At 51.5% G+C, this 111,721-nt stretch overlaps 7 protein-coding genes and 2 non-coding genes across 14 annotated transcripts; 7 read left to right on the top strand and 2 right to left on the bottom strand.

The window, feature by feature from the left end:
- The first annotated feature begins 21,957 nt into the window (after positions 1-21,957).
- Positions 21,958-33,420, top strand: LOC103234358 (putative protein C3P1). Its single transcript, XM_037992335.2, has 10 exons — positions 21,958-22,321; positions 22,609-22,694; positions 22,803-22,942; positions 24,138-24,206; positions 26,442-26,493; positions 26,669-26,755; positions 30,030-30,105; positions 30,377-30,545; positions 32,789-32,878; positions 33,032-33,420. Exons 1-10 carry the CDS (start codon positions 22,119-22,121, stop codon positions 33,281-33,283), a joined length of 1,224 nt encoding a protein of 407 aa, XP_037848263.2. The 5' UTR covers positions 21,958-22,118; the 3' UTR covers positions 33,284-33,420.
- A 10,895-nt stretch (positions 33,421-44,315) lies between these two features.
- On the top strand, positions 44,316-48,049 carry LOC140708536 (complement C3-like). 2 transcript variants are annotated; one of them, XR_012093311.1, is made up of 6 exons: positions 44,316-44,631; positions 44,706-44,795; positions 46,034-46,120; positions 46,209-46,298; positions 46,419-46,554; positions 47,035-48,049. XR_012093311.1 is itself a non-coding variant. In XM_073017280.1 (5 exons), exons 3-5 carry the CDS (start codon positions 46,271-46,273, stop codon positions 47,165-47,167), a joined length of 297 nt encoding a protein of 98 aa, XP_072873381.1. In that variant the 5' UTR covers positions 44,342-44,631; positions 46,034-46,120; positions 46,209-46,270; the 3' UTR covers positions 47,168-48,049. The 2 variants fall into 2 exon arrangements, 1 of the variants encoding a protein (XP_072873381.1); XM_073017280.1 differs by lacking the exon at positions 44,706-44,795 and having other exon boundaries at positions 44,342-44,631.
- A 16,454-nt stretch (positions 48,050-64,503) lies between these two features.
- On the top strand, positions 64,504-71,553 carry SHFL (shiftless antiviral inhibitor of ribosomal frameshifting). 3 transcript variants are annotated; one of them, XM_007995205.3, is made up of 8 exons: positions 64,504-64,816; positions 65,290-65,413; positions 65,612-65,661; positions 68,001-68,039; positions 68,233-68,382; positions 69,549-69,652; positions 69,775-69,929; positions 70,369-71,553. In XM_007995205.3, the coding sequence occupies exons 1-8, from the start codon at positions 64,796-64,798 to the stop codon at positions 70,599-70,601; spliced, it is 876 nt and encodes a 291-aa protein (XP_007993396.1). In that variant the 5' UTR covers positions 64,504-64,795; the 3' UTR covers positions 70,602-71,553. The 3 variants fall into 3 exon arrangements, with proteins under 3 accessions (XP_007993396.1, XP_007993397.1, XP_072873072.1); XM_007995206.3 differs by having other exon boundaries at positions 64,679-64,816; positions 69,883-69,929; XM_073016971.1 differs by having other exon boundaries at positions 64,701-64,816; positions 65,145-65,413.
- ANGPTL6 (angiopoietin like 6) lies at positions 70,637-80,323 on the bottom strand. Of its 3 annotated transcripts, none has more exons than XM_007995204.3 (5): positions 74,297-75,425; positions 73,080-73,260; positions 71,997-72,184; positions 71,653-71,923; positions 70,637-71,079 (listed from the first exon to the last, which is right to left on the bottom strand). In XM_007995204.3, exons 1-5 carry the CDS (start codon positions 74,876-74,878, stop codon positions 70,889-70,891), a joined length of 1,413 nt encoding a protein of 470 aa, XP_007993395.3. In that variant the 5' UTR covers positions 74,879-75,425; the 3' UTR covers positions 70,637-70,888. The 3 variants fall into 3 exon arrangements, with proteins under 3 accessions (XP_007993395.3, XP_072873070.1, XP_072873071.1); XM_073016969.1 differs by lacking the exon at positions 70,637-71,079 and adding an exon at positions 80,201-80,323 and having other exon boundaries at positions 71,514-71,923; positions 74,297-74,888; XM_073016970.1 differs by lacking the exon at positions 70,637-71,079 and adding an exon at positions 80,217-80,323 and having other exon boundaries at positions 71,514-71,923; positions 74,297-74,888.
- Positions 80,324-83,710: 3,387 nt separating this feature from the next.
- On the top strand, positions 83,711-88,791 carry PPAN (peter pan homolog). The gene is made up of 12 exons (XM_007995201.3): positions 83,711-83,828; positions 83,917-84,087; positions 84,945-85,046; positions 85,245-85,295; positions 85,402-85,572; positions 87,141-87,217; positions 87,419-87,526; positions 87,628-87,751; positions 87,828-87,906; positions 87,989-88,118; positions 88,198-88,367; positions 88,446-88,791. The coding sequence occupies exons 1-12, from the start codon at positions 83,811-83,813 to the stop codon at positions 88,658-88,660; spliced, it is 1,416 nt and encodes a 471-aa protein (XP_007993392.3). The 5' UTR covers positions 83,711-83,810; the 3' UTR covers positions 88,661-88,791.
- Positions 85,091-85,175, top strand: LOC119621879 (small nucleolar RNA SNORD105). Its single transcript, XR_005238494.1, has one exon. It is a non-coding gene; the product is annotated as a small nucleolar RNA SNORD105 (small nucleolar RNA).
- On the top strand, positions 87,267-87,346 carry LOC119621881 (small nucleolar RNA U105B). The gene has a single exon (XR_005238496.1). It is a non-coding gene; the product is annotated as a small nucleolar RNA U105B (small nucleolar RNA).
- Positions 88,792-88,815: 24 nt separating the features above from the next.
- Positions 88,816-92,311, top strand: P2RY11 (purinergic receptor P2Y11). Its single transcript, XM_007995200.3, has 2 exons — positions 88,816-89,236; positions 91,103-92,311. Exons 1-2 carry the CDS (start codon positions 88,816-88,818, stop codon positions 92,206-92,208), a joined length of 1,527 nt encoding a protein of 508 aa, XP_007993391.3. The 3' UTR covers positions 92,209-92,311.
- Positions 92,312-92,403: 92 nt separating this feature from the next.
- On the bottom strand, positions 92,404-98,233 carry EIF3G (eukaryotic translation initiation factor 3 subunit G). Its single transcript, XM_073016972.1, has 11 exons — positions 98,119-98,233; positions 97,933-97,979; positions 97,358-97,441; positions 97,161-97,249; positions 96,962-97,021; positions 94,523-94,627; positions 94,238-94,427; positions 93,371-93,478; positions 93,106-93,242; positions 92,899-93,005; positions 92,404-92,520 (listed from the first exon to the last, which is right to left on the bottom strand). Exons 1-11 carry the CDS (start codon positions 98,136-98,138, stop codon positions 92,505-92,507), a joined length of 963 nt encoding a protein of 320 aa, XP_072873073.1. The 5' UTR covers positions 98,139-98,233; the 3' UTR covers positions 92,404-92,504.
- Positions 98,234-111,721: the final 13,488 nt, after the last annotated feature.

Genomic DNA, 111,721 nt, shown 5'->3' with positions numbered 1-111,721 from the left:
CTATTAAAAATACAAAAATTAGCTGGGCGCGGTGGCAGGCACCTATAATCCCAGCTACTCGGGAAGCTGAGGCATGAGAATCACTCGAACCCAGGAGGTGGAGGTTGCAGTGAGACCAAGATGGCGCCACTGCACTCCAGCCTGGGCAACAGAGTGAGACTCTGTCTCAAAAAAATACAAAAACAAAAACTCACAAATGGATAAGCAGACTTTTGTATATCCTTAAAAAGGAAGGAAATTCTGACATGTGGGTAAATACTGAGAACACCATGCTGACTGAAATAAACCAGATAGAAAATTCCACTTATCTGAGATGCCTAAAGTAATCAAATTCATAGAGATAGAAAGTCACACAGTGGGTGCCAGGGGCTGAGGACTCCTCTATGGTCACAGTGGAGCAGAGAGAGGGACCCTGGGAACTGGGCCTGGGGAGCCCAGAGCAGGAAGCTGAAGCTATCTCTGGGAAAGCAAGGGAGGCTTCCTGGAGGAAGGGGCATTGTTATGAGCCTTGAAGGATGAGACAGACTCTGTTACATTCAACCTCGTGACTTCATGATCCTGGGCCTGAGAATACAGGAATAATTCATAACCCACCCTGCACCCCCATGCAGACACCAGAGCTCTGTGGACCAAGGGGACATTCTGAATATATACTTTTAAAAACTGATATACACTTTTTTTAATAGTATATACTGAATATATGCTTTTAAAAAATACTTTCAAAAAAGTTTTTAAAATAGTATATACTGAATATACACTTTTTAAAAAGTACTTTTAAAAACTGAATATATACTTTTTAAAAAACTTTTTCACTAAAAGCAGCACACTATACAAATAAATGTGAACTTCAGTTGTTTCCTTGAATCATATACACCTTGGAGGATTTTTTTTTTTTTTTTCTTTTTTGAGACGGAGTCTCTCTCTGTCGCCCAGGCTGGAGTGCAGTGGCCGGATCTCAGCTCACTGCAAGCTCCTCCTCCTGGGTTCACACCATTCTCCTGCCTCAGCCTCCCAAGTAGCTGGGACCACAGACGCCCGCCACCTCGCCCGGCTAGTTTTTTGTATTTTTTAGTAGAGATGGGGTTTCACCATGTTAGCCAGGATGGTCTCGATCTCCTGACCTCGTGATCCACCCATCTCGGCCTCCCAAAGTGCTGGGATTACAGGCTTGAGCTACTGCGCCCGGCCAGAGGATTTTCTTTTTTGAGACAGGGTCTCGCTCTGTCGCCCAGGCTGGAGTGCAGTGGCGTAATCTCGGCTCACTGCAACCTCTGCCTCCCGGGTTCAAGCGATTCTCCTACCTCAGCCTACTGAGTAGCTGGGACTACAGGTGTGTGCCACCACGCCCGGTTAATTTTTGTATTTTTAGTAGAGACGGGATTTCAACGTGTTAGCCAGGCTGGTCTCAAACTCCTGACTGATTCGCCCTCCTTGGCTTCCCAAAGTGCTGGGATTACAGGCATGCGCCACCACTCCCGGCTAATTTTTGTATTTTTAGTAGAGATGGGGTTTCTCCATGTTGGTCAGGCCAGTCTCAAACTCCCAACCTCAGGTGATCCTCCTGCCTTGGCCTCCCAAAGTCCTGGGATTACAGGCATGAGCCACCACACCTGGCCATTATTATTATTTTACTTTTAAATTTCAAGACACAGAAACACAGGACATACTGATAGCACAGTGGCTCAGGCATATAATCCCAACACTGGGAGGTGGAGGCAAAAGAATCACTTGAGTCCAGGATTTTGAGACCTGCCTGGGTGGTATAGCAAAACCCCATCTCTACAAAAAATTTAAAAAATTAGCCTGGTGTGGTGGCCTGTCCCTGTAGTCTCAGTTACTCAGGAGGCTGAAGTGGAAGGATCCCTTGCATCCAGGAGTTGGAGGCTGCAGTAAACTATGATCGCACCACTGCACTTCAACCTGCTGACTGAGACAGACCCTGTCTTAAATAAATAAATAAATAAATAAAATAAGAAAGGACATACATAGACTGATTCTGTTAAAACCCAAAGACAATGTCATTCCTCCTTTCAATCCTTTCAAACCTCTGCAGTGGCTTCTCCTTTTATTTAGACCTTTTTTTTTTTTTTTTTTTTTTTTTTTTAGACGGGGTCTTGCTCTGTCATTCAGATTAAAGTACAATGGTGCAATCACTCAGCCTCAACCTCCCAGCTCAGGAGATCCTCCCACCTCAACCTCCTGAGTAGCTGGGACCACAGGTGTGTGCCTCCATAACTAGCTAACTTTTTAAAAATTTTTTGTAGATATGGGGTCTCACTATGTTGCCCAGGCTGGTCTTGAACTCCTGGTCTCAAACAATCCTTCCGCCTTGGCCTCCCAAAGAGCTGGGATTACAGGTGTGAGCCATGACGTCCGGCATGCTTCCCCTCTTTCTTAGACTCAGATCAAAACTGCATCATTTGACCACTGAATATTTGTCTCAAATTATCGCCTACTTTTTCCCCATCACCCACTCATTCAAGCAACACTGACTTCTTTGCTGTGCCATTTCGTCTGTCTGTCTTTATTTCTTTTCAGAGACAGGGTCTCTCTCTGTCACCCAGGCTGGTGTGCAGTGGCATGATCATAGTTCACTGCAACCTCAAACTCCTGGACTCAAGTGATCCTCCAGCCTTGGCCTCCTAAAGTGCTGGTATTACAGGTGTGAGCCACCACTCCTGGCCTACTTGCTGTTTCTTAAACACACCAACCTCAATACCTTTGCACTTGCTGTTCCCTCTACATAGAATGCTTTTCCAAATATCCACAAGGCTCCCTTCTTCATTTCCTTCATGTGCTCAAATATCACCTCCTCCAAGAGGCCCTCCAGGATCACCTCAAGATAGCACACTGTCCCTTTATTTTCTTATCTGTTTTATTTCCCGTCGTCTGACATGGTTCTCTCTCTTTTCCCTCCCTCCCTCCCTTCCTTCCTCTCTCCCTCCCTTCCCTTTCTTTTCTTTTCTTTCTAAAAAAAAAAAAAACAAAAATAGAAACAGGGGTCTTGCTTTATTGAGCAGGCTGCTTTTGGATTCCTGGGCTCAAGTGATCCTCCCACCTCGGCCTCCCAAAGTGCTGGGATTACAGACATGAACCACCATGCCCTGAAGGCATATACTACTATGCTTGTTTCTTGCCTGTCTCCACCCACTAAAATGTCAGCTCCGTGGGCAGGGGACTGTTGTCTATTTGCTCTACCCACATCATCAACACTGTGGAAATCAAAAACTGACTCAAGGAGCCTGGATTGGGGACTGGAAGTGATCAAGCTGGCACATCCGGGCAGTACAGTCCAACCTGAGAAGCTCCTGACACCTCCTACCGGGACAAGACAGGGTAATTCTCTAACCCTCAGTTTCTTCATCTGTGAAATGGAACTTGCCAGGAAGAAAGTCTTATTAAGGGCTGGAATGTAGTCTGTGTCTAATAAATTAGAGCCCTGAATAGTTATGTTGACGGTAGCTTTATTCCTTGGTCTCCTGGGTCCTGCCCGGCCTTGCCTGAGAAGCTCTGAGCTCAAAGCCCTGGAGGAGGGAGTAAAACCAGAGGCTGCATCTCTGCAAGGACACATCCCTACAAGGCCGCCCCTCCCGCCCGCGCCTTCTCGGTGCTAACTCCCGATCCCAGGGAGGGGAAGGCGGGCGGAATCTGAGCGGCAGGCGCAGCTGCTACGGGCGGGCGGCCAAAGTCCCCTCCCTCCCTCATTGGCATTCCTGCGGGAGGGGTCGAGCGCAGCTGCCTGCCTGGCCGGAGGCTCGCTTGCGCCCTCTGGTGTCCAAGTGCGAGAGGCCACGTGGACTTGCGCCCGAGCAGCCGGTCTGTCCCAGGCCACTGTCTGCCGCTCAGGTGGACCTGGGTGGAGCTAGGTCTACCCCGTACCTTTCTTGGGCTCCCTTTACCATTCGGGTTCACGAACTCAGCTTCCATCACTAAACTTGCTGTGTGACCCTGAGCAAGACACTCAACCTCGCTGTGCCACAGTTTCTTAGCTGTGCAATGTGGGACAGGATCCTTCACCTTTTTAGTGTCACTCTTTTTCTTTTCTTTTCTTTTCTTTTCTTTTCTTTTCTTTTCTTTTCTTTTCTTTCTTTCTTTCCTTCTTTCTTCTTTCGTTCTTCTTTCTCCTTTTTCTTTCCTTGTTTCTCTCTCTTCTCTTTCATTCGTTCTTTCTCTTCTTTCTTCTTTTTCTTTCTTCTTTTTTTTTTTTTTTTAAATTTTTGGGACACAATCTCACTCTGTCACCCAGGCCAGAGTGCAGTGGCAGGATTACTGTTCACTGTAGCCTTGACTCCCGTGCTCAAGCGATCCTCCCACCTCAGCCCCATGAGTAGTTGGTGTTACACACGCGTCTAATTGAAGAGACACCCTGAACAGACTAAGTGTGAGCAACAAGGCTGTTTATTCACTTTTCAGCTGAGTCCAAAAAGGGAGTCAGTGAAGGGTGGTGGGAGTGGAACTGGTTTTATAGGTTTGGGGTAGGTAGTGGAAAGAGTGTTAGGGGCGGTTTCTTCGGGCAGGGAAAGAATGTCACAAGGTGCATAGTCACGAGGTGGGGGAAGGTCACAAGGCACGATATCACAAGGTCGATTGATGAGTTAGGATAGGGCAGGAACAGTTCACAATGGTGGAATGTTGCAAGGTTGGTTAATCAGTTAAGGCAGGAACTAGCCGTTTCTTCTTCTTTAGTGGTTCTCCTGTTGCTCCTGGCTTTGTGACTCCAGGAGGCCTGTACATGCGGGTCACAGGGACCGCAATGGCTCGACCATGGTGTAGTATGTTCACAGGACCTTACATTCCTGTCTTTTTATGTTTAATAATGAAAAATAAAATAAGAAAGAAATAAAATGAGAAAGAGTAGTGTAATGTTGGGATGTTGGGGTGAAAATTTTAGGGGTGCCAAGGAGGAGTGATGGGTGATGTTTTGGGGTGATGGACAATGTTTCTAAGGGCTGCTTTGAGTGGGGTTAGGGGCAGCATGGGAACCTAAAGTTGGAGAGATTCAACTGAGGAAAGATCTTGGGGTAGGAGTTGGTATTGCGGGGTTGTTAGAAGGAGGATTTGCCGTATTGATTGATTAGTAATAGCTTAGATACGATTTTGTATAAACAGAGAGATTAGCCTGAAAAGACAAGGTCTGATCAAGAGGACGAGAAGGATGAGTGCGAAAGGGCCTGTTAGTGGAAGGAGCCATGAAGCTAGGCTAGAGAATGGCAAGGTAAGTCCAGAATAATTATTTGCCTGATATGCAAGTTTTTGAGCTTTGTCTTTAAGTTTTTTAATGTTATCATATATGAGGCCAGATTGATTTAAGTAAAAGCAGCATTCTTCATTTAAGAATAGGCAGAGCCGGGCGTGGTGGCTCACGCCTGTAATCCCAGAACTTTGGGAGGGTGAGGCAGGCGGATCACAAGGCCAGGAGATCGAGACCATCCTGGCTAACACGGTGAAACCCCGTCTCTACTAAAAATAAAAAAAAATTAGCTGGACGTGGTGGCAGCTGCCTGTGGTCCCAGCTACTCGGGAGGCTGAGGCAGGAGAATGGTGTGAACCTGGGACGCGGAGCTTGCAGTGAGCGGAGATCAGGCCACTGCACTACAGCCTGGGTGACAGAGCAAAACTCCATCTCAAAAAAGAAAAGAAAAGAAAAAAAAAAGAATAAGGCGGCCTTCTGGCCCCTCAGGGTCTAGTGCTGTGTATCACCTGAAGCTGGCAGCTAGATGGGCCATACACTGAGCTGGATTTTCGTATTTGTTCTGAATGGTCTCCTTTAGTTTGTCATAATTGATGGTTTCATATGCAGCCTTCTGAAGCCCTTGAGCTAGGCAAGAGATCATATGGTCCTGCCTTGTCCGGAGCTGCGTGCCCCGGCCATAGCGAGTAATTATTGACGATTAAACGCCTGAGCGCTATTCATTTCCGCCTTTCACCTCCTTCCTAGATTTGTCTTTTTCCCGTGTATTAAATATCTCACACAAGATGGCGCTCTTCCTGCTTCTTCTTCACCCATCTTTCCCCGCGCGCGAAAATTGTTACTTTATAGCGCAGGCGCAACATGACCTCCGACCGTTGAAATCGAAACCTGCCTGGCCACGCCCTCTGAAATGAGATCATTTCCGCCTTGGCCCAACCCCTTCCTCTCCAAGTGTATATAAGGCACTGCATTACCGCCATTAAACGAGACTTGATCAGAGCAGTGCGTTGTCTCCATTTCTCGTGTCTCTTGTTCCCCAAATTCCCACTCCCTCCTCCAGGGCCTGCTTCGACGATCCCGCGGGCCGGGATACTGCCTGGCTATTCCTGGGAGCCCTGACTGGTAGGTGCATTGGGGGTCTTCACGGGGTACTTCCCTAGCACCTTTTTGGAGGCCAGGCTCAAGGTGCCAGTAGTCATCAGCGTAAGATTGAGCTAGGGTCCAAACTCGCTCTTGCTCCTGAGGAGCCAGAGTAGAGGTGAGGATGATGTTTAAGTCAATCCAGTTAAGATTATAGCACTGGGTTAAGTAGCGGAATTCTTGTATATAGCTGGTGGGGTCAGACGGGAAAGAGCCTAGGCGTTGACTAATTTGGGAGAGGTTCGACAGGGAGAAAGGGACACGAACCTGGACTATTCCTTCAGCTCCTGCCACCTCTCGAAAGGGAAATTGCTGGGTAGGGGCAGGGGGCCCGCCGCGGGGCCAAATTGTAAGCCAGATAGGGTGCGAGGAGCGGTGGTGATGGGAGGGGCATAAGGGGGGTGGGTTGTGGGTAAAAGAGGGATCAGATTCTGAGGGGGAATTAGAACCGAGTTCGGGTGGGTGAGGGGGAAAAATATCAGAGGGATTAACGGACAAACAGGAATCGGCATCACCAATGGAAGAAGGAAGGGAGATAAGGAAAACTTGGGACGGGTCACATTGGGAGCAGAGGCTAGGGAGATATCGTAGTGTAAAAAATGCCTGGACGGCCAGGCGCGGTGGCTCGTGCCTGTAATCCCGGCACTTTGGGAGGCCAAGGCGGGCAGATCACTTGAGGCCAGGAGTTTGAGACCATCCTGGCTAACACGGTGAAAACTCATCTCTACTAAAAATACAAAAAATTAGCCGGACATGGTGGCAGGCGCCTGTAGTCTCAGCTACTCGGGAGGCTGAGGCAGGAGAATGGCGTGAACCCGGGAGGCAGAGCTTGCAGTGAGTCGAGGTCAGGCTACTGTACTCCGGCCTGGGCGACAGAGCGAGACTCCGTGTCAAAGAAAAAAAAAAATGCCTGGACGTAGGGTACCTCAGACCGTTTGCCCATTTTGTAACAGAAGTTGTCAAAGTCCCGCAAAATAGAGAAATCGGAAGTGCTGTTTTCTGGCCTCTGAGAGCCGTTGTCTAATTTATCTTGGGGCCAGGCCATGTTACAGCAAATAATAATAATAATGATAAACGTTTAGGCTTTAGATGGGGTGAAAGCCGAAGAGGTTTGAGATTTTTGAGGACACAAGCCAGAGGGGAAGTAGGAGAGATGGAGGGCGGGAGGTTGCCCATGATAGAACAGGGAAGATTGGATGCGAAAGAAAGAGACAAGGAATAGAACGACCACTAGGATCTTCAGTGGGTATCCCCAGTGGAAGTCCGGAGTTGTACAGCCGTGACCATTACTGGATTTCAGAAACACGGACAAAAGGAGGTTCATTGTCTGAAAGAAAAAGAGAGAGAGAGATGAAGAGAGACTGAGGCAGCTTAACCGATCTGTAAGCAGGAGTGGGGTCCTTTTGCAGGGGCGGGTCTGAAGTCCCAAGGTCGAAGGGAGTCTCTTCGAGGGAGAGCTCAGGGGAATGGGGGTAGGTCTCCAGGAGATCCCCTATCTAGGGCTTTCGGCACCAAATGTTCTGTGCGCATCTAATTGAAGAGGTACCCTGAACAGGCTAAGAGTGAGCAACAAGACTGTTTATTCACTCAGGTGCAAGCGGGCTGAGTCGGAAATGTCAGTGAAGGGTGGTGGGAGTGGAACTGGTTTTATAGGTTTGGGTTAGGTAGTGAAAAGTTACAGTTAGGGGCAGTTTTTTCGGGCAGGGGAAAAATGTCACAAGGTTTATAGCCACAAGGTGGGGGGAGGTCACAAGGCACAATATCATAAGGTCTATTGATTAGTTAGGGTAGGGCAGGAACATATCACAAAGGTGGAATGTTGCAAGGTTGGTTAATAAGTTAAGGCAGGAACTAGCTGTTTCTTTTTTTCTTTTTTTTTTTTTTTTAGAAATGGAGTCTTGTTCTGTTGCCCAGGCTGGAGTGCAGTGGCGCAATCTCGGCTCACTGCAAGCTCCGCCTCCCGGGTTTACGCCATTCTCCTGCCTCAGCCTCCCAAGTAGCTGGGACTACAGGCGCCTGCCACCTCACCTGGCTAGTTTTTTGTATTTTCAGTGGAGATGGGATTTCACCGCGTTAGCCAGGATGGTCTCGATCTCCTTACCTTGTGATCCGGCCGCTTCAGCCTCCCAAAGTGCTGGGATTACAGACATGAGCCACTGCGCCTGGCCGGAACTAGCTGTTTCTTTAGTGGTTCTTTAGTGCTCCAGTCTTTGTGACCCCAGGAGGCCTGTAGGTGTGGGTCACGGGGGTCACAATGGCTCAACTATGGTGTAGCCCGTTCAGAGGACCTTACAGTTGGTCTTTACAGGCACACACCACTACACTCAGCTAATTTTTTAAAAAAAATTTTGTAGAGTGGCGGGCGCCTGTAGTCCCAGTTACTCGGGAGTCTGAGGCAGGAGAATGGCGTGAACCCGGGAGGTGGAGCTTTCAGTGAGCGGAGATCACACCACTGCGCTCCAGCCTGGGTGACAGAGCGAGACTCCATCTCAAAAAAAGAAAAAGAAAAATTGTAGAGATAGGGTCAGCCGTGTTGTCCAGGCTGGTCTCCATCTCCTAGTTTCAAGCGATCCTCCCGGTTCTGCCTCCCAAAGTGCTGGAATTCCAGGTGTCAGCCCTGGAGTCCAGAGAGTTTTTCATCTGTAAAATGGGCCAGTGATGATCCTTAATTCCTTAGATTGCTGAGAGGATTGAAAAAGACAGTCCAGGTGAATGTGGCTACAGTAAAAATAGACACTCCAGGCTGGGCATGGTGGCTCACACCTGTAATCCCAGGGCTTTGGGAGGCCAAGGCTGGAGGATTGCTTGAGCCCAGGAGTTCAAGATCAGACTGGGTAACATAGGGAGACCCCGTCTTTACCAAAAATAGAAAAAAATTAGCCGGGCGTGGTGGTGCCTGCCTGTAGTCCCAGCTGCTTGAGAGGCTGAGGCAGGAGGATCACCTGAGTCCAGGAAGTCAAGGCTGCAGTGAGCTGTGATTGTGCCACCGCACTCCAGCCTGGATGACAGAGGGAGAGTCTGTCTCTAAAAACAAAAAATAGCCGGGCACGGTGGCTCAAGCCTCCAGCACTTTGGGAGGCCGAGACGGGTGGATCACGAGGTCAGGAGATCGAGACCATCCTGGCTAACACGGTGAAACCCCATCTCTACTAAAAAATACAAAAAATAGCCGGGCGAGGTGGCGGGCGCCTGTAGTCCCAACTACTCGGGAGGCTGAGGCAGGAGAATGGCGTAAACCCAGGAGGCGGAGCTTGCAGTGAGCTGAGATTCGGCCACTGCACTCCAGCCTGGGCGACAGAGCAAGACTCCGTCTCCAAAAAAAAAAAAAAAAAAAAAAAACAAAACAAAACAAAACAAAAAACAAAAAATAAAAATAAAAAATTTTAAAATGGCTCAGATGGTTCTACCTGGCAATTCCCACTGTGTAGATAAGAGACACTGGTACTGGGAGAGAAGGCCCAGACTGGAGGAAAAGAAGGGAAGGACTGTGGAGAGAGGCCCTGATGACCTTTGCTTTTGGACAATCGCCTGTCCCGGACACCTGCAATCCCTGCCCCCAACAGAGCGGGGATGTGAACACCTGGTGAAGCGGAACGCTCACCCCCAGCCCAGGCAGAGCTAAACAGAACCAGTGGAGGCCAGGCACGGTGGCTCAGACCTATAATCCTGACACTTTGGGAGGCCGAGGTGGGCGGATTATGTGAGGTCAGGAGTTCGAGACCAGCCTGATCAACATGATGAAACCTCGTCTCTACTAAAAGTATAAAATTAGCCGGTTGTGATGGCCTGCACCTGTAACCTCAGCTACTTGGGGAGCTAAGGCAGGAGAATCGCTTGAACCCAAGATTGTACCACTGCACTCTAGCCTGGGCAACAGAGTGAGACTCCATAAAAACAAAAACAAAAAACAGAACCAGTGGAGATTCCTGAGACCCTGGGACAGTAAATAGACACTAATGTTCTAGAACCTTTCAAATTAAGTGTCACTTGATTCCCTGAGCTAGGCTTTAATTTGATTCTATTGAGTCTTTGCTCCCTAAAACATCAACTTAAGAGCGTTAGCTGAAGCCTCACTGCTCCCCAGCTGCCTGACATGGGGCAAATTGCTTAGCCTCTTGGGCCTCAGTCTCCTCATCTGTGCAATGGGTGCTAATTACTTCAGCATGGCTGCAAGACTACTACTTCTTCTTCTTCCTCTTCTTTTCTTCTTCTTTTGAGGTAGGGTTGCCCAGGCTGGAGTGCAGTGATGTAATCACAGCTCACTGCAGCCTCGACCTCCTGGGCCCAAGCAATCCTCCCACCTCAGCATCCTGAGTAACTGGGACTACAGGTGTGCACTACCACACCTGGTTTTTTTGTTTGTTTGTTTGTTTGTTTTTTCGTTTTGTAGGGACTGAGTCTCACTATGTTGCCTAGGCTGGTCTCGAACTCCTGGCCTCAAACAATCCTCCCGCCTCAGCTTCCCAAAGTGCTAGGATTACAGGCATGAGTCACCACTCCTGACCCAGCTTCAAGGCTTCTATTAGGGGACATAGAGCACATTGAACAGTGTCCGGCACCTAGTAGGTGCTCGACAAATGCCCAAGGAATAAATACTAGAACCTACTCCTCCCTTTGCTTCTAACGTCCTTGGTTTCAGCTCTCTACGAAGGCAGGATCTAGAAAATGGGCACACGTTAAGCCCCAATTCATGGGAGACTATGAGATTTCAGTAGAAAATGCCATTTTTAAGTTTACAGTAAATGTCCACTCCACACAGGAAGGGATTTTGTCTGTCACGTTCACTGCTGTGTCCCCAACATGCTAAGTAGGGGCCAGGCTCAAAGTAAATGCTTGATGAATCTTTGGCAGATGAAAGTATATTATCTGCTGGACACGGTGGCTCATGCCTGTAATCTCAGTACTTTGGGAGGCTGAGGTGGGCGGATCATGAGGTCAGGAGTTTGAGACCAGCCTGGCCAACATGGTGAAACCCCGTCTCTACTAAAAATACAAAAAAAGTAGCCAGATGTGGTGGTGCACGCCTGTAATCCCAGATACTCGGGAGGCTGAGGTGGGAGAATGGCTTGAACCTGAGAGGCAAAGGTTGCAGTGAACCAAGATCACACCACTGCACTACAGCCTGGGCAACAGAGTGAGATCTGTCTTTAAAAAAATAAAAAGTATATTATCATTTGATGGGGGGATCAGGGACTCTTCAATAGGCAAAATTTCCCAAGCTGGCTGAATTGAGATCGCTGTAGGGGGCAGATTCAAACAGACTCATCATTAAGACCAACCGCTTCTTAGAGGCAGACACCACAAAGCCGTCTCGACAATTCTCTTTAATAAGCCTGCTAAACAGTGCGAATTATTTGAGGACAGAGAAAGCCTTTTTCCAGGAATGCTTCAAGCATGATGTGTTTCCTTCCCTGGCTTAATATGTATAATTTGCCTTCTGGAAAAGGAACCCAGAGACTCTGGCATGACTTAGGAAACAATAGACAATGTCACAATTTACCAAGCATAATCGTCTCCTGCAAGGATGAAGAAATCCATGTAGTGCAAGGACTTGAAGCCCAACAAGAGGACTTTGACCCATGGATTTCTTAGCAGATTTCGTTATAGTGGGTCCTGGGGTCAGATGGTCAAATGCCACAGGCACTCCCGGAATTGAGAAATAGGGAAAAAATGCCAGCACCACCCCTGTTTGCGCAGCTGCCCTGTTTCGCCAATTTCACAAGGGCAGAAGTAGGGAAAATCCATCCAGGCTAGAATAGAAAGATGTTTGCTCCTCCTCCTGCCAGCCAATCCCAACCAAGCCCTGAGTTCAGTGTCCTGGGTGTGCAAAGCTCCTTGCTAGGGGAGGGGAGGGCTTTAGGATATGACCTTCATGGCCAGGCACAGTGGCTCATACCTGTAATCCCAGCACTTTGGGAGGTCGAGGCGGGAGGATCACTTGAGGTCGGGAGTTCGAGACCAGGCTGGCCAACATGGTGAAACCCTGTCTCTATTAAAAATACAAAAATTAGTCGAATGTGCTGGCTCATACGTGTAATCCCCGCTACTTGGGAGGCCGAGGCATGAGAACTGCTTGAACCCGGGAGGCAGAGGTTGCAGTGAGCTGACATTGTGCCACTGCACTCCAGCCTGGGTGACAGAGCCAGACTCTGTCTCAAAAAAAAAGTAGGGGGAGATAAAGACCCTCATGGCTCATGGAACAGGCAATTCTCTTACCACTGTGGCCCCCAAGGAAGTGGCTGGGGCACTTCTCAAGTCTATCTTGGAGGCTTGGCTGGGAAGAAACAAACACCCCCAACTCCACCTGGTTGGATTTATAGGGATTCTTGCCCCACACCTGTTTAGATATTAACTCAGCCACGACCAGTCAAGGTAAACAGGCCAGGGCCAGGGCAGACAAGAGGACAGACAAGAGGACAGACATCTGCAGCCTGTGGCCACCCGTCACCCTCCCACCCACCATGGACATGCCCTGGCCCTTAGGGTGGATTCTGCTTCTGTTGGGAAGCCCCCTCACCCACGCTGAGCCTCTGTGAGTCTGGGGAATGGAGGGGGCTCAGCCGGTTTCCTGCACATCTGATGTCTGCGTGATTCCAGCTTGTGACTCCTGTTTGGTGTCACTTTCCCTACTCAAGTCCCTTAATGCCCCTGTGTTTGTCTACTGGCAGGTACATCCTGGTGACCCCCCGAGTCCTGAGGGTTGGCAGTCCGGAGAGCATTCACATTCAGGCCCACTCGGACTCCAGACAGCCCCTCACAAGGACCCTCAAGGTGAATCTCACAGTATGGGACTTCCCCATGAGGAAGACAGTGTTGTCAAGGAGCCAGGTCATTCTCTCACCAGGAAACAACTTTATGGACCAGGCATCTGTGACGGTGGGTGACAGGCTGGAATGTGTGACCACAAAGGGAGGCTCCGGGTCAGCAATAAAGGTAGAAAGGGGCAGACTCTGTGTCTGGAGAGTAGATGCAGGGCCCAAAGTACTTAACCGCTCCTTTAACGTACTATCCATTTAGAAGTCAAAAGTCCCTAAGCCTGGGCTCCAGGAAGCCTCCACTAGCCCGTTAGATGCCTCTCCGAGAACTATAAAAGGTGCCTTCTGTTGTTAGCTTGGGAAGCTGAGCATGGACTGGATTTCATCCTTCCTTTGGCTGGGTGCTCTCATTCAGTGAGCAACCTGCACAACTGCACATGGCAACCTAGCTCCCAAAGACAGAACCAGAATACCCTCAGTCAATTGCTCCTCCCAGGATCTGTCCCAGGGCTTTACTCCCAGTCAGGGAGACCCCAGCAGAGCCTGAGGAGTATGGATGTCTCTCTCTGTCAGGTTCCCGAGAGCCTGGTGTACCCCCCAAAACCAGGGCAGCAATATGCCATCATCCGGGCAACTTGGGCACCCTCCTCGGGCTCCTCATTCATGGAGAAGATAGTGCTGGTGGCTCCTCATGCTGGCTACATCTTTATCCAGACAGACAAGACCCTCTACACCCCTGAGCACTTGGGTACAGCCCCGAGTCACTTGGCTTGGAGCAATCACTGGCTCTCATTCCCAGTCTTTCCCAATGTCTGAGATACTCCCATCCCCTAAAATCTTCTCCACCTCCCAAGATCTCTCTCTCTGCATAAGTGGCCCCCCACCACTGCCCAAGATCCAAACTCTCTCTCTCTCTGTCTTTCCCTTCCTCTACCCAATACTCAGAGTCCGCCTTCTCCCCTAGTTCACTACCGGGTGTTCACTGTTAACCACAAGATGGACCCTGTGACCAGGACATTCACTCTGGACATCAAGGTGGTCTTTCCCGATGGGGGGTGGTGGGGGTGGATCCTGGACACTGAGGTTACACAGCGTGCTGAAGCATGAGCCACAAGGGCCCTCCCAGAGGGCAGTCACCAGCCCCACCCCCAACCCCACAGAACCCGGAGGGAATCACCGTGATTAGCCGGAGTCTGAGAGCCAAGGACGGCTTCTTTTTCAGCTCCTTTCACCTCCCAGAGCTTGTCAGGTGCCCTTGTCAGATCTGGGAGCCCGAGGGGTGGCAAGGGAGGCTGTCATTCTCTGTCTCCATCTCTCCTAACTTTCTGTGCCTCAGTTTGGGGACCTGGACCATCGAAGCCAGCTACCAAAGTACACCCAAGCAGAAGTTCAAGGCTGCCTTTGATGTGAAGGAATATGGTGAGAAGGGTGTGGGTGGGGTGGGCAAGATGAATATGCCAGGGACGGGACTGGAAAGGAAAGGAGGTTTCAAGGGGAGCCTCCACTGTAAACCAGGGCCTGAACTGGGTGCTAAGTGCTGGGTGCTGGTGTTCCAGCCTTTGGGGCTTGGCAGAGCCACCAAGGAAGGAGCAGGACTGGGAGGAGATGAGGGAGCAGGTACAATACTGAGGGTGCCCATGGCTTTTTTTTTTCCTCCCAGTCCTCCCATCTTTTGAGGTCCAGCTGGTCCCAAACAAGACTTTCTTCTATCTCAAGGATGAGGTTCTGGGCGTTGACATCCACGCTCGGTGAGCCCCCTTCCTCCCAGCCCTGCCAGAAGATCAGGGACACAAAGATTGAATACAGAGAAACAAGTGCCAGGTGCTATGGCTCACGTCTGTAATCCCAGTGCTTTGGGAGACCAAGGCAGGAGGATCACTTGAGGCCAGGAGTTCAAGACCAGCCTGGACAACATGGCAAATTGCCTTCTCTACCTAAAAAAAAAAAAAAAAAAAAAGCCAGGCTGGCTGGGCGTGGTGGCTCACACCTGTAATCCCAGCACTTTGGGAGGTCGAGGAGGGTGGATCACCTGAGGTCAGGAGTTTGAGACCAGCCTGGCCAACATGGCAAAAACTCATCTCTACTAAAACTACAAAAATAGGCAGGCATGGTGGTGCACACCTGTAGTCCCAGGTACTCAGGGACTACTGAGGTGGGAGAATCACTTGAACCCAGGAGGCAGAGGTTGCAGTGAGCCGAGATTGCATTATTGTACTCTAGCCTGGGTGACAGAGTGAGACTCTCTCTCAAAAAAAAAATTGGGGCCAGGCACGGTGGCTCAAGCCTGTAATTCCAGCACTTTGGGAGGCCGAGACGGGTGGATCACAAGGTCAGGAGATCAAGACCATCCTGGCTAACACAGTGAAATCCCGTCTCTACTAAAAATACAAAAATTAGCCGGGCACGGTGGCGGGCACCTGTAGTCCCAGCTACATGGGAGGCTGAGGCGAGAGAATGGCGTGAACCTGGGAGGTGGAGCTTGCAGTGAGTGGAGATCGCGCCACTGCACTCCAGCCTGGGCGACAGAGCGAGACTCCGTCTTAAAAAACACACACAAAAAAATTATCTGGAAGTGGTGGTGCATGCCTGTTGTCCCAGTTGCTAGGGAGGCTGAGGTGGGAGGATCGCTTGAGCCCAGGAGGTAGAGGTCGCAGTGAGCCAAGACTGTGCCACTGCACTCCAGTGTGGGTGACAGAGTGAGACCCTGTCTCAAAAAAAAAAAAAAAAAAAAAAGAAAAGAGAGAAGCAAGCCACTTCTGTAGCACTTAGGGTGGCAGACGCACTCTCCTCCTACCCATGAGATATTCTGGGCCACCTATGTTGTCCTGTGAGGTTGTACAGACCATGTCTGCCACCTGTGAAGTTGTATAAACCATTTCTTCAAGTCTATGAATTTGTAGAGGCCACCTTGTCTACCCAATGGAGTTGTACTGAGTCTCATCTCATCTGCCACTTCACAGTTTAGACCACCTCTGAAAGTCCATGAGGTGGTACAGGTTACCTTTGCCATTGAGAGATTGTCCAAACCATCTCTGCAGTTCTATGAGATGGCAAATGACACATTTGCTGCCTTGTGTTTTACAGACCATCTGCATTGCTCTATGAGGTTGTGCAGGCAATGCTGTCCACCTGAGATTATACGGGCTATGGGAGACCCATCTTGGTGAAGGCCACTTCTGGACATTATATGAATCATTCCTGCCACTCTAACATGCTACATAGGCCACCTAGTTTCCCTGGTGAGGCTGCACAGGCCACTTCGTAGGTTGCCGAGACTTCTTTGTGGCTTTACATAGTTTTAAGTCCACCTCTACCATCTTGGGAGATTGCACAGACCACATCTACAACCCATCAAGGCTTTATGGGATATATTTGTCACCTCCCAGAGTTGTGTGGGTCATCAATGAAACCATCTAAGTTTCCAAGTTCCACCTCTGCCCCTCCTAATTTTGCACAGTTATCCCTGAAGCAACATGAGGTATGTGGGTGCTTCAGAGACAGTGGAATGGTCCTCCATCCCCCAGGTATATATTTAACAAGCCAGTGGACGGACATGCTCTGGTCATCTTCGGGGTGAAACTGGACTCCCGCCGGATCCCTATCCAAAGCTCCCTGCAGAGGGTGGAGGTGACTGAATCCCAGCTCCCCAACCTCCAATTCACTCCACTTTCTATCACTCCCCAAGAAACCATATCCTCTTCCTCTCTCTTACCTTAAGAACAGATCTCGGAAGGCCTGGGCCACGTCTCCCTCCAGAAGGATGTGCTGATGGCTGCATTCCAAGGCCCAGAAAAGGACTTCATTGGAGGATCAATCTTTGTCAATGTCACCGTGTTCTCCTCAGGTGCCACCCTCACCCAGGCCCCTGACTGAGGACATGGTGTTCTTGCCCAGCGCAGACACTCCACCCACGTGACCTTGGGACACCTCCCAGCCTCAGTTTCCTCAATAGAGAAATGGGAAACACCAGAAAGGGTGGAAGGAGTTGAAATGTTATTGTCTTTCTCTACCTTCACCAAGATGGGGCTCCCATACTAGTCCTGCCATTCACTTAAGAAATTGAACTCCCTCACATACTCTATGTTCCCACTATCTCTACAGGGGGTGAGATGGTGCAAGCCGAGACCTCAGGGGTGAAGATTGTCCAGAGCCCATACAACATCAAGTTCACCAGGACACCCCAGTATTTCAAGCCAGGAATGCCCTTCCACTTTCGGGTCAGAGTCTGGACTCACTACACCCAGGGACTCAGGGCCCCCTCCCCAAAACAGACCTCTCACAAAGAGACAAAAACCCACACTGGACTTACCTGCATCCAACTCATCTGAAGGTTGAGTCCATCATATTCCCCAGGCTAATCCCAGAATCTCCCCAAACCTTAACCCAGATACCCCCAAAGCACAGTGATAACTCCAGAATTTCACTATGGGGACTTAGAGGTCACAATCAGGCTGGAAGAGGGTGTTTGAGGGTTTATCTAGAGGCTGCATTTGCAAAGCAAAGCATGGTCTTTTCACATATATTAATTTGGATGGGCATTAGGAAAATCAGGGATGTCCTTTGGCACCAATCCTACTCCAAGACTCCTGTAGGGTCTCATGTGTCCTCCTTCCCTCTCCACTCTCAGTCTTCCCACTTACCATCAGTTCCGCAACACCCAGTGTAACTACATGTGGTTGTACACTGCAAAGCTCTAGGAGGCGTCATTCATAAAAACTCTAATATGAATGGTGCCCCTGGTGTTGTTTAGTGCACCATGTGTTTGTACAAAGCAGTCCTATTCAGATCATATTCCAGTCTCACCTCTCACACCAGGCCACCCCAGGCTTTTCCTTCACCTCACCCCAGATTCCACCCCAGGTCTTCGTCTCAAATCCTGATGGATCCCCAGCTAACAGAGTCCTTGTCCAGTCCCAAAACTACAAAGTGTGCACCTCAACTGAGGGATTGGCCACTCTGACCATCAACACAGATGCAAATCTGGACAAGCTCCCCATCGAGGTACCAACTTGACAAGGCAAGGAGGGTGGAGTTGGAGCTGTGTGAGTTGGAAGGGTTGGGGTTTACTTGCCCATCATCCTCTCTAGGTGAAAACTGAGGAATCTCTTCAGCCAGAGGAGCAGGCTTCAGCCAAGATGACAGCTTGGCCTTACTTGACTCAAGATGGGTCAGGAAACTTCCTGCACATCGAAGTAAAGACATTAGGCGGCACAGAGGTTGGCAGCAGCATCCAGTTGAGCCTCAATACAAAGCATCAGGACCCTAAAACCAAGGACCGGATTACTCACTTCACCATCCTGGTAAGGGGCTAGGACCAGCATCTGAGTCAAGGAATTCTTTCCTTGGAAAAACCTTGGCTTGCTGGGTTGGAGAAACTATGAAAAAAAATGTGAAGGTGGCAACAATCTTGAGTGGGCTCAGATCAAGAGGCTGGAGAAAAGAGACTATGAGCCTCCATTGTGGGGTGGGACAGCTTCAGGGAAAGACTGGCTTTACCCTTCTCATCCTTTACCTCCCTTGTCTCCAAGGTCCTGAGTAAGGGCCAGATTGTGAGTGCCAGACATCAGTTAAAAAGCCAGGGGAGTGTCTACACGTCAGCCATTATTGATGTGACTTCAGCGATGCTGCCCTCCTTCCGCATTCTGGCATTTTATTTACTTCCCAGAGGAGTGAGCCAGGATCCTGAGTTGGTGGCTGATTCCATATGGATTGATGTGAATGACAGATGCATAGGGATGGTAAGCCAAACTCCTTATAGTTGTGAATCATCATCATAAAACCCCAGAAAGGGGCTGTACAAATTTAGGCATTCCCAAACTGGAAGCCAAGGAAGAGGAGAATATGTGGCCTTAAGAGCTCAACACAAGGTATGGCGATGATGCAAGTAAATAAATATATGGAATCGGGATTAGCCTAGTGGAGTTCTCAGATGCTACACCAGAGCAGTAGGGAACATAAACCTGAAAGTGGAGTTGTGTGGTCTATGATTCCCTTTTTCTGACATCTCTCTTTTTCTTGGCTCAGCTGAAAGTTGGCTTGAAGAATGATAGATTCTTCCCATCTTTGGAGCCCAACAGCCAAGTGGAACTGAAGGTGACAGGTGATGCAGAAGCCACAGTGGGGCTGGTGGCTGTGGACAAGGCTGTCTATGTTTTGAACAGCAAACACAAGCTCACTCAGAAGAAGGTAAGAGCGTATGGGCTTTGGGCCAAGATGTTGCCAGGATATTCTAGCTGGAACCTCAGATTCTTCAGCCATAAAGAGGACAACATCAATGTAATGATTCAAGGAGATGGTGCAAAGCCTAATGACTGAAAGGTGATAAGAGCTCAAAAAATGGGAGATAGTATGAGAATTATTATTTGAGCCTGCAATTCCAGTATACCATTTTTCCTTTCATGGAGGAGTCATATAGGTCCCAAATCTAGGTTCCTCTCTTAACTTCTAGGTCTGGGATGTGGTGGAGGAACATGACATTGGCTGCACAGCAGGAAGTGGAAAAGACAGATTTGCTGTGTTCAAGGATGCTGGATTGGACCTGAAAATGAGCACAGGAATGGATAGCCTGGCAAGCACAGGTACAGGCTTGGGGGGTTGGGGAAAGAGGAGGGCAGGATTGGGGGCAGTGCTGCCTAGTGAGGTTTAGTGTCAAACAGATATGGGCTGTAATCCACATCCTGTCACTTACCATGGGCCAGTCACATTTCTCTCTGAGTCTTGATTTCTTTGTCCATAAATTACAGATAATAACAGAAGTAACTCACTGTGTATTGGTTAAGACAGGGTTAGCCATGTGTATCAAAGATACAAATAACAGTAAGTTAAACAGGTAGTTTATTTCTCATTCAGTAACACTACAGAGGTCATCCTGGGACTCAGACTCCTTCTAGGAGTCCATCCATGCCAGGCAGGAAGATGAAGGGAAGTGGAAAGAGGAGGACACTTCTTCCACATCTCATTGGTCAGAATAGAGTCACATGGCCCCATCTAAGTGCAAGAGAGGCTGAGAAATGTAGTCTTTATTCTGAGTGATCTATACAATATGGAGGCTTACTTGCCTCCATATTGTATGAGGGATGATAATGGATTTGGAGACAACTAAGAGTGTATTCTCTCAGCTATAAATTGTAATATTAATAACAGTTCTTATTTATTACATGCCAGACCCAGTGCTAAGTACTTGTATATGCATGATCTCATTGACAGAACTCTGGTTATGCCCATTTTACATCACTGGGGAAATTAACACCCAGAGAGGTTAAGTGACTTGTTGAAAATTGCCCAGCTTTTAAGTGACAAGTCTTGAATATAGGAGGCTGTCAGATGAAATGAAGTGATGCATATAAAGCGCTGGACATACAGCAAACACCCAATAAACATCATCAAGGATATTGATAATGATCTTGGTAATTGTTCTATTATCATTCCCTCTGACTCCCAGACTGGCCCTGCCCCCAGGACCCTCCTCCTAGCCGCCATCGCCGCTCCCTGAAGAGGCTGGAGACAAAGAGGAATGCAGGTCAGTGTTAAAGCTGTATGCCTCACTCCATCTCCCCAACCTACGGTATCCATAAGGGCTTAGAACAGGACACCAAAACCACTCTATGCATTTCTAGCAGGGAGGGATCTAATAGGGGGAGTTTGGTGCTTACAAAATCATTAGATGGGCTTTTGGGGTGGAAGTTGGGAGCCTGCTTGCTGGGACTCAAGATCACCCCACTTCAGTCTTGCAATCCATGAAATATCAGGAAACTGCTGCCAGTATCTCTCAAAAGGCTGGTATGTTGATAATCAAACACGAAATTGTGCCCATTACAAAAACACACATAGACTGGAGCCCAGCCCACTCGTCAGCTACCACTGCTGCAAGAAAAATGGTTTCTGCTTCTCTTCTATCTCCCAGATCTCTCATAAGAGCATATTAGTGGCTGCATCTAATCCCATTCAGAACCCTAGCAGCAAGGGAGTCTGGGAAATGTAGTTTTCAAATGTCTAGCCTCTGTGGTACGGGATGGAATGTAGACAAAAGGAGAGATATTGTCATTGGACAATATCTGAATAAACTGCCATCCTGAAGGCTAGAGTATGGACCAGAAGAAGAAGTTTTGAGCCTGGATTCAGAGGAAGATGGGAGGCAGCACCAGGTGGTGTTAGAAGCATGGATTCTGAGGCTGGCATGGTGGCTCATGCCTGTAAACCCAGCACTTTGGGAGGCCAAGGCAGGTGGATCACTTGAGGTCAGGAGTTCGAGACCAGCCTGGCCAACATGGTGAAACCCTGTCTCTACTACAAGTACAAAAATTAGCCGGATGTGGTGGTGGGCACCTGTAATCCTAGCTACATGGGAGGCTGAGGCATGAGAATCACTTGAACCTGAGAGGCAGAGGTTTGCAGTAAGCCGAAATTGCGCCACTGCACTCCAGCCTGGGTGACAGCGTGCTACTCTGTATCAAAAAAAAAAAAAAAAAAAAAAAAAAAAAAAGCAGTATGGATTCTGATCCCACCTCTGCCACTTGGAAGCCTTGATTCTAGGCAAATGAATTCACCTCTCTGTGGCTCAGCTTCCTTGTCAGAATCTCACCATGTGAGTTCAATATGAGGCTTCAGAAAGGGCACAGATAAGGCACTAGGCATAGAATCTACCACAGAGTCATTGCTAAATAGTGGCAAGGTGTGCATAGCATCAAGGTGAATGGTCCTTCGGTCCTGCCCAACCCTCCTCTTTCCTTCTGACTCTGGCCCACAGTGAACAAGTTTAAGACAGAGCTGGAGCAAAAGTGCTGTGAGGCTGGGCTCCGGGAAAGCCCAGTGGAGCTGTCCTGTGAGGAGAGGACCTGGCATGTCCGCCATGGTCCAGCCTGTGTGGCTGCTTTCCTGGACTGCTGCCATCTATCTGAGACCCTGACTCGGGAGGCTCGAGAGGATCAGCTGCGTCTGGGGACAAGTGAGGGGGCCATGGCAGGAGATGTAGGGTGGGGGCTTCATGGAGGGATACAGAGTGACATGGGACAGGTTAAGGGGTGATATGGGCCATGGAGGGTTGGAGAGGAGGATCCCACAAGGAGTCTGGTGGAACATGGAAGAAACATGAAGGAGACTCTACCTCATACCTACTCCCTCCAGTGGATGAAGAGGAGGACTTCGACGACCTCTTCCTGGATGACATGCCGGCGCGGACCTTGTTCCCTGAGAGTTGGCTCTGGAGGAAGTTCACTCTGCCAAAGAGTGAATTGGGGTAGGACATCAGCCTCCATGCCAGAATCTGGTCCCAGGTCCTTGCAATCATCAGTGGATGCTGGTCAGGGACAATGACCCCAGCAGTGACATTGAGCCTCAGGACAGTCCCACAATGGGGAAAACATCTTAGTGGATTCCCTAAAAGGATGACCCTCTAGCGATGCTGTCACTAATGAGGTGACCTGATGATCCTCAATGGTGACCATAACCACTGCATGGTGACCCCCAACCCAGAAGCTCTGTCCATGCAGCACAAACTCAGTGATGTTTCCTCACTCACAACAGCATCTCCCATTACCCCATCTCTGTGAACGTGCCAGATTCCATCACCACATGGCAGTTTGTGGCGGTCAGCCTCAAGGCTGGACAAGGTGAGTCCCAGCAAGCTCAGTGCTAAGGGAATGGGGGTATGGTGACCTTACCCAGCCCCTCCCCGCACCGAGCCTCTGCATAAACCCAATGTGCTTTCCTGGCTTTAGGTCTCTGTGTCTCGGACCCCTTTGAGCTGACAGTTATGAAATCGTTCTTTGTGGACCTTAAGTTGCCCTCCTCTGTGGTCAGGAATGAGCAGGTCCAGATCCAAGCCGTGTTGTACAATTTCAGGGATCGCCAGGCCAAGGTGAAGCCTCAAGCCCTCAACTTCCTGCCAAAACCTCTGCTAGGGTGTATTTTTTTATTTTTTAATTATTTTATTTCATTTTATTTATTTATGCAAGGGGGAGTTTGTAGTGAGCTGAGATCGTGCCACTGTGCTCCAGCCTGGGTGACAGTGTGAGACTCCATCAAAAACAAGAAAGAAAGAAAGAAAGAGAGAGAAAGAAAGAAAGAAGAGAAAGAAGAGAGGGAGGGACAGAGGGAGGAAGAGAGAGAGAGGGAAAGAAAAAAGAAAAGAAAGAAAGAAAGAAGAGAGAAAGAAACAAAAAGAAAGAAGAAAGAAAAGAAAGAAAGAGAGAAAGAGAGAGAGAGAGAAAGAAAGGGAGAAGGGGGGCGGGGCACAGCGGCTCATGCCTGTAATCCCAGCACTTTGGAAGGCCGAGGTGGGCGGATCACGAGGTCAGGAGATGGAGACCATCCTGGCTAACACGGTGAAACCCCATCTCCACTAAAAATACAAAAAATTAGCCAGGCGTGGTGGCGAGCTCCTGTATTCCCAGCTACCCTGGAGGCCAAGGCAGGAGAATGGCATGAACCCAGGATGGGGAGCTTGCAGTGAGCCGAGATCGTGCCACTGCACTCCAGCCTGGGCGACAGTGTGAGACTCCATCAAAAAAAAAAAAGAAAGAGAGAGAGAGGAAGAAAGAAAGAAGAGAGGGAGGGAGAGAGAGAGAGAAAGAAGAAGAAAGAAAGAAGATAGAAAGATGAAAGAAAGAAAGAGAAAAAGAAAGAGAGAGAGAGAAGGGGGGGAGGGAGGGAAGGAAAGAGAGAGGAAGGGAGGGAGGGGGAGGGAGGGAGGGAAAGAAAGAGAGAGGGAGGGAGGAAGAAAGAAAGGAAGGAAGGGAGGGAGGAAGGAAGGAAGGAAGGAAGGAAGGAAAGAAAGAATTTAAACCTCACAACAACCCCATCAGATGGGTACTATTATTGTTCTTGGTTTAGAGATGAGGAAATTAAGACACAGAGAGGTTAAAGGGCTTGCCTGGAGTCACACAGCACATAAAGGGCAGATGGGGCTCTGACTCAGGCTGGGTCTGTGGTCCCCATCACTAGGCTTCACTGTCACCTACTCGGGCATCTCAGGGTGGGGAGGGGACTGTAACCCTAGGGTCCTGGACTACATCATACATCGATACCATCTCCCTTTGCCCATGCTGCCCTAGGTCCGAGTGGAGTTCCCCCACAAGGAGCCGCTGTGCAGTGCGTCAAAGCCAGGAGCACCATCCCGCCAGGTGGTGGTCGTGCCCCCCACCTCCTCCAAGACAGTACCCTTTGTGCTTCTCCCTCTGGAGATAGGCAAAGTGGACGTGGAGGTCAAGGCTGTGGGCTACGGGGTCCAGGACCACGTGAAGAAGACACTCTTGGTCCGGGTAATAGTCACCCCCAACTCCCTAGCTGCTGGTGCAGACAGCGGGGCTTCCACCAGGTCCAGGCTGGGCAGGTGGGCCCAGGATCGATAAACAGGGCTCCTAGATGGGAGTGAGATGAGAGAACAGATTTGAAAGTTCAATCAGTTGGCTGGGCGCGGTGGCTCACACCCATAATCTCAGCAGCTTGGGAGGCCAAGGCGGGTGGATCACCTGAAGTCAGGAGTTCGAGACCAGCCTGGCCAACATGGTGAAACTCCATCTCTGCTAAAAATGCAAAAATTAGCTGGGCATAGTGGTGCATGCCTGGAGTCCCAGCTACTCGGGAGGCTGAGGCAGGAGAATTGTTTAAACCCTGGAGGTGGAGGATGCAGTGAGCCGAGATTGTACCACTGCACTCCAGCCTGGGCAACAGAATGAGACTCCGTCTCAAAAAAAAAAAAAAAAAAAAAAGGAGGAAAAAGTTTAGTCAGTGGACTGATGTGAGGGGGTCGGGTCACAAGCCCCCACTTCAGAGTTTTGGAGTCAGGTCTGGGTTCAAATCTAGTCTGTGCTGCATGACCTTGGGCAACTTACTTAAATTCTCTGTTCTGAGCCTCCATTTCCTTGCTTGCAGGATGAGGATAATCATCATACCCACGAATAATCAGAGAGCTGGGAAAATGACCCAGAACCGGTGTATGGCCTATCAAAAATACTTTATTAGGCTGGGCTTGGTGGCTCATGCCTGTAATCCCAGTACTTTGCGAGGCCAAGGCAGGAAGATTGCTTGAGCCCACAAGTTCAAGACCAACCTGGGCAATATAGCAAGACCTCTCTAGAAAAAAATTTAAAAATTAGCCTGGCATTAGTAACTGGCATCTGTAGTCCCAGTTACTCAGGAAGCTGAGGGAGGATTGCTTGAGCCCATGAGATTGAGCCTGAAGCTGAGATCACGCCACTGCACTCCAGCCTGGGCAACAGAGCAAGACCCTCTCTCTAAAAAACAAACAAACAAAAGACCTTATTTACTTAACAAACGCATGTTTAACGCTTAAGATACAAGTGTTTAAGAATATTAACTCAGGTGTAGTGGCACCCCCATGTACTCCCAGATATTTGGGAGGCTGAGGTGGGACGATCATTTGAGCCTAGAAATTTGAGTCCAGCCTGGGCAACCTGAAATTTTTTTTCCTCTGAAAAAAAAAAAAAAACTAGATCAGGCATGGTGGCTCATGCCTGTAATCTCAGCACTTTGGGAGGCTGAAGCAGGTGAATCACTTGAGGCCAGGAGTTCAAGACCATGCTGGCCAACATGGCAAAACGCTATCTCTACTAAAAGTACCAAAATTAGCCTGACGTGGTGGTGTGCACCTGTAATTCGAGCTACTCAGGAGGCTGAGGCATGAGAATCCCTTGAACTTGGGAGGTGGAGGCTGCAATGAGCTGAGATCATGCCACTGCCTCCAGCCTGGGTGACAGAGTGAGACCCTGTCTCAAAAAAAAAAAAAAAAAAAAAAAAAAAAAATTAACTAATTCAGCCCTCAAAACAACCCTATGAGTGAGGGACTATTATTATCCCCCTTTGACAGATGAGAAAACTGAGGCAGAGAGAGGGTAACTGGCCGGGCGTGGTGGCTCAAGCCTGTAATCCCAGCACTTTGGGAGGCCGAGACAGGCGGATCACGAGGTCGGGAGATCGAGACCATCCTGGCTACCCCGGTGAAACCCCATCTCTACTAAAAAATACAAAAAACTAGCCGGGTGAGGTGGCGGGCACCTGTAGTCCCAGCTGCTCGGGAGGCTGAGGCAGGAGAATGGCGTAAACTCTGGAGGCGGAGTTTGCAGTGAGCTGAGATCCGACCACTGCACTCCAACCTGGGCAACACAGTGAGACTCCATCTCAAAAAAAAAAAAAAAAGCTGGGGGGAGGGTAACTAATTTTTCCCAAGGACACACAGCTAGGAAGCAGAAGAGTTGGGATTCGAACCCAGAAATTTGGGCTCCAGAGTCTGTGCTTATCACAGCCAAGGAATGCCTCCTCTCACCATCATTGCGATTGTCATTTTTATTGTGGTTGCTGTTTTTGCTTTTGACTTATATCCTCAACTCATCCCTCAGGCAGGGGGTCAGATCCAGCAAACGTCCTACAGCATCGTCTTGGAACCCCAAGGTTTGTGAAATCTGCAGGGGGTATGTGAGATCCTGGGGCTGTGCTAGGGAGGAGGAAGGAGTTGGCATGAGAGGGTGTGCCCAGGTGGGGGTTCCGAGCCCCAGCCCCAGGCTCTGTGCACCCTGACTTCCCCAGCCCCAGAGCCCACTTGTCACAGAAGGTTGTGGTTCTTCAGGTCAGACCCAGACAAAACTGGTGCCAAGACAGGAGTTCTTGAACATGGTACCCGACACGGAGGCGGAAGTGTTTATCAGTGTTCAAGGTGCTGGGGGACACAGGAACGTGGGGAGGGCTGACACTGGGTCCTTTAAGGTCCACGAGGCACCAGGGCAGGAGGAGCTGGGGGTGGCCGTGTGGGGCGATCAGTGAACCATGGTGGCTTAGGCATAGGCCACTCCCAGGGTGACCCAACTCACCCACCCAACAGGTGACATCCTTGGTGAGACAATTGTGGGCAGCCTGACACCCAACGAGATTTGGCGTCTGCTGTGGGTCCCCACGGGCTGCCCTGAGCAGACGCTGAGCTCCCTGACACCTGTCATCATCCTGTCCCGCTATTTGGATGCCACCGGCCAGTGGGGCAAGGTCGGGGTGGAGCACAGGGACCAGGTGATGAAGAATATTGTCAGCGGTGAGAGCGGGGACCCTCCTGGGGCCTCCATGAGGGTGCCTGGGGATCTCCCAGAGGGTGGCTGGGGAGCCCCCAAGATTGGGGAAATCTTCATGGGACCCCCCTAGTCCCCGCCTCAGGCATTAACACCCAAACTATGACTCCTTCCCCAGACTGCAACCTGGTACTAATTCCCCAAGGTCATCCCCCAGCTGTGACACACCCATGGGAATTCTTCACCTGACCCCTTCCCCAGGCTTCAATCTCTTTTTTTTTTTTTTTGTGATGTAGTCTCGCTCTGTCACCAAGGCTGGAGTGCACTGGCATGATCTTGGCTCACTGCAACCTCCACCTCCCAGGTTCGAGCCATTCTTCTGCCTCAGCCTCCTGAGTAACTGGGATTACAGGTGCCCTCTACCATGCCTGGCTAATTTTTGTATTTGTATTTATTTATTTATTTATTTATTTATTTATTTAGAGACGGCATCTCACTCTGTCGCCCAGGCTGGAGTGCAGTGGTACAATTTCAGGTGCCCCCCACCACACTCGGCTAATTTTTGGATTTTTAGTGCAGATGGGGTTTTGCCATGTTGGTCAGGCTGTTCTTGAACTCCTGACCTCAGGTGATCCACCTGCCTGGGCCTCCCTAAGTGCTGGGATTACAGGTGTGAGCCACCGCGCCAGACCTCTAGGCTTCAATCTTATGTCAGACACCCTGATTTCTCCCAACAAGCCATGCTGCGAGAGGATGTTGTACTCAGGCCCTGCCCTAGGTTGCACCCCCTCAGTGCCACTCCCAGGGAACCCCAGGGAACACCCAAGCAGCAAACCCCAGAATAACCCCAGGCAGTGGCCTCTTAGTTGCACCTGTATGCTGATACTTCCCCGGGTTACAACCAAACACCCCAGGGAGTAACAAGAGATGAACACCCCTAGTAACACCCACCGAACTCAGTTAATTGGTCCCAGGTTTCCCTCAGACTCCAACTTTCCCTCCAGGTTTTCTCAAACAGTAATCCCACAGGTAACATCCAGATACTGTCACCCCAGTGCTTCAAGCAAACAGGAAACCTCCAGGGGAACTTCAAGTAATGAGTAGCGAGGTTCGGAATACACCTGAAAGGCTGGGTGTGTTGGCTCGTGCCTGTAATCCCAGCACTTTGGGAGGCCAAGGTAGGAAGATCACTTGAGCCCAGGAGCTTGAGACCAGCCTGGGCAACATAGTGAGACCCTCATCTGTACCAAAAAAATGTTTAAATTGGCTAGGTGTGGTGGTTCCTGTCTGCAGTCTCAGCTATTCAGAAGCCTGAGTGGGAGGATTGCTTGAGCCCCAGAGTTTGAGACTAGCCTGGGCAACATAGTGAGACCTCATCTTTAAAAAAAATTAGACTGGTGTAGTGGTGCATGCCTGTAATCCCAGCTACTACTTGGGAGGCTGAGGTGGGAGGATAACTTGACCAGGGAAGGCTGAGGCTGAAGTGAGCTATCATTGTACCACTCTACTCCAGCCTGGGTGACAGAGTGAGACCCGGTCTCAAAAAAATAAAAATAAATTTAAAAAGGGCTGGGCACACACCTGTAATCCCAGCACTTTGGGAGACCGAGGCAGGTGGATCACCTGAGATCAGGAGTTCAAGACCACCCTGGCCAACATGGTGAAACCCCATCTCTACTAAAAATACAAAAATTAGCCAGGTGTGGTGGTGCGCCTGTAATCCCAGCTACTCAGGAGGCTGAGGCAGGAGAATCACTTCAACCCAGGAGGCAGAAGTTGCAGTGAGCTGAGATCGCTCCACTGTACTACAGCCTGGGTGACAGAGCAAGACTCTGTCTCAAAAAAATAAAAAGAATACACCAGAGAAGTACTCATCTAAGATCACGCCCCGAAGTAACCTCCCCTGGGTGACACAGACGCACTGACACTCCAGGTTTACATCCAAGAAATAACCCCCAAGAAAACTCCTAGGCTGGCCGGGCACAGTGGCTCACGCCTGTAATCCCAGCACTCTGGGAGGCCGATGTGAGTGGATCACCTGAGGTGAGGAGTTCCAGACCAGCCTGGACAACATGGTGAAACCCCATCTCTACTAAAAATACAAAAATTAGCTGGGCGTGGTGACTCATGCCTGTAATCCCAGCTACTTGGGAGGCTGAAGCTGGAAAATCGCTTGAACCCGGGAGGTGGAGGTTGCAGTGAGCCGAGATCGCACCACTGCACTCCAGCCTGCGCAATAGAGAAAGACTGTCTCAAAAAAAAAAAGGCCGGGCGCGGTGGCTCAAGCCTGTAATCCCAGCACTTTGGAGGCCGAGACGGGCAGATCACGAGGTCAGGAGATCGAGACCATCCTGGCTAACATGGTGAAACCCCGTCTCTACTAAAAAATACAAAAAAATTCGCCGGGCGAGGTGGCAGGCGCCTGTAGTCCCAGCTACTTGGGAGGCTGAGGCAGGAGAATGGCGTAAACCCGGGAGGCAGAGCTTGCAGTGAGCTGAGATCTGGCCACTGCATTCCAGCCTGGGAGACACAGCAAGATTCCGTCTCAAAAAAAAAAAAAAAAAAACAAAAACAACTCCCACATAGCACCCCTCAAGTTGCCCCATCTCCCAGGTTACATGTGGACAACAATATGATTTCTTCCAGCAGCAACTCCAAGGGTAGCATGCCCTGCCCCAGAGTCCCCGAGGTGAAGGTTTCCTGGGTTACACTCAGAGACAACTGAATCCTGGGTCCCTCAAAGTCATTCCTGAGCTCTGCTCCTCACTTACACCTGGGCCCTAAACACCCTTCCAAAGTACACCTGGCCAACAGGTCTCCCCCTCTAGATTACCTCTATGTGTGACACCCCCACGTCACCTCCAGTCCCTGCCCGCCAGGTTATTCCTGATAACACTGACTGTCCCTCAAAGCCCTGCTCTGTTTCCTCAGGCTACACTCGGATGTTGACCCACCGGAGTTCAGACGGCACCTACCACACCTCCAAGGGGAACCCAGGAAGCACCTGGTGAGGATGACCCTGTCTCTCCTGTCACTGCCACTCTGGAAGCCCAAGGGGCCAGTCTGGGGTCTGATGACTCAGGAGCATCCACGCTGTAGAGTCTTGGGGACTTGGGGTGTCCAGCACACGTGTCTGGGGAATTCTACACTGGCAGGACTGGGCAGCGGCAAATGGCAGGGGTCCACCTGGAATGGTGTGGACCATGGCATAGACTCCCCCTGTCCCAGAGCCCCCTTGGCTGCCGTTCGCAGGTGTCACCTTCACCCTCTCCTGACAGGCTCACAAGCTACGTGTTCCGTGTCTTTGCCCTGGCCCACTCTACAATGACGACCCAAGTGCTTAGCCTGTCCTCTCTCTGTGACATGGCCAACTGGATCATCACCAACAGGCAGGCGGAGGACGGGCACTTCCTGGAGGAGGGTCCCGTGGTCATGACATCCATGCAGGTGATCACACCCCTCCCTGCCTGGGCCATTCAAACAAATCCCAGGGACTCTGTGCGCTAAGATGGAGATTTCAGGCTCCCAATCTGTTCTTGGGCAGAATGAGAACAGGAAAGAGTTGAGGCTTGGTGCCAAGGATCACATCCCCACCCAGGTCTAAACCACCTCACACTCTTCCTCATCCCCACATCAAGCAGTGGCCTGCCCTGTCCCTCCTTCCTCGGGCACTGAGTCCTCCCCAGCTTGCACACCCATCCCCACCAAGAGTCCCCTCACACCAACATCCAGAAATGTCTTTCAAACGAAGCCTGGCAGGTCTCTCCCCTGCTCAAACACCTGCTGTAGCTCACAGCTATCTTTGTCTGTATCACCTCCCAGGCCTCGCCCCACCACTCCTTTCTCAGTATTCACACTGAACCACTCATAGGCTCCTCCAACTCTCCTCCAAAAAGTACGTTTGCTGCCCTCTCTGCAAGCAACAGGCCAAATTATTATTATTACTATTTATTATTTTGAGACAGAGTTCCACTCTGTCACCCAGACTGGAAGGTAGTGGCATGATCTCAACTCACTGCAACCTCCATCTCCTGGGTTCAAGCGAGTCTTATGCCTCAGCCACCCGAGTAGCTGAGATTACAGGCATGTGCCACCAGATCCAGCTAATTTTTACATTTTTGTTTTAGTAGATGGGGTTTCACCATGTGGTCCAGGCTGGTCTCAAACTCCTGGCCTTAAGTGGTCTGCCTGCCTCGGCCTCCCAAAGTTCTGGGATTACAGACATGAGCCTCGGCTGGAGTGCAATAGCACGATCTCGGCTCACTGCCTCTGCCTCCTGGGTTCAGCCTATTGTTATTATTTTTAGAGATAGGATCTTGCTCTGTTGCCCAGGCTGGAATGCAGTGGCACAATCATAGCTCATTACAGCCTCAGACTTCTGAGCTCAAGAGTCCCCTTGCCTTAGCCTCCTCAGTGGCTGGGACTAAAGGTGCAAACCACCATTCCCAGCTAATTTTTTTTTTTTTTTTTTGGAGATGGAGTCTTGCTCTGTTGCCCAGGCTGGAGTGCAGTGGCGAAATCTCGGCTCACTGCAACCTCTGCCTCCTGGGTTCAAGCGATTCTCCTGCCTCAGCTTCCTGAGTAGCTGGGACTACAGGCATGCACCACCACGCTTGGCTAATTTTTGTAGTTTTAGTAGAGACAGGGTTTTGCCATGTTGCCCAGGCTAGTCTCGAACTCCTGACCTCAGGTGATCTGCCCGCCTTTGTCTCCTAAAGTACTGGGATTACAGGCATGAGCCATCACCTCTGACCCTGACATGATCTTCTTTTTCTTTTTTTTTTTTTTTGAGATGGAGTCTTGCTCTGTCACCCAGGCTGGAGTACAGTAGCATGATCTCAGCTCACTGCAACCTCTGCCTCCTGGGTTCAAGCGATTCTTCTGCGTCAGCCTCCTAAGTAACTGGGACTGCAAGCAAGTCCACTACTTTTTATATTTTTAGTAGAGACAGGGTTTCACCGTATTGGCCAGGCTGGTCTTGAACTCCTGACCTCATGATCTGCCCACCTCAGCCTCCCAATATGCTGGGATTACAGGCGTGAACCACCGCACCCAGAATTTTTTTTTTTTTTTTGAAACAGAGCCTTGTTCTGTCACCCAGGCTAGAGTGAAGTGGTGAGATCTCGGCTCACTGCAACATCTGCCTCCCAGGTTCGAGCGATTTTCCTGCCTCAGCCTCCTGAGTAGCTGGGACTACAGGCTCATGTCACCACGCCTGGTTAATTTTTTGTATTTTTTAGTAGCTATGGGGTTTCACCATGTTAGTCAGGATGGTCTCCATCTCCTGACCTCATGATCCACCCGCCTCGGTCTCCCAAAGTGCTGGGATTACAGACGTGAGCCACCGCGCCTGGCCAACATGACCTTCTTATAAGGGCACCAGTTATTAGACTTAGGGTCCACCCTAATCCAGTATGATCTCTTCTTAATTTTAATTACATCCTCAAAGACCCAGTTTCCAAATAAGATCACATCTTAGGCCAGGCATGAGCCACCGTGCCCGGCCGATAGCTTTTGACTGTAGGGCAGACCCCAGGGAGGCAAACCTCTCCTTTCTGTCTTCATCCCACCTCCACCATCATCCCGTCCAGAGCTGGGTACCTGGAAACTTCTCAGGGTCAGACAGGAGAGGCTGAGGAAGGCATCTCCAAGACGCTGAGGGGATCACAGGTTGTACTCTGCATCCACAGGGTGGCTACCAAGGCTCCGAGGAGGATGTATCCCTCACAGCTCTCGTCCTGATAGCCCTGAATGAGGGAAAGGAGTTGTGCAACCAGAAGGTAGGACCCCAGAGAGGAGGGCAGGATCTGTATGGTCCTCTAGTCCCAGCATCTGGAAAGCTCCCACATCCTCACATCCCCCTGGGTCCCTCTAACTTCTAGACTTCTTTCCTCTGATCATCTCCCTCTGGCCTCCTCCCTCTGACCCTCTAGAATTTGATGGTCAGCATCGAGAGAGCCTGTGGCTTCCTGGAGAGAAAACTTCCTGACATTCAGACAACATTTGCCATAGCCATAGCCTCCTACGCACTGGCCCTTGCCAACAGCTCCCAAGCCAACGACCGCCTGGACAGCTTTGCTAGCCCTAGTGAGTGTGGGATGCTTCTTAGTCAACCTCAGTCATGGAGTGGGGAGGGGGTGATCTCAAATCCAGCAATGTGTCATTCATCACTTAGTGTTTCCTGAGCATCCACTGTGTATCAACTCTTGAGCTCAGACCCCGTGAGACCAAGGTGAACAACACCGATAAGTTCCCTGCCCTCAAGGGTCCCACCATCCTTGGAAGAGACAATCGGAAGACAGACAGGTCACCATATAATTCCAAACTGAGGCTGGGGGCAGTGGCTCATGCCTGTAATCCCAGTCCTTTGGGAGGCCAAGGCGGGCGGATCACCTGAGGTCAGGAGTTTGAGACCAGCCTGGCCAACATGGTGAAACACTGTCTCTACTAATACAAAAAAATTAGCTGGTCATGGTGGCACATGCCTGTAGTCCCAGTTACTCAGGAGGCTGAAGCAGGAAAATCACTTGAACCCCCGAGGTGGAGCTTGCAGTGAGCCAAGATAGGGCCTGCACTCCAGCCTGGGCAACAGAGTGGGACTCCATCTCAAAAAAAAAAATAAAAAAAAAAAAATCCCATGGCTGATCCTATCTCATCCCCAAGGATCCATATCCCATCTTCTCCATTCCACAAGTTAAAGAACTAGGAAAATTTGCTTGCAGTGGGACTGGAGGGACCTGAAGGTTTTTTTTTTTTTTTTTTTTTTTTTTTGAGACAGAGTCTTGCTCTTGTCGCCCAGGCTGGAGTGCAATGGCATGATCTCAGCTCACTGCAACCTCCACCTCTCGGGTTCAAGCGATTCTCCTGCCTCAGCCTCCTGAGTAGCTGGGATTACAGGCACCCACCAGCACAGCTGGCTAATTTTTTTGTACTTTTAGTAGAAACGGGGTTTCACCATGTTGGCCAGGCTGGTCTGGAGCTCCTCAGGTGATCCGCCCGCCTTGGCCTCCCAAAGTTCTGAGATTACAGATGTAAGCCACCGCGTCCAGCCAGGAACTTTTTCTGAAACTCAATTTCCCCATCAGAAAATAGATCTCGTCTCCTAAGGTCGTTCTGAAAATTGGATGTCCGTGTTTCCTCAGCAAAGAGCTTCACATAAACTAGGTGATCAAGACTGGGCACGGTGGCTCACGCCTGTAATCCCAACATTTTGGGAGGTCGAGGTGAGAGAATGGCTTGAGTCAGGAGTTCAAAACCAACCTCGACAACATAATGAGAACTCCCCCACCCCCACTCCTCCATCTCTACAAAAATAAAAATAAAGTAGGTGATCAATAAGATGGCAGATGAGAAAACTGGGCCAGATGACACAAGGAGAGGGCAGGTTACGGTGGGTGGGCCCAGCTCTGGGTGACAAGGCGGGCATCCCTGTTTCTAGACAAAACCCACTGGCCGGTGGATGAGCAGAACCTCGGCTCCCTGTACACCATTGAGGCCACAGCCTATGCGCTCATGCAGAAGCTGGAGATGCGCCGGTACAATGAGACGCACGCCATCGCCAAGTGGCTACTAGAGAAGCGGGAGCTGGGAGGAGGCTTCGGGTCCACCCAGGTGACGGGGACCCCTGGGAGGTGAGGGCCAGAGTCGCTAGCCGAGGTGCTGACGCGACTAGTCCAACGCGGGAGTGTGGGGTGCTGTCCGTGGTGCTGACACGCCGGCCGATGGTTTCTCCAGTGCTGTCTGTGGTGCTGATCCACGTTCCCCCACCTCCCCGCCCCATTCCAACACTCAGACCACGGTGGTGGCCCTTGAAGCTCTGACCCGCTTCCGCGAAGATGTCCCCTTCCAGGGCGTCCAGGATTTCCACATCCAGGTCAGCGCCCCCAAGAAAGCCCTGAATGTGAATTGGCACATTGATCACAACAATGCCTACCAACGGCGGTCAGCAAAGGTATGTCACTAAGGGGCAGGCCAGAGTACACGCAGAGATGACATTGGAGATGAGGCGAAGCATCATGTCCCTGCTGATCTCCCTCCTCAAGACACACCCCAAGATATCATAAGCGATGGAAATGTGGCTATACTGTCAATGTATAGATTCTTCTATTCCATCAACATTTCCCTAGCATCTACCATGCATCAAAGACTTTCCTAGGCATTGAGGTTATTTTATGAAAGATCCATGGTCCCTGCTCTTATGGTATCTAGAAGATTCCATAAGATCTAGAAGAAAATGGGCCAAGTGACGTGACTCACGCCTATAATCCCAGCACTTTGGGAGGCCGAGGTGGGTGGATCACCTGAGGTCAGGAGTTCGAGACCAGCCTGGTCAATGTAGTGAAACCCCATCTCTACTAAAAATACAAAAATTACCTGGGCATGGTGGTGCGTGCCTGTAATCCCAGCTACTGGGGAGGCTGAGACAGGAGAATCACTTGAACCCAGGAGGAGGAGGAAGTTGTAGTTACCTGGGATTGCACCTGGGTGGCAGAGTGAGACTCCATCTCAAAATAAAAATAAAAATAAATATAAATAAATAAATAAATGGAAAGAAATGACACCCTGGGCAACATAGCAAGAATCCATCTCTACTAAAAAAGAAAAGAAGGAAAACAACTCATCTAAGGTCACGCATTGTTTAGTGGATGTCCCTGGATAAATAGTTGTCAAGATGAAGAAAGCAGAGGGAGGGGAGGGGAAGAGTGTTTCTTTTTGTTGTTGTTGTTGTTGTTGTTGAGACAGAGTCTCACTCAGTCACCCAGGCTGGAGTGTAGTGGCATGATCTTGCCTCACTGAAACCTCCATCTCCCGGGTTCAAGCGATTCTCCTGTGTCAGCCTCCCCAGTAGCTGGGATTACAGGCATGCACCATTCAGCTGATTTTTGTAGTTTTAGTAGAAATGGGGTTTCACCATGGTGGCCAGGCTGGTCTCGAAATCCTAGCCTCATGTGACCCACCTGCCTCGGCCTCCCAAATTGCTGGGATTACAGGCATGAGCCACCACGCCCAGCTGAGGAAGAGTGCTTCTGACATAGGGAACAGCATAGAGTGGAGACCTGGAGCCACTCAGGCACAGGAATGGTCAGAAGGGAGAACAGCAAATAAAGCAGGCTATTAGGAGGCTTGAAGGCTGGCAGAGCTCAGCAGAGGGCTGGGAGGCCATGGCAAGAATTAGGACTTGATCCTATAGGCGATAAGATTTGATCTTATAGGCAATGAGATTTGAGTGACTGGCTGTGATTTTTTTCTTTCTTTTTCTTTTTTTTCCTTTTTTTTTTTTTTTTTTTGTTATTTTTTGTTTTTTAGAGACAGGGTCCTACTCTGTTGCCCAGGCTGGAGTGCAGTGATGCAAACATAGTTCATGGCAGACTCTAATTCTTGGGCTCGAGCAATCCTCCTGCTTTAGCCTCCTGAGTAGCTGGGACTAGACATGCACCAGCATGTCCGACTTAATTTTCAATTTTTTTTTGTAGAGATGGGGTCTAGCTAAATTGCCCAGGTATGTTTTGAACTCCTGGGCTCAAGCAATCCTCCCCCTTTGGCTTCCCACATTGCTGGGATTACAGGCATGCCATTATGTTTGGTTTGGCTGTGAATTTTTAAAATTTTATTCTGGCTGATGCAAGAAGACTATAATGAGGAAAACAAGAGTAGCTGCAGATGAAGATAGAGATTAGACTGGTGGTTGCCAGAGGATAGGAAGTGCACGAAGAAAGGGAGGGATGAAAAGAAGTTGATTAATGGGTACAAGCATATGGTTCAATAGAAGAAATAAGACCGAGTGTTTGATAGATTCGTAGGGTGACTATAGTTTACAATAATCTATTGCATATTTCAAAATAGCTGGAAGAAAATAATTAGCATAATTTCAGCATAAAGAAAAGACAAATATTTAAGGTCATGGATATCTGAGGTACACTGATCTGATCTTTACACATTATATGAGTGCATTACATTATCACACGTGCCTTGAAACTATGTACATCCATTATGCATCAATTTTTTTTTTTTTTGAGATGGAGTCTCACTCTGTTGCCCAGGCTGGAGTGCAGTGGCACAGTCTCAGTTCACTGCAGGCTCTGTTTCCTGGGGTCAAGTGCTTCTCCTGCCTCAGCCTCCTGAGTAGCTGGGATTACAGGCACCTGCCACCACCCTCAGCTAATTTTTGTATTTTTTAGTAGAGATGGGGTTTCACTATGTTGGCCAGGCTGCTCGAACTCCTGACCTCAGATGGTCCACCTGCCTCGGCCTCCCAAAGTGCTGGGATTACAGGCATGAGCCACTGCACCCAGCTCATTATGCATCAATTTTAAAAGACAAAGAAAAATAAAGAGAGGTGCAGAGGTGCCAGTGAGAAGGGGCTCATGGGAGCTCCGTGCACAGAGAAACTTGGAAATGCTCCAAAGAGAACAGATTCCAGGGATGCACATTAGGGCACAGCCTGAGCTGAGGCGTGCAGATAATCTGAGGTCAGGAGTTCAAGACCAGCTTGACCAACATGGTGAAACCCCATCTCTACTAAAAATATCAAAATTAGCTGGGCGTGACAGCACAAGCCTGTAGTCCCAACTACTTGGAAGGCTGAGGAAGGAGAATTACTTGAACCCAGGAGGCAGAAGTTGCAGTGATCCGGGATCATGCCACTGCACTTCAGCCTGGGCAACAAAGCGAGTCTGTGTCTCAAAAAAAAAAAAAAAAAAAAAAAAAAAAAAAAAAAAAAAAAGACACAGCCTTAGGCTGGACTTAGTGGCTCACGCTTGTAATCCTAACACTCTGGGAGTCCAAGGTGGGTGGATCACTTGAGGTCAGGAGTTCAAGACCAGCATGGGCAACATAGTTAGATCCTGTTATTACAAAAAAATACAAAAAAAAAAAAAGGACTACACACCTGTAGTCCCAGCTACTTTGGAGGCTAAGACAGGAGGATCACTTGAGACCAGGAGGCAGAGGTGCACCGAGGTGAGCTGAGGTCGCACCACTGCACTCCAGCCTGGGCTACAGACTGAGACCTGGTCTCAAAAACAAACAAACAAACAAAACAGCCTGAATGAGCAGTTCCAGTTGATCTGTGATAGTGTAGACACCACAAATGATCTCTGAAGAGGGAAAAGCAAAGCCATCTGCGTGGAGAGAGATGGAAAATGAATCACCAGGTCCCAGGTTAGGGAATAACGGAGGCCCTGGTGAGTGTTTAGGCCTCACATCCCCCTACACTTGACCCTCACTTTGCTGTTTCCTCCATCCTTAAATCTTCCTCTTTGTTCTCTTCAGTTCCTTGCCCAGGATGACCTAGAGATCAAAGCCAGTGGCAACGGGAGAGGCACCATCTCGGTAGGTTTTGTATTCAACTGTATTAGTCTGTTCAGGCTGCTACAGCAAAATAGACTGGGTGGCTTATAAACAACAGAAATTGGCCCAGCATGGTGGCTCATGCCTGCAATCCCAGCATTTTGAGAGGCCCAGGCAGGAGAATCGCTTGAGTCCAGGAGTTCAAGACGCACTGGGGCAACAGAGTGAGACTCTGTCTCTACAAAAAATTGAAAAATTAGCTGGGCATGGTGGCACATGTCTATAGTCACAGCTACTCGAGAGGCTGAGGTGGAAGGATTGCTTGAGCCCAGGAGGGAGAAGTTGCAGTGAGTCGTGATCAAGACTTTGCATTCTCCCCTAAATGATAAAGAAAGATTCTATCTCAAAGGAAGGAAGGAAGAGAAAGAGAAGAAAGAAAAGAAAGGAAAGCAAGAAAGCAAGAAAGAAAGGCCAGGTGCAGTGGCTTGACTGGGCACGGTGGCTCACGCCTGTAATCCCAGCAGTTTGCGAGGCCGAAGGGGGAGGATCACCTAAGGTCAGGAGTTCGAGACTAGCCTGGTCAATGTGGTGAAACCCTGTCTCTATAAAAATTACGAAAGGTAACCAAGCATGGTAGCGGGCACCTGTAGTACCAGCTACTCAGGAGGCTGAGGCAGGAGAATCAGTTGAACACAGGAGGCAGAGGTTGCAGTGAGCCAAGATTGAGCCATTGCACCCCAGTCTGAGTGACCAGAGCAAAACTCTGTCAGAAAGAAAGAAGAAAGCAAAGAAAGAAAAAGAGAGAGAGAGAGGAGGAGGAGGAGGAGGAGAAGAAGGAGAAGAAGAAGAAGGAGGAGGAGGAGGAGGAGGAGGAGGGAGGAGGAAGGAAGGAAGGAAGGAAGGAAGGAAGGAAGGAAGGAAGGAAGGAAGGAAGGAAAGAAAGACAAGTAAGAAAGGGGAAAGAGAGAGAGAGAGAGAAATTTATCGCTCACAGTTCTGGAAGATGGGAAGTCCAATATCAAGGCAAGGTACACTCTCTGTTTCAGGCCGGGCATGGTGGCTCACGCCTGTAATCCCATCACTTTGGGAGGCCAAGGCAGGCAGATCACAAGATCAGGAGATCGAGACCATTCTGGCTAACAGGGTGAAACCCCGTCTCTACTAAAAATACAAAAAATTAGCCAGGCGTGGCGGTGTGCACCTATATTCCCAGCTGCTGGAGAGACTGAGGCAGGAGAATGGTGTGAACCCGGGAGGCGGAGCTTGCACTAAGCCGAGATCGCGCCACTGCACTCCAGCCTGGGCGACAGAGCAAGACTCTGTGTCAAAATAAATAAATAAATAAATAAATAAATAAATAAATAAATAAATAAAATATTATACTAATATTATTATTTATTTATAACCTAAATAAATAAATATAGGCCAGTCGGTGTGATTCATGCCTGCAATCCCAGCACTTTGGGAGGCTGAGTGCTGGGATGACGTCCATGATTTTTTTTTTTTTTGAGATGGAGACCAGGCTGGTCTCAAACTCCTGACCTGAAGTAATCTGACCGCCTTGGCCTCCCAAAGTGCTGGGATTACAGGCATGAGCCACCATGCCCGGCCTGACATCCATGACCTCTTCCAGCCCCATGACATATGTCTGGGGCTGTAATCCCAGCAGTTTGGGACATATGACAGCTCTTTTGTTCACCAAAAGGTAGTCTGGTGTCGTGTTCCAGACAGTGGAGTCATGGCTGAATCTCTGCCTTTGTTATGTGCCTTTGTTATGTGACCCTGAGCAAGTCATACCTTTCTTCAAGCCTCTGTGAATGGGTTAAAATTAAATAAAATTCAAAATTCAGTTTCTCCATCGAACTAGCCACATTTCAAATGTTCGGTAGCCACATGTGGCTAACGGCTGCCACATTGGACAATGCCAAATGGGACCATTTCCGTTACTGCATAAAGTTCTTTTACACAGAGCTGGTCTAGACTCCAGACACGGCTCTGGCCGCTGCACCTAGGAATTGATGGGGTCAGGGGAGGGGGCAATCTTGCAGTAAATTCCCCACATGGCCAGAGACTTGGGAAGTCAAGGATTGGGGTGCAGAGGAAAGGCAGTGGGTGGGGAAGGGCTCTGACAGCCCTGTTTCCTGGCCCGGCAGATCCTGACCATGTACCACAAGTCTCCAGAGTCCTGGGAGGACAACTGCAACCTGTACCACCTGAATGTGACTCTCCACAGTGTCTTAGAAGGTAAACCTGGTGTGGCTACAGGACGAGCAAGGGTAGAGTTTTAGGAGAAGAAGTTGGAAAGGTGATGGGGGAAGACGGTGTAGGGACTTGTTAGCCACACTGAGGACTTTGGCTTTTGTTCTGAATAAGGTGGGGCATGGAAGGTTCCAAACAGAGGAGGGACGTGACCTAGCACAGGTTTGCACAGGCTCCCTCTGATCTGACCACTCTAGAAGGTGAGGGTGGGAGCCAGGTGACCAGGAAGGACGTGACTGCATTGGTCCTGCAGGAGATGACGGAGGCCGAGCCAGATTAGGGACTCTGGAGAGTATCAGATATTAGTGGGCCAGGCACAGTGGCTCATGCCTGCTATTCCAACACTTTGGGAGGCTGAGGCAGGAGGATCGCTTGAGCTCAGGAATTCAAGCTCAGGAATTCACTATGCTACCAGCCCGGGTAGCATAGTGAGACCCCATCTCTACAAAAAATTAGCTGGGCATGGTGATGCATGCCTGTGGTTCCAGCTACTCAGGAAGTTGAGGTGGGAAGATCACTTGAGCCCAGGAGGTGGAGGCTGCAGTGAACCATGATTGCACCATTGCACTCTAGCCTGGGCAACAGAGTGAGACCCTCTTTCAAAAGAAAAAAAAAAGCCGGGCGCGGTGGCTCAAGCCTGTAATCCCAGCACTTTGGGAGGCCGAGACGGGCGGATCACGAGGTCAGGAGATCGAGACCATCCTGGCTAATATGGTGAAACCCCATCTCTACTAAAAAAATACAAAAAACTAGCTGGGCGAGGTGGCGGGTGCCTGTAGTCCCAGCTACTCGGGAGGCTGAGGCAGGAGAATGGCGTAAACCCGGGAGGCGGAGCTTGCAGTGAGCTGAGATACGGCCACTGCACTCCAGCCTGGGCGACAAAGCGAGACTCCGTCTCAAAAAAAAACAAAAACAAAAACAAAAGAAAAAAAAAAACAGAGAAATAGTTGGATTCCACAGTTCCCAGCCTGGGGCACCAAGAAGGAGAGAGGACTGGGAGCTCACTGTGGGAGTAAGAGGAACAACCCTCACCAGTCCCATGAATTTTAGGGACTAAACATCGCCAAGGTTTTGGTTTTTGCTTGATTTCTTAATAATAATAACAATAATAATAATAGTTACAAAGCACCGATCAGGCACCATGCTGAAGACTTTACTTGTATTAACTTATTTAATCCTCACAACAACCCTGTTGGGTTGGGAATATTATGATCCCCCCTTATGGATGAGTAAACCGAAGCACACAGAAGTTAAGCAACTTGCTCAAAGTCACACAGCAGAGGCAGGATTTGAATCCAAGAAGTTGGCTCCAGAGACTGTGCACTTGGTCACTGTGCTCCCCAGCCTCTAAACTGCTGCCTTCTCTCTGCAGAAAATAAAAAGGGAGACGAGACCTTTCGGCTCAGGATGGAAACAAGGTCAGGGCACCAGGATCTTGAACTGGGCGGGAGGAAGCTCTCACTTTCTGGTAGCCAGATTCCTTAGCGGCCTTCCTTGTGTACCGAGTGGACAGTGGGAACCAGCCAAGCTTGCCTCTCCATGTCTGTCCCCCATTCTGTCCCTGCCTCCTGCCATGTCTGCATGTCCTCAGATGACCGACAGGCTCTACCTCAGCTGACATGCTCCGTGACTCAGATGCCCGGAGCTGGCTCCAAGCCCTGAAGCTCTCCCCGTGGTTCTCATTTTCTCCAGACACCCCAGCCCCCACCCCAGTCCTGCCCTGTCCATACCTTCCTTGCCCAAGTTTGCTTCAGATAGAAACATTATTGGGCACCTACTCTGTGCCAGGCCCTGTTCTTGGAGCCAGGGACCCAGCTATGAGCAAGGCAGCCTCTCCCTGCCCTGGCGAAGCCCACAGTCTATCAGGAGAGACAGACAATCATCAGACTATCATACAGAACCAATATGAAATGGCAAATGTGATTTCATGTGGCAAAGGAGAGGTTCACAGAGCCATGGGAGGCAAATCAGAACGATCTGGGCCTGGCGCGGTGGCTTGTGCCTGTAATCCCAGCACTTTGGGAAGCCGAGAGGATCACTTGACCCCAGGAGTTTGAGGCCAGCCAGGGCAACACAGCAGGACTTCATCTCTTAAAAATAAATAAATAAATAATAAAAATTAAAAAATTAGCTAGGGGTGGGGGTGCATGTCTATAGTCTCAGCTACTCATGAGCCTGAGACAGGAAGATCACTTGAGCCCAGGAAGCTGAGGCTACAGTGAGCCATGATTGAACCACTGTGCTCCAGCCTGGGTGACCCTGTCTTAAAAAAAAAAAAAAAAAAGAATGATCTGGTGTGTGGGGTGTAGGTTGGGTAAGGCTTCCCAGAGGGAAGATACATCCCAGAGGGAGTGATACATCAGCTGAGATGGAAAACATGAGAGGTATTTCAGGATGAAGAGGCAGGAGCGGAGATTCCAGGCCGAGTGAACAGCATGTGCAAAGGCCTGATGGCAGGAGAGGGAACGAGGCTAACCGTGATCAAATGGAGGCTGAGGTGGGAGGAGGTGACGTGAAAGGGTGTCAGGATTGAGGCAAGGCATTTGGTCATTGAAGCAAGGAGGCGAGGTAGTCAGATTTCTGCTTGCTAAAGCTCTGTGTTGTGAGTGGCAAAGGGGACATGGGGAGACCTGGGAGGAGGTTACTGCACTGGTCCAACCCAGAGACAATAGCAGTGGGGAGGATGGAGAGAGAGACGTGAGGACAGTGGGGGAAGACTGGGGCTGTGAACTTCCAGGTTCCAGAACAATCGAGAGGCCACAATGACCATCATGGAGGTCTCCCTGCTCACTGGCTTCTACCCCAACCAGGATGACCTCAAACAGGTAACGCAGACCCCACCTTCAGGCTTCCTGAGCAACCTTTCCGTACTTCCCACATGGGTGCAGGGCAGTGTCTACTCAAATCAAAGTTCCTGGGTTAATGCCCCATTGTCACTTCTGGATGACTCCCTGCATGGCCTCAACCAAATCTTTTCCCTGCTTGGGCCTCAGTTTCCTCTACCGTGAGGTTGACTGGACAAAGGCTGGAGCTCTAGGGCTAGGGGCCTTGGAGGCTGTCAGCCACCCTCCAGTCTCCACCCTCTGCCCCAGCTCACAAGTGATGTGGAGAGGTACGCCTTTCAGTACGAAACCAAGACAAGTACCAGCGACAGCACCGTTGTCCTCTACCTGGAAAAGGTGAGAGGGGCTGGGTGCCCTCTGCCAGAGATGTGTGGGCACCCCGGGGGCTGGAGAACCCAAGGTTGGTCCCCTGCGTGGGTTTTGCAGAGAGCCAGGCCCTCTGAGGTCAGCTCCTCCGGTTGCGATTCCTGTGGTCAAGGTCACATGGCCCGTGGTCATGGCCAATGCCAACAGCCAAGGCCTCGTAGTCAGTGCCTCGAGGTCAGTGCCCCACGGTCAGTGGCCCTGGCCGCCTCAGACAGGACTCTGTTCTCTCCAGCTCTCCCATGAGAAAAACACAGTGCTGGGCTTTCGGGTTCACAGGATGCTGCAGGCGGAGTTCCTGCAGGCCGCCCTGGTCACTATCTACGACTATTACGAGCCTTGTAAGGAGGGGCCCCGTGCATGGGGATGAGGCCTGCAAAGCACAGGGCCAGGTGCCAGGCGATGAGAGACTGGGAACTGCCAAAAGGGGGCTGGGTCTGGGTGGACATAAGAGGCGCGGTCTTATTGGAGTGACCTTCGTGGGCGGGGACAGGAAGGAGATGGGGCAAAGTTGAAAGGGGACTGGGCGTGGCCTGCTGGGAATGGGTGGGGAAGGGCAGGCTCTTTTGAGTGGGCGTGGCCTGTCCACAGAGGTGGCTGGCCAGGGCCCTTCAAAGTGAGGTTTGCAGTGGGCAGGGCCAGGAAGAGGGGAAGGTCTGGGAGGACCTTGGAGGACCTGGAAGGCACAGCCCAGTGACAAGGAGAGGCAGGAGGGAGCCTGGACTTTGGAGGATGGGGAAGACAAGGCCAGGGCCCGGAGCAGGTGAAGACCAGGCCAGGTAGGCACTGAACCCCCAGGAACACTGGCCCAAGACAACGCACCCCCCTCAACCCCTGCACCCTCCATCCACAGCCCGGAGGTGCAGCACTTTCTACAACCTGCCTACAGAGCAATCTTCCCTGCGAAAGATCTGCCACAAAGACGTCTGCAGATGTGCAGAGGGTGAGATGTGCCGAGGGTGAGCCCCAGGCCGCCAGGTTGTCGGGGGTGGATCCAGGAGCCCTTCAAGCCTCCTCCTGGCTATAGTCTGGCCTGAGTTTAGACAGAAAGAGAAAGAGACAAAGAGAGACAGAAAGAAGGCACAGAGAGACAAAGCTTGTCACACACACACACTCGCACTGCCAAGGATCCAATGACATGGAGACAGAGAGAAAGACACAAAGAGACGAAGACAGGAGAAATAGACAAGAAAGTGACCAAAAAGAGAGACAGACACTGGGCATGGTGGCTTATGCCTGTAATCCCAGCACTTTGGGAGAGGATGGCTTGAGGCCAGGAGTTCCAGATCAGCCTGGGCAACAGAGTGAGACCCCAGCTCTACCAAAAAAAAAAAAAAAAAAAAAATTAGCCAGGAGTGGTGGTAAGTACCTGTAGCCCCAGCTACTTGGGCAGCTGAGGCAAGATAGTCACTTAAGTCCAGCAGTTGGAGGCTGTAGTGAGCTATGCTTGTGCCACTGCACTCCGACCAGGGTGGTAAAACAAGACCTTCTCTCAAAAACAAATTTTATTTTTATAAAATAAAATTTTATATTTTATTTTATGAAATATAAAGCTCAGTGGCTTACACCTGTAATCCCAGCATTTTGGGAGCCAAGGTGGGTGGATCACTTGAGGTCAGGAGTTCAAGACCCGCCTGGTCAACATGGTGAAATTCCATCTCTACTGAAAATACAAAAATTAGCTAAGCGTTGTGGTGCATATCTGTAGTCCCAGCTACTTGGGAGACCGAGGCATGAGAATCGCTTGAACCTGGGAGGTGGAGGTTGCAGTGAGCTGAGATCATACCACTGCATTCCAGCCTGGGCAACAGAGCGAGACTCTGTCTCAAATAAATAAATAAATAAATAGACCAAGTATGATGGCTCACACCTGCTGTCCCAACACTTTGGGAGGCCAAGGTGAGAGGATTGCTTCGGCCTAGGAATTTGAGACCAGTCGGGGCAACATAGTGAGACTCTTCATCTCTTAAAAAATAATAATAATGAGAGCGAGAGAAGGAAAAGAAAGGAAGGAGGAAGGAAAAAGAAAAAGAAAGAGAAAGAGAGAGAGCGCCCCACAGACTAGAAGGGCCAGATCCAGAGACCCAGGCCTGGGGGCTGAAGGGAGGGAGGGTGGGGGGTTAATGGGAGGAAGTCCCCTGTCCCAGTGCAGCCAGAGCAGCCGCCCACCTGATCCTGCAGGACAGTGCCCATCCCTGCAGAAGCCCAGTGGCCAACTGAGGCAGGAGGAGCTCCAGACAACAGCATGTGAGGCAGGCGTGGATTTTGGTGAGTGTGGGGAGCCGCAGGGGACAGGCAGAGCCCACTTGCAGGCCGAATGCCAACACGGCGCCCTTCTGCCCTCCGCCTTCCCCAGTGTACAAGACAAAGCTGGAATCTGTGGAGGTCTCTGCCTCCAACCCTTATGTCTATTACAACATGCAGCTCGAAGACATCATTAAGAGTGGTATGTCCTAGGTGACAAAGGAAGAATCCCAGTGTGGGGTCACCCTGTGGGCCTACCCTGGGGGACCCATTGTGTGGGAGGGTCAGACTTATGTATGCGCACACACTGGGTTTTCTCCAGGCACAGATCCTGCCACACCCCTTGCCATGAAGAAATTCATCTCCCACGCCACCTGCCACGACTCCCTGGGGTTGCAAGAACAGGAATCGTACCTTATCATGGGCCAGACATCAGACCTGTGGAGAATCAAATCTGAGTGCGTGAGGGGCTCCACCTGTCTTGGGAACTCAAGCCTGGGCCTTCTTCCTTACCTTCAACCCAGCCCTCAGTTCCACAATTTTTGCTGGAGGTTCCAAGTGATTCTCCTGCCTCAGCCTCCCAAGTAGTAGCTGGGACTACAGGCGTGCGCTACCACGCCTGACTAGTTTTTGTATTTTTAGTAGAGATGGTGTTTCATCATGTTGGCCAGGCTGGTCTCGAACTCCTGGCCTCAAGTGATCCGCCCACCTCAGCCTCCCAAAATCCTGGGGTTACGGCCATGAGCCACTGCACCCAGCCAGGGAAGCATTTACTAATTCCCAGTGATTTGGACTAAGAGGGTGGAAGACCAGAGAGGGCCTTCGGGCGTGGACACTACAGGCTAAGGCTCTGGCAGGCTGTCAGGCAGGGCAGGGAGGTTGCCATATCCCCAGGGTCACCAGGCCCTCCTCACCTTCTTGCTTCTTGTAACCCACAGTTACAGCTACGTTCTGGGCAGGGAGACGTTCCTCATGCTTTGGCCAGCAGATGGAGATGCCAGCAAGAAAGAATTGCGGAAGCAACTGGACGAATTTTCGGAATATATGCGCACCCATGGCTGCGAGTCCTGAGCCTCCTCTGCTTTCAGGGAGGTGTCACCAGGCAGCTCTGGGCCACTGGGTTTAACCCCAAATAAAGAGCACAGGATATCACACCCAAACCCTGGACACTTGTCCCTGTTGCACCTTTCACCAGGGGACCTGCACAACCTGCTCTGGCATGACGTGGACCTGTCTCCTCCCTCCTCCCCCGCTACTTGGGTGGCTGAGGTGGGAGGCTCACTCGAGCCCAGGAGTTGGAGGCTGTAGTGAGCTATGCTCACTACATTTGGCTCCGTTCTGACCACACTGGCCTCCTTTGCATCCTTCCAGCATCCACCTCCGTGGGGAGATGATTCCCAGCTCCAGGCTTTTGCACCCACCATTCCTCTCCCAGGTGCACCCCTCCCCCTAAAGTCGGCTTAGCTTGAATCGTTCCCTTTTCTGGGCTCTGTTTAATTGTCACCTCTGGCATGGTGGCTCATGCCTGTAATCCCAGCACTTTGGGAGGCCGAGGTGGGTGGATGTTAAATGGGTGTTTTCCCTGCCTCACAATGTCAGCTCCTTAAAGTCGGGGTTGTATCTGTCTTATTCGCTGTGGTATTCCCTGTTTTTACAGCAGGAGCTGGAACTCAGTAGGTGCTCAGGAAATGAGTGTTGACTCAGTGAATAGACGGATGGATGAATGAGTCAGTGAATAAATGGATGGCTGAGTTTGGTGCCCACATTCTGAGCTTGGCCCTAATGGTTCATTTGCTGTGTAACTTCAAGCAGCTTATAGTGATGGAAGCTTTGTTTTGGTTTTGGTTTGGTTTGGTTTGGTTTTTTGAGACAGAGTCTCGCTCTATCGCCCAGGCTGGAGTGCAGTGGTGCGATCTCAGCTCATTGCCACCGCTGCCTCCCGGGTTCAAGCAATTTTCCCGTCTCAGCCTCCTGAGGAGCTGGGACTACAGGCACCCGCCACCACGCCCGGCTAATTTTTTGTGTTTTTAGTAGAGACAAGGTTTCACCGTGTTAGCCAGGATGGTCTCGATTTCCTGACCTCGTGATCCGCCCACCTCAGCCTCCCAAAGTGCTGGGATTACAGGCGTGAGCCATCACACCCAGCCAGATTCTAGATTCTTAGATTCTTAGTACGGTTTCTTTCTTTCTTTCCCTTTTTTTTTTTTTTTTTTTTTTTTTTGACAGAGTCTCACTCTGTTGCCCAGGCCAGAGTACTGTGGTGTGATCTAGGCTCACTGCACCCTCTGTCTCCTGGGTCCAAGTGATTCTCGTGCCTCAGCCTCCCTAGTAGCTGGTATTGCAGGCATGCACCATGATGCCTGGATACTTTTTGTATTTTTGGTAGACACAGGGTTTTACCATGTTGGCCAGGCTGGTCTCAACCTCCTGACCTCAGGTGATCTGTCTGTCTTGGCCTCCCAGAGTACTGGGATTACGGGCATGACCCACTCAGCCGAGATTCTTTATCTGTGTCTTTGCTGTCTGTTTCCCCTACTGGGCTGGGAGCCCCAGGAGAGCAGGGGGGCTGCCTGTCTTAGCCACAGTTATAATCACAGACACATTCAGGGCCTGGCACATAATAGGTGCTCATTTTGCTGAATGAATGATTGAAGAAGTAAAAGAGAGGCCGGGCGCGGTGGCTCAAGCCTGTAATCCCAGCACTTTGGGAGGCCAAGGCAGGCGGATCACGAGGTCAGGAGATCGAGACCATCTTGGTGAACACGGTGAAACCCTGTCTCTACTAAAAAATACAAAAAACTAGCCGGGCGAGGTGGCAGGCGCCTGTAGTCCCAGCTATTCAGGAGGCTGAGGCAGGAGAATGGCGTGAACCCGGGAGGCGAAGCTTGCAGTGAGCTGAGATCCGGCCACTGCACTCCAGCCTGGGTGACAGAGCAAGACTCCATCTCAAAAAAAAAAAAAAAAGAAGCAAAAGAGAAAGGGAGTGAGAGAGAAGAAAGGGAGGGAGGGAAGGAAAGAAAGATAAAAGGATGGAGAGAGAGAGGGATGGAAGGAGGGAAGGAGGAAGAGAGGGAAGGAGGGAGAGAAGAGAAAAAGAGAGAAGGATAAAGGGAGGACGGGGAGGAGAAGGAAGGGAGGTGATGGGGAAGAGGGAAGGAGAAGGAAGAAAGAAGGGAAGGAAAGATGGCAGGCAAACTGGTTCATGGCCTGTTTCTGTACAGTCCTCAAGCTAAGAGTAGGGTATTTTTTTTTGTTTTTTTTTTTTGAGACAAAGTCTTGCTCTTATCACCAAGGCTGGAGTGCAATGGGCGATCTCTGTTCACTGTAACCTCTACCTCCCAGGTTGAAGCAATTTTCCTGCCTCAGCCTCCCCAGTAGCTGCGATTACAGGTGCTCAACATCACACCCAGCTAATTTTTCTATTTTTAGTAACGACAAGGTTTCGCCATGTTGGCCAGGCTGGTCTCGAACTCCTGACCTCAGGCGATCCACCAGCCTTGCCTCCCAAAGTGCTGGAATTACAGATGTGAGCCACCACACCTGGCCTTTTAAAATATATATATTTTTTTGAAACAGAGTTTCGCTCTTGTTACCCAGGCTGGAGTGCAATGGTGCACTCACCACAACCTCTGCCTCCCAGATTCAAGCAATTCTCCTGCCTCAGCCTCCTGAGTAGCTAGGATTACAGGCATGTGCCACCACACCCAGGCAATTTTTATTTTTTTTATTTATTTTATTTTTTTTGAGACGGAGTCTTGCTCCTCGCCCAGGCTGGAGTGCAATGGCACGATCTCGGCTCACTGCAAGCTCCATCTCCCGGGTTCCCGCCATTCTCCGGCCTCAGCCTCCCAAGTAGATGGGACTACAGGTGCCCACCACCATGCCCGGCTAATTTTTTGTATTTTTAGTAGAGATGGGGTTTCACCGTGTTAGGATGGTCTCGATCTCCTGACCTCATGATCCGCCTGCCTCAGCCTCCCAAAGTGCTGGGATTATAGGCATGAGCCACCGCGCCTGGCCAATTTTTTTGTATTTTTAGTAGAGACAGGGTTTCTCCACGTTGGTCAGGCTGGTCTCCAACTTCTTTTTTTTTTTTTTTTTTTTTTTTTTTGAGACGGAGTCTTGCTCTGTCGCCCGGGCTGGAGTGCAGTGGCCGGATCTCAGCTCACTGCAAGCTCCGCCTCCCGGGTTTACGCCATTCTCCTGCCTCAGCCTCCCGAGTAGCGGGGACTACAGGCGCCCGCCACCTCGCCCGGCTAGTTTTTTGTGTTTTTAGTAGAGACGGGGTTTCACTGTGTTAGCCAGGATGGTCTCGATCTCCTGACCTCGTGATCCGCCCGTCTCGGCCTCCCAAAGTGCTGGGATTACAGGCTTGAGCCACCGCGCCCGGCCGCTGGTCTCCAACTTCTGACCTCAGGTGATCTATCCTCCTTGGCCTCCCAAAGTGCTGGGATTACAGGCGTGAGTCACCGTGCCTGGCCTTAAAACATTTTTAAAGGATTGATTAACAACAACAACAACAGGCTGGACACAGTGGCTCCTGCCTATAAGCCCAACACTTTGGGAGAATGAGGTAGGAGGATCCCTTGAGGCCAGGAGTTCATGATCTGCCTAGGCAAGAGCCAGGCATGGCGGTGTGTGCCTGTAGTCCCAACTACTTGGGAGGCTGAGGAGGGTGGATCACGCCACTGCACTCCAGTCTGGGTAACAGAGTGAGACCTGTCTCTAAAAATAAATAAAAACAAACAACAAAGAAGAATGTGCAACAGAGAACCTATGTGGCCTGAAAACCTAAAATACTTATTATCTGGTCCTTTACAGAAAAAAAAAAAAAAAAAAAAAATTGCCTACTCCTGAGTTAGGGCATTTGTTATCTATTCCTATGAAACAAATAACCACAGCTGGGCGCGGTGGCTCATGCCTGTAATCCCAGCACTTTGGGAGGCCGAGGTGGGCAGATCACGAGGTCAGGAGGTTGAGACCATCCTGACTAACACGGTGAAATCCTGTCTCTACTAAAAATACAAAAAATTACGCGGGCATGGTGGCAGGCACCTGTAGTCTCAGCTACTCAGGAGGCTTAGGCAGGAGAATGGCGTGAACCCAGGAGGTGGAGCTTGCAGTGAGCCGAGATAGCACCATTGCACTCCAGCCTGGTTGACAGAGCGAGACTCTCTCAAAAAAAAAAAAAACAAAAAAACCCAAAAAAACCAAATCACCCCAAAATATAGAGGCTTGAACAATAAATATTTGTTATTATAATTTCATTTCTGTGGGTTAGGAATTCACAGGCAGTGGTTTAGTTGGATAGTTTTGGCTCAGAGGCTCTCATGAGGTTGCAGTCAAGATGTCAGTGGGGGGCTGCTGTCATCCAGAGGCTTGACTGGGGCTGGAGGACCCATCTCCAAGGTAGTTCACTCATATGACTGGCAAGTTGGTGGGGACTGGTGGTGAGAGGCCTCAGGTCCATGTTATGTGAATTTCTCCATAGAGCCCTATGGAGAGGCTATGGAGAGGAAGCTGCTTGAGCTTCCTCACAATACGGGAGCTGGCTTTCCAAGACTCAATATTCCAAGAGAAAGAGCAGAGGGAGCCATAGTGCCTTTTATGACTTAGCCTCAGGAGTCACACACCATCATTTCTGCAATGTCCTATTGGTCACATAAGCCAGTATTATTCAGCATGCATGGAGACTACATAAGGCATGACTACTAGGAGGCAGGGTTCACTAGGGGAATAAATTTCAGCTGGCCGTGGTATGCAGTTCATGTAATGTGCTGCTAGATTTGGTTTGTTAACATTTTGTTGAGGATTTTTGCATTACATTCATAAGGGATATTGGTCTGTAGTTTTCTCTTCTTGTGGTATCAGTGTCTGGAATGCTGGTCCCATAGGATGTGTTAAGAAATTATTAAGAAATATTCTCGGGAGCCATGGTGGCTCAGGCCTGTTGTCCTGGCACATAAGGAGGAGAGGCTAGAAGTTCAAGGCCAACGTGGGCAACATAAAAACCTCTGATCTATATAACAAACAAACAAAATTAGCCAGCGCAGTGGCTCACACCTATCATCCCAGCACTTTGGGAGGCTGAGGCAGGCAGATCACCTGAGGTCAGGAGTTTGAGACCAGGCTGACCAACATGAAGAAACCCTGTCTCTATTTAAAATACAAAAAAAAAAAAAAAAAAATTAGCCAGGCGTGGTAGCGCATGCCTGTAATTCCAGCTACTGGGGAGGCTGAGGCAGGAGAATCCCTTGAACTCCGGAGGCAGGGGTTGGAATGAGCCGAGATCGTGCCATTGCACTCCCACCTGGGCAACAACAGCGAAATTCTGTCTCAAAAAAAAAAAAAAAAAAGAAAAAGAAAAGAAAAAGAAAGAAAGAAAGATTTTCTCCTCCTCCTGAGCATGATGGCTCACACCTGTAGTCACAGCACTTTGGGAGGCTGAGTCAGACAAATCGCTTGAGCCCAAGAGTTCCAAACCAGCCTGGGCAACATGGAAAAACCCTGTGTCTACCAAAAAATACAACTAGCCAGGCTTGGTGGTATGTGCTTGTAGTCCTAGCTACTTTGGAGGCTGAGATGGGAGGATGGATTGAACATGGAAGGTTGAGGCTGCAGTGAGCTCTGATCACACCACTGCATTCCAGCTTGAGTGACAGTGAGACCCTGTCTTAAAAAAAAAAAAAAAAAAAAACATTCCCTCTTCCAGTCTGGGCAACACAGCATGACCCTGTCTCAAATTTAAAATTAAAAAAATATTAGCTGGGTGCAGTGGCTTACCCCTGTCATCCCAGCACTTTGGGAGGCTGAGGAGGGCAGATCACCTGAGGTCGGGAGTTCGAGACCAGCCTGACCAACATGGAGAGACACCCCCCCCCCCCCGCCGTCTCTACTAAAAATACAAAATTAACCAGGCATGGTGGCACAGGCCTGTAATCTCACCTACTTCGGAGGCTGAGGCAGGAGAATCGCTTGAACCTGGGAGGTGGAGGTTGTGGTGAGCTGAGATCCCGCCATTGCACTCCAGCCTGGGCAACAAGAGTGAAAGTCCGTCTCAAAAAAGAAAAGAAAAGAAAAAAGCTGGGCATGGTAGCATACACCAGTAGTCCCAACTACTCAGGAGGCTGAAGTGGGTGGACTCCTTGAGCCCAGGAGACAGAAGCAGCTGCAATGAGCTATGACCATGCCACTGCATTCCAGCTTGTGCAACAGAGAAAAGCCCTATATCCAAGAGAAGAGAGAGAGAGAGAGAGAAAGACCAGGTGCGGTGGCTCAGTCCTGTAATCCCAACAGTTTGGGAGACTGTGGCAGGAGGACAACTGGAGTCCAGGAATTCAAGACTAGCCTGGGCAACAAAGTGAGACCCTGTCTCTAGAAAAAAAATCAAGAAATTAGCTGGATGTGGTGGTGTGTGCCTGTAGTCCCAGCTACATGGAAGGCAGGAGGATTGCTTGAGCCCAGAAGGTCAAGGCTGCAGTAAATCATTCACAACACTGCACTGCGGCCTGGGCAGCAGAGTGAGACCCTTTCAAAAAGGAAAGGGATGGGACAAGATGGGATGGGAAGGGAAGAGAAGAGAAGAGATGAAGAAGAAGAAGAGGAAGAAGAGGAAGAGGAAGAGGAAGAAGAGGAGGAGGAGGTAGGGGAGGGGGATGGGAGGAAGCAGGGAGGGAGGGAAGGAGGGAAGGAAGGAAGGAAGGAAGGAAGGAAGGAAGGAAAGAAGGCCTGGGCGCGGTGACTCACGCCTGTAATCCCAGCACTTTGGGAGGCCGAGGCAGGCGGATCACGAGGTCAGGAGATCGAGACCATCCTGTGAATGGTGAAAGCCTGTCTCTGCTAAAAATACAAAAAATTAGCCGGGCGTGGTGGGCCTGTAGTCCCAGCTACTCAGGAGGCTGAGGTGGGAGAATGGCGTGAACCCTGGAGGTGGAGCTTGCAGTGAGCCGAGATAGCGCCACTGCACTCCAGCCTGGGCAACGGAGTGGGACTCCATCTCAAAAAAAAAAAAAAAAAAAAGAAAAAAGAAAAAAAAGGAAGGAAGGAAAAATGGGAAGCTCCGCCTCAAGCCGTTATCGTGCACTTCTCCCCCAGCACCAGAACCCGCACATCCTCCATCCCCTATTCTTCAACATGGAAAACACTTGAGTAGCCACGGACAAAAATATGTAACGTTTCTTACTGTGTGTCCACAGGGACTTCCTCCTTCTGGATCAAACACTTCTTACTGTGTAACTTTTTGGAGGTGGGGTCCAACACGCTCTGCTTTTGCAATCAGAAAAGGAAAAAAAAAGGCAGAATATCATGCTTAAAGGGGAGGGAATGCTATCGGCAAATTTAAAATTCCAAAATGTAGGCCAGGTGTGGTGGCTCACGCCTGTAATCCCAGCACTTTGGGAGGCTGAGGCGGGCGGATCATGAGGTCAAGAGATTGAGACCATCCTGGCTAACACGGTGAAACCCCGTCTCCACTAAAAAAAAAAAAAATACAAAAAAGTAGCAGGGCATGGTGGTGGGCGCCTGTAGTCCCAGCTACTCGGGAGGCTTAGGCAGGAGAATGGTGTGAACCTGGGAGGTGGAGCTTGCACTGAGCTGAGATCCCACCACTGCACTGCACTCCAGCCTGGGCAACAGAGTGAGACTCCATCTCAAACAAAACAAAACAAAAAAAAAAATCCAAAATACAAAGTAGAAAGAGGACATTGTCTGGCCATCCCACATTCCAGAATTACAGGTCTGGTGTCTGCACTGACTGGCTTTTTTTTTTTTTTTTTAAATGGAGTCTCACTCTGTTGCCCAGGCTGGAGTGCAGTGGCGTGATCTTGGCTCACTGCAACCTCTGCCTCCCAGGTTGAAGTGATTCTTCTGCCTCAGCCTCCTGAGTAGCTGGGACTAAAGGCCTGCACCACCACACCTGGCTAATATTTGTATTTTTAGTAGAAACGGGGTTTCGCCATATTGGCCAGGCTGGTCTCAAACTCCTGACCTCGTGATCCCCCCGACTCAGCCTCCCAAAGTGCTGGGATTACAGGTGTGAGCCACCACACCTGGTCCCAACTGGCTTTTTTTCAGTACTTTCCCTCGGGGCCTTCTGGCCTTGGTTCTCCTCCAGAATGTAGGATCAATGACTAATGATGGATGTTTCTGCTATCAGGAGCTGAGATGTGGCAGCGGTCCCTGGAGTAGAGTGAGGGACTGTTTCCCACAGGCCACACCTTAGGAAAAGCAAGTTAAACCAAAGTGGTGGGTGTGGTGGCTCACACCTGTAGTCCCAGCACTTTGGGATGCTGACGTGGGAGGATCACTTGAGTCCAGGAGGTCAAGGCTGCAGTGAGCTATGATCACACAATTGCACCCCAGCTGGGTAACGTGGCAAGTCCCCATCCCCCCAAAAAGGAAGAAAGCAGCTATGCATCTTGGCTTATGCCTATAATCCTAGCACTTTGGGAGGCCGAGGCAGGCAGATCCCTTGAGGCCAGGAGTTCAAGACCAGCCTGACCAACATGGCAAAAACCTGTCTCTACTAAAGATACAAAATTAACTGGGCATGGAGGCACACGCCTGTAATCCCAGCTACTACTCAGGAGGCTGAGGTACGAGAATCCCTTGAATCCAGGAGGCGGAAATAGCAGTGATGTGAGATTGTGCCACTATGCTCCAGCCTGGGCAACAAAGCAAGACTCTGTCTCAAAAAACAACAACAACAACAAAAAAAAAACACCAGAAAGAAAAGACGGTGGGCTCAGTGGCTCACGCTGGTAATCCCAGCACTTTGGGAGGCCAAGGTGGGAGAACTGCCTGAGGTCAGGAGTTTGAGACCAGTCTGGCCAACATGGTGAAACCCCGCCTCTATTAAAAATATAAAAAATTGGCCAGGCGCGGTGGCTCACGCCTGTAATCCCAGCACTTTGGGAGGCTGAGGCGGGCGGATCACAAGGTCAGGAGCTCGAGACCATCCTGGCTAACATGGTGAAACCCCGTCACTACTAAAAAAATACAAAAAATTAGCCGGGCGTGGTGGTGGGCACCTGTAGACCCAGCTACTCGAGAGGCTGAGGCAGGAGAATGGCGTGAACCCGTGAGGCGGAGCTTGCAGTGAGCTGCGATTGCGCCATTGCACTCCAGCCTGGGCGACAAGAGACAAGAGCGAGACTCTGTCTCAAAAAAAAAAAAAAAGAAAAAAAAATATATATATATATAAGCCAGGAATGGTGGCGGGCACCTGTAATCCCAGCTACTCGGGAGGCTGAGGCAGGGAATTACTTGAACCAATGGGGTGGGGGTTGCAGAGAGCCGAGATTGCACCACTGCACTGAAGCCTGGGGAACAGAGCAAGACTCTGTCTCAAAAAAAATAAAGAAGGGAAGGGGAAGGGGAAGGGGAAGGAAAAGAAGAAAGGAAGGAAAGAAGGGAGGAGGGAGGGAGGGAGGAAGGGAGGGAGGGAGGAAGGAAGGGAAGGAGGGAAGGAAGGAAGGAAGGAAGGAAGGAAGGAAGGAAGGAAGGAAGGAAGGAAGGTAGGTTGGTTAAGGACTGTCTGGTTCCAAAGCATGCCCCCTTCATCTCCACAATTCTCAACCTAAATTCCAGCTTGAAGGAGTTTGCAGTCAGTTGGCCTGAGTCCAAATCCTGACTATACCACTTATAAGCTGGGTATCCACATGATTTGCTTAATCTCTTGGAGGCTCAGTTTCTTCATCTGTAAGGGCCAATCATGCCTAAGCCAGAAGATCCTAAGGCCTACGGCATCACCTGCAGAGAGCCCAACACCCAGTGAGCCCCAGATACACTCAGGGAATTCATTTTAGCCATTATACTTTCTCCACTCACCACTCACCAAATTAATTTGAGCATAGCCCCACCAAACAGGTTCCTCAACTTTTGCACACAATGTATTCCCGGAAAAATGTAAGAAACTGATTTCACAAAACTCGAACAATAGATTTCTGTGCTGCAAAGGATGTTCCATTTACTCAGAACTACTCAAATTATAAAATTCCAAATTACTTCTCACCCATTAGGCGTCATTGTCAAAGATAGTGTCCAGGGTTTCAAACATGTTATTTTAAAAAATTAATTGGATTGGGCCGGGCGCGGTGGCTCAAGCCTGTAATCCCAGCACTTTGGGAGGCCGAGGCGGGCGGATCACAAGGTCAGGAGATCGAGACCATCCTGGCTAACACCGTGAAACCCCGTCTCTACTAAAAAAATACAAAAAAAAAAAACTAGCCAGGCGTGATGGCGGGCGCCTGTAGTCCCAGCTACTTGGGAGGCCGAGGCAGGAGAATGGCGTGAACCCGGGGGCGGAGCTTGCAGTGAGCCGAGATCGCGCCACTGCACTCCAGCCTGGGCGACAGAGCAAGACTCCGTCTCAAACAAAACAAAACAAAACAAAACAAAAATTAATTGGATTGGCCGGGTGCGGTGGCTCACACCTGTAATCGCAGCACTTTGGGAGGCTGAGATGGGTGGATCACGAGGTCAGGAGCTCGAGACCAGCCTGGCCAACACGGTGAAACTCTGTCTATACTAAAGATACAAAAAATTAGTTGGGCGTGGCAGTGCGCGTGCCTGTAATCCCAGCTACACCAGAGGCTGAGCCAGGAGAATCGCTTGAACCCAGGAGGCCGAGGTTGCGGTGAGCAGCGAGCACACAATTGCACTCCAGCCTGGGCGACAGAGCAAGACTCTGTCAAAAAAGAAAAGAAAAGAAAAAAAGAAAAGAAAAATTAATTGCATTTATCTTATTGGGTATTTTTTCTCATTACAAAAATGATAGATTAGATGCTTGTTGCAAGAAAAATCCAAACCAGGTGCAGTGGCTCATGCCTGTAATCCCAGGACTTTGGGAGGCCAAGGAGGGAGGGTCACTTGAGCCCAGGAGATCGAGATCAGCCCAGGCAACAAAGTGAGACCCCGTCTCTACAAAAATAATAAAATTAGCTGACAGGATGGTGCACACCTATCATCACAGCTACTTGGGAGACTGAGACAGGAGGATCACTCGAGTCCAGGAATCCAAGTGAGCTATGATGATGATGCGGCACTCCAGCCTGGGTGGCACAGTGAGACTCTGTCTCAAAAAGAAAAGGGAGAAGGAGGAGGAGGAGGAGGAGGGGAGGAGGAGAAGGAGGAAGAGGAGGAGGGAAAAGAAGAAGGAGGAGAAGGAGAAGGTGAAGGAGACGGAGAAGGAGAAGAAGGTGACAGAAAATGAGAGACATGATTAATCCAGCATGCTTAATAGTTTAGTAGTAGATTTTTCCATTGTGTCCTTCCCAAAAGGTTTCACCAATGGATGCTGTCTCCAGTGATTTGGGAGACTTCTCATAGCCCTACAGCTTCTCCAGCTCTGAGCATTCCTGATCAATTTTTAATTTGACTCAACTGGAGTGGGAAATTGACTAGATTGTGAAAAGTACACACATGCTCCAATGGTCTCCATCTCCTCCATAATATTTTATTTTTGTTTTTGTTTTTGTTTTTGAGACGGAGTTTTGCTCGTGTTGCCCAGGCTGGAGTGCAATGGCACGATCTTGGCTCACCGCAACCTCCGCCTCCTGGGTTCAAGCAATTCTCTTGCCTCAGCCTCCTGAGTAGCTGGGATTACAGGCATGCACCATCCTGCCCAGCTAATTTTGTATTTTTAGTAGAAACATGGTTTCTCCATGTTGGTCAGGCTGGTCTCAAACTCCTGACCTCAGATGATCCGCCCACCTCGGCCTCCCAAAGTGCTGGGATTACAGGTGAGAGCCACCGTGCCAGGCAATTTTTTTTTTTTTTTTTTTTTCAGATGAAGTCTCTCTCTGTTGCCCAGGCTGGAGTGTAGTTGTGAGATCTTGGCTCACTGCAACCTCCACCTCCTGAGTTCAAGTGATTTCCCCACCTCAGCCTCCTGAGTAGCTGGGACTACAGGCACGTACCACCATGCCTGGCTATTTTTTGTATTTTTAGTAGACAGGGTTTTGCCATGTTCGCCAGGTTGGTTTCAAACTCTTGGCCTCAAGTGATCTGCCCTCCTGGGCCTCCCAAAGTGCTGGATTATAGGTGTGAGCCACTGCACCTGGCCTTCCTCCACAATTGAACACACAGTCACCCAGCTTAAGCCTCCAAGGGTCCGGTTCCAGGTCAAGATTTGCTGTTTTTGCTGTTTTATTTTATTTTTGTTTTTGTTTTTGAGACAGAGTCTTGCTTTGTCACCCAGGCTGGAGTGCAGTGGCATAATCTTGGCTCATTGCAACCTCCACCTGCTGGGTTCAAGTGATTCTCCTGCCTCAGCCTCCCAAATAGCTGGGATTACAGGCACCCGCCACCACGCCCGGCTAATTTTTGTATTTTTAGTAGAGGCGAGGTTTCACCAGGTTAGCCAGCCTGGTCTCGAATTCCTGACCTCAGGTGATCCATGCACTTCGGCCTCGCAAAGTGCTGGGGTTACAAGAGTGAACCACCACGCCCAACCGATGAGGTCTCACTATGTTGCCCAGGATGGTCTTGAAATCCTGACCTCAAGTGATCCTCCTGCCTTGGCCTCCCAAGTGCTGAGATTACAGGCATGAGCTGCTGTGCCCAGCCAATGAGCTTTTAATGTACACAATGTGGCAGAAGTGATGCTATATGACTTTCAGGCTAGATCATAAAAAGATACAACCTCCACCTGGCTCTCAGCTCCTAGATGGTGTGCTCAGGAGGCCAGCTCCCATGCTGGGAGTACACTCATGCCACTCAAGTATACTGGGAGGAATCGAGGCATCCCGCCAATCATAGCACCCATCTGCATGCCCTGGGAGTGAGCCACCTTGGAAGCAGATTCGCCAGCCCCTGTCAAACCTTCAGATGCCCGAAGCCATGGCCAACTCCTTAACTGCAACCTTCTGAGAGGCCCTGAGCAAAAAGCAAAGCAAACAGCCCTGCAAAGCCATTTCTCAAGTCCTGAGCTACAAAGACTACATGAAATCAAAGGGATTGACCAGGTGCAGTGACTCACGTCTGAAATCCCAGCATTTTGGGAGGCCAAGGCAGCAGGATCACTTGAGTCCAGGGGTTCAAGACCAGCCTGGGCAACACAGGGAGACCCCCAGCTGTACAAAAAAGTATAAAAATTAGCCGGGCATGGTGGCACACACATGTAGTCCCAGCTACTCAGGAGGCTTAGGCAGGAGAATTGCTTGAACCCGGGAGGCAGAGGTTACAGTGAGTTGAGATCGTGCCACTGCACTGCAACCTCGGTGACAGAGCAAGACTCTGTCTCAAAACAAAAACAAAACAAAACAACAACAAAATAAACAAACAAACAAATTAGCCGGGTGTGGTGGCACACACCTGCAGTCCCAGCTATTCAGAAGGCCAAGGCGGGAGGATTGCTTGAGCTCGGGAGGTTGAGGCTGCAGTGGAGCTATGATTGTGCCACTGCACTCCATCCTGTCTCTTAAAAAAAAAAAAAAAAAAATGCCAGCTCTAACAGACCTTTGCTCTGCATATTCTGTGCTAAAAAAAAAAAAAAAAATCAAAAAACAAAACACCTAGCAGATCTGATTTACGTCAGGGCTAACTCAGACTAACTCAGACTAACTCAGACCTGTTTCCTTCCCACTCAGTGCCCATCTCGGCCAGTGGATGGGACATAACTATGACCTCCCTCTGTGCTGGGCAAATAGATTAGTAACTGGCAACTATGACAGGAGATCCCCTCCAAACCTCCCCACTTCCTTCGGGATAAAATTCCAGGTACTTTCTGGAGTCTCCAGCCCCCGTCCCCGCCTAGAATTCCACCATTCAGCCACGAAGAATCATGAACTGCTTTTGTTTGCAAATATAGTAGTCTCCAGGGTGCAGTACATACACCCTATAAACAAAGTTTCGGGGTTTACCTGGAAAACACTAGAATATCTAGATTTGGGGGGTTTTATTGTTTTTCAGTTTTTTTTTTTAAATAACTTTTTTCTTTTCTTTCTTTTTTTTTTTTTTTTTTTTGAGACAAAGTCTTGCTATATTGCCCAGGCTGGTTTTGAACCCCTGGCCTCAAGTGATTCCCCACCTTGACCTCCCAAAGTGCTAGCATTACAGGTGTGAACTATCATGCCCAGGTTCATTTATCTCTCTACATTTTTTCTTTTCTTTTCTTTTTTTTTTTTTTTTGAGACGGAGTTTCACTCTGTCGCCCAGGCTGGAGTGCAGTGGCCAGATCTCAGCTCACTGCAAGCTCCGCCTCCCGGGTTCACGCCATTCTCCTGCCTCAGCCTCCTGAGTAGCTGGGACTACAGGCGCCCGCCACCTCGCCTGGCTAGTTTTTGTATTTTTTAGTAGAGACGGGGTTTCACCGTGTTAGCCAGGATGGTCTCGATCTCCTGACCTAGTGATCCACCCGTCTCGGCCTCCCAAAGTGCTGGGATTACAGGCTTGAGCCACTGCGCCCAGCTTCTCTACACTTTTTCAAGAGTCACCCTGTCACCCATGCTGGAGTGCAGTGGCATAAGCTCATCTCACTGCCACGTCTCCCTCCTATATTCAAGCAATTCTGCTACCTCAGCCTCCCAAGAAGCTGGAATTACAGGCATGCACCACCATGCCCAGCTAATTTTTGTATTTTTGGTAGGGATGGGGTTTCCTCATGTTGGCCAGGCTAGTCTCAAACTCCTGGCCTCAAGTGATCCGCCCGCTTCAGCCTCCCAAAGTGTTGGGATTACAGGCATGAGCCACCAAGCCCAGTCCTCATGTATATTTTTGAATCTGCAGTTTTCTGTTTTCTTCCTTCCTTCCTTCCTTTCCTTCCTTCCTTCCTTCCTTCTTTCCTTCTTTCTCTTTCTTCCTTCCTTCCTTCCTTCCTTTCCTTCACTTTCCTTCCCTTCCTTCCCTTCCTTCCCTTCCTTCCCTTCCTCCCTTTCTCTCTTTCTCTCTTTCTCTCTTTCTCTCTTTCTTTCTTTCTCTTTCTGACGGAGTTTTGCTCTTGTTACCCAGGCTGGAGGGCAATGGCATGATTTTGGCTCACTGCAACTTCCATCTCCCAGGTTCAAGCAATTCTCCTGCCTCAGCCTCACAAGTAGCTAAGATTACAATTTTTTATTTCCTAAAGAACATAGGCCGGGTGCGGTGGCTCAAGCCTGTAATCCCAGCACTTTGGGAGGCCGAGACGGGCGGATCACGAGGTCAGGAGATCGAGACCATCCTGGCTAACCCGGTGAAACCCCGTCTCTACTAAAAAATACAAAAAAAAACTAGCCGGGCGAGGTGGCGGGTGCCTGTAGTCCCAGCTACTCAGGAGGCTGAGGCAGGAGAATGGCGTGAACCCGGGAGGCGGAGCTTGCAGTGAGCCGAGATCTGGCCACAACACTCCAGCCTGGGGAACAGAGCGAGACTCCGTCTCAAAAAAAAAAAAAAAAAAAAAAAAAAAAGAACATATATTTTGGCTGGGTACAGTGGCTCATGCCTGTAATCCCAGCAGTTTGGAAGGCCAAAGCGGGAGGATCATGAGGTCAGGGGTTCCAGACCACATGTAGTGGCCAACATAGTGAAACACTGTGTCTACTAAAAATACAAAAAATTAGTCAGTCATGGTGGCGGGCACCTGTAATCCCAGCTACTTGGGAGGCAAAGGCAGGAGAATCACTTGAACCTGGGAGGCAGAGGTTGCAGTGAGCCAAGATCATACCATTGCACTCCAGCCAGGCAACAATGCGAGACTCCGTCTCAAAAAAAAAAAAAAAAAATATATATATATATATATATATTTCTATAATAAAGATATTGTTATGTAACAATTTACAGAATATATTGATATAATTGTATTTGTATATAATTTAAATAATATCCTGGCTGGGCGCAGTGGCTCACGCCTGTAATCCCAGCACTTTGGGAGGCAGAGGAGGGCGGATCACGAGGTCAAGAGTTCGAGACCAGCCTGACCAACATAGTGAAACCCCGTCTCTACCTAAAATACAAAAGTTAGCTGGGCGTAGTGGCGCGCACCTGTAATCCCAGCTACTTGGGAGGCTGGGGCAGCAGAATCGATTGAACCTGAGAGGCGGAGGTTGCAGTGAGCCGAGATGGCACCACTGCATTCCTGGGTGACAGGGTGAGATTCTTCTCAAAAAAATAAAATAAAATAAATAGAACTAAATAAATTTTAAAAAAAAAAATCCATCTTTGAGGCCAGGAGTTTGAGACCAGCCTGTGCAACATAGTGAGACCCCATCTCTACAAAAAAAAAAAAAAAAAAATTGAAAATTAACCAGGCATAGTGGCATATGCCAGTAATCCCAGATACTTAGGAGGCTGAGGCAGGAGGATCGTTTGAGCCCAGGAGTTCGAGGCTGCAGTGAGCTGTAATCAAACCACTGCACTCCAGCCTGGGCAACAGAGCAAAACCTTGTCTCAAAAGATAAATAAATAAATAAATATCCATCTGGGGGTGTGACTTTAACAGTTTTACCTACAGAGGTGTGCAATGGAGAAAAAAATTTAGAGTCGTTGAACACAATGCTATTTTGCCCCTCAGAGAGTATCTGGTAGTCTCTGGAGACATTTTTCGTAGTCACAACAGGGAGAGTGGGGAGCCACTGGCATCTAGTAGGCAGTGGCCAGGGATGCTGTTAAATGTTCCCCAATACACAGGACAGTCCCCCACACAAAGAACCAGGCAGCCCAAAGTGTCAAGAGTGCTGGGCTTGAGAAGCCCTTGCCCGAAAGCCCCAGACTTAGTCTTGCTTTGGGGGCTCTGCACGGCTGCCTCATCTCCCCACTCTATTCGTCCCCGAGCTAAGACCTCCAATTTCAGTGACTGTACAAAGCATCCCCTCCTCCAATGAAGTAGCCATCTCTGTGTCCCCAGGCTGGGCCAGAGCCCCACCACCTAACGGCTCCCTGATGCGCCCTGTACTGGGTTAGAATTGTCCAGCCCACGGGGTTCTTAACCATTGCAGATTCCCTGGATCCCTGAGACAGCCGGATTCTACCGGGCAACTAGAGACCAAGAATCTGTATTTTTCTCAAGCACCGCTCCCCGCAACCACACACACACTGCCTGCCCCTATCAAGGGCACACAGCAGGTGGCCCAGTGACTAGTTGAGTGCCTACTGCAAGCCAGGCGCTATTACGCGATCCACTCGGGAATCTTGGCACATACTCCACTCCATGGTGTAGACACCAGGATCCTCCCCATTTCACAGAGAGGTAAACTGAGGTTCAGAGAGGTGATCCTAGCTAGGACAGAGACTCAGGGCAGGAAAAGCGCCCAGGTCCTCATGAGCGCCAGATTCCCGGGGAAGGAGGGAGGACAAAGAGGTGGGTGATGAACTGGGGGAGCGCGCGCTGGGTGGGGGGGCGCGGGGCCTCGCCGCGGCCTTCCGATGCGGCCCCGCCCCCACGAGGGACGTGAAGACGCGGACCCCGCGCAGCGTGGGGACATGTGACCGACTGCAGAGGCCGCGCCGCCTCCCCCGCCCGAGGTCTGCGCGCTCCGCCGCAGGGTGCAGACCCGGGGCGCCCGCCTGGGTTTGGGGCGCAAGAGCAGAGGCGGAGCCAGGGCGGAGCCAGCGCGCCCGGTCCCCCCTGAATCGAAAGCGAAACAGGGGCCGGGGAGGAAGGGCGGAGCCGGCCCCGAGGCACCGCCCCCTGCCCTGCGCGGCTGCTGGACCGACGGGCGCGCCCAGGTAGGGGGGCGGCTGAACCGCGCAGTGCGGACCCTCGCGGGGACCTGCGCCGCCGCCACCATGTCTCAGGAAGGTGTGGAGGTAAGAGATGGCTACGGCTGGGCCGGGGGCAGACGCGACAGACTCCGAGGAGCGGCCGGGAGGCGCGGAGGGGGCTTCGCAGTTCCTGGGGACCCCCATCCTAGAACCCCAGATCCTTACCCCTGCCTGGCGCTCACCCCCCTTGAAAAGGAAAGTGACTCCCACGTTTCCCCAGAGCGAAATGAGGCCTCCCCGAGGAAAAGCGGGGGCTGCAGGGTCAAAGGTCAGAGGCCAGAGATAACCTGGCCGCCCCCCCACCTTAGGCTGGGACGCTCGCCTCAGTCCGCTCCCTCCCCCAGCGCCCTGTGGGGACTTTGGCTTTTTCCAGGAAATGCCGTAGAGGGATGAAAGGGGGGGGCGGCGGAGGCCAAAACCAAGGGTCAAGTTCAGGCCGGGAGAACGGTGCCTAGAGATGGGGGAGGGACGATCGCGCTTCCCCTTCGTCCACCGGAACCCCCCCGTCCCCATCCCAGCTGGAGAAGAGCGTCCGGCGCCTCCGGGAGAAGTTTCATGGGAAGGTATCCTCCAAGAAGGCGGGGGCTCTGATGAGGAAATTCGGCAGCGACCACACGGGAGTTGGGCGCTCCATCGTGTACGGTGAGGCTGCCGGGGTCCCGGGCCTGGTGCGGGGACCGCGCGTGGGAGCGCCGAGGGGGCGTGGTCTAGGGAGAGGCGTTGAGATCACCTCCCCCGGAGGTCCCAGCCTCGGGGAGGCTCTGCATCGCGGCTCTGGGTGGCCTGGAACTCCCACAGACCCTTCAAGGGCCCTTCTCTTATACGCACTCTCCCCCGCAGGGGTAAAGCAAAAAGATGGCCAAGAACTAAGTAACGATCTGGATGCCCAGGTAACCTGTCCCCTCCCCTCGCAAACGACCGGGTCACGGGAGGGACAGCAAGAGGGGGGACCCGACCGGTTCATGGTGACTGACACTTCTCTGAAACAGGAGGGACCAGGCATTGTCGGTCCGTAACTCATCACCCAATCTCACTTTTTCACCTCTTCATCGTTTGTCCGGCCAGGGAGCCTGCAAACAGTAGGCGCTCATTATGCGCTGATTGTATTCAAAGGCGCACAGCCATGAAACTGGGCAATGAAAGGAGTCAGGATTATGGCCATTGTGGGGGGGGCAGAGGTCAGAGAAGACTTCTTGGAGGAGGAGGTACCAAGTCTTAAAGGATGGAGAGGAGTGAGCCTTGGGAGGGGAAAGGGAAAGAAAGGCAGGGGCCTTAGGGTATGGGAGGGAATGGCATGAGCAAAGGCTGGGAGGTGGGGAAGGGTTGTTAGTGGCAGTCTCTAGAAAGGCTGGGATGAGCAGGGGATTGGGGAGGAGAGAGAGGCAGGGGAAGGGAACCCTTGTGTTGAATGAATGAATGAATGAATGAATGGCTTTGAAGCACAGGTGCATCATGGCTACTTTGCTTCTTTGAAAGCTTTGGTGATGGGAACACTGTGGATTTCGCCTGCCTGAAAGGCTCAGTGTAGGGCTGTTACAGTATAATAGGCCTGGCGCCATGGCTCATGCCTGCAATCCCAACACTTTGGGAGGCTGAGGCGGGCGGATCACCTGAGGTCGGGAGTTTGAGACCAGCCTGACCAACACGGAAAAACCCGTCTCTACTAAAAAATACAAAATTAGCTGGGCATGGTGGCGCATGCCTGTAATCCCAGCTACTCGGGAGGCCGAGGCAGGAGAATCACTTGAACCTGGGAGGCAGAGGTTGCAGTGAGCCAAGATCACGCCATTGCACTCCAGCCTGGGCAACAAGAGTGAAACTCTGTCTCAAAAAAAAAAAAAAAAGGCCAGGTGCGGTGGCTCACGCCTGTAATCCCAGCACTTTGGGAGGCCAAAGTGGGCAGATCACGAGGTCAGGAGATCGGGACCATCCTGGCTAACATGGTGAAACCCCATCTCTACTAAAAATACAAAACAACAACAACAATTAGCCAGGCATGGTGGCGGGCGCCTGTAGTCCCAGCTACTCAGGAGGCTGAGGCAGGAGGATGGCGTAAACCCGGGGCGCAGAGCTTGTAGTGAGCCAAGATCGCGCCACTGCACTCCAGCCTGGGCAACAGAGCAAGACTCCGTCTCAAAAACAAAACAAAAAACAAACAAAAAAACCCAGAGTATAGTAAAATATGTATCATAGTCTACATTTATACATATAAAAGTATGATAAAAATGATAGCAGAGGGGCCGGGTGCGGTGGCTCACGCCTGTAATCCCAGCACTTTGGGAGGTTGAGGCGGGCAGATCACTTGAGATCAGGAGCTCGAGATTAGCCTGGCCAACATAGTGAAACCCCGTCTCTACTAAAAATACAAAAAATTAGCTGGGCATGGTGGGGCATGCTTGTAATCCCAGCTACTTGGGAGGCTAAGGCAGGAGAATCACTTGAACCTGGGAGGTGGAGGTTGCAGTCAGCCGAGATCACGCCATTGCACTCCAGCCTGGGCGACAAGAGCGAAACTCCATCTCAAAAATATAATAATAATAATAGCAGAGGGTGGCATTCATTGAGTATTTCCCATATGGCAAGACTCCAGGAATTGATTTATTTCATCGCCACAGTGACCCCAAGAGACAAGTCCTATTATTTATCCCCATTTCACAGACAAACTGAGGATGAAGTCACTTGCCAGGTTCACGAAGCAAGCAGGTGGCAGCTGCGATTTGAACCCTGGCCACCTGGAGTCAGAGCCTGGGCTCTAACATGCCTGTCAGTGGGAACCCAGGAGGCAGGGAGTGGCTTGCCCAAGTCCCCACAGCTGGAAGTGATAGAGCTGGGATTCGAACCCACATCTCTCTCAGTCCAGATCCCCACCACTTAGCCGAGCACAACGTGGCCTCAAAAGGGCGATATTGTCACAACACCAACAAGCATGTGGCATTTGCAGGCAGGAAGTGAGTACGGGGGTCAGGCTGGCCTCACTCAGGCAAGCCCTCCTAAGCCTCAGTTTCCCCATCTGAGCAATAAGGTAACAGGTGTGCCCACCTCTCAGGGCTGCTATGAGGACAACTGAGACCACACACCTGGCTCTCAATATGTGGGCCGTGCTCTGTGAGCTCCTGGCGAGCTAGGGGCACCCTATTCTCCTTGCGGCCGGGGCCCTCCCAACACACCAAACAGGTGGAAAAGAGGCCTGAGCCCCATCCCAGTTTCTGCCCCTGCTATCTCCACCCAGGATCCACCAGAAGATATGAAACAGGACCGGGACATTCAGGTGAGTTGGTGGCTAGGGCTTGAGATGGGGAAGTAGGGAGGGGGACATCTGCAGGCACGGAAGGATGTCCATTAGGGCAGGAGGGGAGATATTCCCTGGGGCAGGAGGAGGATTCGTCTGTAGGGAGAGGAGGGCTGATGCTTATGTTGGTGCAGAAGGGGTGACCCCCCTCCACCTCATCCCCATTCCACAGGCAGTGGCGACCTCCCTCCTGCCGCTGACAGAAGCCAACCTACGCATGTTTCAACGCGCCCAGGATGACCTTATCCCTGCTGTGGACCGGCAGTTTGCCTGCTCCTCCTGCGACCACGTCTGGTGGCGCCGCGTGCCCCAGAGGAAGGAGGTAGTGGCCCACAATTTAACCTTGACTTTGTCCCGAACTCCACTCCTGACTCCCGTCCTCAGTGACTGTACCTCTGACCTAAGGATTTCCATCACTGACCTCCAAACTCAGAGCTCAGCCTTCATCTCTGATCCTAACCCCTGACCTTAAATGTGAGAAGCCCAATACCTCCTTACCCCAGAGCCTGACCCTTGACCCCACAACTGAACAGCTACTACAGACATCAAACCTGGCCAGGCGCAGTGGCTCATGGCTGCAATCTCAGTGCTTTGGGAGGCTAAGTGGGGAGGATTGCTTGAACCTAGGAGTTTAAGACTAGCCTGGGTGACAGGGTGAGACCCTGGCTCCAAAAAAATTTTTGTTTTGAAGAGATGGGGTCTCGCCCTGTCACCCAGGCTGGAGTACAGTGGCGGGATCATAGCTCACTGCAGCCTCCACCTCCTGGGCTCAGATGATCCTCCCCACTTAGCTTCCCAAGTAACTGAGACTACAGGCCTGCGCCACCACACTTGGCTAATTTTTGTATTTTGTGTGTGTGTGGAGATGGGGTTTTGCCATGTTGCCCAAGCTGGTCTCAAACTCCTGAGCTCAAGCAATCTACCGCCTCAGCCTCCCAAAGTGCTGGGATTACAGGCATGAGCCACTGCGTCTGGCAAAAACATTTTTTTTAATTAGCTGGGAGTGGCGGTGTGTGCCTGTGGTCCCAGCTACTCAGGAGGCTGAGGTGGGAGGATCGTTTGAGCCTAGGAGGTGGAGGCTGCAGTGAGTCATGATCACAACACTGTATTCCAGCCTGGATGACAGAGTGAGACTCTGTCTCTGAAAAAAGAAAGAAAGAAAGAAAGAAAAGAAACCAAATCTGACCTCAAAAACACAGCCCCAAATCTGGCCTCTGAACGTCCTGACCAGTAGTTCGCTTCTGGTCAATGCTTAACTAGTTCTTTCAAAAGAGGCAGGAAGCCAAGATGTGTAGTGTTTGCCAATTTCTGTGGTGTAAGTATTCCCACCATGGTCAATATGAGGCTAACCATGTGAAGTCACTGATTGAGTTGGGTTGCTCAAGCTGAGGCCAGCCACTGCAGCACACTGCTAGCCCTGACCCCAACCTCAGACACCTCTGACAATCCTTGGTCCCCTCTCTGCACACCCCCCCCCACCACCACCAGGTATCCCGGTGCCGGAAATGCCGGAAGCGCTACGAGCCAGTGCCAGCTGACAAGATGTGGGGCCTGGCTGAGTTCCATTGCCCGAAGTGTCGGCACAACTTCCGGTGAGGGCGCTGACCCCCAGCTCCCCCTCAGCCCTGCCCCACCCCAGCCCTGCCCCTCCCTGCCCTGGCCCCACCCTGGCCCAGCCTCGCCCTCGGACCCTCACAGCCCTGCCCGCCCCCAGGGGCTGGGCACAGATGGGGTCCCCGTCCCCCTGCTACGGGTGCGGCTTCCCCGTGTATCCAACACGGATCCTCCCCCCGCGCTGGGACCGGGACCCGGATCGCCGCAGCACCCACACTCACTCCTGCTCGGCCGCGGACTGCTACAACCGGCGAGGTGAGGCTTTTCTCCTCCAACATCCTGGGCAGTCTTTGTCCCCTTCTGTGCCTTTAAGTCCCCAAATCTCCACTCAGTCCACTTCATCTCCCACCGCAGCAGCCACTGCTTCTACGTGGCCTCCATGGCCCCCCAGTCTCCGTGGTCTTGTCCACGAGGCTCTGAGGTTTCACCCCAGTGGCCCATGCCTGAGGGTCTCCATGGCCTCTGCCCCCATGGTCTCTGGGTTTGGGGCCCCTGTTTTGTCCCCTGTAATCTCAGGTGACCCCCATGTCCCCAGGTCTCCTGTATCTTCAACATCCCTGAATGTCCAGTTGTGCTGGTCCCCATATATTGTGGCCTCAGCTCCTCCCTAGAGCCCCTCGTGGCCTCAGCCCCCTCCTGCCCAAACTCTCATGGGACCTCGAGTCCCATGTCTGCAGCACCTCTCCCTCCCTAGAGCCCCACGTGCCTGGGACATCCTGTGCTCACCCCAAGAGCCGGAAGCAGAACCACCTGCCCAAAGTGCTCCACCCCAGCAACCCTCACATTAGCAGTGGCTCCACTGTGGCCACCTGCTTGAGCCAGGGCGGCCTCCTGGAAGACCTGGACAACCTCATCCTGGAGGACCTGAAGGAGGAGGAGGAGGAAGAGGAAGAGGTGGAGGACGAGGAGGGCGGGCCCAGGGAGTGACCCCTGCCAGGTGCAGATACAAACCAGACACAGTCTGTGGATACTTTGTGTTATTATAAGATATGAGCTCAAACCGAGATATGAATGACCTTGGGGAGCCATCTGGGGCCAAGATATTGACAGGGGGGGATTCCTGGGGCCCATTTTCAGCACCCAGGGTCACAGATCCACAGTGGGAGGTTCTGTGGGACACATTGGCACTGAGCCACAAAGAAGGTGTGGCCAGGACAACTTGAGTTCCTGCTGACCAATGTCCCCTGGGGCCTAGGGGACAGAGGAACAGAGAGTCACAGCTTCAGGGGCCGAATGAGCATGGCAGCCTTCCTGAGAGAGTATGCTCCACCACGAAACTCAGCCCAGTAGACACCATCCTGGTAGCGGCTTCGGTAGTGGCCGCCGCGGTGCCACACACCGTTGAGGTTGGAGTGGGCACAGGCATGGTACCACCAGCCTCCCCGCTGGTACAGGGCACAGTTACCTGAGGGGAGAGAGAGAGTCCATGTCCTCTCACCAGAATAAAAGTCTCTACCTGCACCTCACAGTGCAAGGCTTTTGCCAGGTATCCCCTGGCCCCTCCCATTCTTATTTAATACAAGCCCTGATCTTCCATCTCCTCAGCAAAAAAATAGGAGCCCTGGCCCCCCAACTTTCTTCGGAGTAATAGCCTTAATTCCTTCCCTATCTCCTTACCAAAGTACGAGTCATACCTTTCCCACTTTTTCTGCAAACTAGGAGTCTACCACTCATTCCTTTATCAAAGAAAAGAAAATTATCTACTTCCTTTCTAGATAAGAGTACTAGCTCTCACCCTCTGCCCTTCACTTGAACAGGAGTCTTGATTCTTTTTTTGCCTCAGCAGAGAAGGAATCTGGACTCCCCATACCCCCACCAGGATAAAAGTCCTGACCTTTGTTCTCTTGACAGAATAAAAGCTTGCTTATCCTAATACTTACCAGAGGGGCGTCTTACCTACCCTACCTCCTTTCATTCCCTCACCAGAACAGGAGTCCCGCCTCCCCTATCCTCCCACCAGAATAAGAGTTCTCCTTACCAGAATAGGAGTCTCGGTCCCTATCCATGGTGCTGAAGGGCTTGTCATTGTGCCAGGAAAGAGAGTCTCCAGCATCACCATGGTACTGGCCAAGCCGCAGGCGGTAGTGGTCGCTCTCAGGTTCCAGGGAGAAGCCATCATAGTGGGCACGTGCTCCACGGCCCCCCCAGTCTTCCAGGAGAACCAGCAGCTCATGGTCCCCACGGCTGGTCAGCTGATACACGGGTTCAAGGCCCAGCCAGTATTCTCCGTCTGGTCGCCCAAAGCCCACCTGGCAGGGCAGGAAAGTCAGGAAGCCAGAACAGGCTCCCTCCCCTTCCCTGCCTCTGCCCACCTGTGCCTACCTTATAGTGCTGCCAGGTAGTGAAGAAGTTGACTGAACCATCTTGCCTCCGCTGGATCACAGTCCAGCCTCCACCCTCCAGCTGCTGCTCACACCATGCTGACACCACATGCCGGCCCACTCGCAGTTCATACACTCCACTCTGTTCATGGCCTGCCTGGCGGGCCTCTGCACAATCCTGCCATGGGCCTGTGGGCACAGGGATATGTGGGAGGCACAGCCTGGGCTGACCAATCCCTTACTGGAGCAAGAGTCGAGATTCTCACAGGTCCCCTCACCAGAATAAGAGTCCTGCCTCTCCCACTTTTCTACCAGAGTCCTGCCTCTCCCATTTCCTCACCAGCATAAGAGGCCTGCCTCTCCCATTTCCTCACTAGAATTCAAGCCCCAGTAACCATTTCCTTACCTGAGTAAGAATCTGGGTCCCTTGTCTCTAACCAGAGGAAATGTCAAGCCTGGGGTTCTTTCTTTTTTTCTTTTTTTTTTTTTTTTTTTTGAGACAGAGTCTCGCTCTGTCACCCAGGCTGGAGTGCAGTGGCGTGATCTTGGCTCACTGCAAGCTCTGCCTCCCGGGTTCATGCCATTCTCCTGTCTCAGCCTCCTGAGTAGCTGGGACCACAGGCGCCCACCACCATGCCCGGATAATTTTTTGTATTTTTAGTAGAGACGGGGTTTCACCGTGTTAGCCAGGATGGTCTCGATCTCCTGACCTCATGATCTGTCCGCCTCGGCCTCCCAAAGTGTTCGGATTACAGGCATGAGCCACCGCGCCCGGCCAAGTCTGGGGTTCTTAAACCCTGGTTTTTATGGTCTCCTCACCAGAATGTAAGTCCTGAATATGGTACTCTGAACCAGTCAAACTCTTACCAAAGTAGCAGTCCTAAATCTACAATCGCCTCACTAAAATAAGAGTCCCTCCTCTTCTATTTCTTGTTTCTCCTATTTTCACACCTTAGAAGTTTGGTCTTATTTTTAATCAGAATCATTTCTTCCGGTCCTCTCACGATAAGAGAAATATGCCACTAAAATCCTGACTCCTCAATTTGCCTCTACCCACAATTCCTCAGCCCTGCTGTCGACTTACCCACAGGCTTGGTGGGGACAGCAGGTTGACCTGCAGGGATGGGAGAACCCAGGGGCTCCTGCTGTCTCTGGGTCTGGTCTCTCTGGGGCTCTGGGACTGGGTCCAGCGTCCTACTGGTGTCATTGGTGCTACCCACAAGACGGACCGGAACCACAGGCACCAGTGGGGGTGGTGGCAGGACCTGGGGTGATGGAGAAAGTCAGGTGTTATTGCACTAACCCTCAGGCCAGGAGGCCTGGTCTCAGGGGCAGAGATAGTGGATAAATCTCCCAGCTCCCAAATGACCTGGACATCTGGCAGTGGGGGTATCCCAGCCCCAGGAATAATCCTCACCAAAAGCTAAACAACTTGGCTTTAAAGTGCAGACAGGCTGTGTGCGACGGCCCACGCCTGTAATCCCAGTACTTTGGGAGGCCGAGGCGGGCAGATCACCTGAGGTCAGTAGTTCGAGACCAGCCTGACCAACATGGTGAAACCCTGTCTCTACTAAAAGTACAAAAAAAAATTAACTGAGTGTGGTGGCTCACGCCTGTAATGCCAGCCACTCAGAAGGTTGAGGTAGGAGGATCGCTTGAACCTGGGAAGTGGAGGCTGCAGTGAGCCAAGATGACACCACTGCACTCCAGCCTGGGAGACAGAGCAAGACTCTATCTCAAAAATAAAATTAAAAAAATAAAGTGCAGACAGAGCTGGGCTTAAATACTGGTTCTTGGTGCTCATGGCTTAATTGATCTGTGCCCCAGCCTCCTTCTCTGTAAAGTAGGCATAATAAGAACACATCCAACAGTGTCTTAACTTACTGACTCCTCTCACCAACCCTGTAAGGTAGGGACTGTCACAGAGCAACATTCTCTTATCCCAAACCCAGACCCGGACACGTTCCAGAATTCAGAATAACACGGCTGGATTTAGACACAGTGACATAGTGAGGGTTATGTATATGCATGTGCGTACAGAATATACATAACACTCCCAAAGGGGTTTTTGGTCTTTCGTGATAATGATATGCTTAATTATAGGATCCTATGACTATTCACATTAAGTGGATAATAAAGGCTATAAATAGCCACCAGTCACTTTTTGACCCAAATAAGTTACCAGAAGGGGCGAGTAGCAATCCGGTTTTCAGGGTTTTGCGGATCTCGGAACTGTGGATTGGGGTTGCAAAATGCCCATTTCACAGACGATGCTGCTATCCGGGGAGGCTGCGAGGTTACCTGCTGCTGCCCGCCCGCGCCTCCCGGGCACAGGCGCTCCAGGCGGGCGATGAGACTGCTCTGCTGGCTGACAAGCTGCGCCAGCTCGCGGAACTTGACGTCCAGCTGGTGGAAGCGGGCGGCGGCGCGCTGAGCCTCGGCGGACGCGTTGAGCACGCGCTCCCCGAGCAGCGCCAGCGCCGCGGCAGGCTCCGCCCCCGGATCCGCCCCCGGGCCCGCCCCGGGCCCCGCCTCGTGCTGCAGCTGCGCGCGCAACTGGCCCAGGCGCGCGCTCAGGCCGCGGCTTTCCTTGCGCAGCGCGCGCACCTCGCCGGCCACGGCGCCGTCGGCCGCCGCCAGCCTCTGCAGCTCGCGCAACAGCTCCTCGTGGCGGCCAACGCGCATGCGCAGCGCCGCCAGCTCGCTGGCGTTGGCGGCTTCGGGCGCCTCCCGCGTGGACGCGGGGCCTCTCCAGCACACGGCCCCCGTGAACTTCTGCGGCGGCAGCACGAAGGTGTAGGTGCAGCGCGGGGCACCCTCCCGCGCCCACGACGCGCCCAGCAGGAGCAGCAGTTGCAGCGCACGCAGCCAGGGCCTCCTCATGGCGGCGGACCTGCAGGCAGAAGAGGAACGGGAGGAAGACGAGGTGCTGGGGCCCGGCCAGACCCCTCTGCTTCCACGCGGGGATGCGCGCGTCTACACCCGCGGTGTCCCGGGCCCATGATTCCCATCCCTATCTCATTCCCCCCGCGGCTGGAGGGCCCCAGGGTGATCCCACTCTGGCTTCAACACCGAGCTCCTGGCGCCCCCCCGAGATAACACATCTCACGCATTCATTCAAGCGAGGCCGGGCGCTGTGGCTCACGCCTGCAAACTCAGCACTTTGGGAGGTCGAGGCGAGAGGATCGCTTGAGACCAGGAGTTGAGACCAGCCTGGGCAACATGAGGAGACCCCCCCCATCTCTACAAAAAAATTAAAAATTAGCCGGACGTGGTGGTGCACATCTCTGGTCCCAGCTATTTGGGAGGCTGAGGCAGGACGATCACTTGAGCCCAGGAGTTCAAGGCTGCAGTGAGCCATGAGCGCTCCCATGCACTCCAGCCTGGGCAACAAAGTGATACCCCATCTCAAAAATAAATAAATAAATAAAAACAAGCCTGATGTGGCAGTTCAGGCTGGTAATTCCAGCACTTTGGGAGGCCGAGGTGGGCTGATCGCTTGAGCCTAGGAGTTGGAGACCAGCCTAGACAACACAGAGAGACCCTGTCTATACAAAAAATACAAAAATTAGCTAGGCATGGTGGCAAGGGCTTGTCATCCCAAGATCGCCTGCGCCCCGGAGTTCCAGGCTGCAGTGAGCTGTGATCACGCCACTGCACTCCAGCTTGGGTGACAGCGACTCTGTCTTAAAAAAAAAAAAAAAAAAGTCACTAGGTACTATGCACAAATGTGTGCCAGCCCCCTTTCTAGGCACTGGGAATACATTTAGGAACAAAACAGACAAAAATCCCTACCCCAGTAGCAAAACAAAACAAAAAAAACATACTGTATAGGATGAATAAATAGAGTATATTAGACAATGTTAAGTACTAAAAATAATAGTAGGACTGGTGAGGCAGCTGAGGCCTGCGTTAAGGCGGGAAGACTGCTTGAGGCCATGAATTCAAGACCACACTCCAGACTGGGCAATGTATCCAGATCCTGTCTCTAAAAAAAAAAAAAAAAGTAACTGCAAGTGCACAGAACCACATCTGGCTAATGTTTAAATTTTCTGTAGAGTCAGGGTCTCGCTATGTTGCCCAGGCTGGTCTCCCCTGGCCTCAAGTGATCCATCTCTGCCTCCCAAAATGCTGAGATTACAGGTGTGACCCACCATGCCCTGCTAATTTTTAAAATATTTTGTAAATCTGGGCTCAGTGGCTCACCCCTGTAATCCCAGCTCCTTGGGAGGCAGAAGAGGGAGGATCAATTGAGGCCAGGAGTTTGGAGCTGCAGTGAGCTATCATCGCAGCATTGCACTCCAGCCTGGGGACAACAGAGCAAACTCTGTCTCTTAAAACAAAAACAACAGCAAACTAGGTAAAGAACATGGAGGTCTGTGCAGGGGCAGCTTGAGAGGAGGGGTTGCCTAAAGGGAAAGCCTGGTGGAGGAGGAGATCTAAGCGCAACAGCTCTGAGACTGGACCCTGCCTGATGTATTAAAGCAACCTTTTGCAAAAGCAAAGGAAGGCTGAGTGCGGTGGCTCACGTCTGTAATCCCAGCAGTTTGGGAGGCTAAGGTGGATAGATCACCTGAGGTCGGGAATTCGAGACCAGCATGACCAACATAGTGAAACCCCGTCTCTACTGAAAATACAAAATTAGCTGGGTGTGGGGATACAGGCCTGTAATCTCAGCTACTTGGGAGGCTGAGGCAGGAGAATCTCTTGAACCTGGGAGGTGGAGGTTGCAGTGCGCCAAGATCGCACCACGGCACTCCAGCCTGGGCAACAAGAGCAAAACTGTCTCAAAAAAAAAAAAAAAAAAAAAAAAAGCAAACGGAGCAGGGTGCAAGGAGGTGAGATGGGTGAGGGAAACGTCTCACTAACTGCCTTCCCATCTGTTGGATATTGGAAACCCCAGCTTCCACATCCTCAGACAAAACCCCAGCAGATCCAACCCATCTAAGCAGATCTAATCCATCAGCCAGACCTGTCTGCTCTTCTGTTTAGATCCTGAATTCCTCCACGTCCCCGCTACTCCCCGCTGCCCCGAGACCCTCCCTGAATTCCCAGCTCAAGACACCATCTGGATGACAGCAGCTGCCTCCCTGCTCTCTGGATTTCCATCCTCAACCCCAGGTCTAGTCTCCCCAACAGCAGCCAGAGGGCGCCTGTGAACATCCGAGTCAGTTCACATCCCTCCCTCCCTCCTCTGCCCTGAATCTTCCTTGGCTCCCACCTCCTTTAGAGGAAAAGCCCAAATCCACCCACCGTCCATAAAAACTTGCGCTCTCTGCCATATCCCCTCCTGCCCTCACCTCCTCCCATGCACTTCCTCACACGAAGCAAGCTCCAGCCTCAGGGCCTTTGTACCTGCTGTTTTTGCAGCCTGGAACGTTGTTCACAATTTAACATCATTCCCTTCCTGTCCTTATTCTCTGTCCTTATTCAAGTCTCAGCAGCCCTCCTTGATCAGCAGATTTAGGGTTGTCCCTCCATATACAGTGCTCGCTCTCTCGCTCTCTCTCTCCCCCCGCCCCCCACCCCCCCCTTTTTTTTTTTTTTTTTTTTAGACAGAGTTTCGCTCTGCAGTCTCAGCTCACTGCAACCTCCGCCTCCTGGGTTCAAGCGATTCTCGTGCCTCAGCCTCCCAAGTAGCTGGGATTACAGGCATGCACCACCACACCCAGCTAATTTTTGTATTTTTGGTAGAGACAGGGTGCCTGGTCAACATGGTGGAATTCCGTCTCTACTAAAAATACAATTAGCTGGGCATGGTGGCATGGGTCTGTAATCCCAACTACTCGGGAGGCTGAGGGAGAAGAATGGATTGAACCTGGGAGGCACAGGTAGCAGTGAGCTGAGACCATGCCACTGCCTTCTAGCCTGGGCAACCCAGTGAAACTCCATCTCAAAAAAAAGAAAAAAAAAAAAAAGACAGAGTCTTGCTCTGTTGCCCAGGCTAGAGTGCAGTGGAGCAATCATAGCTCACTGCAGCCTCCAACTCCTGCGCTCAAGTGGTCCTCCTGCCTCAGCCTCCTGAGTAGTTGTTAACTATAGGTGCACACCACCATGCCCAGCTACTTTTTTGTAGGGAGGGGGTCTCACTATGTTGCCCAGGCTAGTCTCAAACTCCTGGGCTCAAGTGATCCTCCCACCTTGGACTCCCAAAGTGCTGAAATTACAGGTGTAAGCGACCACACTGGGCCTAAACCTACACTTCCTGATGCCTGTACAAGCACGTATCCTGAGGGTCTCCATCTCACACACACATTGCCGCATTCATGCATTCAACCACAGGCGCCTTGAGTGCCTATCATGTGCCAGGTGCTGTTTTAGGCAATGAGGACACAACCTTAAACCAGACAGACAAAATTCCTGCCCTTACAAAGCTGACATTCAAGTTGGTAGAACAGAGAAATAAGTCAAACAGTCGCCAGGTAGGTCAGAGGGTAATCGTGCTTAGGAGAAAAATGGAACAGGAAAGGGGGTGACAGTCCTGGGGCTGGGGGACATTTAACAGAGAAGTCAGGACTGGGTGTGGTGGCTCACGCCCACAATCCCAGCACTTTTGGGAGATCGAGGTGCCTGTAATCCTAGCACTTTGGGACGCTGAAGCGGGAGGATCACTTGAGGCCAGGAGTTTGAGACCAGCTTGGCTAATGTGGCGAAACCCTGTCTCTACTGAAAATATAAAAATTATCCAGGCGTAGTGGCACATGCCTGTAGTCTCAGCTACTCAGGAGGCTGAGGCACAAGAATCACTTGAACCCGGAAGGCAGAGGTTGCAGTGAGCCATGATTGCACCACTGCAGTCCAGCCTGGGCAACAGAGCGAGACTCTGTCTCAAAAAAAAAATAAATAAATAAATAAAAGGAGTCAGGAAAGGCCTCACAGAAGAAGTGACACTTGACTGGACACAGTGCCTCACGCCTGTAATTTCAGCTCTTTGGGAGGCCAAGGCAGGAGGATCGCTTGAGCCCAGGAGTTTGAGACCAGCCTGGCCAACATGGTGAAAGCCCATTTCTACTAAATATAAAAATTAAAATAAAATAAAGAATGACACTTTTGCAAAGACCTGAAGGAAGAGAGAGAAGAGGAAGAGCATTTCAGGCAGAGGGAACAGCAGGTGCAAAGGCCCTGAGGTTGCACCCAAGAAATGGCAGAAAGGGGCCAGGCATGGTGGCTTATGCCTGTAATCCCAGCATTTTGGGAGGCTGAGGCGGGAAGATCACCTGAGGTCAGGAGCTCAAGACCAGCCTGACCAACATGGTGAAACCCCGTGTCTACTAAAAATACAAAAATTAGCTGGGCATGGTAATGCATGCCTGTAATCCCAGCTACTACTCAGGAGGCTGAGGTGGGAGAATCGCTTGAACTCAGAAGGCAGAGGTTGCAGTGAGCTGAGATCATGCCATTGCGCTCCAGCCTGGGCTACAGAGTAAGCCTAAAAAAGTAAAAAATAAAAAAATAATAAAAAAGGCCGGGTGTGGTGGCTCACACCTGTAATCCCAGCCCTTTGGAAGGCCGAGGCGGGTGGTTCACGAGGTCAGGAGATCAAGACCATCCTGGCTAACACGGTGAAACCCCATCTCTACTAAAAATACAAAAAAAAAAAAAAATATCCGGGCGAGGTGGCGGGTGCCTGTAGTCCCAGCTACTCGGGAGGCTGAGGCAAAAGAATGGCGTGAACCCGGGAGGCAGAGCTTGCAGTGAGCCGAGATTGTGCCACTGCACTCCAGCCTGGGCAACAGGGCGAGACTCTGTCTCAAAAAAAAAAAAAAAAAAAAAGGAAATGGCAGAAAGGTCTATGAGGCCGGAACAAACAGAGAGAGTAAGCGAGGGGGGAAGCAGGAGGAGGGAAGACGTGACAGGGCAAAGGGTGAAGGGTCCTGTGGGCCTGGAGGAGGACTTGGGTTTTACACTGAGTCAGCTGGGAACCGTGGAGGGTTCTGGGCTGGAGATGGCCACATTTACTTCTGGACTCAGACACCAAGCAGGGGCTCACAAGAGTCCAGGGCGGGGGGTCCTCCCTTTGTCCCCTGATCACTGACACGCCCCCACCCCCCACAACAGAGACTGACCAACCCCCCTGGAACTGGGACGTGTATATAATACCCACTGCCTTTCACACTGTCAGCCTGGGGTGGCAGGGTGGCCTGGGGGCCCCTAAGCCAAGCTGTGGTCGGAGTTTCCCCACAGTGAGAATCAGCCTCTACCTACCTTCCCACCCTCTCACCTCTCGCGCCCAAGACCCTGAATCCAGCGAAGCTCACAGGACACACAAGAAGTCCAAGGAAGAGACGAGGGTCCAGTGGGGCCTCTGAGCTAGAGAAGGAGAGAGGGTGGTGGGACAGGAGGGAGGAGGCTTAGTAACCACTCCCCAGCCCCCAGAGCCTGGGAGTGGAGCTGGGATGCTGGGCCCAGGAGCCCAAACTATAAATATTTAGCTTTTCCCGAATGAGAAATGAGACAGAATTGCCAGACCCCCCTGCCCAGGCCACCAGAGCCTGATAACACAGGTCAGTGTCCTGGACATCCCTCCCCTTCCCCCCCATCCTCCACTGCAGAGCCGAGAGTGTGGGTGCTGCAGGCCCCGGAGCAGCCAGGCAGGATCCCAGCCCCAGACATGCACACACCACACACACAACGAGGAACATCACTGGGGACTCATTGTGTGTAGGGCTTGGTTCTAAACTCTCCACACCTGTTATGTATTTGATCCTCACAACCTGAGCTGGATTCTGTATGTACCCTCATTTTACGGCAGGGAAAACGGAGGCTCAGAGAGGGTAAGCGACTTCCCTGCAGTCACACAGCCAAAAAGAGACCAGGACGGGAGCCATTCGAGGTAGCCTGACTCAGAAATTCACACATGTACACCGCAGCAGTCACACACATATGGGCACATAACAGAGGGGACACAAAGACACACACACACTCGCATGCACGCACACATTAACATCCAGCAAAAGTCTGGGTGCAGTGGCTCATGCCCGAAATGCCAGCACTTCGGGAGGCCGAGGTGGGTGGATTACCTGAGGTTAGGAGTTTGAAACCATCCTGGCCAACATGGTAAAACCTCGCCTCTACTAAAAATACAAAAATTAGCTGGGCGTGGTGGTGTGCGCCAGTAATCCCAACTACTCCGGAGGCTGAGGCAGGAGAATCGCTTGAAGGCAGGAAAGTCGCTTGAAGCTGGGAGGCGGAGGTTGCAGTGAGCCAAGATAGAGCAACTGCACACACTCCAGCCTGGGCGACAAGACTGAAAATCCATCTCAAAATAATAATAAATGATGATAATAAATTGAAGAATTAATAAATTAAAATAAAAAATAAATATAAAAGACAGCTGGAAATTTTTAAATTGTGGTAGAAGCAATATATTCTTAAAGTGAAAACCTTAGCTCAGTTACCTGTGATTTATGTTTTCTGGATTAATCTGGATTGTGTAATTATAAATAAAAATGTAAGGCCGGGCACAGTGGCTCACGCCTATAATCCCAGCACTTTGGGAGGCCAAGGCAGGCAGATCACGGGGTCAGCAATTCAAGACCAGCCTGGCCAAGGTGGTGAAACCCTATCTCTACTAAAAATACAAAAATTCACCAGGCGTGGTGGCAGGCGCCTGTAATCCCAGCTACTCAGGAGGCTGAGGCAGGAGAATCGCCTGAACCCGGGGGGCGGAGGTTGCAGTGAGCCACTGTACTCCAGCCTGGGCGACAGAGTGAGACTCTGTCTCAAAAAAAAAAAAAGAAATGAAAATGTAAGATTTTGAGTCCACTTAATTATTTGTTGAAAATAATACAAGTCAGTATAATAGAGAAGCATTCATATATTCAACACTGTAAGACAAAACACCAGAGACCTTGGATTTGATAATTGATCTGATATCCTGGACAGTACTCATATGTACAGTGATAGTTATCTTTCTTTGGGTTTTGTGTGTGTGTGTGTGTGTGTGTGTGTAGTTTTATGCAGTAAGTTCCATGTAGTGCTGGCACTTATTTAATTAACTATTCATGATTTTGTTAATACCTTGTTATAGAATTCAGGCATGTATTTTCAGCATAAGAAGCCAAACACACCAGCTTGTCATTGGAAAGAAACCATAAAGCTTGACTTTTGCATTGAAACTATGCTTTCATAAATAAAGGATATCTCATTGATTTAAAAAAAAAGACACAGCTGGAAACATAACACAGTTTCAGGCAATACTGTATGTTCCAAATATGGTCACACACACATCACAACTTAAAGGGAAATGGGGGTGGGCTGAGTAGGTCTTTATCTGTGTGTCAGGCCTTCCACACCCTGGTTCTTGTGATCACGCAGTAGTGCACAGATACAAAACAGGTCCGCACAGGTGACACCTGGAAACCTATCCACCACATCACAGGGGTCACCATCTGTCTCCCACACGCTCGTTCACATTTTCACACAAGTCAGATCACACAAGACGGAACTGGGGGAAGTAACCATGCAGTCATTTCCCAGGGGTACAAAGAAACTCACGTAGAGCCCCGCAGAGCCCAGGTCCAGAGTCTGAGACCTGTCCGAAGGCCCCACCGACAACCAGCCACACGCTGGGAGAGCCGCCTCCTTCCCCCGGTCTGCACCGTCCTGAGCTCCCGAGTAACTCAAGTGGACTCCAGGGTTGAAAGAGGAAATGGTCGTCCCAGATCTTAGAGAGGCTGCCAGGCTGGGCTCTGGGCCTGGGCTGGGGCCCCCACACTGGGCCCCTCGGCCCCCCACCCTCAGCCCCTTCTGGCTTCCCCATTGGCAGTAGAGAGGGAGGGAACTTCGTAAGTCACAGAGAGGAGCTGAAGAAGACAGAGAGTCAGACAGATGGAGATGGGAGAGACATAGGGAGATGACAGAGATAGGTAGAGACAGGGAGATGGGGAGAGACACAGGGAGGCAGATGAGAAGAAACAGGGATGGGACCAGACACAGAGAAAAGAAACTTCTTTAGTTTCCATCTTTAGTTATAAATGATGAAAGAGACAACTAATGACAGAGACAACGTTGCAAGAGGGAGAGAGAGATGGGGGAAGACGAATGGGAGGGGAGACACAGCTAGGGGAGAGGAGGAAGAATTGGGGTGCCAGAGAGAGCAAGGAGGGAGAGGAGGCCGATGGGGGAGGGGAGAGCAATGCTCAGCCCAGCGAGGGGGTGTCCCTTCCCCCCACTGCAAGGTTTTGGGGAAGACGCCAGAGGCCTGAGGCCAAGACTGAGGCTTTGAGCGGAAAGAAGGAGGGGGCGAGTTATTCACGAAGCGCCCGCCTTGCCCTGAATTTCCAGAAGGTGATGTGGAGTTTCCATCCCTCAGCCCGTCTGCAGACAGGGGTACCCAGGGAGGACAGCTGGCCCAGAGGAGCTGCGGGACAAAAATGAATGATTGCCATAGTCATTCCCTCCAGTGGCTTCTCTCCAAGTACATGGCGCCAGAGCGGCCGACATTGTGCGTATATGATCGCTCCTAATTCGTGAGCCCGGGGGACCTTATCATCCTTACTTTGGGAGGAGCCTCGGAATGCAGAAAGTGGTTTTAGCCCAGCTGGAGGAAATGGGCCGAAGCGGGATTCGAACCGGCGGATTAGTTTCTCTGCAGCCCGGAGCCGCGTAGCCCCGCCCCTTTCTCCCTAGAAACAGGCACCCGTGTCTCCATAGCAACCGCTCCACCTGATTGCCCTTCCCCGCTCCCGGAGGCCACCTAGTGCGCAGGCCCGCACGATGACGTCCCAGGCCGTGCCGGCTCTCAGGCGCCGGAAGTGAGCTGCGCAGCGCCGGATGTGGCAGACACAGGAGGCGTCGTGGAGGACACAGCAGCATGGGACAGTCAGGGAGGGTAAGGCCCGGAGGTTTGGGAGGCAGGGGACGCAGGCGGGGTCCCGACCGAGGTCGCGGCGCTCACCGTTTGTCTCTTGCCACCGCAGTCCCGGCACCAGAAGCGCGCCCGCGCTCAGGCGCAGCTCCGCAACCTCGAGGCCTATGCCGCGAACCCGCACTCGTTCGTGTTCACGCGGGGCTGTACGGGTCGCAACATCCGGCAGCTCAGCCTGGACGTGCGGCGGGTCATGGAGCCGCTCACTGCCAGCCGTCTGCAGGTCTGTACGCCACCCCCAGCCCGCCTCCACCCACCCTGGGCCCCGTCTTCGCAGCTGCAGTAATGGCTCCCGCTGTAAAACTGTGAGAGGCCTCAGTCTCCCTGGCTGGAAAAAGTGACCCTCATGGGGAGCGTCATCTCTACCTTTCAGGGCTTTGCTGAGCTGGAGTGAGGACGCGCAGCTTGGGAGATAGTTGGTCGCCTAAGCCTGACGGTTAAGACTGGAATCTGGAGCCAGGCGTGGTGGCTCATGCCTGTATTCCCAGTATTTTGGGAGGCTGAGGCAGAAGGATCACTTGAGCCCAGGAATTCGAGATCAGCCTGCGCAGCATGGCGAAACCCCGTCTTTGCAAAAAATAGAAAAATTAGTCGGATATGGTGGTGCATGCCTGTAGTTCCAGCTACTCGAGAGGCTGAGGTTCCAGCTACTCGAGAGGCTGAGGTGGGAGGATTCCTTGAGCCCAGGAAATTAAGGCTGCAGTGAATCAGGATCGTGCCACCTCACTCCAGTCTAGGCGACAGGAGGAGACCGTGTCGAAAAAAAAAGAGGCTAGAATCTGGAGGCAGCAAAGTAGGGTTGGAAACTGTCTTCTCCCCAGTACCTGAAGCAAGTTAGTTAACCTTGCTGGGCCTCAGTTCACTTATTTGTCAATGGGAAAATGCGCTGTGAGCAAGAGGTAAGAGTTAGAACTCAAATCCGCGTCTCATTGACTCTAAAGGCTAAGATCCTTTTGCTCCTCTGGGCTTGTTGAAAGGGTCTGATGCTAGACAGACCATAACAGGATTTGCACCGTCAGCTTATAGTCATCGCAATAAGGGATAAGCTATGTTTTCTTTTTTTCTTTTTGTCATTTCCAGGTTCGTAAGAAGAACTCGCTGAAAGACTGTGTGGCAGTGGCTGGGCCCCTCGGGGTCACACACTTTCTGATCCTGAGCAAAACAGAGACCAGTGTCTACTTTGTGAGTAGATGCCCTCACCCTTCATCTCCCCCAGACCCCCACTTCCCCCTTCTCTTATGATGAGCACATGTGCCTCTGAGCTGCTGTGATTTCTGGCTTCAAAGTAAACGCTCTGAAGAAGAGATGGGGCAAAGGTGCCTACTCGCAGACTCCTCTGCTAGACCCCTCCAGCATCACTGATCTTTTTTTCTCCTGCAGAAGTTGATGCGCCTCCCAGGAGGCCCCACCTTGACCTTCCAGGTCAAGAAGGTGAGAGGGGTGGAGGTGGTACAAAGCCATGTGGGGTCAGAGCTAGACTTGGGGGTGTTCCCAGCCATGTGTGGTTGGTGGTCACCCCCTCACTCCTGCCCTACAGTACTCACTGGTACGTGATGTGGTCTCCTCATTGCGCCGGCACCGCATGCACGAGCAGCAGTTTGCCCACCCACCCCTCCTGGTACTCAACAGCTTTGGCCCCCACGGCATGCATGTGAAGCTCATGGCCACCATGTTCCAGAACCTGTTCCCCTCCATCAACGTGCACAAGGTGGGTCTGGCCTGGCGAGGTGGCAGGTATGGGTGGGTGCAGCGGGTAGAGGTCCCACAGGCCCTCAGATGGATTGCTCAGTCCTCCCAGTTCTGAGGCTGAGAGCTCCTGGGTCTGCTGAGTCCTGAGGGCAAATCCCACTCCTGTGTCTGATGATGCTGGATAAAAGTGTCCAGAGATGCCCCCAGCGCTCCCCACCCCACAAGCTGCGCCTTTTCCAGCAGGTGGAAAGAAATACTGATGGAGCTTTATTCCCGGTGTGTGTTGAGTGCTGGACTGAGCAGGATCATAGCGTCTCTTCCCATGGCCCTGTTTTACAGAGGGAAGCTGCAGGCCCAGTGCTATGGCTCAGGCCTGTAATCCCAGTACTTTGAGAGGGCGAGGTGGGAGGATTGCTTGAGCCCAAGACTTTGAGATAAGCTTGTGCAACATAGTGAGACCGCATGTCTACAAAAAGTAGTTTTTTAAAAAGCCCAGTGTGGTGATGCATGCCTTTAGTACCAGCTACTGGGGAGGCTGAGGTGAGGATCACCTTAGCCCAGGAGGTCGAGGTTGCAGTGAGTTGTGTTCATGCCACTCTACTCCATCCTGGGTGACAAAGCGAGACCCTGTCTCAAAAAAAAAAAAAAAGCAAAACTGAGGCTGGCCAAGATGCTGATTTTAGATTCTAGGGCGCAGGACTGGATTTTTAAACTCGTCTGGCTCCTGAGTTCTAGCTCCTAATCCTTGTCACTAGTGACTCTCAGGTGGGACTTAGAAATTATGGAAGATAATCAGTCATCAAAGAGTCTAATACGGGCTCAGGGACCAGGATTTCTTCTTTCCTTTTTTTTTTTTTTTTTTTTTTTTTTTTTTTATGAGACGGAGTCTCGCTCTGTAGCCCAGGCTGGAGTGCAGTGGCCGGATCTCAGCTCACTGCAAGCTCCGCCTCCCGGGTTCACGCCATTCTCCTGTCTCAGCCACCCGAGTAGCTGGGACTACAGGCGCCCGCCACCTCACCTGGCTAGTTTTTTTTTGTATTTTTTAGTAGACACGGGGTTTCACCGTGTTAACCAGGATGGTCTCGATCTCCTGACCTCATGATCCGCCCGTCTTGGCCTCCCAAAGTGCTGAGATTACAGGCTTGAGCCACCGTGCCCGGTTGATTTTTTTTTTTTTTTTTTTTTAAATTATTATACTTTATGTTCAAACCTGCACGTTCTTCCTTTTTTTTTTAAGAGACACGTCTCCCCACGTTGATCTTGAACTCCTGGGCGCGGGCAATCCTGCAGCCTCCGCCCCCCAAGTAGCTGAGACTACAGGCATGAGCCACCATGTCCAGCACATTTTTCCATCTACTTTTTGTAGACGTGGAGACTCGCTATGTTGCCCAGGCTGGTTTTGAACTCCTGGGCTCAGGCAGTCCCCCCACTTCAGCCTCTGGAGTAGCTGAAACTGCAGGTGTGAGCTGGAGGCAGCATTTCCAGCTGGTGCCACAGTCCATGTACAGTGCGTGCATCCCCCAAAGCCCCCACTTGCCCATACTCGCCGTGAGCCTACTGGAGCATGCTCTCTTCCTCACCTTCCAGGTGAACCTGAACACCATCAAGCGCTGCCTGCTCATTGACTACAACCCTGACTCCCAGGAGCTGGACTTCCGCCACTAGTGAGTGTCCCAGTGGAATGGGGGACGAGGGGGTGCCGGGTGGGGGCCCCCGCGTGCGGCTGATGACAGCACTCCTGCTGAGACTCTGTGATTGCTGTGTCTCAAAGTAAACGCCCTGACGCACTGTGGGAAGGGTGGGATGGGGACTGCCAGCCCCGTGTCCCCTGACCACCCCGTTGCCGTCTACTCATGTTCCTGCAGTAGCATCAAAGTCGTTCCTGTGGGCGCGAGTCGCGGGATGAAGAAGCTTCTCCAGGAAAAGTTCCCCAACATGAGCCGCCTGCAGGACATCAGCGAGCTGTTGGCCACGTGAGGAGGGCACAGGGCGGAAGGCCACTGCCGCCCGGGGACCCCAGAACAGGCCCGGGAGCCTGAGCTCCCCCACTGAGCCCTGTATGTCCCACACACAGGGGCGCGGGGCTGTCGGAGAGCGAGGCAGAGCCTGATGGCGACCACAACATCACAGAGCTGCCTCAGGCTGTTGCTGGCCGTGGCAACATGCGAGCCCAGCAGAGTGCAGTGCGGCTCACTGAGGTGAGGCCCGGGGCAGGGGACCCCTGGGTTCCCCCAGTCCCAACAATGGGCTGACACTTCTCCCTCATCCCCCTAGATCGGCCCGCGGATGACATTGCAGCTCATCAAGGTCCAGGAGGGCGTTGGGGAGGGCAAAGTGATGTTCCACAGTTTTGGTGAGTCCGGGGCCCGCGGGGGTGCGGGGTCATGGGTGCTGGGCTACATCCGGACCTTGGTGACCCGCGTCTCCTGACTCAGTGCGCAAGACGGAGGAGGAGCTGCAGGCCATCCTGGAAGCCAAGGAGAAGAAGCTGCGGCTGAAGGCACAGAGGCAGGCCCAGCAGGCCCAGAACGTGCAGCGCAAGCAGGAGCAGCGGGAGGCCCACAGGTCCGGGCAGGGCTGGGCACGGCGGGGCTGGGGGATCCCTGGGGTGGGCAGCCACGTTGACCCCCACCCCCTCCTCCAGGAAGAAGAGCCTGGAGGGCATGAAGAAGGCACGGGTCGGGGATGGTGATGAAGGGGCCTCTGGGATCCCTTCGAGGACGGCGAGCCTGGGGTTGGGTGGGGAGGACGATGACCAGGAAGATGATGACATCGAGTATTTCTGCCAGGCGGTCGGCGAGGCGCCTAGTGAAGGTATGGAGTGGAGTCTGCAGCGGGGCACCCAGAGCCTGTCCTTGTCCCTGGGAACCCTGACGCTGTCTCTCCCCACAGACCTGTTCCCTGAGGCCAAGCGGAAACGGCCTGCCAAGTCTCCAGGCCGGAAGCGGCGGGAAACAGATCGAGGCAGGGGTCGTCTTTGTGACCAGAAGTTTCCCAAGCCCAAGGACAAGCCCCAGGGGTCCCAGACCAGGCGGGGGCCCAGAGGGGCTTCCCGGGATGGTGGGCGAGGCCAGGGCCGGGGCCGCTCACGGAAGAGAGTGACCTGAGCCCAAGCCGCACCGGAGCGGTGGATGAATTGAACGCCCCAGATTGGGGCCTGAGAGACATGGCCCTCGGTTTCCTTTCATAAAGGAGTCGTGTCCCCCACCCTTCCACTCCAATAAACAACTGAACTGGCCAGGGGTCCACATCGGCGTTTGGGATGGGGGATCCTGGAGCCCTGCAAAGCAACCCAGAGTCGCCTGGGCAGGTGACCCCGGGAGTCCCTCCCACCTGGTTTCTTCCTGGAAGCTGGGTCTCTCCCCTACCCCGCGTGGGGTTGGTTTCATTGGTGGCAGCAGTGGTCATGAGGCCCCTCCCCACAGTCCCACCGAGAGCCCTGCAAGCAGACAGGTCACGCTTTCAGCAGATGAGCTTGAACCTCAAGAGGGCTGTGCACAATGAGGAAGGAAACGTGGGTGGAAAGGCACCCTGGCCTGCTCTGCTGGCTGGGCCAGGAACTGGGGGTGGGGCTGGGGCAGGGGCAGGGCCCGCTAAGCCACCAGTGACGGGGAGGAGCTGCGGAACTGGGTGGCGGACACAGGCTGAGGCTCGGCACGGGAGCATGGCAGCCAACGTCTCAGGTAAGGAGAAGGCATGTTGGCTTTCTTGGGGGGTCTGTGGTTAGCCCTGCAGATTGTCAGGAGGTGGGGGCGGTGGGGCATGGGTATTGGTAAAACCTAGATCTGGGGCTGGGCACAGTGGCTCACGCCTGTAATCCCAGCACTTTGGGAGGTTGAGGCGGGCAGAACATGAGGTCAGGAGTTTGAGAACACCTGACCAACCAGAAACCCCATTGCTACTAAAAATACAAAATTAGCCGCACCTGGTGGCACGTGCTTGTAATCCCAGCTACTCGGGAGGCTGAGACAGGAGAATCACTTAAACCTGGGAGGCGGAGGTTTCCCTCCAGCTTGGGCAACGAGCAAAACTCTGTCTCAAACCTGGTGGTGTGAGCCTGTGATTCCAGCTACTGGGGAGGCTGAGGCAGGAGGATCACGACCCCAGGAGGTCCGAGACTGCACTGAGCTGTGATTGCACCTCAGCCTCGGTGACAGTGAAATCCTGTCTCCAAAAAAAGCCAGTCTAGACGACACTTCCTCCCTGAGCAGGCTGGCGTTGGGAGTCCTCCGGAGGAGCCTGCCCCCGCCTGCAGTGGCAGGAGTGGGGTGTACAAGGAGTGAGTGCCCCTGTGCTGCTGGGCCCTGGGCACTGCGGTGAGCACTGGCGCCAGTAGTGTGTAAGCAGGTCCCCCCATTCTTCCGAAAGAGGGAGATTTTTCTCACTGTCATCAGGTGAGTGAGGCACAGGGTATGGGGGAAAATACCGCAGGGAAGGGAAGGTGGAGGGCACATAGTGGTTAGGGTGGCCTTGGGCCCTCTCACAGGCAAGACCACAGACGTGGGGAAAGGAGCCTCAAGAAAGTCTGGGTGAGGCCAGGTGCAGTGGCTCATGCCTGTAATCCCAGCACTTTCGGAGGCTGAGGCGGGCAGATCTGGGGTCAGGAGTTCGAGACCTCCTGGCCAACATGGGGAAACCCCATCTCTACTAGAAATACGAAATTTAAAATTAAACCAAGCGTGGTGGTGGTTGCCTGTAGTCCCAGCTACTTAGGAGGCTGAGGCAGGAGAATCACTTGAACGGGGGCGGCAGAGGTTGCAGTGAGCTGAGATCACATCATTGCACTCCAGCCTGGGTGATGAGAGCGAGACTCTTGTCTCAAAAAAAAAAAAAGAGAGAAAAAAAGATTGTCTGGGTACGAAGGTCCCAAGGCACAAGCCTGCAAAGCAGCCGGGAAGCCAGGGTGGGCTGGCGCGAGGGAGTGAGTTGTGGAGCACAGAGGGTGGCACTGGGGGGTATGGTGGGCGGGAGTGCTCTTGTGGGACGTTGTGGGGTGAGTCTGGCTTTTTGGCGGCAACTCTATGGCCAAGTGTGAGCACCTGGAAGCAAAAGGACGGGACAGGACTCTGGCGCTCGCAGGTGCCCTCTGGTGGCCACAGGGAGAAGAGGCTGTGGGCGGCGGCTAGTGCTGAGGTCAGGGCAGGATGCCGGGGCTGGACCCCACCCCGGTGGGGCCTCAGACGGCACAGGTCTGAAGCGGAGCCAGCAGGCCTTGCTGGGGCTGGACTTTGAGGAGGAGGCCTCTAGTGAGGCCAGGGACTCCCATAGGCAGGTGTGGTGCGGGAGCAGGGTGGCCACTGCCCGTGTTACCGGTGGACCCTGAGCTCCAAGACTGCCTGGCCCACCTCAGCGCGTCCCTCGGGGCCAATGCAGAACCCTGGCTCTGAGCCCAGTCCTGTCCATATAGAGGAGTGGAGCCCGCTCTCCTTCCAGGGAGGGGAAAGAACTTGTGTCAAGGAATCCATGCCATGGCAGATGTGGGCTCTGGGGGCAGCAGGAGCTGCCTTGTGGGAGAATAGGGCTCAGCTGGTGACACCTTCTGCCCACAGATGCCAAGTCCTGCCCTGCCAACTTCTTGGCAGCTGCCGACCACATCCTCAGTGGGTTCCAGGAAGACTTCCTGTGGCCCATACTGGTGGTTCAGTTCCTGGTGGCCTTGGCCAGCAATGGCCTGGCCTTGTACCGCTTCAGCACCCGGGAGCAGCGCCCATGGTACCCCGCCGTGGTCTTCTCAGTCCAGCTGGCAGTCAGTGACCTGCTCTGCGCCCTGACGCTGCCCCCGCTGGCGGCCTACCTCTATCCCCCCAAGCACTGGCGCTACGGGGAGGCCGCATGCCGCCTGGAGCGCTTCCTCTTCACCTGCAACCTGCTGGGCAGCGTCATCTTCATCACCTGCATCAGCCTCACCCGCTACCTGGGCATCGTGCACCCCTTCTTCACCCGCAGCCACCTGCGGCCCAAGCACGCCTGGGCCGTGAGCGCCGCCGGCTGGGTCCTGGCCGCCCTGCTGGCCATGCCCACACTCAGCTTCTCCCACCTGAAGAGGCCACAGCAGGGGGTAGGCAACTGCAGCGTGGCCAGGCCCGAGGCCTGCATCAAGTGTCTGGGGACAGCAGGTCACAGGCTGGAGGCCTACAGAGCATACAGCCTGGTGCTGGCGGGGCTGGGCTGTGGCCTGCCGCTGCTGCTCACACTGGCAGCCTATGGTGCCCTCGGGCGGGCTGTGCTACGCAGCCCGAGCATGACTGTGGCCGAGAAGCTGCGCGTGGCGGCGCTGGTGGCCAGTGGCGTGGCCCTCTACGCCAGCTCCTACGTGCCCTACCACGTCATGCGAGTGCTCAACGTGGATGCTCGGCGGCGCTGGAGCACCCACTGCCCGAGCTTTGCAGACGTGGCCCAGGCCACAGCAGCCCTGGAGCTGGGACCCTACGTGGGCTACCAGGTGATGCGGGGCCTCATGCCCCTGGCCTTCTGTGTCCACCCGCTGCTCTACATGGCCGCGGTGCCCAGCCTGGGTTGCTGCTGCCGACACTGCCCTGGCTACAAGGACAGCTGGAACCCAGAGGACGCCAAGAACTCTGGCCAAGCCCTGCCCCTCAATGCCACAGCCGCCCCTAAACCGTCGGAGCCCCAGTCCCATGAGGTGAGCCCGTGACGTAGCCCAGCTGAAGCCGCCGCCTGACCCCAGCCCCAACATGCCCCTTCCCCCAGCCCAGGCAGGAGCAGTTGCCTTTCCCACCCAACAGCGCTGGCCACAGGGCTCCCTGCGGCGTCAGGGACCACACCATGCCCAGGGGAGGGGAGGCGCTGGCCCCCGCCACAGAACTGGAGACACGAGAACAAACAGGACTGGGCAGAGAGTGGAGCTTTTTTATTGACCTTGGAGCCCGCTCTCTCACAGGCTGCCTTCTGTCGCCGAGGGTCCTGGGCCGAGCACGCGGTGGCAGCTGCTTAGTTAGTGGACGGCCTGGGGTAGGGGAGGGTGGCAGGGTATGAGACCTCCAGGGGTGCCCCAAGACCCCAGACACCCAAATGGTGCCTTGCGGTGGGCTAGGGGCAGAGAAGGACGGGGTAATGGGAGGACAAAGCGGGCACCGAGCCAGCTGGCCAGCCTCAAGGCCTGGCCCACGGACTGGCAGGGACCCCAGGCACAAGAGCTGCCACCCCTCTGCCCCTCTGCCAGGTTTTGGAAAAAGACAATAAAGGACTATCCCCTCAAAACCAGCTGGGGGACTGTTAAATTGGCACACGGCCACTGGTTGGCCCAAGGTTCTGTGGAGGTGCTGGGACGAGGTGGGGAGCAGGGGCTGGGGTGGGGAGGGGTGGGGTAGGGGTGGAGTCTTACTTGGCCCACTCGACATTGAGAATGAGGTGGTCGTAGCCGAAGCCGGACACCCCGGCGATGGCGCGCGCGGCATCCTCGCGGCGGTGGAAGCTGATGAAGGCGAAGCCCTGTGCAGGGGCGGGGTGGGCTCAGGGGCACAAACTAGGACAGGCGACCCCAGGACAGGTGACCCTCACACAGCCCCGTCGCACCCGCCTGCCTGCCCACCTTGGACTGGCCGGTGGTCTTGTCCTTAGCCAGGTAGATGCGGGAAATGGAGCCGAAAGGTCGGAAGAGCTCCTGCAGGTCGGTCTCACGTGTGTCCTCTGACAAGTTGGTGACACGGATGGTGGCGTTGTCGTCGGCTGTGTGGGAGAGGGGAGGTGACTGTGAGGGGGAGGCCCCTGCCCAGCCCTTGTGTGCACGCTTTGGGGATAATTACGAGGTGCCGGGAGATGCCCACCTACCAGCCTGGCATCAGGGTGCCCCTCACCTCTGCGGTTGGGCTGCATGGACTCCCCACGGCGGCTGGCCCCGTCGCGCAGGCTTGGTGGCACGTACTTCCCTGTCTTGTTCTGCGTGGCCTGCACCGGCTCCAGCTCTGGGGACCAAAAGACAGTCAACTGAATTCAACCTCACCCTGGCACAGGAACAGGGACACAGCCGCCCCAAAAGGCTCAGGCTTCAGTGCTGACCCAGCGCAGGCACCGTGTGCCAAGCCACAGGCAGCCGGTTGGCCACGAGGACACCAAGGTGACACCTAGGAAGCTGACACCATTTGAGCTCCTGGCTAGTGACAATGGCGGAGGAAGAGGGAGCCCTGACCCCACCCCAGAGAGGGTGGGTTGGTGGGGGGGGCGGGCGACGGGAATGGCAGCCTCACATCCACATCGACAGCAGGCACGGGACACACGACAGGAACAGTGCCCAGGTTCCCCTCGCATGGAGGCGACAAATGGACGTCTCCACTCTCACACTCACCACCAGCAATCCCACCAAAAGATTCAGACAGTACAGCCACAGGCATGCAATGGAGACACTACACACACTGTGTGTACACACAAGGGCGGGTGGTCAGCACCCTGGGGCCGACAGCAGCTCCCATCAGGACAGTCATAGGGCCACCAGCAGAGTCACAGCTGCCAAGTCACACATATACGAGAGACGCCGGTCTCCCAACCACAGGAGGTACAGCCAATTAGGAAGGCACAGACACCCTGAGGAGAGTCGGGCACCATCAAACCTGCCACGCTGTCGTGTGGGAGATGACAGCACAAAGGCAGCACTGGGGACAGAACCCGCGCACTGACAGCAGGACCCCCCGCCCCCGCAATGGCAGCCAGCATCCCCAGCCCCGCACCTCCTGGCAGCTTCTCCTTCTCGCCGGTAGACAGGCCCAGCTGCTCGGCCAGCTCCTTCTGCATGGGACCCAGCGTGTCCTTGTAGGGGCAGCGGGTGGTCCAGTGGTCGCCCTTGCAGATGCGGCAAGACACGATCTTCTGGCCCTTGAGTTTGTTCATGGGGTCCTCCTCCTCCTGGCAGTTCAGGTCCTGGCAGGGGCGGGTTGTGGGGAGCTCAGAGGCGGCTGAGGGACCCCCTTTGCCCCCACCCCAGCATGTCAGCCCCACCTGATTGCCCTGCTTACCTCTTTGCTGGTGATGAACGTCATAGAGACATCATCACTGACAGTGGTGGTGGCCACATTGGGTCCCGGGGGGTCAAACTCTGAGTTCCCAAACTTCTTCCAGTTCTGGGCTCAGGGAGGGATGGGGGACAGTTGAAGGCAGGGGCAGGCAGGGTTCCACAGTGGGGTACCCTAGACCTACAGCAGCCATCCCCAGAGTGCCTGGGCCCCAAACCCCATTTTCATCCTCCTCAACCACTCCCCAAATAGTCCTGGCGACAGTTCCCATTTCCTGAGTACACGCCAGGCCCAAGCTCCAGCTGACAGCTACACAGCCTGGGGCCTGTGCAGGCTGGTGGACCAGCTCCCACCACGGCGTGATACTCAGGGATGTGCAGGGGTCCACCCAGACCTCCGGGCCCTTGAGCTAGACAACCTGAGCCTCAGCTTCCTCCCTTCCTCCCTTATCAAATGGGAACCACAAAAGCTTCCTGCCTCCCTGGGCTCCTAAGGAGACTGAATCAGAGAGACACTTCCTGCAAGGTGTTTGGCATGGGGTATGTTACAATGAAGTGCACAGCAAGCTGCTCTAAGTGTATTTATTGCTAACGCTTCTAACTGCTGCGACCACCTCCTGCCTCTGTTCCTCCAGGCTGACAGGCCAAGAACAAGAATCTAACCCCGGCTGGGCCCGGTGGCTCCCTCCTGTAATCCCAGCACTTTGAGAGGCAAAGGTGGGAGGATCTCTTAAGCCCAGGAGCTGGAGACCAGCCTGGGCAATGTAGTGAAACCCCATATCTACAAATAATTAAAATTAGCCGGGTGTGGCAGTGCACACCTGTAATCCCAGGTTGGCTTGAGCCTGGGAGTTCAAGGCTGCAGTAAGCTATGATCGTGCCACTGCACTCCAACCTGGGCAACAGAACTGGACCCTGTGTCTTTAAAAAAATTAAAAGAATAGCCGGGCGCGGTGGCTCAAGCCTGTAATCCCAGCACTTTGGGAGGCCGAGACGGGCGGATCACGAGGTCAGGAGATCGAGACCATCCTGGCTAACACGGTGAAACCCCGTCTCTACTAAAAATACAAAAAACTAGCCGGGCGAGGTGGCGGGCGCCTGTAGTCCCAGCTACTCCGGAGGCTGAGGCAGGAGAATGGCGTAAACCCGGGAGGCGGAGCTTGCAGTGAGCCGAGATCTGGTCACTGCACTCCAGTCCGGGCTACAGAGCAAGACTCCGTCTCAAAAAAAAAAAAAAAAAAAAAAATTAAAAGAATCTAACTTTCACTCGATATTTATAATCGAATTTATTTATTTATTTATTTTTTTTTTGAGACGGAGTCTTGCTCTGTAGCCCGGGCTGGACTGCAGTGGCCGGATCTCGGCTCACTGCAAGCTCCGCCTCCTGGGTTTACGCCATTCTCCTGCCTCAGCCTCCGGAGTAGCTGGGACTACAGGCGCCCGCCACCTCGCCCGGCTAGTTTTTTGTATTTTTAGTAGAGACGGGGTTTCACCGTGTTAGCCAGGATGGTCTCGATCTCCTGACCTCGTGATCCGCCCGTCTCGGCCTCCCAAAGTGCTGGGATTACAGGCTTGAGCCACCGCGCCCGGCCTATAATCGAATTTATTTGACATTTATTTTATTTTATTTTTGAGACAGAGTCTCGCTCTGTCACCCAGGTTGGAGTGCAGTGGCACAATCTCGGCTCACTGCAAGCTCCGCCTCCCGGGTTCACGCCATTCTCCTGCCTCAGCCTCCCGAGTAGCTGGGACTACAGGCGCCCGCCACTGCGCCCGGCTAATTTTTTTCTATTTTTTAGTGGAGACGGGGTTTCACCATGGTCTCGATCTCCTGACCTTGTGATCCGCCCGCCTCGGCCTCCCAAAGTGCTGCGATTACAGGCGTGAACATTTATTAATATAATTTGATATCTATCATCAAACTTTTATTAGATATTTATCATTTATTTAATCGCTATTTATCATCGACTCCTATGCCCTGGACTTTCCAGAGTCCCAAGAGAGTGCAAGCACTCCAGGCCTCAGTTCAGCTTCAACAAAATAGGTACAAAGAGTTAAGCCCGGCTGGGTGTGATGGCTCACAGCTGTAATCCCAACACTTTGGGAGGCCGAGGCAGGTGGATCACGTGAGGTCAGGAGTTCGAGACAAGCCTGGCCAACATGGCAAAACCCCGTCTCTACTAAAAGTACAAAAATTAGCTGGGCGTGGTGGCGCATGCCTGTAATCCCAGCTACTCAGGAGGCTGAGGCAGGAGAATCACTTGAACCCAGGAGGCGGAGGTTGCAGTGAGTCGAGATCGTGCCACTGCACTAGAGCCTGGGGGACAGAGCGACATTCTGTCTCAAAAAAAAAAAAAGAGTTAAGCCCCATCTCTTAACAAAAAGGTCCCGGAGCATGGTTTCCCAATTCCTCTGGGTTAGCCCTGGGGAAGGAGCGCCTCACCTTCCTCCTTGCAACAGCCTTTGAAGCCTTCCGGGTCTCAATCCTGAAGGTGCGGACAATCTGAGGATGGCAGGGGAGAAGGGTCAGGCTTCTGGGACTAGGGGATCTCCTTTACCAACCCCCTCAGCACACCCCGCCGCCTTCTGGTCTAAGGGCCCCCAAGCACAAGGGTCCCCACTCCCTGCCCCCCTACCCTCACCTTGAACTTCTTGCCATCCTCATCTATCTTGTACTCTGTCACTGTCTTTATGTTTCCGTTGATGACCTCCTTGGGAGGCGGCAGTGGAGCTGGGAGAAGGGGAAAAACAGAAGGACTGAGCCCTGGGTCATGGGGATCAGGAGCGGCAGGGCTGGAGGGAGAGGCAGCCCGGACACGGAGTGGCAGTCCTCACTCACCTCCCGGCAGTAGCTCTGGCTCTGGGCTGGTATCACCAGTGGCCAGAGGGATCCCCTTGAGGAGCTCGCTGGTGACACATTTGTCTGCAAGAGGCAGCGTGGGGAGGAGGGGTCAGCTCCAGGGCAGGAGCTCCCCAGCTGCGATGGAAGGGCCTTTGGGATGATGCCTACAGCAAGAGCTGAGAAAGGCAGACCAAGGGCAGAGGGCTGACCAGGCAGCGCACTGGGATAGCCCTGTGGGGACTCGGAGTGGCAAGGATGGGGGATACCTCGTAGGAAGGTGGGTGCCAGGCCATGCAGCCAACCAGGCGCCAGTAGAGAAACAGGAGACGGGAGATTACAACTTCCTCCCTGGAGTAAGGCAACAGCTGGGAGAACTTGGGCAGTAACATGGGAGAAACAGGGACCCAACGGGGAACACCTGGAGTTGGCAACAGGCAGGTCCCAAGGAGGATGGCGCGGGGCAGGGGCTGGTCGTGACGGGGAACACGGTGCCAGACTGGGAGATGAAAGCCGGCGGCAGTCGCCCGGCTCGGGCCTGGCCGCGATTACCCCGGGCGACCGGGTACACTCACCGTCTTCCCCCTCCTCCTCCACCTGGTCGGCCCAACTGGGCTTCGAACTGCGGAAACAAATGTGTGGGAAGCGAAGATTAAGTCAGCAAGGCCCGGTCCCCGCAGCCTCGGCACACCCAGGCCCCATAATACTTCCCAGAGCACCCCAACCGCTTCCCGTGCCCCCTTCCGCGATCCCGGACTCACTCAAAGTCTCCAGTAGGCATCGCAAAAAGTATTCTCCACGCAGCCAAAGCCCGGCCAGAGAGCGGAAGTGGGTGGAAAACGAGACTTCCGGTGCCGCCGTCGCCGCTAGAGAGGCCCAGCCGCGGCGCCCACAACGACACCTGCGGACGGAGGTGGAGGCGCACGCGGCTGTGTGTGCTGCTGAACGCTGCTGGTACCAGAGCAGGGCTGGCGGGGCAGAGGCTGATTTCAGTGCTGGTCCTAGGCCGGGCGCGGTGGCTCAAGCCTGTAATCCCAGCACTTTGGGAGGCCAAGACGGGTGGATCACGAGGTCAGGAGATCGAGACCATCCTGGCTAATACGGCGAAACCCCGTCTCTACTAAAAATACAAAAAACTAGCCGGGTGAGTTGGCGGGCACCTGTAGTCCCAGCTACTCGGGAGGCTGAGGCAGGAGAATGGCGTGAACCCGGGAGGCGGAGCTTGCAGTGAGCTGAGATCCGGCCACTGCACTCCAGCCTGGGCGACAGAGCGAGACTCCATCTCAAAAAAAAAAAAAAAAAAAAAAAAAAAAAAAAAAAAAAAAAAAATTAAAATAGGCGGGGCGCGGTGGCTCAAGCCTGTAATCCCCTCACTTCGGGAGATCGAAGCGGGCGGATCACCTGAGGTAAGGAGTTCGAGACCAGCTTGGCCAACGTGGGGAAACCCCGTCACTACTAAAAATACAAAAATTAGCTGGGCGTGGTAGTGCGCGTCTGTAGTCCTAGCTACAGACAGGAGGCTGAGGCAGGAGAATCGCTTGAACCCGGGAGGTGGAGGTTGCAGTGAGCTGAGATTGCGCCACCGCAGTCCACCCTGGCGACAGAGCGAGACACTATCTCAAAAAAAAAAAAAAAAAAAAAAAAAAAAATTAGCCAGGCGTGGTGGTGGGCACCTGTAATCCCAGCGACTCGGGAGGCTGAGGCGGGAGAATCGCTTGAACCCACGAGGCGGAGGCTGCAGTGAGCCGAAATCACACCACTGCACTCTAGCCTGGGCTGCAGAGTGAGACTCTGTCTGAGAAAAATAAGTAAAATTAAAATAAATAATAATAATCATAACAAGGCTCACTTATTGAGTGCTTGTTGTATATGAAGCACGGTGAGGAGGATATTACTTCCATTTTACAGCTGAGGAAACTGAGGCTCAGACTGGGTCCGGTGGCGCATGCCTGTAATCCTGCACTTTGGGAGACTGAGGTGTGGGGATCGCTTGAGACCAGGAGTTTGAGACCAGCTTGGGCAACACAGTGAGAACCCCTGTCTCTAAAACAGAAAAAAAAAAAGAAAAAAGAAACCAAAGCTCAGGGAAAACAATCCTTTTGCTTAAATTGTTCCTTATCTTCTTTCCCGATCTCAATGATTCAGATGCCAAGTCGCCCCCCGCCACTCCCTCTTCTTTTTAGCGTTCTTGGCTTTCCGGTATAATTTTGTGCATTTACTTGTTTATGGCTCAGCTGCTTGCTCTAAGCACAATCGTCCTCAGTTGGAGTGATTCATGATGACTCCCCAGGGAAAAAAACTGCTTTTCAGGGAGAAAAAAAATCTTAGATATTGTGGTCTTCTAAAGCCACCTCTATCAGACATCTTATTCCTAAGTATTTAGTTTCTGCCTTTAGGGAGATATTAAATGTAATTAAATTGAAATTAATTTAGTCGATGTAAATTCAATTTTAGAATAATTCGGGTTTTCTCCTAAGGAGGGTGATATGAACAAAAAAAGTTTGACAATGCCAGATGCAGTGGCTTACACGTGTAATCCCAGCACTTTGAGAGGCCGAGGCGGGCAGATCTCTTGAGGTCAGGAGTTCAAGACCAGCCTGGGCAGCATGGCAAACCCGTCTTTACTAAAAATACAAAAATTAGTTGGTTGTTGTGGCCCGCGCCTGTAATCCCAGCACTTTGGGAGATTGAGGCAGAAGGATCACTTGAGCCCTGGAGTTCGACCAGCCTGGGCAACACATAGTGAGACCCCCATCTCTAAAACACATTTTTTTTTTGGGGGGGATGCAGTCTCACTCTGTCGCCCAGTCTGGAGTGCAGTGGCGCAATCTCGGATCACTGCAACCTCTGCCTCCCGGGTTCTAGAGATTCTCCTGCCTCAACCTCCCGAATAGCTGGGATTACAGACTACGGCCACCATGTCGTGCTAATTTTTGTATTTTTAGTAGAGATAGTAGAGACAGGGGCCCGCCTCGGCCTCCCAAGGTGCTGGGATTACAGTTGTGAGCCTGGACCCTAAAAAAAAAGTTGTGAGCCTGGCCCCTTAAAAAAAAAAAAAAAAAAAAAAAAAAAAAAAAAACTTTAAAAAAATTAGCTGGGCATAATTCTGTGTGCCTGTAGTCCCAGATACTCAGGAGGCTGAGGTGGGAGAATAGCTTCAGTCCAGGAGGTTGAGCCATGATCACACCACTGCACTTCAGCCTAGGCAACAGAGCGAGACTCTGTCTCGAAAACACAGACACACACACACACACACACAGACACACACACGCAACAAACAAAACAAAACAAACTTGTAAGGGAGAATGGCCTGAGAAAAATAAATAAAGAAGAAGACAGGAAAAACAAAGTTTATGCTGTTTATCCTCTGAGGTGTGAGTGAGGAGGCCACTCAAGGGTTTGGAATATCACCAGCTTTTCTTGTGGAAAAAATTATTCTAGAAGCCTGTAGAGACCCAAGTGGAAGGGAAAACATTAGCTGGAGGCAGGAAAGAGAGGTGCGCCGCTGCGGTTTGCGGCGGTTTTTCAGGAGGGTGTCCTGGCTATGTATATTGGTGAAAATATGAAGCTGGTCCAAAGGGCTGATAAACATTTGTACAAGCTTACTCAAATGTACTCTGAGCAACACAAAATCCAAACAACCTAGCAGATTGGGCAAAGCTTTAAAAATTCAATATCACCCAGTGGTAGTAAAGATGTTATAGGGAAACAGGCCAGGCGCGGTGGCTCACGCCTGTAATCCCAGCACTTCGGGAGGCTGAGGTGGGTGGATCACCTGAGGTCAGGAGTTTGAGACCAGCCTGGAAAGCATGGTGAAACCTCATCTATACTAAAAATACAAAAATTCACTGGGCATGGTGGTGGCGGGCGCCTGTGATCCCAACTACTTGGGAGTCTGAGTCAGAAGGATCACTTGAACCTGGGAGACAGAGGTTGCAGTAAGCCAAGATTGCCCCACTGCACTCCACAGAGCAAGACTCTGTCTCAAAAAAAAGAAAAAAAAAAGCACGTATGAATTTTCCTTTGAACCAGCTAATAATTCCTGCTGCGAATAAACTTGTAAATATATGCAAAGATGTGAGTAAAATGTCTGTGCAGTATTGTTTATGATAGCAAAAACTGGAAACACTCGTCCACCATCCATACGGACTAGTTACATAGATGAAGTTATGCTATACTGTAATCTATAAATTGCTATTTGATCTTTAAGGAGGTAGATACACTTGTGCTCATGTAAAAAACAAACTTCAGGATAAAAAGAGGAAGCAAAGACCGCGCGCAGTGGCTCACTCCTGTAATCCCAACACTTTGGGAGGCCAAGGCGGGTGGATCACTGGAGGTCAGGAGTTCAAGACCAGCCCCTGGCCAACATGGTGAGATGCCGTCTCTACTAAAAACACAAAAAATAGGCCGGGCGCGGTGGCTCAAGCCTGTAATCCCAGCACTTTGGGAGGCCGAGATGGGCGGATCACGAGGTCAGGAGATCGAGACCATCCTGGCTAACACGGTGAAACCCCGTCTCTACTAAAAAAAACACAAAAAACTAGCTGGGCGAGGTGGCGGGCACCTGTAGTCCCAGCTACTCGGGAGGCTGAGGCAGGAGAATGGCGTAAACCCAGGAGGCGGAGCTTGCAGTGAGCTGAGATCCGGCCACTGCACTCCAGCCCGGGCGACAGAGCAAGACTCCGTCTCAAAAAAAAAAAAAAAAAAAAAAAAAAAACACACACAAAATATATATATATATCTGGCCGTGGTGGTGGGTGCCTGTAATCCCAGCTACTCGGGAGGCTGAGGCAGGAGAATCACCATTGCACTCCAGCCTGGGCGACACAGTGAGACTTCATCTCAAAAAAAAAAAAAAAAGAGGAAGCAATATATAAAATGGCATATATTGTAGGAACCAATTTGTGTACATCTTTAATAGCACATAGATATGCAGATATATGCAAATCATTTCCTGGAAAGAAAGAATCAGAACCTGTTAATGAGGAATGCTTTGGAAAGAAGGCACCAAGAAAGGAAAGATTATTTTTGGACATGAATTAATATATAATATGCATTTATGTAATATATGTGAGATGTAACATATAAATATATTTCTTGGCTGGGCACTGTGGTTCATGCCTATAATCCCAGCACTTTGGGAGGCCAAGGCAGAAGAGTTTCTTGAGCCCAGGAATTCAAGACCAGACGAGGCAACGTCATTGAGACCCCATCACTACACACAAAAAATTGCTGGGTGTGGTAATGTACGCCTGTAGTCCCAGCTACCTGGGAGGCTGAGGTGGGAGGATTGCCTGAGCCCAGGAGGTAAGGCTGCAGTGAGCTATGATTGTACCATTACACTCTGGCCTGGGTGACAGAGCAAAAACCCTGTCTCTGAAAAAGAAAGAGGCTGAGCACAGTGGCTCACGTCTGTAATCCCAGCACTTTGGGAGGCCAAGGCGGACAGATGCCCTGAGGTCAGGAGTTCAAGACTAGCCTGGCAAACATGGTGAAAACCCATCTCTAATAAAAATACAAAAATTAACTGAGCATGATGGCATGTGTCTGTAATCCCAGCTACTCAGGAGGCTGAGGCAGGAGAATCCCTGGAGCCCGGGAGGTGGAGGCTGCAATGAGCAAAGTGCTGGGATTAGGCAGGTGTGAGCCATCACGCCCGGCCACATCAAGGTCTGGGTACAAGAGTACATCTGGTTATAGATTACAGAAGCGTAATACCCTAACCCCATTAGATGTTATTTTATATGTAGGAAAAGGCTTAGGCTAGGTCCTTTTTTTTTTTTTTCCCAGGGATGGAGTCTTGCTCTGTCACCCAGGCTGGAGTGCAGTGGCGCAATCTTAGCTCACTGCAACCTCTGCCTCCGGGGTTCAAGCAATTCTCCCACCTCAGCCTCCCGAGTAGCTGGGATTACAGTCATGCGCCACCATGCCCAGCTAATTTTGTGTTTTTAGTAGAGACGGGGTTTCTCCATATTGGTCAGGCTGGTCTCGAACTCCTGACTTCAGGTGATCCACCCGCCTCAGCCTCCCAAAGTGCTGGGATTACAGGCGTGAGCCACCGTGCCCGGCACACCTTTTTTTTTTTTCTTTTTTTTTTTTGGGACAGGGTCTTGCTCTATCACCCAGGCTGGAGTGCAGTGGCGCGATCACAGCTCGCTGCAGCCTCAACCTCCCCAGGCTAAGGTGATACTCTTGCCCTAGTCTCCCAAAATGCTGGGATCACAGGCATGAGCCACTGTGCCCAGACTCACTTAAGGAATATAGTGATTCGGGCAAGAGACATGGGGTGCCCTGTGCTCTATACTGTTTTGTCTTCAAAGCCTCATTCTGTAGAGCTGTACAGACATGTCCCAGAGTCGGGGCTTTGTGAAATTATGCCAGAAAACAGAAATGAGCAAACCCAGCTTAACATTAGTTACTTTCTCTCATATTGCCACGACGAAATACCACAGACTGGGGGGCTTAAACAGCACACATTTATTTTCTCAATTCTGGAGGCTGGAAGTCCAAGATCACAGTGTCAGCAGGGTTGGTTTCTTCTGAGGTGGTGGCACCTTCTCCGTCTGTCCTCACATGGCCTCCTCTGTGTGTATCTATGTCCCAATCTCTTCTTACTAAGGACATCAGTCTTATTGGATTAGGGCCCACCCTAATGACCTCATTTAAACTTAATTCTTTTTTTTTTTTAATTGTTTTTTTAAGGTGAAGTCTTACTCTGTAGCCCAGGCTGGAGTGCAGTGGTGCAATCTCAGCTAATGGCAACCTCCACCTCCTGGGTTCCAGTGATTCTCCTGCCTCAGCCTCCCGAGTAGCTGGGACTACAGGCATGTGCCACCACACCCGGCTAATGTTTGTATTTCTAGTAGAGACAGGGTTTCACCAAGTTGGCAAGGCTGGTCTTGAACTCCTGACCTCATGATCTGCCTGCCTCGGCCTCCCAACATGCTGGGATTACAGGCGTGAGCCACCGCGCCTGGCCTTAATTTTCTCTCTAAAGGCCCTATTTCTGCTGGGCGCAGTGGATCACGTCTGTAATCCCAGCACGTTGGGAGACCCAGACAGGCGGATCCCCTGAGGTCAGGAGTTCGAGACCAGCCTGGCCAACATAGCGAAACCCCATGTCTACTAAAAATACAAAAATTAGGCCAGGCGCGGTGGCTCAAGCCTGTAATCCCAGCACTTTGGGAGGCCGAGACGGGCGGATCACGAGGTTAGGAGATCGAGACCATCCTGGCTAACACGGTGAAACCCCGTCTCTACTAAAAAATACAAAAAATTAGCCGGGCGAGGTGGCGGGCGCCTGTAGTCCCAGCTACTCGGGAGGCTGAGGCAGGAGAATGGCGTAAACCCGGGAGGCGGAGCTTACAGTGAGCTGAGATCCGGTCACTGCACTCCAGCCTGGGCGACAGAGAGAGACTCTGCCTCAAAAAAAAAAAAAAAAAAAAAAATTAGCCAGGTGTGGTGGCAGGCATCTGTAATCCCAGCTACTCGGGAGGCTGAGGCATGACAATCCCTTGAACCCGGGAGGCGGAGGTTGCCGTGAACCGACATCGTACCACGTCCTCCAGCCTGGGTGATGGAGAGAGACTCCTTCTTTTTTTTTTTTTTGGAGATGGAGTTTTGCTCTTGTTGTCCAGGCTGGAGTGCAATGGCATGATCTCGGCTCACCACAACCTCCACCTCCTGGGTTTAAGCTATTCTGCCTCAGCTTCCCTAGTAGCTGGGATTACAGGCATGCTCCACCATGCCCATCTAATTTTGTATTTTTAGTAGAGACAGGGTTTCTCCATGTTGGCCAGGCTAGTCTTGAACTCCAAACTCAGGTGATCTGCCTGCCTTGGCCTCCCAAAGTGCTGGGATTATAGGCGTGAGCTGCCGTGCCTGGCCAAGACTCTTTCTAAAAAGAAATAAAAATAGGCCACGTGCGGTGGCTCACATCTGTAATCCCAGCACTTTGGAAGGCCGAAGTGGGAGGATCACTTGAGGTCAAGAGTTCGAGACAAGCCTGGCCAACATGATGAAACCCCATCTCTACTAAAAATACAAAAATCAGTTGGGTATGGCCAGGAGTTGGAGACCAGCCTGGCCAACATGGTGAGCTGAGATCCTGCCATTGCACTCCAGCCTGGGCAATAAGAAGGTAACTCTGCTTCAAAAAAAAAAAAAAAAAAAATCAGCTGGGTGTGGTGGTGCATGCCTGTTACTCAGGAGGCTGAGGCAGGAGAATCACTTGAACCCAGGAGGCAGAGGTTGCAATGAACCAAGATTGCACCACTGCACTCCAGCCTGGGTGACAGACTCCATCTCAAAAAAAAAAAAAAAAAAAAGTAAATAGAAATAAAAAGAAGGAAATACTAAATTGATGGGACATGCAGATGTGGTAACAGTCAAAAAATAGGGGCAGAAAGGAGACATGGCAATGTCCTTACTGTGGTTTTTCTAGGGAAGTAGATGGGCACGTCAGCAGTGCCTTACATGTTTATTTCATTAAAATACAACAGCCTTCCACTATGAACTATGGTATGGTGGTTCCTCAAAAAATTAAAAATAGAACTATCAAATGACCCAGTGCTTCCACATCTGCTTTATACTTACAAGAATTGAAATCACTGGAGACCAGCCTGGGCAACACAGCGAGACCCCATCTTTACAAAAAATAATAATACATTAAAAGGAAAAAAAAAAAAAAAAAAAAAAGAAGCCAGGCACAGTGGCTTACACTTGTAATCCCAGTACTTTGGGAGGCTGAGGAGGCAAGATCATTGGAGCCCAGGAGTTTGAGACCAGCCTGGGCAACATGGCAAGAACTTATCTTTACTAAAAATAAAAATAAAAATGAGTTAGGCATAGTGGTACATACCTGTAGTCCCAGCTACTCCAGAGATTGAGCAGGGAGGATCTGTGGAGCAAAGGAGTTCGAGGCTGCAGTGAGCTATGATCGCATCACTGCAGTCCAGTCTGGGTGAAAGAATAAGACCCTGTCTCTCAAAAGACAAGACAATGGCTTCCAATTCTTACACCAAAGTACATCCTCATGTTGTTTTTTTTAGTAAAGGATTGTATACCTCAGACTGTGACAACTGAAAAAGTGGGATTAAAAACAAGGAAATTCAGGCCAGGTGTGATGGCTCACGCCTGTAATCCCAGCACTTTGGGAGGCTGAGGTGGGCGGATCACCTGAGGTCAGGAGTTGGAGACCAGCCTGGCCAACATGGTGAAACCGCTTCTCTACTAAAAATACAAAAATTAGCTGGGCGTGATGGCCTATGCCTGTAATCCCAGCTACTCAGAAGGCTGAGGCAGGAGAATCCCTTGAACCTGAAGGTGGAGGTTGCAGTGAGCAGAGATCATGCCACTGTACTGGGTGACAGAGCGAGACTCCATCTCCAAAAAAAAAAAGGAATTCAACAAGTTGGTTAGGTTCAAAAACCAATTTATAAAATCACAGCCAATACAAATGGAGCATCTCTCCATAGGCAAAGGGCCACAGTTTAGAAAACAAGAAAACATCCCCATTTATATTAGTAATGAAGGGACTAAATACTTAGGAATCCAGTTATGAAGTCTGCAAGATCTGGATGAAAAACTGTGAACACAAAGGAATTCCTGAACAAACAGGACAAACCCTGTTCTTAGAAAGGAAAGCTTGGCCGGGCTTGGTGGCTAACGCCTGTAATCCCAGCACTTTGGGAGGCCAAGGCGGGCGGATCACGAGGTCAGGAGATCGAGACCATTCTGGCGAACACGGTGAAACCCTGTCTACTAAAAATACAAAAAAATTAGCCAGGCGTGGTGGCGGGCGCCTGTAGTCCCAGCTTCTAGGGAGGCTGAGGCAGGAGAATGGCATGAACCTGGGAGGCGGCGGAGCTTACAGTGAGCGGAGATCACGCCACTGCACTCCAACCTGGGCGACAGAGCGAGATTCCGTCTCAAAAAAAAAAAAAGGAAGGCAGGCTTGTCATTAACATGTCAATTCTTCCAGAAGTCTGCAAAGTTAATGCAATCCCTATAAAACACCTGCTCGATTTTTAGCAGATGTGCCAGTTCTAAAGTTTCAACCCAGTCATTCAACTCCTAGAAAAGTAGACTATATGTGGATACACATATGTATACAAATCTACGTCCAGCCATCTCTCAGTATCCCCAGGGGATTGGTTCCAGGATCCCATGTGGTACCAAAATCAGAATGTGCTCAAATCCCTGATAGAAAATAGCACAGGCTGGGCGTGGTGGCTCACACCTGTAGTTCCAGCACTTTGGGAGGCCAAGACAGGTAGATCATTTGAGGCCAGGAGTTCAAGACCAGCCTGACCAACATGGTGAAACCCCGTCTCTACTAAAAATACAAAAAAATTAGCCGGGTGTGGTGGCGCATGCCTGTAATCTCAGTTACTTGGGAGGCTGAGGCAGAAGAATCACTTGACCCTGGGAAGCAGAGGTTGCAGTGAGCCAAAATTGTGCTACTGCACTCCAGCCTGGGCGACAGAGTGAGACTCTGTCTCAAATATAAAATAAAGTAAAATAAAATGGCATAGTATTTGCATATACACTACACACATTCCCCTGTGTACATTACTTTTTGACGGAGTCTTGCTTTGTCACCCAGGCTAGCGCAATCTCAGTTCAATGCAACCTCCACCTGCTGGGCTCAAGTGATCCTCCCATTGCAGCCTCTGGAGTAGCTGGGACTACAGGTGTGTGCCACCATGCTCAGCACATTTTTGTATTTTTTGTAGAGAGGGTGTTTCGCCATGTTGGCCAGGCTGGTCTTGAACTCCTGGCCTCCAGTGTTCCTCCTGCCTTGGCCTCCCAAAGTGCTGGGATTACAGGCGTGAGCCACTGCACCCAGCCTCTCTTATGTACTTTATATCATCTCTAGATTACTTGTAATACCTGACATAATGTCTACACATTGCTTTCTTCTTATGGATTCCACGTAGCACTTCATGAGCGGCAAATACAAGTTTTGCTTTTTGGAACTTTATGGACTTTTTCTGGATATTTTAAATCCGTGGTTGGTTGAATGGCAGAGGTGGAATCCTTGGATATGGAGGGCTGACCTGCATCACAATTCAATCTACTGCTCTTGAGACTGTAGTTGTTTCCAAACAATATAAAGAAAAAAAGTTCAAATAAAGGCATTCTAAGATATTTATTGTATAACATAGTGAATATAGTTAATATATTATATTCTTGTCCAGGCACAGTGGCTAATGCCTATAATCCCAGCATTTGGGGACGCCAAGGCAGGCAGATCGCTTGAGCCCAGGAGTGTGAGACCAGCCTGGGCAACAAAGCAAGACCCTGTCTCTACAAAAAACATAAAAATTAGCTGCCGGGCATGGTAGCTCGTGTCTGTAATCCAAGCACTTTGGAAGGCCAAGGCAGGCAGATCACTTGAGACCAGGAGATCGAGACCAGCCTGGCCAACATGGGGAAACCCCGTTTCTACTAAAAACATAAAAATTAGCCGGGCCTGGTGGCGGTCCTGTAATCCCAGCTACTCGGGAGGCTGAGGCATGAGAATAGCTTGAACCCAGGAGGCAGAGGTTGCAGTGAGCCAAGATCGCACCACTGCACTCCAGCCTGGAGACAGAGTGAGACTCTGTCTCAAAAATAAATAAATAAAATAAATAAATAAATAATAATTAGCTGGGTGTGGCGGCACATACCTGTGGTCCCAGCTACTGCAGAAGATGAGGTGGGAGGATCACGTGAGGCCAGGAGTTTTAGATCACCCTGAGCAACACAGTGAGACCCCATCTCCACAAAAAAAAATGTAAAACTTAGCTGGGCATGGTGGCATGCGCCTATAGTTCCAGCTACTCAGGAGGCTGAGGCAGGAGGATCACTTGAGCCCAGGAGATCAAGGCTGCAGTAGAGCATCACTGCACTCCAGCCTGGGCAACAAAGCAAGATCCCGCCTCTAAAATATATATATATTAAAAAGGACAAAACTGATACACATATTAATGGCATGGATAAATCCTAAAGGCATTTATGCTGAAAGATCCTAAACACAAGAGCTCATGCTGGCCTGAACAGGCAAATGTCATCTATGGAGACAAAACTGGATGGGAGGCTGCCCAGGGACCGGGAGGGGGAAGACCAAGTGGGAAGAGGCACGAGGTGACCTGAGGTGACAGAGATAGTCTCTATCTCAATAAGGACGTAGTCTACAGTGCTATATTCGCTTCTCGAAATTTAAGCTGAACATTTAGGACTTGCGTATTTCATATTCTACTCCAATTTTCAAAAATAGAGGAACAAGCGAGATTCCTAGGTAAGACAACCTTCGAGGTGCGAGACAGTTTTGTTTTGTTTTGTTTTTGAGACGGTCTCACTTTGTCGCCCAGGCTAGAGTGTAGTGGCATGATCGTGGCTCACTGCAGCCACCGCCTCCCAGGTTCAAGCGATTCTGCCTCAATCTCCCGAGTAGCTGGGATTACAGGCATGTACCACCACGCCTAGTTGATTTTTGTATCTATACTAGAGATGGGGTTTCACCCTATTGGCCAGGGTGGTCTTGAACTCCTGACCTCAGGTGATCCACCTGCCTGGGCCTCCCAAAGTGCTGGAATTACAGGCGTGAGCCACCGCACCTGGCCCAAAGCAGTTTATTTTTGAGACAGGGTCTCGCTGTGTTACCCAGGCTGGAGTGCAATGGCACAATCTCGGTTGCAGTAAGCCGAGATTGCTACTGCAAACTCCACCTCCTGGGCTCAAGCGATTCTCCTGCTTCATTCTCCTGAGTAACTGGGGCTACAGGCATGTGCCACCATGTCCCACTAAGTTTTGTAAAGGCAGTCTTAATAGACACTATCATAGGGCGCGGTGGCTCACGCCTGTAATCCCAGCACTTTTAGAGGCCAAAGTGGGTGGATCACCTGAGGTCAGGGGTTCAAGACCAGCCTGGCCAACATGGTGAAACCCCGTCTCTACTAAAATATGAAAATTAGCTGGGCGTGGTGGTAGGCGCTTGTAATCTCAGCTACTCGGGAGGCTGAGGCAGGAGAATCACTTGAACCCAGGAGGCAGAGGTTGCAGTGAGCCAAGATCATGCCATTGCATTCCAGCCTGGGCAACAAGACCAAAACTCCATCTCATTAAAAAAAAAAAAAAAAGACACTTGGCTGGGTATGGTGGCACATACCTGTAATCTAGCACTTTAGGAGGCCAAGCGGGAGGATCGCTTGAGGTCAGGAGTTTGAGACTAGCCTGGGGAATATAGTGAGACTGCATCTCTACAAAAGCAAAAATTAGGCCTGGTGTGATGGCTCACGCCTGTAATCCTGACACTTCGGGAGGCTGAGGTGGGCTGATCACTTGAGATCACTTGAGGTCATGGGCAACATGGTGAAACCCTGTCTCTACCAAAAATACAAAAATTAGCTGGGCACATGCCTTTAATCCCAGCTACTTGGGAGGCTGGGGCAGGAGGATCCATGAACCCGGGAGGTAGAGGCTGCAGTGAGCTGAGATTGTGCCATTGCACTCCAGCCTGGGCAACAAGAGTGAAACTCCATCTTAAAAAAACAAACAAAAAATTAGCCACATGTGATGATATACTCCTGTAGTCCCAGTTACATGGAAGCAGGGGATCACTTGAACCCAGGAGGTGGAGGTTGCCATGCGCCGAGATCAGGCCACTGCACTCCAGCCTGGGTGACAGACCGAGATCCTGTCTCAAAAAAATAGAAAAGAAAAGATCATAGGTACATGGGCAAAATGCATAGTGTGACCTTGTGAGAAAACAAGGATTCGGTTGTCTTGCTCAAGGTGCCTCGGAATCCAGAAAAAGAAAACTCATTATACTCATTATATACTTTAAAATGATTTTTTTTTCAGCTCAAAATAGCAGCAGAAAGTATATTAAAAAAAATCTTGGATGGGGGAACTTTACCATATGTCAGGCTGAGCTGTTGTACTTTGCTGTGTGCATTTGCTATCAGTCTTATTCAAAAAATAAGCTGAGATTCCCATTTTTAGTCCTTACAAAAGTGATTCATGTGTTAAAATGGGAATGTCAGAAATGTGGAAGAAGATACATGTTTAAGATCTCTTGGTGGAGGGAGGGAAGGCATTTCTAAATAGGCTACAAAGGCCGGGTGTGGTGGCTTATGCTTGTAATGCCAGCACTTTGGGAGGCCAAGGCGGGAGGATCACTTGAGGTCAGGAGTTCGAGACTAGCCTGGCCAACATGGCAAAACCCTGTCTCTACTAAATTAACAAAAATTAGTCGGATGTGGTGGCAGGTGCCTGTAACCCCAGCTACTCAATCCCCGCTACTTGGGAGGCTGAGGAAGGAGGGTTAAACCCAGGAGGTGGAGGTTGCAGTGAGCCGAGATTGTGCCACTGCAC

The sequence above is a fragment of the Chlorocebus sabaeus genome, chromosome 6, assembly GCF_047675955.1.
Source record: "Chlorocebus sabaeus isolate Y175 chromosome 6, mChlSab1.0.hap1, whole genome shotgun sequence".
NCBI classification, from domain to species: domain Eukaryota; kingdom Metazoa; phylum Chordata; class Mammalia; order Primates; family Cercopithecidae; genus Chlorocebus; species Chlorocebus sabaeus.
This window is presented reverse-complemented; position numbering and strand designations above follow the sequence as displayed.

Excerpts from the sequence above, each read along its gene's own strand:
- P2RY11 (XM_007995200.3), top strand. The coding sequence starts at position 88,816 with ATGGGGGATCCTGGAGCCCTGCAAAGCAACCCAGAGTCGCCTGGGCAG. Across the intron at positions 89,237-91,102 it reads CATGGCAGCCAACGTCTCAG|ATGCCAAGTCCTGCCCTGCC; the intron begins GTAAGGAGAAGG and ends TTCTGCCCACAG.
- LOC103234358 (XM_037992335.2), top strand. The coding sequence starts at position 22,119 with ATGGAGGGTTGGAGAGGAGGATCCCACAAGGAGTCTGGTGGAACATGG. Across the intron at positions 26,494-26,668 it reads CATCGTCTTGGAACCCCAAG|GTCAGACCCAGACAAAACTG; the intron begins GTTTGTGAAATC and ends GTGGTTCTTCAG. Across the intron at positions 26,756-30,029 it reads AGTGTTTATCAGTGTTCAAG|GCTACACTCGGATGTTGACC; the intron begins GTGCTGGGGGAC and ends CTGTTTCCTCAG.
- LOC140708536 (XM_073017280.1), top strand. The coding sequence starts at position 46,271 with ATGCAGCTCGAAGACATCATTAAGAGTG. Across the intron at positions 46,299-46,418 it reads CGAAGACATCATTAAGAGTG|GCACAGATCCTGCCACACCC; the intron begins GTATGTCCTAGG and ends GGTTTTCTCCAG. Across the intron at positions 46,555-47,034 it reads CTGTGGAGAATCAAATCTGA|TTACAGCTACGTTCTGGGCA; the intron begins GTGCGTGAGGGG and ends TGTAACCCACAG.
- EIF3G (XM_073016972.1), bottom strand. The coding sequence starts at position 98,138 with ATGCCTACTGGAGACTTTGA. Across the intron at positions 97,980-98,118 it reads ATGCCTACTGGAGACTTTGA|TTCGAAGCCCAGTTGGGCCG; the intron begins GTGAGTCCGGGA and ends TTGTTTCCGCAG. Across the intron at positions 93,479-94,237 it reads GAAGGAGAAGCTGCCAGGAG|AGCTGGAGCCGGTGCAGGCC; the intron begins GTGCGGGGCTGG and ends TTTGGTCCCCAG.
- ANGPTL6 (XM_007995204.3), bottom strand. The coding sequence starts at position 74,878 with ATGAGGAGGCCCTGGCTGCGTGCGCTGCAACTGCTGCTCCTGCTGGGC. Across the intron at positions 71,924-71,996 it reads CTACCTGGCAGCACTATAAG|GTGGGCTTTGGGCGACCAGA; the intron begins GTAGGCACAGGT and ends CTGCCCTGCCAG. Across the intron at positions 71,080-71,652 it reads GGACCGAGACTCCTATTCTG|GTAACTGTGCCCTGTACCAG; the intron begins GTAAGGAGAACT and ends CTCTCCCCTCAG.
- PPAN (XM_007995201.3), top strand. Across the intron at positions 84,088-84,944 it reads TCACTGCCAGCCGTCTGCAG|GTTCGTAAGAAGAACTCGCT; the intron begins GTCTGTACGCCA and ends TGTCATTTCCAG. Across the intron at positions 87,527-87,627 it reads ATCAGCGAGCTGTTGGCCAC|GGGCGCGGGGCTGTCGGAGA; the intron begins GTGAGGAGGGCA and ends TCCCACACACAG.
- SHFL (XM_007995205.3), top strand. The coding sequence starts at position 64,796 with ATGTCTCAGGAAGGTGTGGAG. Across the intron at positions 64,817-65,289 it reads TGTCTCAGGAAGGTGTGGAG|CTGGAGAAGAGCGTCCGGCG; the intron begins GTAAGAGATGGC and ends TCCCCATCCCAG. Across the intron at positions 65,662-68,000 it reads GTAACGATCTGGATGCCCAG|GATCCACCAGAAGATATGAA; the intron begins GTAACCTGTCCC and ends ATCTCCACCCAG.